A 144,179-nucleotide genomic window follows, 5' to 3' on the forward strand; every position below is an offset into this window, starting at 1 on the left:
GGGAGAAAGAGTATGCTATGGGTGTGGGGGAAAGGGGCACTTTATAAACACCTGTCCTACAGCTCCACATGAGCAGATAGCTCCTGAGCATAGGGTAGGGTTGCAAACCTCCAGGTGGTGGCTAGAGATCTCCTACTATTATAATATCTCCAAGCAACAGAGGTCAGTTCACCTGGAGAAAATGGCCACTTTGGAAGACAGACTCTATGGCAGGAGTGTCAGACATAAGGCCCGCGGGCCAGATCAGGCCCCTTGAAAGCTCTTATCTGGCCAATCGAGGCAGCCACTCCCCCCCTCGATCTGGGCTGGCGAGGCATGGCCCGACCCGACCAAATAGGGTTGCCAGGTCCCTCTTCGCCATGGGCAGGAGGTTTTTGGGGAGGAGCCTAAGGAGGGCGGGGTTTGAGAGGGGAGGGACTTCAATGCCATAGAATCCTATTGCTAAAGTGGCCATTTTCTCCAGGCAAACTGATCTCTATCGGCTGGAGATCAGTTGTAATAACAGGAGATCTTCTGCCACCACCTGGAGGTTGGCAACCCTACGACCAAGGGACATCTTTGTCATATCCAGCCCTCGTAACAATTGAGTTTGACACCCCTGCTCTATGGCATTATACCTCATTGAAGTCTCTCTCCTCCCCAAACCCTGCCCTCCTCAGGCTCCACCCCCTAACTCTCCAGGTATTTCTCAACCCCAACATAGGGTGAGGGTGGCCAGGACACCCTCTGATAAAAAGAGTGACAGCCAGAGGACCTCACCCCCTTCACCTCGGCAGCAAAGGAAATCCATACCGTTGCATGTGGATCCCAAAGTCACTTCAAGGACAAGGGATTTCCTTTCTCCACATCCATACATAGAAAAGGTAAGCCAGAGAGTGAGTCCCCTGGACAGGAGGGCTCCAAGCCTGACAGTGAGCATCGACTGTTCTCCCGCAGGCTCAAAGATGAAGACTGGACTACTGACAAGTAGTCTGATTTTTCTTTATGGTGCACCTTGAGACCTTGTCATATAACAACCAAGATGAAATATTTTATTAGGATGCTGCAGATCTCCAAGATTGGGCTTCCGGAACTTAATGCTCATTGTGTAAACGTGCTCCACTGCCTGCACGTAAATGATTTGCGCCTCTTTATGGGACACCAATGCCTGTGTGGCTCTTGTTCACTTTGCAAGATTATGGGACAAACTCTGCCAGGACCCCTGATGGGGCTCAGAGGACGATGACCCACTGAGATCTTTGCAGATAACTGGAGTTCAGAGGGAAAGTTTTCTGCTACAGAGTGCTTAACTTTTCCTTTCACTGATGATTTTGTCACCAGCCTTGAAAAGGGAACTTGGAACTCTTTGGTAAGTCGGTAATTGGGCTCTTCTTTTTGCTGCCAGCCCTCCCAGGACCCTGTATTTTCACAGCTAATCCTGCTCTTCCTGACACCATCAAATCCCTGCAGGACATATCCTTGGCTGGAGGTGACTTGTTTTTATGAACAGCCCCATCCTGGGAGGGGAGATACACAGAACAACAGAAAATGTCCCAAGAATGCCTAGAGATGGAGTCACAATCCAACCCCAGAAGGAGGAGGAGGAGGTTGGGACTGCAGCAAGGAACACAGGGCTGAAGGTTCCTCCAATACAGTCTGCCATACCAGACACCCAGCCCAAGTCAATGGCTCGTGAGTCCCACTGAATGGTACACGGGCTCTGTTGTGCCGTCAAAATCCCCAGGACTCAAAGCCTTACTCTGGCTTGGTGGTGCCATAGCATATTGTGTGAGAGCCAGCGTGGTGTAGAGCTAAGAGCGGTGGTTTGGAGTGGTGGAGTCTGATCTGGAGAACCGGGTTTGATTCCCCACTCCTCCACATGAGCAGCGGAAGCTAATCTGGTGAACTGGATTTGTTTCCCCACTCCTACCCATGAAGCCAGCTGGGTCACAGCTCTGTTAGAGTTCTCTCAGCCCCACCTACCTCACAGAGTGCCTGTTGTGGGGAGGGGAGGGAAGGTGATTGTAAGCCGGTTTGAGTCTCTCTTAAGTGGTAAAGAAAGTCGCCATATAAAAACCAACTCTTCTTCTTGTTCTCTGTGTGTGACCTGTTCACCTGGGAGTTCCTTGACACCTCTGCCCTGTGCCCATCTGGGCCTTGCTAGCCCCTTTGCCCCTGCTTTATGTTGCCATTGGTGAACCAGAAGCAGGGGTTGTGCAGTGCAATCCTAAGCATGATTACTCAGAGCTAAGTACCACTGAGTTTAATGGGGTTACTCCCTAGTAAGTATGACTAGGAATGCAAACAAATCCACGAGTCTTGTGTTTTGTTCCTTTTTCTTAGAAAGAAGTTCACACAATTTTAACATTATTCTGATGACACATGAATAGCCCATTAATACAGCACAGGGGCCCCCAATGTGGTGCTCCATAGAGCAGGGGTGTCACCACACCCGCGGTGTCCACCGGCACTTTTTTTCTGGTGCCTGCTAAGTGTTTTATAACATTTTCAAACTCTTAATACATCGCTGGGAATACCTAGTGCGGTAACAGCCTATATCTAGCAGGGAACAGAGATCTGGAGGAATTAAGTGCTAGGAAGACTTTAGGAAGAAACTCTTGGAGACTTCAGGAGAAGCTTCTTTGACCTGGCCAGAGGGAAGAGAAAGAGAGGTGATAACAGCCCTGGGAGGGAGGGAGGGGCTCTTTTTTGTGTTGATTCCACCAGGGGAGACAGAATTCTTATCTGAGGGAGTCTGTAGGAGGCGGCCATTGCAACGTGGTGGCTTGCACACCTGAAAGAGGCTTCAAGGTAATGGAAGAGAATCTGTCACTTTCTAAGCTAAGGTGCCTGCCTTATATTCAGCATCTGCTAGATCATGTACAGAGAGAGGGACAGAGGAATTGTGTTTTACCTTTTTCTTTCAAATCCCTTGCTCAGTCTGGTGCTGTGCTGAGAGTATGCTTGTGAACGTTTTCTTCTTAATAAATATGTTATAACTTTTGATACTGGTAGTGGTTCTCTGTACCACATAGACCTCCACTGTTTTGGACGCTGTTTTAAAAAGAGTGCCAGGAGGAAGGGGAGGGGCACTCAGTGGGCAAGGGCCCCCCACTCCCCCAGTGGTGCACAAGGCAGTAAGATGTCTCTGTGATAACCAGATGCTGGGTAGCAGGAGACACAGATGCAACGCCTCAGAACTAGGAAGGTAAGCTGGGAGTCCTGTGGGCAATTCCTACAAAGGACAGGTGGCGGCGGCAGTTGGACAGAGAGAGAGAGAGAGAGAAGCCCCTCCAGGTGTTGGGAGAACCTTGGATGACATGGTGGAATAGGATCAACAGGTGAGAGCAGGAATGTGTATGAAGGCTCCCCAGAAATGGATGCTCCGCATGCTTGTCTTTGCAGAGACTCTTGTCTACCCTTCCACCTTTACCTTCTCCCCTTAGGGAGACCCTCCTGCTCCCCCAAGACAGAAAGGGGAGGGAATTCCTTCTAATTGGAAAATTCTAAACATCCTCTGTGATCCTCTGCAGGTCAGATGGGTCTTCAAACCAGCCCTTTTTCATCAGTACTGGACAAAAGTCAATTAGACATCTGACAAGGAAAAGGGTGTTTTTTATTGAATTATTTACAACCATAGCTTAGAAACAGCTCTTTAATGAATTTATGTGCAAGACAAAATAACTGTGGAAGGTTTGTGGTACAAGTAAATTCTGATTGCTGCCAATTGAAGGAGCACTAAAAGCACACAGGCTGGCAGAGAAGAGTCAACCCGATAGAAATGAATTCTGTCCCACAGAGAGAAGAAGGTCTGATTCTCATCAACAGCCCTCCATCCCCGTGCCCCCAAATCTCTAGCACCAAGTCCTTAAGAAAGAAGAGCCCCTGCCACGTCCTTTGCAGGGGCAGGAGCTCTGACAAACCAGCAGAGAGGAGAGCAAGCTGCCTAAACCAGTCAAATACAGCAAATCTCTAGTGTGGCCTGGATCCACTTGGAAGATCTTTCTATAATTTCAGACTCACACAACCCTTACTCACACTTTTCCCACTTCCACCTCCCTCCGTTTCCCCTCAACCCTTCCTCTTTGCTTGGACCTCCTACATCACTCAGCCAGCACCCCTAAGCCTGCAAACTCCTGCAGCCTCAATCATTTCCTTTTAGGTAAATGTGCCCTCAGATGGAGCCCTCAGCTGTGCTTTCACATGGACCCCTTGCAAAATTACCCCCTCCGGGCATCCCAGCAGCAACTAATGAGTATCAAATAAAACAGGCCAGTTTGGGAACCCGTCAGGGTTTTTTGAGAGTTGAGCCTCACAGCTGCAGTTTGCTACACATTCATTGCTGTCAGACCCCCCGCCCCGCTTTGCCTTTTAGACATGTTCCTCACCTGTGCTTCTCTTTCCAGGGCAGTAGGTTCTGGTTGATGCCTGGCAGTGTTCTCCTACAACTACCTATACTTTTCACATAGTGTGCTAAAGTTTAGGAAAAGGGAACCTGGAGATGGTTTTGTAGCCAGTTCTGGAGTGAAATAGCCAGGCGTGTCAAGTCAGTAATACCCCTCTCTCCTTGAAAAAAACTACCCATGAAGCTGCCTTATACTGAATGAGACCATCGGTCCATCTAAGTCAGTGTTGTCGACTCAGACTGGAAGTGGTTCTCCAGGGCTTCAGGGAGAGGGTCTTTCACATCCCCTACTGCCTGGTTCTTTTTAACTCGAGAGCCTGGGACCATCTGAATGCCAAGCAGAGGCTCTTCCACACCCCGATTAGCAGGTAAAATGCTCATAAAGTTTATGTAGAGTATGGGAGTAGATGAAAAACCAGCTCAACTAAAAATGCCTTGATGATGGAGCTAAAAGAATGATCAAAAGGAGGAACTAGAAGTGAAGCATTAACTGAGGCATGCCGGACACAATGACACATGTAAGCTGTGCAAAACGGCTCATGGCATTCCCATAAAACTGCATGAGATCCAGCCAATAGCTGAAGAGAGCTTCAACTGGATTGGTTCTTCCCTGTGTAGAAAATAGCCCCAACAACTCAGATGAGCTGACCGCCATCTCGCTCACCACCACACCACATGCTCAGTCCCTCCCCTTCGTACTTCCAGAACTCTTTGAGCACTGGGTGAAAACCAAACTATCTGAGTTCTCCAAAAAGTGACCTGGGGAGTCACTTGAGTTCATAGACAGAAAGGGCTTCCACCATCTACGCTTTTAAACAGTACTTTATTTCTCAGAGGCTACAACTGGAGTAAGTATGTCATATGAAGAAAGCAAGGCGTATGCATGAGGCCAGCCATTAAGAACATTTGGGGAAGGCTCTGGTAAAAATAAGTGAGAGCTGAATACACCAACCGCAGCTGAAAATTGAAAAATTAGCAGCGATGCTAAACCCATCAATGCGGAAGGAAATACAACTGGGATTATTACATTTTTAGGGAGGGAAGACAGCGTGGTACAGCCTGAACTCATCAGAAGGTAAGCAGAAGGTAACCAGGTTTGGCACTTTGATGGGAAACCACCAAGGTAGACTCTGCAGAGAAAAGCAATGGCAAACCACTTCTGCTTCCCACTTGCCTTGAAAGCCACTGGGGTTGCCGTAAGTTGGTTGTGACTTGACAGCACTTATTATCCTGTCTTTCTCCATATGGTAGGCCCAAGGTGGGTTACTGTCAAGAAACTGGCCTTGTCTAGCCATTTCTTGGCCTTTCAAATTTTGGTTTAGACTTTTGGGCCTAGTCAAGTTACTGAAGGCTCCTCTCTGGGAAATTAATGTCACAATGATTTGCAATGTCAAGAGAGACATTCGGTAAGATGGAGCCAGGTGGTGAGATCATGGGCCCGGGAACTTCAAGGCCAGGGACACAGAGGGAGTTTCACACTCACATTCCATCTCATTAGCACAAGGAACCTGGGCCATGGGGAAGTTGCTTGATTGTGAGTACGTACCAGATACGTGGTCAGGCATCTTAGCAACGCCTGTGTCTTAATTCCATGCAAACAGAAATCACTAAAAGCAATTCAAGGCAAAAGCCTACAACGGGAAGCAAAGGAAACTGGAAAAACATTTTAAAAAAGAGTTGTTGGATTGCAGTAAATTTTTAAGCACCTTTTTGGTAGCATTTTAGTATGCTGAAAACCCTGAGAAGGCTAGTCTCATTTGATCCTCTTAATTCTTGGGTTCCTTGGAAACTTGGGAGTGCCGTTTTCCTCGTACCTGGCTCAACACACCCAAATGCCTTTCTGTGATTTTGAGCAAGAGCAACAAAGTGAGAAATGTGCAGCACCTCAGTATGTTTAAAACTTTGTCTGGACTACTACCCTTCAGGCACAAGACAAGTAGACTTCTTTTCCTGTCCGGTGAGTACAAAATACAGTTAGGAAGAAGCCTGCAATATTATTTACATATTTACTTGTGCGCTGATTGAGGCAACCTGTTACGATTCCTCTCTCTAAGGCAAGTATCTTACATGACCCTTTCACACCCCACTCTACCATACAAAAAAACCATAGTGAAGGCATCGATTTTGGTGTGGTGCTCCTAGACAAACGTCTCTTCTGCCAACATCAAGTTATTCTGCTCCTTGGCTGCCGGGCCGGCACAGGGCTGGCTTCTCAACCACCCTGCCCTGCTCTGCATGAGTTCACTCTCTAGGGCACCTGCATCCGCAGAACAGTAGCTCTTGGGATTGTCGTGACTGAAGTACTCCCGGACGGTGTTGTGAATGGAGGTCGGAAGGAGGATGCGAAAAGTGTGGCTGAAGGTGCTGCCGCGGCGTTTCTTGCTGTGGCTTTTGGTGCCTGCTACCTGCTGCACTGGGTCTTCCAGAAGAAGGTCACTTTGGGGGATCGTCACTTGTGGTGGTTGGCTCATCAATTCACGGTGGTACCTCCTGGAGATGGATTGTAGTACCAATGGAGTGTTTTGCCCATAAAACACCGTCTGGGGAATATGAACTCTTACTGTGTGTAGATTCTTGGGAGCATTTGGGTTGCTGCTACCATCTGAGCTGATACTAGCGGCCATGTCATCGTCTTGTCCCACCGGAGATACCTGTGGGCTTCTTTCATTTGGGGCCATGTACACTGTTATCTTGGTGCGTTTCAGTCTTTCTTGACCACGAGGGGCAGCTTCCAGGCCCTTTATCTCTATGTGCTTCACTGACTTCTCCCTCTGCACTTGCTGAGTCACCAGAGGAATGCTCTTCAGGTTAAGGGCAGGGGGGCTGGGACCGGACGCTACAGACCGGTGGCTCGCGAGGGCTTGAGGGAGAGCCCCTACCTTCCTCACCTCTCTCTCACCTTCTTCCCAGCTGCTCTCGCTATGGGGGCTTTCCAAAGCATCAAGGGGCACAAATCCCTTGGCCTGCCCTTGGCCGTGGATGCTGTCCAGGTCTTGCCCCCTATTCTCAGTGCACAATTCCACATTGTAAGGATTCAGGGGCAGAGGTGAGGTCAAAGGCTTATGCCACTCTTTTGAGGACTTCTTTGCCACATTTGGGGACAAGGCATGGAGTCTGGCAGAAGTGCCAAACATGAATGGCAGGGGGGAGACATCCGTAGGGCTGAAGGCAGACGATTCGGAGCAGTATGAGAATGCGCTGTCTAAAGAGCTGAGGGAGGAGGCTGAGGGGGACGTGGTGACCGAGGACAGGCTGGAGAAGCTAGACCTGTTGGACAGGCTTGACTTCTGCAGGCCGAAGCTTCTTGCCAAGCTGCCACTCGGAGCAGGGGATCGCCTCCAGAATCCCTGCCTTGCTCTGCTCAGTCCAGGGCTCAGGCCTTCATTAATGAGCTTCTGACTCTCCAGCTGCAGCTGCTGGAGCCTGCGGATGCAGTCTCCCTGGCTATGCATGAGGGTGGCGTCACAGCTGGACTGCCGGGCCACCGGCTCATGGTCTCGGGTCTGGAGCTGAGAGCTCAAGCAGACGCTGGGTTCCGAGGAGCACCTATTCCTCGCAGGGCTCAGTGAGCAGACTGAGCCCGTGGAGCAGAAGGAGGCCTCTTCCTCTAGGAGGTCGTAGCTGTCAGCACTGGCATTCTTCTGGGCTTTGCTTTGGTAGCAAGCGGTGATCTCGCTGAACAAGTCCCAATCTTCTTGCTTCTCATTGAGCTGGAACCCACCTGGCGGGGCGAATACACCATCCTCTGTTTCTACCACATAATGCTGTCTTGACGTTTCCTGGTAGGAAGTGGCATATTCCATCTCATCTGAAGAATCATTGTGCTGAGCTGCTGGGCAAAGACACAACAAGTTCATTCCGATTTTGTCTTACCCTTTAGCTAATTACCCACAATTGTTAGTCCCTCATTGCATTGTCAACTTCCACTTGTGCCTTGGATTGGCTTAATGAACAATGCGTACTCACTGACGGCCCCTCCCCTGGATGATGCGACAGGTGTGATTAGTGAGTGCAAAACAGGGCTCTTGTTTGCTCACCCACCCCTTTGAAACCCAGTTTTTAAGAGCTGCAAAGAGCACCAATTGTGAGATCCACTCCATGGTTGCTTGGCCCTCTTTGCATGCATGATCCTATGTTGCAAGTAAGCAGCTATGAATTCAGCCACTACTGTCGTTGTTTCCAGGCACCGTTTGACATGCTGGTGCTCTCCTTGAAAGCCCTGACCACTTACTCCCGTAGGAACCTGCCCGTCCTTTAGAAGCTGCTGCTTAAGACCTGCTCACCTTGCTGTCGGAAGTGAGGTGGGCGGTCACCAGCCCTTTTGGCAGTGGCACTTTGCCTCTGGAACTTTTCTGGAGCTCACCTGGCACCCAGCCCAGGCAGTTTGCACCCGCAGGTGAAGACTCGGGCCTTCTGACTTAACTGGAGTGGGTTTTATTTGTTACTTTTGCCTTGTGACTTTTAGGAATCAGAAATGTTTTTAGGAGATTTTATATTGCTGGCAAGTTGCAATATTCTGTGGAGGGTTACAGTTTCAACTGTAAGCCACCTTGGAAGGCAGTAAACTTAGGGCCAAACTACACAATATATTTTTTACCATGTAAGGCCCACATTCTCCGGACATGACTCTCTCCCTAGACCACACGGCAGCTGTGGGGAGCATCCCTTTTAAAGCCTTCTGGGGATCAATTCTGCCTGAGACCATGGCATGGGGGAAAGGGGGTGCTTCTGCTTCCCCCATGCTGGTTTCCCAAACCAAAATGGCCTTGGTGAAGCACAGCTCCAAAATGGGGCAAATAACTCCTTTGGAAAATGGCATGGGGGGGGAGGGAGGAACCACTCCTCCCCCACACCCCAGTCCTGAGTCTAATTGGACTAGCACAGGCTTTGAAAACAACGTTCACCACAGCTGCTGTGTGGCTGCAGGGAAAGCAAGTCCAGAGTATCGTATAGTTTGGCCCTTAAAACATGCAGGATATGAATTCAAAACAATTAAATAAGTTCATTAAGGAAGACTTGGCTCCTCCCACCCAACAGACTCTCGCCTTCTTCTTACTCGGATACTGAACGGAATATTATTAGCCCGCCTTTCTCACTGGGACTCTGGGTGGGTTACAAGTATGAAATGGGACGTCAATCAGCATCACAGCTGCAGCCTTACCCAGTAAGTTGTCCAAGCTTCCCAACTTCCCTTTCTCTGGTCTTCGAAACAGCAAAGCAACATCTCCTCCAAAAATCTCAGCAGAGTTTTCAATCAGGAATTGCACCAACATGGCCACCTGGCAAAGGAAGTAAGTGCCAGGGTGAGAATGGAGACAGCTGCCTCAGATGAACTGGGGCTAACAACCCAATGCTCGCAAGTGGACGCTTCTGGCCGCCCCTCCTCTGTGAGACTGGGAGGAGCCGAAATGCAAACTCAGCAGACCTGCGTTCAAAGCCACCCCACCCCCAACTTCCTACTTTAGCGTGGGCCGGAGTTTCTTTAGACACGCTCCGCCCTGTCGTTCTCCCACCTGCAGCCAAAAGTGGCCCAGTTTGGCAAGAGATGTGCCCCCTGAGTGAGGGTGCTGATCCTCTATTTCTGTGAGGTCAACGGTGAATTAGGCTTCTGATCAAGCAGTCATTTTTGGGGTCAAGGAAAAGTCTCACCAGGCGGTATGACCCTGGGCAGGATCTCACCCAGCATGGTTTTACCTTTTTTGTAGACTTGCTTTCCTCCTCGGGCCCAGTTGGGCTGGGAAGCCAGAGCATATTGGGGGCGATACAGAGGGCCAGGTTAAAAGCATTCATCTGATTCTCCATGGAATTCTGCTCAATGTGATGGAGGACTCCAAAGAGGTGTCTGAGCAGAATAAGGTTCGCTTCTGGGAGCTGATTCACTAAACTGGACCAAGAAAAGAAGTAAAGATGGGAAAACCCAGCATGTTATAAAACAGTTTCATGAAAACGCACAGCCCACATATCCTACCTCTGTCTGACACATGCCACTGGATTCTCAGGGCAAAATTTGACACACACACAAACACCCCCCGCAGCCCATGTGGCCAAAGTGCTGGAGAGAGAAGGGGAAGGGATCTGGAGGAGGAGGAGGAGGAGGAGGAGGAGAGCCCTCTGACACTGAGGACCTTTTGCTTTCCCGGTCTCAGTGCAGATTTTGCCTCACAACTGAATTTTCCTCCAGCATATAAACCTTCAGAGTTTTGCATCTTAAATTCTATCTAAAATGGCGAATGTTCAAAAACGTTGGGTGATAATATCCCCATGCATTCATGTCTAACAGGAACTGTCTGCAGAATGAAAAACATGAGGGATGAGCTACCTAGCGGTGCTCTGGGTACCCTGGAAGATTCTCAAGGGAACCCCAAGAGGAATTAATTGTGAATGTGCTTGTCCGAAAGACAGCCGACTTGACTACTACTGGATCACTGCAGTGTGCAGCCCCAGGACAATGTGGGGTGAATACCAAGCAGTACATGTCCTCAAAAGTCATGGGAGAGGAGATTCTGTGGGCTTTTTAAAAGACCAGAGCAGCCGTGAGCAAGAGGAACATCTGAGTGGAGATGGGAGGGATGGCAAGAACTGCTCTCCCATCTCCCATGCATGGCCTCTTCCCAAAGCTGCTTCTTCACCTCTGTGCGAGAGGAGGAAGAAGTTAGAGGGATTCTGCATCTTCTCCACATCTTCCCTGAGCTGTGAAAAAGCTTATTTGGGAAGGTGATTTTTGAGTGGGAAAAGGGCCAGAGTTGGAAGGGCAGTAGGGCTCCTTCCCACCTGCTCTTCCTCCCCCCAGAGGTAGCCTGTACAGGGCTGCTTTGGCCTAAAACACTGCAGAGGAAAGGCTCCCAGAACTGTGCCCAACGTGCCATTTGAGCCTGGGGCCATGGTGGCCTGGCTGAAGCCCTACGTGAACAGAACAGGTGCCCTAAAATGCCACTCAGGAATCCTCTGCCAAACGCTGGCGGTCTTTGGCACACGTGTTGATATGGAAAGAGTTCCACAGAGTACAAAGTCAGAAAGCCATGGAACCAGGCTCTGCAATAATGGTCTTGCCAGTCCTTAAATGAGGCCCAAACCAGCCTTGGTGATGTATAGCTTCCACTGACCTGCATCTTCCTGGCAAACCCCAGTAAGAGATGCAGCTGCCGACCCCCCCCCCCCACACACACAGAAGCAGCAGAGACTGAAGTGGGGCAGGGAATCTCTGATCCTGTCATGAGCTAACTCTGACAGAAGATACCAGGGGCACATGGGTCAGAGGTGCAGGTCAGAGGATACCACTTCTCCGGGAGAAGGTCTAAGGTCACAGGGTGGCCTTCTGCACATGACCCTCCATCGCAAGGCAGAGACAGGAATGCTCACAAACCTTCTGACTGCTTCAATCTTATGTGCTCGGGTCTCTTTATCCATGGCTTCCATCCATAGATTGTGCATTTCTGAGGATAGAACACTATCAGGTATATTTCGCAGAAAATCCTAAATTAAATATATATATGCAGAACAATGCAGTCAGTGCTGAGATTTGTTTGATGACGAAGCATAAAGTCTTTTTTTAAAAAAACTAAAGCAGTTTAGAATGAGAGGGGTTAACAAACATGTAAGGTGCTCTTCTGTATTTCAGGGTTACAAATTCTACACAGCCAATAGACCACACTGGGGTGCTTTTTGTCTCATCGGGGGTGGGCAGTACAGCCTGAGATGTCCTGAACAGCAGGATTCCAGCTCCCCACTGGGGACACCATCACTGAAGTCAGTGCAAACTGCCAGGCCAACCTGACGCCAATCTCTCCACAGAGCAACTTCCTTACTGATCTACACAACAATGCCATGTTGAGGGTCTCTGATCTTTTCACACAATTTCTTCCCACTTCCACGCTTCTCTCCACTACAAAAGATACTGTTTCCTCAGGCCTGCAGAACGTGTGATGTACCAAGCCGAGAGTACCATGTAGGGCAGCCTATCGGGGTGGGAGAAACTTGTCTGCCTGGGACAGCAACACTGAGAGGCGGAGCCACAGCCCGTGGCTGTAGGGATGCATCCAAGCTGATGAGCCAGAGTTGCCCCCCCCCGTCCCCAGGCATACCAACATGGTTCTGTATATCCTCATTCCAGCCAATCAGGTCAAACTCTGCCACTTCTCCAGCGTCTCCAAGATCCATGCCCAGATGCCTTGTTCAGATGTTGCTGGTGTGGTTTGCCAGAGCTGCCACTGCTCAGGGTTCAGCTCCCTTCTCAGGCTGTTTAAAAAGTGGAGTCGGGCACACGTAGCCTCTAAGGTACGTGCATGTAAAGGCATCTGGGTGAACTATTTTTTGCCATCACGTTGTGGCCAACTGATGGCGACCCCCTAGGGTTTTCAAGGCAAGAGACGAACACAGGTAGTTTGCCATTGCCTGCCTCTTTATAGTGACCCTGGTATTCTTAAACATTAAAATGCCATTAAACGTCATTTAGCACACTCATTCATTCATTTATTGCGGTCAATAGACCAAAACCAATTTAAAATTCAGGGCTCTACAGCAATCGTACATTGCCACATCAAATATACAAATATACAAACCCATAGAGCGTATAAAAATGAATAAAAATTCAATCACATATAAAAATAAACAAGTGCAAGTAATATCCTTGGTACACTAACTGATAGGCTCATGGGTCCCCGTCGGGAACTGGAGTAATAATGTGACTCGATTTGGCCTTCCTTGCATTACACACCAGTCTACAAAACCTGGCCACTTGTTTTGTTATCTCTGGGCCATTTAGCACACAGCCTGCCAACATGCTGGTGAGGCTCATTTTGAACTATCGATGAAAAGTTGTAAAACTGTGTGTATCTAATTTCATCTAACTTAAAGAACAAACACATCTTTGGCAGGACAGGCTAATGCAGAGGAAATGAAGAGTGCGCAAAGAAGATGGAGCCAAGCTTTCCACCACATGTAGTTTGGGGGGTGGGGGTCTGGCACGCCTTCTCGGTATTCAAGTCCAGGCCTCTGCCTCAGTGCTGAGATTTGTGCACTCTGGCCCTTCTGCCAAGCTCCTCATCTCCCACCTCAGGACAGATCCACACATGCCTCTCAGCATAGGACAGGCATGATTCTTAACCAGCCCATACTGTCTTTCCATCTTGCTAACCTTCAATACTTCAGGGAGGAGATGACCTGTGTCTGGCTGGCTTTCAGCCCACTGCTGCCAATAGGGCTTTTTGAATGTTTGCTCCACAAGCAGAATTGAGACACCCCACCCCTCCCACACACATACACGGATTTTTACCACTTAGAGAAATCCACTTTGCTTCCCTTTCCATTTCTCAGATGTTTCCCCCTAAAATTCATCTCATAATTTCATTTCAGAAAGAACTTAACAGTAATTTAGGAATGTGTGGAATTGTTCCCACCCTCCAACCCAGGACATAGTGCTAGTCTTATTGGAACTCTTCTTTGTTTTCCTCAGAGTTCCTTAAATGTTTTGTCCAAGCAAGAGCATCAGTATTTGCCTTGAAATGTTGCATTAATCAAACTTTGGTGACAATTCTACACCAATCATCTTGCCAACACAGTTGGAAGTCAGTCTGGGCTGTCTCAACCCCCCAGATCTCATGAGCTGAGAAGATTACGGAAATGCGCTTTTGGTTAAGTGAGGTCCACCCATCACCCCTCTCACCTCGAGTCTTTGAACAGGTGTGAGGGCCATGTGTTTCTGACTTCTCCAGGTTCCTCATTCCCACCCCTTTGAACTCGTAAGAAACAGTTCACACCTCCCCGCGCTTTCCTGGGTCTCACGTCCCATCTATCTTGCCCAGGTGCCAGCTCTCCCTCCAGCTCTCCCCCCCCTGCTGCGCTTCCTGCCTCCACTCCCTCAGGCCGAGTCCGGCCTTGAAGTGCTGATAGCCCTCACTGTCTCCTTGGGACTGTTTGATGTTTTGTATTGCACCAATCTATCTTGCAGTTTCTCACAACAGGAGTGTGAACCTTTTGCCCTGTAGTAGATATATACTGTAACCCCGATAAGCTAGTTCACTTGTAACTTTGAATCCGTGTCTGCTCATATCTTCTGAAGCCTTCAATAAATCCTTTGTTTCTGCATCAAGTCTGAGCAAGTGATTTGGCGAAGTAGCACAGGGGATTGGGACTCTCACATTAAGTTACAAGTCCCTGCCTTTTTCGCTCTGCACCTGTACCGCACGGGACAGCGATGCAAGGCGAGGAGGATCCCACTACCCCCCCCCCCGGTTCGCCGGACAAGCGCGAGGCACCGGTGCTTCCAGACCCTAAGGAGGAGGAAACCAAACGGAAGATACCCGTGGTCCCTAAGCCGGGACCGGACCTGGGCACGAAACCCAAGAACCCTTTTAACTCCTGGCTGGACTCCCCCAAGGACTGGTCGCTCTCACGGACCGAGGCGAAACACCGCCGCTTGGCTTTATCCGGCACGGGACTCGAAGGCGACCTCGCACGAAGGGAGGCCCTGATGGACGAGGAACGGAGGCAATGGCAAGAGGAGCGCCAGGCCATGCTGGGACGCATGGATACCATGCAGGCTGTGATGGGCCAGATGGCAGCCGCTCTGGACGCGCTGAAGGTACAGCCGCCCCCCGGTAACCCCCCAGACGGGGCACCGGTAATCCCTCCCGTTCCTCCTAGCACCCCGACCCGCCGTGACCTGAAGATCACGTACGATGGGTCGGGGGATCAGTTGACTTTCTTTTTAGTCCAAGTGGACATTTTTATGCGTGAGCAGGGCCGGACCTTCACCTCCGAGGAGTCCCGGGTCCAGTACGTGGCCTCCCTCTTGCAAGGCGAGGCGGCAGCCTGGATGGTGCTGCAGTACGAACTCCGATCCCCTGTACTGAGGAGTCTAGATGAGTTTATGGTTGCTCTCCGGAACCGGTTCGAGGACCCGAACCTGGGGGAGCGGGCTAAGGCCAACTTGATGCAGCTGCGCCAAGGGACTAAGTCGGTGGCGCAGTATGCAAGCGAATTCCAGTCCCTATCGAGTAGAATTTTGGATTGGAGCGAAGCCACCCGGGTACAGTGCTTCAGGGAGGGACTGAATCCGGACCTGCAACACTGGGCTCTCATGCAGGGTAACCCCCCTGATGTCGAGGGTTGGGTACGCCATGCGGCAGACATTGAAAATCGTAAGCAACTACTGAATCTGTCCAAGCAACGTACCGGTCGCGATCTTCAGCGGCGAGGGGACAAACCAGGCGGGCCCAGAGATCCCCGAACATCGGGCGGCAGCGGCCCCTCGGCCGCTGAACACCGCAAGCGCTTCGAAACGGGAGTGTGCTTGGTATGCGGGGGCAAGGGTCACTTCGCCTCGCAATGCCCGTCCCATACCGGGCGCCCTCCCCCGCCCCGTCTGACCGAACCGGAGAAAGCCCCGGCGGAGGGCCAACCCCGACGCCGGAGTAGTGCTCCCGGACGCCGGAGCGCACCCTCGGCGCTGCACGCGCGCACCCAAGAAGAAGCTTCCACTTCCTCCGGTCCATCGGGATCCCGGATTACAAATGCCACCTTTGACTCCGCCGAGTCACGGAATACAATTACCCCATCTCCTTCGTCCAGCGAGGAGGAAGAGTGGGAGATGCCGGCAAAAAACGCCGTCGGTCTGCTGTAAGAGGGGCTCCTCAGCAGACCGTTCCGATTGTTGTGCAAGGAGCTCCCCCAATGGTAAGCGCCCAAGAGGAAAATGTGTATATCAGAGTCCACCTTTCCCTAGCCAAAGGAGGTCCGAGGTTGGAGTTTCCCGCCTTGGTTGACTCCGGGTGCGCCCGGACCTTAATGAGTGAGGAAGTAGCCAAGAAGCTACACGTTAGGCGCAAACGGCTCCCGGCCCCCCTCCGTTTTTCACAAATGGACGGTAGTGACTTTAAAAAAGGGCCGGTCACCCACCGCACCACGGCAGTGGTCATGGCCGTTGGGGAACATTGGGAAAGACTTTATTTTACCATCGCCCCCATTGTAGCCCCCGTGGTGTTAGGGATGAATTGGTTGCGGGGACATAATCCCTCCATAGACTGGGTCAAACGGACGCTTACTTTCCCCGAGGACCCCTGCCTTCTACATGATAAGGACCAAGTATTCTGCACCCCAGCCGCCGCGTTGGTGGGCTCCCCGGCGTCTGTTACCGCTCCACCCCTGCTACCCTCCGAATATGCACAGTTCGCGGATGTATTCGATGTGAGGGAATGTGATGAACTGCCTCCACACCGAGAAACCGACTGCGCCATTGAGATTGTGGGGGAAGGCAAGCTGTCCAAGGGAAAGGTTTATCCCATGAGCCCTAATGAGAAAGCGGTCTTACGGGACTACCTGGACACTAACTTAGCCCGGGGTTTTATCCGTCCGTCAAAAGCCCCGTATTCTGCCCCTGCTTTCTTCGTCAAGAAGAAGACAGGGGATTTGAGACTGTGCATTGACTTTCGCAGGCTGAACGCTGTCACCCAGTCTAATGCTTACCCCCTCCCTCTCATTCCAGACCTGCTAGCACAACTGAAGGAGGGCCGAATTTTCACCAAATTGGATTTGGTGGAAGCCTACCACCGCATCCGTATCAAGGAGGGGGATGAACCCAAGACAGCCTTCTCCAGCTGTTTTGGCATGTTTGAATACTTAGTCATGCCGTTCGGACTTTCTGGGGCTCCCAGTGTTTTCATGCAATTGATTAATGATGTATTACATGATTTGCTATTTCGTGGGGTGGTAGTGTTTCTAGATGACATTCTCATTTATTCGGAAACTATGGAAGAACATGTCCGTCTGGTGCGTGAGGTGCTCCAGCGACTTAGGGACCATAAATTGTATGCTAAAGTGTCCAAGTGTGAATTTCACCAACCCTCCATAACGTTCTTGGGGTATGTCATCTCTCACCACGGTTTGGAGATGGACCCCGACAAGGTTCGGGCGGTTAAGGATTGGGAACCCCCCTCCACACGCCGGCAGTTACAGCAATTTCTGGGGTTCGCCAATTTCTACCGCAACTTTATCCCCAATTTCGCCCAGGTGGCCCTTCCCCTCACTTCCCTCTTGCGCACCAAGGGAAAGGGGGCAAACGCCGCTCTGCCTTCCGCCCGTTTGCAGTGGTCTCCTCCTTGTCAGCAGGCCTTTGATAATTTAAAACTGCTCTTTTCGTCCGAGCCGGTCCTGGCCCACCCGGACTGCAATAAACCATTTGTAGTCCAGGTGGATGCCTCGGATGTAGCTATGGGGGGGGGGGGCGCTGCTGCAACGGGAAGGCGGCTGCGCCTTACGGCCGTGCGCCTACTTCTCTAAGACGTTTTCCCAGTCCGAGATTAACTGGGCCATTTGGGAGAAGGAGGCGGCAGCAGTCAAGCATGCTCTCACCATTTGGAGGCACTTCCTAGAGGGGGCAGAGAGTCCATTTGAGGTGTGGACCGATCACAAGAATTTGGAGGCTCTCAAAGGAGCCCGAAAGCTCAACGCGAAGCAAATTCGTTGGGCTCAGTTTTTCGCCAAATTCCGGTTCACACTCAAACATGTACCCGGTAAAGAGAATGCCCTGGCCGATGCTTTGTCCCGACTACCCCAGTACCGCAATGATTTTGACCGTCCCGTGGACTCCCTATTTACCCCTGAACAACAAGGGGAAGTCCAGGGACTGGCCGTCACCACCAGATCGCAAGCTCGCTCACCCGGCGACCCCTTGCTCAAGGGAATCCCGGAGGCGTTTCAGCAGCGCCTCCGGGACGCCTCCTTACGGGAGGCGGAGCAGCAGGCTCTTCCTGCCGGCATGGAGCAGCAGGGATCCTGGTGGACACTAGGGGGAAAACTTTATGTCCCGGCGCCTCTCCGCAAGGAGGTGTTGGAACTGGTCCACGGCGCCAAACTTGCGGGTCACTTTGGCTTTGTAAAAACCCTACACCTTGTGAGACGGCAATTTTGGTGGCCTAGCATGAGAGCCGACGTGGAACTGTACGTGCGCAGCTGCCCCACCTGCGCCACGGCCAAGAAAAGAATGGGAAAGCCTCCCGGGCTTTTGAAACCCTTGGAAGTCCCCTCCCGGCCCTGGGAGGTGATAGCCATGGATTTTATCACCGATCTGCCTCCCAGCCGGGGCAAGACAGTACTCTGGGTAATCACGGACCTGTTCTCCAAACAGGTCCACTTTGTGCCCTGTGCCGGGCTCCCCTCGGCCCAGGGACTGGCCAGGTTGTTTATCACCCATGTCCTCAGGCTTCACTCGGTCCCCAAGAAGGTCCTCTCCGACAGGGGGGTTCAGTTTGTTGCCAAATTCTGGCGGGCCTTCCTAAAATTGATGGGGGTGGAAGAGCAAGGACTCTCTTCGGCTTACCACCCGCAGACCGATGGGCAGACCGAACGAGTGAATGCCGTGGTTGAATGTTACCTCAGGTGTTATGTCAATTATCACCAAGACAATTGGGTTGACCTACTACCTTTTGCCGAGTATGCGTATAACAATGCTCCCCATTCCTCTACGGGGTTTAGCCCTTTCCAGGTGGTGTACGGGACAGACTTTGGCCCCTTCGGCTCCACTCCCGTCACCCCTGAACTCGAGGCAGTACCCGAAGTTCAGGAGTGGGTGCAAGTAGTCCGATCCTCTTGGCCCTGGTTACAAAAAAATCTTGAACGGGCCAAGCGTAAATACAAGGAGCAAGCAGACAAGCATCGCTCCCCGGGGTGGGAACTCAAGGTGGGAGAGCAGGTTTATCTCTCCACCAAAAACCTGCGCTCTCTCCGACCCTGCAAAAAACTCAATGATCGTTACGTGGGTCCCTTCCCCATATCCCGGGTGATCAACGAGGTCACGGTGGAATTGGACCTTCCGAAGACTTTACGGGGCGTCCACCCCGTCTTCCATATTAGTTTACTCAAACCCTATGTAGCCGCTCCTCAATTCCATCCCCCACCCAAACCTGAACTGCCGACAGTTGTGGGAGGGGATACACATTTGGAAGTGTCCAAGGTCTTAGACAGCAAATGGAAAAAAGGGAAACTGTTCTACTTTGTCCGATGGAAACATTTGGGTCCCGCGCACGATGAATGGGTTGCAGCCCCCCACATGGCGGCCCCTCGCCTCGTTCAGGAGTTTCATTGCGCTTATCCTGATAAGCCTCGCCCTCCCGACCTCGCGGGAGGGGGGCCTTAAGGGGGGCAGAATGTGAGGGCCATGTGTTTCTGACTTCTCCAGGTTCCTCATTCCCACCCCTTTGAACTCGTAAGAAACAGTTCACACCTCCCCGCGCTTTCCTGGGTCTCACGTCCCATCTATCTTGCCCAGGTGCCAGCTCTCCCTCCAGCTCTCCCCCCCCTGCTGCGCTTCCTGCCTCCACTCCCTCAGGCCGAGTCCGGCCTTGAAGTGCTGATAGCCCTCACTGTCTCCTTGGGACTGTTTGATGTTTTGTATTGCACCAATCTATCTTGCAGTTTCTCACAACAGGAGTGTGAACCTTTTGCCCTGTAGTAGATATATACTGTAACCCCGATAAGCTAGTTCACTTGTAACTTTGAATCCGTGTCTGCTCATATCTTCTGAAGCCTTCAATAAATCCTTTGTTTCTGCATCAAGTCTGAGCAAGTGATTTGGCGAAGTAGCACAGGGGATTGGGACTCTCACAACAGGCCACAATGAGAAGAGTGCATTGCAGGCCACAGACAGCTTTGCAGGACAGCAATAACTGCAGCTGGTCCCCGTTAAAAAAAACAAATGTCTGTATCCTTTATGCAGGAAAAGAGGCCTGTACAGCCTTCAAAATGTCAAAATAGATAAAATTAAGGTGTTATTGAATGAAAGGCTAGCATGTGTGGCTTGATCCACATTCTCATGCACACAGTAAAATATTAAGGCCGCTACCCAGCCACTTTAAAATGCTATGATGGGAAGTGAACTCTAAGAGGTTAAAGCAGGTAGCCAAATTTTGCTCATTAGCAATTAAAGTCCGCTCTGCAAGGTTGAATATAATTAAGAATTCCAAATTTTAAAGTGTTACAATTAATGTTTTATTTTAAGATTTTAATGTTATATTTTATGATTTTAAGATAGGAACTGTTTTAATTTTGATATAGATAAGTGTCTGTTGCTTTTATCTTAAATCTATGTACTGTTGTTTTATTGGCATATTTATGAACTACTGTATCTGTGGCAAAGGTTCTGCGTTCTGCAATGAGATAACATCAAGTGTATAGTTTACTCAGATTCTAACCTTGAACCTTTTAGATGTATTAGGATAAGTAATGTATACAGAGATTTTATGTAGATAATTATTTTATATTAGTGTTTTTATGTATCTGTTTTACTCTGCTTCTGAATGGCCTGTGGACTGTAATAATAAAGACTGTAAAGTGCTATGCAGGTACTTAACATATGACCTACCGTGATGACGGCGGCTGCAACAAAGACAGATTCACGATCCACTCGCACTTCGTCTCCGGAGTTGAGTTTCTCTTTTAGCTCTTTGCATATCTTGGCGTTTGCTGAGCGCCTGAAGATGCCCCTCGTAGAAGGACCTTCCTGGTAGAGGAGTTGTAGAATATCCTAGGCGGGGGGAAAGCCATCCACTGAATATTTACCAAAGATGGTTCTTGGCTTTAATGTCAATTTCAGACATATTGCTTCGGGTTCTCACAAGCAATGCGCCTTATCATACCATTTAGACAAGACCTTCAAGGAAGCATGGATGGTGGAGAAGAACCAGTCAAGTCTTTGGCCTCATAATATATGTTGCCCTCTTATTAATGTGAACCATAGGCGCATTTCATTCCTAGCATCTGGCAAGGAGGATTAATTTTCTTTGTGACTCTGGAGCTTTTCCCCCCTGGCAATGTGGTGTTCTTGAGAGCCAGCGCGGTGTAGTGGTTAAGAGCAGTGGTTTGGAGTGGTGGAGTCTGATCTGGACAACTGGGTTTGATTCCCCACTCCTCCACATGAGTGGCGGATGCTAATCTGGTGAACTGGTTTTGTTTCCCCACTCCTACACATGAAGCCAGCTGGATCACACTCTCTCAGCGCCACCTACCTCACAGGGTGTCTGTTGTGGGGAGGGGAAAGGAAGGCAATTGTAAGCCGGTTTGATTCTCCCTTAAGTGGCAGAGAAAGTCGGCATATAAAAACCAACTCTTCTTCTTCAAGGAGGGGAAGTGGATGGACACACAATACAGTCTGCACGTGCGTGGTTCTCTGCCTCATCCTTCTGCTTGCATGGTTCCCTCCCTCATCCATGCCCGTCACTACTGTAAAGGACCACCACACTGTGTGGCAGATTTTGGTCAGTGGAAAGAAGACATTTGCTTCCTGCAGGCAACTTTGCAGTCCACTTCCTGTGCTTCTAGTTTTGAACCAGAGCAGTGAGCCAAAGTGAGCACAAGAATCTGCACCGCAGATGCGCCCACAGAGATGCCGAGCATTCACACCACTCTGCCTGCCTCATCACTGGTCCACTACAGGGGCCGTCTCCTGCCCAGTGGACCTGCTCCTAGTCCTCACTGCTGGTATCATAGCTCAGGTCCCATACTTCCTCATGACACTATGCAGGTGCATACCTCTGTGCATGAATAGCATCGTAAGGGTGGTCTGACCTTGGGTTTTAGCAATGACCATCAATGGCAGAGAGAAAAGCAGAGGTGATAGATGGGCAAAGGAAAGGCAGAAACTTGGACAATCCACAAGCTCAGGGCCAGAAAGGCTCAAAAGCATGGCTGCAAATACCTCCTAAGGTCTATGTGTCAAGGATCCCACCTTACCATGATTGGCTTGGGGAGGCTTCCATCAGGACAAACAGATGTTAAGGACAGACCAAAGAGTTTCCGTGGGGTGGTTGGGGACTGTGATGCTGGGCTGCCTGTTGGGGTGCTGGTACTTCGGCGGAGAGCCCAATCAATCAAAGATTTCTTCCTCTTGGTGAGTTTCTGGAAAGTTTCTGAAAGCAAAAAAACCCCTTAGGTTTCCAGGTGCTCTTTTTGGGGAGATTTTTTCATTAGATGTAGAATCATAGAATCATAGAGTTGGAAGGGGCCACCAGGGTCATCTAGTCCAACCCCCTGCCCAATGCAGGAAATTAACAACTACCTCTCCCCCACATCCCCAGTGAACCCAACCCTCCCCCCACCATGCAGGATCCCATAATCAAAGCACTCCCGGCAGATAGCCATCCAGCCTCAGCTTAAAGACCTCCAAAGACGGGGACTTCATCAGGTATCATTTGCTGATGGGTAAGTCACTGGGAGAGGCTTCCAGGTTTAGGAGAATTTTGAATGTCCTCGCACCCCGGTCCTGCCCAAACAAACCTTTCTCCACCTGATCCATCCCCTCTCCGGCTGCCAGCTGCAAATGAGAACCACTTCTGCAAATTAAATGAATGTGAACCAATCTTAGTATCTTATTGTGATGGCTGTCTTTTCATTTTCCCTGTACTTAAATTAACCTCGCCCAGAATGACATCTTAGATGGCCAAGTTTCCAAATCTTGACCAATGCTTCTTGGCAACCGGTTGCTGCTTTCCCAAGAAGGCTTAAACAAGTCTCCTGATTAGTGCTTTCCACCTGCAGATGGTCCTCTCCAGATAAGCAGGGGCTGGAGTTCCAGTTTATCTAATGCAAAATTTTGGCCTTGAAAGGGGCAGTGTCAGGAGCAAGCCAGGAGGATGGTATGCGCTAGTGCGATTGTGCTGCTCCCAGGTGCTGTTGTGCTGTTCTGTCCAAGGCCAGTCTGTGCCCCGTGTTTAGTCTTCATAGATTCCCATACTGTGGGAATCGTCAAGTGCTCCTTCCTGCCTCTGGGAGGGGGGTTGCCTAGGTTACCAGTTATTTCCTTTTGCTTTTCCATATATGCTTGTCTTTGCCCTGTACTAGTGTCCTTTTGAATATGGCTTCTGAAACCTGTCTATTCTAACCAATAAAACTGCTTTCGTGGATTTGCCATCTGCTGAAATCTGTTTATGGGTTCGCCGCAGGGCTAGAGCTTACATTAGGACACTAGACCCCAATCCTTACTTGTTGACCTTGGCTGGAGCCCTGGAGGGTTTGCCTGGACACTCGTCTCCTCGGCTTGGGGCGCAGGACGAGCTCCCCAAGGACCCTGACTTTCGGCATGTCGTCTTGGAGGAGGCGCAGCGGACTTACGCACAGTCCGTTCGGCTGGTTGGGCTGGTGATTGATCAGTGGCGTCGCCTGGCAGCGGCGACCCCCTGGAGGACTTAGGACACTGATCTACGTGCCCACAACGACCTTTATGGACTTGATACTTTGCTGGAGGAGGCCCGGTTAGCGCAAGAGGACTTTACTTTCCTAACCCGGTTGTTGGCTGAGCTTATGCTCCGCGGGACACAACAGGAGTCGGAGGCCCCGATCCAGGGGCCCGAGTTCTGTTTCCCAATGGTGGGGGCTCTGGTGGGAGAGGTTCTGCAAACTGTTCTGGATCCCACTCTATGCTGCCGGGAAGCACAGAACGCTGCCGCCAGGACAGTCCTGGTTCTTGTGGATTTCACGACGGCCATGGCGACGGCAGCCAACGTTGAGAAGATACCAACTCCTGAATTCGGTCCTGCAGGTCTGGCTCAACAGGTCCAACCGCTGTTGGGCCAGCACAAGGAAATCCAAATACTCTTGGAGCTGGCGGCCGTACCAATTGTGACGGCTGCCGCCGCCAAACTCAAGGCGGACCATCTGCTCGCTGACCAAAGGCAAGCGTAGGAGCAACTGTTGGCAGATGCGGCCGCCGCTCGGGCGCGGGCAGGAATGGGAGCACGGTCGAAAGTTTACGGGGGATCGGACTGGTCTCTCCCCTTGTTGACTTTGGGCTCCCTGGAACCTGGCCTGCCCCGGGACACAGTGCGCAGGCAGCGGCTCACCTTTGCTCCCGACGTCCCAGAATATGAGGAGGAGGAGGACTTGTATGCAGAGGAGGGCGACTGGAATACAAACTACCAAGCCAGCCAAGCCCAACGGACCGGGGGGGTTGAGGAGGAGATCCATGCCTTAAGGTTTCAAAACCGAGAGCTTTTGGATCGTATGGCTCGTATGCAGGACCAAATGGATGTGTTGATGCGTGAATACAGTCGCCTGCAGCGAGCTCAAGTGGCACCTGCGCAGGCACGGGTCCCAGGCCAGCAACCCCCTGGCCAGCAGCCCCCAGCGCAGCCAGCACCACAGCAACCTCTGGTACAAGCGCCGCCAGGGCAGCCGGGACAACAACCCCCCGGCCAGCAGCCTCTGGTGCAGCCGGCTCCAGGACAGCCTCCAGCACCTCAACCAGTGGGACCGGTGGTGCAGTGGAAGCAATCCTGATTGTGTGTGACATTTGATGGCTCCACAGATGTGTTGCCCTGTTCTCTTCACCAAGTAGACAGTTACATGAGAGAACAAGGGCATACCTTTCCCATGGAAGACAGCCGAGTAAGGTTCGTTTCCTCACTTCTAGCTGGAAAGGCTGCAGAATGGATGGTCATCCACTTTGATACTCGGGCCCGCTCCATACGGTCGCTTAATGAATTGAGAAGACATTTTGAGGATCCGTGTCGTACTCAGGCAGGAGTGTAGCATGCAGGCAGTAACCAGGCCCAAGGCTTGGCCTCTGGTTTCAACAACAGCAATGGGGGTACACCAAGACTGGCTGAGTGGTGAACCTGGTCTTCAGGGCCTGGAACGCTTGTTGTGCTTCAGGTGACCACTGAAACCGTTCCTTGGGTCTGAGCAAGTGGGTCAAGGGGACTGTGAGAGCGGCGAACCCCGGGATGAACTGTCTGTAATAATTGGCAAATCCCAGAAACCATTGGACGTCCTTCCGGTTCCGCGAAGCTTGCCAGGACAGCACTGCATCAATCTTGGCTGGATCCATGCGGATTCCCTGGTACGAAACTCGATGACCCAAGAACTCTAATTCCGTTTGGTCAAATTCGCTCTTCTCTAGCTTGGCGTAGAGCCCATGCTGTCGGAGGCGGGTCAAAACGGACCGGACGTGTGCTGGATGTCTGTCAGGGTCCCTAGAATAGATGAGGATGTCATCGAGGTAGATGACTATATACCGGTCCAGCATGTCCTGGAACACCTCATTAATGAACCGCTGAAAGATCGCCAAAGCATTACACAGGCCGAAGGGCATGACAAGGTACTTGAACTGGCCATACCGGGTCCCAAAAGCAGTTTTCCATTCATCATCTGCCCGTATTCGTATCAGGTTGTACGCCCCCCGTAGATCCAGTTTCGTGAACCGAGTTGCTCCCAGATGGCGTTCTAGCAGTTCTGGGATCAGAGATAACGGGTAGCGATCTCGGATCGTGATTTTATTCAATGCCCTGTAGTCATGGCAGAGGCACAACTCACCCTTTTTCTTCACGAAGAGCACCGGTGCGGAGGTAGGTGAAGTGGAGGGCCGGATGAATCCCCGACCCAGATTCTTATGTATGAACTCGCGGAGGGCGACCCGTTCGGGTTCGGGCAGAGAATACAGGCGGCTGGTAGGCAGCGGAGCCCCGGGGGTGAGATTTATAGCACAGTCATAGGAGCGATGAGGGGGGAGTTGGTCCGCCCCGGTCTCTTCGAACACGTCCCTGAAGTCTGTGTACTGTTCGGGGAGTGCAGGTGGGTCCAGGCAGGGATGTGCTGCGGAGATGACAGACCCCGGCGCATCTGGGGCTACCAGCAGAATGCGTACTATGCGCTGTGTCCAATCAATGGCAGGGTTTGTCTGAGCTAGCTAGGTCATGCCTAACACCACCGGGAACTGGGGCATGCACACCAAGTCAAAGTCAAGTGGCGCTTGGTACTGGGCGATCCTCATAATCAGGACCACCGTCTCATGGGTGACTGGTCCTGACTTTAGGGGGCCGCTATCTATGGCCTCCACCCGGGTGACCGAGGTCTTAGCCTGCATGGGTACCTGATTCTGGCGTGCGAAGTCCAAGTCCATGAAACAGAGGGAGGCCCCAGAGTCAATCATGGCTACCGTCTCTACTTGTCGGCCATCAGGTAATTGGAGCTGGAGAGGAAGATTGGCCCATCACCGGGATCTCGGATCCCACTGGAACTAACCATTCGCCCCGGGCCTCGTGGTGAGCTGCGAGCCGGGGCTGCCTGTTTCCCACTTTCCCAGGCCAGCCTTTCTCTGGACAAGAGCTGGCAAAGTGGCTGGACCCGCAGCAGTACAGACAGAGCCCCATGGTTCTTCGTCTGGTCTTTTCCATGGCCGTCAACCGTCCACGGGCGACCCCGAGTTGCATGGGCTCACCGCCACCTCTCTCTTCTGCTGCCGGCAGTCTGGGGACTGGGCCAGACATGGGTTGGTAGAGAGGCTCACTCCTCCGTTACCCCTTGGCCCGGGCTTGCCTCTGGGCTTCCAAGCGATGGTCTATGCATTGGCATAGCACTATTAGTTCCTGTAAAGTAGCGGGTCGCTCGACCCGAGCTAGTTTGTCCAACACCCCCTCTGACAGCCCTTCCACAAACTGGTCGGCCAGGGCGGCCTCATTCCAGGCTAAATCCTGGGCCAACAGCTGGAACTCCGCCGCATAGGTGGCCACAGAGCCCCGCCCCTGGAGAAGGAGGCAGATCTGCCTGTTGGCATTTTCAGCTTGAACAGGGTTAGCAAAAGTGCGTTGGAGCTCTCCCAAAAATCTTCTCCAATCTCGAAGCAGGGGGGACTGTTGCAAAAGGAGTGGGGTAGACCATTTGGCAGCCTGTCCTTTCAGCAGGCTCAGTACAAATCCCACTTTGGAGCTATCATCTGGGAAATCCCCTGGACAGAGTTGAATGAATAGTTGGCACTGGGCCAAAAAGGTGGGAAACTCCCCCACATTGCCGAAAACTTCTCCGGCACGGAGACTGGGCATTTGGGTGGCCGCACTGGGGGAGCAGGCTGCAGCTGAGCCTGCTGCAGCTGCTGCTGTAACCTGGTCACCATATTTGTCAGCTGCACCACCTGCCCCTGCAGGGACTGATTCTGGGCAGCTAAAGCAGCTGCTCCTTCCTCATCCATCTTAGGCCAGTGGATAAGAAAGGGTTTGTGGTGGGTTCAACGTGTCATACTCAGGCAGGAGTGTAGCGTGCAGGCAGTAACCAGGCCCAAGGCTTGGCCTCTGGTTTCAACAACAGCAATGGGAGTACTGCGTTGACCAGAGCCTGACGCAGGCTTTTCTCTTCCCGTGGACCAGGCTAGACCAAGGTAATTAGCAGGTAAAGGAGTAGAGGCACTTACCAGTCCAATCTCCTTGTTTCTCAGATCAGGCGTCAGCTTGCACGCTGGGGTTGACTGAGATAGCTTCAGTTGCTGGAGCTTCTGTTTGCTTCTCTCAGTCAGTGACCTTCAACATTCTTGTGAACCCACAAGCACTCTGGCAATCTGCCTGGCCTTTTATCAGCCTTGCGGTTCCAACGTTTTCCACTCCTCCCTGATTAGGCTTGATTGTCTTTGCTCTATCTCTCAAGGCCCACCTGGCCTTTTGCCTTTGTTCCCTTAATTGAAGCCGGGCCCTGATTCTCTGCTTCTCAACCGCCTTGGGAGAACTTGCAGGCGAGGAGTCCTGCTCTTCTTGCTGTTCTGTTTGCTGCCAGAATGAGCAGCCCTCATCCCCTGCCATGGGTCTTGGTGGCTCTGATGCCTGTTCCTGCTGTTCCAGTGCAGTCCTTGGAGGAACGGGCCCAGGTTCCAACTACTCCTCTTCCTCAGAGGAGGAGGGCAGCTCAGGTTGGCCTACGACAATCTGTTTAAAGGGGAGAAGGCCAAAGCGGCCCTCCTACAACTCCATCAAGGATCCTCCTCAGTCTGAGAGTTTGCGGATGAGTTCCAAAGACTCGCTAATAAAATAGTGGACTGGACGGAAGCCACCCGGGTGCACTACTTCAGAGCAGCATTGCACCCTGAGATTTTAAACTGGGCATACATGCAGCGAGACCCAGCCACCTTGGAAGAATGGATTTTACTGGTGGAAGAAGTGGAAAGCCGCCAGCAGTTTATTTCTCTTGCCCGACTGCAGGCCAGGGAGGGGGGAAGCCAGAAAAACCCTCCCAAACCTGCCGCTCCTCAGGCCCCGTGGAAGCTGGCTCTACCTCCACCAGACCCAAGCATTGCATTTTCAAAGGAGAGCCTGCCTCATTTGCAAGGCCATGGGTCACTTCGCTGCCACTTGTCTGTCACGCCCGGGGCTGCCGAGTCCCACTCCCCAGCCAGAGGGGACTCCTCGCAGGAGAGGACGCGCCCGGGGAGAGGCACCGCAGCCGTGCGGAGCATCCCTCCAAGACGAAAAACGCCCCCAGCTCTACACGCCCGAGAAGTGACGACGGACCTATCGCCAGCGGACCCATCGGGGTCCAGGATTACAATTATTACTCCTGGAAAGAGTAGCCCGCATCTTCAGAGGAGAGCAACCACTGGAACTCCCCAGCCCTTAACTTGGAGTCTCCTGTCGACCAGCCAAAAAACTGACTGGATCTGCGGTAGAGGGAGTGATACTGCAGACTTCCGCAGGTGTTCCTGCGAAACCCAAGGCTCCTGTCATGGTGAGTGAAGTAGAAGAGACTGTGTATGTAGATGTGATATTACAACATTATAGAAAAGGTCCTCAATTACAAGTTAAACCCTTAATAGACTCAGGGTGTGCCCGCTCGTTAATTAACGAAACCACCTTTAAGGCACTCCAAGTGAAGTCAGTCCCTTTACTGACACCTGTTCACTTTGCTCAAATGGATGGCAGTGATTTCAGGGGGGGGGGGACAGTCGACCGTCGGACTCACGGAGTGGCAATGGGAATTGGCCACCATTGGGAACAAATCAACTTCACTATTGTGCCCAATGTTCGATATGCTGTGCTGTTGGGAGCAAATTGGCTCAAAGGGCACAGTCCCACCATAGACTGGGAAGCTGAGACCTCAACGTTCAATAACCCGCTATGTGAATTGCACCGACACGAAGTGGCCGTTAAAACCGTAATCAAACCAACTCCTGCCCTGGTCTCGGACACCTCCAGTCCGACCCAATTGCCACTCAACTATCAGGACTTTGCAGATGTATTTAATGTGCAGGAGTGTGATGTGTTACCCCCCCACCGCAGGACGGACTGTGCTATTGAAGTGGTGGGGGATGAAAAACTGCCAAAGAGTAAAATCTACCCTATGAGTCCTACGGAATGGGCCGTGCTCCACAAATTCTTAGACAAGAACTTGGCTCGCGGTTTCATCCGACCCTCCACCACGCCCTATTCGGCACCGGCTTTCTTCATACGTAAGAAAACAGATTTATGTTTGTGTATTGACTTTCGAAAACTCAATGCTGTTACTCAAACAAATGCTTATCCCATCCCCCTCATTTGTGATCTCTTGGGACAGTTGAAAGAGGGACACATTTTCACAAAATTGGACTTAGTTGAGGCTTATTACAGAGTCAGAATCCAGGAGGGGGTTGAATCTCTGACTGCCTTTTCTAGTTGCTTTGGAATGTTCGAATTTATGGTGATGCCTTTTGGATTAAAAGGGGCCCCGGGGGTCTTCATGCAACTCATTAATGAGATCCTCCATGATCTACTGTTCAAAGGAGTGGTGGTCTATTTAGTGCGAGTTCCATAGGAAGCAATTGACTTTCCTGGGATATATTATCTCACACCAGGGACTGACTATGGATCCTGAAAAGGTGCAAGCAGTGCTCGATTGGGAACCACCCTCTTCTCATAAACAGGTCGAAAGATTCCTTGGGTTCGTTAATTTTTACAGGGCGTTCCTCCCACATTTTGCTCAGATTGCGCCATCCATCACGAACCTCCTTAAGAGAAAGGGGAATACAGCCACCTTATCCAACACCCGGGTGGAGTGGACCCCCCAGTGTCAAGCTGCCTTCAATAGTCTTAAGCAGCTCTTTACACCCGAACCTGTTTTGCAGCACCCGGACTGCAACCATTCATAGTGCATGTAGACGCTTCTGACGTAGCAATGGGGGGGGTGCACTCCTGCAGCGGGGGGAGGATGGGCACCAGCATCCGTGCGCTTATTTTTCTAAAAAGTTCACTCAATCCGAACTCAATTGGGCCGTTTGGGAAAAGGAAGCCGCTGCGGTGAAGCATGCCCTGACAGTGTGGAGGCAGTTATTAGAAGGTTCCAAGGTGCCCTTTGAAGTGTGGCCTGATCACAAAAACCTAGAGGCCACATGTGCCGGGCAGACTTCTTTGCCCAGTTTCGATTCGTCCTAAAATATGTACCAGGGAAGCAAAACCTTCTGGCTTTATCCAGACTTCCCCAATATCCCACCAAGGTTGATCGGCCCACAGAGTCGCTGTTCACCCCTGCCCAACGAGGTCTGTCGTCCACTTTGGCCATACAAACCCGCTCTCAGACCCGATCCCCATTGCCGCCGCTTTTGATGGGGGGGAAGCCCCATGCTCGGCTGAGCCGACAGCACCGCATGCCTCGCTTCCTCCTCCCCCTGAGCGGCTGACAGCCACGGTTCCCAAGGTACGGGGACCCGAGCGCCCCGTGCAGTCACTCCCTGCACCTGTATCGGCTCAGTCCCCAGACAAGCTGCCCGCTGACTCCTCTCTGGGGTGTGTGGAAGGACTGTCTGATTCCTTTAAGGAGATTCTCCTTCGCAGTTATCAAGTGGAACTGTCCTCGCAAATCCTCCCAGCTACTTTACTTAAACGCGGGGAGTTTTGGTACAAAGATTCTAAATTGTATGTTCCGGCAGCGTTGCGGGGGGAGGTTTTGGGTTTGGTTCATGGCGCCAAGACCGCCGGACATTTCGGATTCCTCAAAACATTGCATTTGCTACGGAGACAGTTTTGGTGGGCGGGCATGCGATCAGATGTGGACTCCTTCATCTGCAGCTGCCCCATATGTGCTGCGGCCAAACGATCACAGGGCAAACCGCCCGAACTTTTACAACTGTTAGAGACTCCCTCGAAACCGTGGGAAGGGATCGCAATGGACTTCATGATGGACCTACCCCCTAGTGGAGGAAAGACAGTTCTTTGGGTAATTACTGATCTGTTTTCGAAACAGGTGCATCTTGTACCCTGCGCAGGTATCCCTTCCGCCCTGAAATTGGCCCGCCTCTTTGTGTCACATGTCTTCCGTCTACATTCCTTCCCACGCAAGATAGTGATGGACAGGGGGTCAACTTTCATGGCCAAATTCTGGAAGGCTTTTCTCAAACTGGTCGGAGTGGAACAAGGACTGTCTAGTGCCTTCCATCCCCAAACGGACAGTCAGACTGAAAGGGTAAAAGCGGTGTTGGAATGCTATTTACGCTGTTACGTTAATTACCATCAAGATGATTGGGTAGACCTGTTGCCTTTTGCTGAATATGCTTATAATAATGCGGTTCACCAATCCACAGGATTCAGCCCTTTCCAGGTTGTCCATGGTAAAGAGTTTAGCCCCGCTGGTCATATTGATGTTTCTGAGGAGGAGGGGGAGCGTATGTGTCTGGATGGGTGCGTTCTATTCAAACAACCTGGCCATGGCTGGTTAAAAATATAGAGCAGGCCAAACAGCATTACAAGGTTCAGGCTGACAAACATCGCTCCCCCAGTATGGAATGCAAAGTGGGGGATCTTGTCTGTTTGTCCACCAAGAACCTACGATCCACCCGCCCATGTGATAAGCTCAGTGCCAAGTATGTAGGTCTGTTCCCCATTTCCCGGATTATTAATCCAGTGGCTGTGGAACTCTCCTTGCCCAAGTCCCTATGAAGAATCCATCCTGTGTTCCATGTCAGTCTTTTAAAACCATTTGTTCCTTCCCAAAAATGGCATCCTGAACCACAACCTGAAGTGCCTGAAATGGTGGTGGGGGGGGAAGGAGCATTTTGAAGTGGCTAAAATACTGGATTCTCGCATTCAGTACCTGATCTGCTAGAAACATTTTGGTCCCACCCAGGATGAGTGGGCGCGCGCCAGTGATGTCTCTGCCCCCTGCTTAGTACAAGAATTTCATGCAGCCTACCCTCACAAACCCACGGTGGGAGGGTGAGGGGGGTTCTTTAGGGGGGCAGAATGTCAGGAGCAAGCCAGGAGGATGGTATGCGGTAGTGCGATTGTGCTGCTCCCAGGTGCTGTTGTGCTGTTCTGTCCAAGGCCAGTCTGTGCCCCGTGTTTAGTCTTCATAGATTCCCATACTGTGGGAATCACCAAGTGCTCCTTCCTGCCTCTGGGAGGGGGGTTGCCTAGGTTACCAGTTATCTCCTTTTGCTTTTCTATATATGCTGTGCACCTTGCCTTTGCCCCATACTAGCGTTCTTTTGAATATGGCTTCTGAAACCTGTTGATTCTAACCAATAAAACTGGTTTCATGGATTTGCCATCTGCTGAAATCTGTTTATGGGTTCGCCGCAGGGCTAGAGCTTACAGGCAGTCAGAAGTACTCCCGTAAGGGAGTCTAAGTAGAGATTTACCGAAGGGTTAAACTTCCAACTTACATCACATCCAGCTGAGAGCTCAGTTATAGCCTTAAGCTGCAATCCTGAGTATATTTATCTTTGACTCCAAGGCACTTACTCTTGAGTAGGTATGTTTAAGACAGAGCGTGTATAACATAGCTGCACTTACCTGTAATTGTTGTTCTTTGATATCTTCTGTGCAGACACATGTTGGGACTGTGCATAAGCAGGCTAGGTGCGGATAGAAGTTTGTAGCTTCCCTAGGAACTGGGAGGTGGGGTGAACGGCTTTTCCCACCTAAACCATCATGTGCTCTGGAGGAGTGGTGCCTCCCTTCCCTCAGTTCCCGCTTGTCCAACGTGAAGAGAGAGAGAGAGAGAGAGAGAGAGAGAGAGAGAGAGAGAGAGAGAGGGGGGGGGGATTGTGCGTCTGCACAGAAGATGTTGATGAGCAACAGTTATAGGTAAGTACAACACTGTTTTTGTTATGTATGCAATAAACCTAGGGAGTAAAAGTGGGAACATCAGAAACCTCGAACGATAACCCACCCAATAGTTTTGGGGAGCGCGGTTTGAACCCACCAATTAGAGCAGGAGTGGGGAAATAGAGCGTGAACATCTGAGGGAATAAAAGTAAGGCGAGTGGGCTTTGTTCCCACTTTCGCCACGTCTCTCTTTGTGCATCACCCGTGCAACATAAAAGTTTTCATCTTTCGTCTTCAGTGCAGCTCCACATTTTGATTTTAGCAAACTACTTGCCAAGAAGGAAGTGGGGTGACGCTCTCACCGGAACAATGACTGGAGTGCTGCTTTCCCCACGTCTGCATCTCTCCTCGACTGCAGGCCCAGTGCATAATGTTTCATGAAGGTGTCCTCAGCTGACCAGGTGATACAGCAAGGTAGACTTCCTCTGAATGTGGAGGATCCACTTAAGTGCTTTGATTTACTAGTTCTTGATAACCTTTTCTCCTTTCTGTGTGAATGCATTAAGACAGCAAGGGAAGAAGTCTGCTGCAGTACAAGACAGCTCTGTGTGTTGAGTCAGTGGGGGAAAAGTCATGGTAAATGATGACGGAGACTGGATAGAACCGCTGTGCATTGTGCTCCTGACTATCCGATAAGCACCAAATGGTGACGTGTTATGTCTTAGCCTGGAATTGTGATAAAAGTTCATCCCCCAGTACAATCAGGGCTCAGTCTTTCTGCTTGTCAACTGCAGGCTGGGCATCAGCTGTAATAAAACTGTTTTCTTGAATAACTGTCTCGGGTCTCTCTCCTCCGCGAATCTCTGTTTTCCCGCAACATTCCTTGGTGCCGTGACTTGGATACGAGGGGGGAGACGGGGTCTTGCGCCCCTCTGGCCCACCCAGCTTGGGGGCTGGGGTTTGGATGCCTTTGAGTCCTTTCTGGCACCGCGACCCTTTTTGGTCAAGAAAGTTACACACAGACACCCTGACCTCAGTCTCGGGTGGGGTGCCATCTGAACCCAACAGGATCGCGAGAACCAGTCCTGCATCACCGAGGAGAATCACAGAAGTCAGGTGAGAGTCAGAAGGGGCTCTAGTTCAGTTCTGGTACCCACTGCTAACAGAGGAAGGGGAGCCTGATCAACTCCCAGGTACTGCCTGAGTAAGCAGCCATCAGGTTTGGCTGAAACCGCAGGACCTTAGGTCTGGTAGAAGGAAAAGGGAGAGGGGAAGGTGTGTGAGTGTGCTTGAAAACTGTGTGAGTGATTTTGTGTTTGATTGGAGGGGTGGTCTTCGGACTTAACATCCCAGGCGTTTGCGCAGTTCCAAACCAGACGACTGCGATTTGGTCGCAAACAAAGCCTTGCTTGTGTGTGAGACTGTTGTGGAACACTTTTGCATACATTGGTATACATTTTGGGAGGCACATGGGTGGAAAGGTTTCCCGTAGTCACACCTGCAACTTCCCAAAAGTCTATCAGGACTATCCCGAATGCAACCCGAAGACCCTCCGTATTTTCTGTGTATTTTCAGCCTTACACATGTCAGTGAGCAGCACCTTCCAATGAAAAGCAGCCAAGGAAGCTTGTGCCCTGGTGGAGTGGGCCCAGATGTACAGAGGGCAGGATTTACCCACAGACTCATAACATGATCGGACTGCTGTTATGGCCCACCTAAAAAGCGACTGCGGAGAAGCGGGCTCTCCCCTTCCTTGGTCCCAAGTAGTAAATCAATGAAGATTTATCAATTCTAAACTGTTTGGTTCTGTGATTACAGTATAACTGGGCCCTCCTGACATCTAGTCAGTGGAGGGTTTTTTCAGCCTTTGTAGAAGGGGATAGAAAGAAAACAAGTAATACCACTTCCTGAGCCAAGTGAAATTTTGAGACTACCTTGGGTAAAAATTCTAAATCTGGAGTGAAGTATGACCTTTTCATTAAAACTTTTAGGAATGTAGGGTCAACCCTCAGTACGACAAGCTCACTCATTCGCCTGGTGGAAGGGACAGTCAACAAGAACACTACCTTCCTAGCTAGTAGTGCCAAAGGGCATGAGGCCAGTGGTTCAAAGTGTGCTCCTATGGAACAACTGAGCACCCTGGTGTTCTCAAACATGTCATGACAACAGCCATGCACTTAGCAAAGACTCTGGGTGCAATTGCCTGGCCAAATGGGAAGGCCAAATATTGAAAAATCTCAGAACCATGAAGGAAGCTGAGATACCTCCAGTGGGCGGGATGGATAGAAATAGGAAAATAGGCATCCTTGAGGTCTAAAACTATGAACTAAGCATTTATTGTTAGGAACTCCATAGCTGAGGGAAACCATTCTAAACTTTGAAACATGCAAAAACCTATTTACATAGGTCAAGGATGGCCTTCCATCTTCCATCTTTTTTATCTACGAAGAAAAACCCTGAATAGACACCCCATTGTTGGGAGACTGTAGGAACCTTCTGAACTGCGCCCTTTTGTAGTAATACCCCTGTAACTGAGGGGTCAACTCAGGATAGGGGTTGTCCACTGCTTAGAGGGAGGAAGACATGGAAGTATTAACTTAAACTCTAAGTAATAACCATTCCTGACTATGGCCATAACTGAAACATCTGAACAGATCTTTTGCCACTCAGAGGAGAAGCGAGTGAGTCTGTTCAGGAAACAAAGACTGTCCGTTGCCGTCTGCACAGATAGTCAGAATTTTTGTACACGTTGATGTTGATCCTTAGGAGGAGTCAGGTGACCACCTGACCTGGACTTGGATACGGATGTTCGCTTATGGAAGGAGGATGGCTGATAAACAGTGGAGGATATTGGTGTTGACTTTGGTCCTGGTGAAAACGTTGGCTCTGGTAGAGGAGTATAGCAAAGCCTTGCTGGCATGGGGAGAAACACTGGCAGGATGGAATGTGGAAGTGTGAGCTCTAGTCCCATGATAATCCCATAAACACATCCACAGACAAGCAGTCCAAAGAAAGTTGATTTATTGGAAAATCCACAGGTTAACAGAAGCTGAGAATCAAATGGACACTAATGAAAACTACAAGCAAGGTACAGGGCATATATGGAAGGGCATAGGGCAAATTGGGGTAGATCTGGATGCCATGGCAACCCCCCTTCCAGGAGCTGTCAGGGAGGTAAGATTCTACCGGCATTCCCACGTTGTTTGCAGGGCCATAGCTGGCCTTGGCCAGCAGCTGGAGAAAACCACAACATTCCTTTCTCAGGCCATGCCTGACATTCTGCCCCCCCCCCAAAGCCCCCCCTTCAGTTTCCGGGAGCTGGTTTGTGAGGGTAGGCAGTATGGAATTCACGGACCAGGCGAGGGGCGGAGACATCGCGTGAACGCACCCACTCATCCTGAGCAGAACTGAAGTGCTTCCAGCGAACTAGATATTGAAGAGAACCATGATGGATACGCGAGTCCAGGATTTTTGCGATTTCAAAATGCTCCCCCCACCATCACAGGCGCCTCAGGCGGTGGTTCAGGATGCCACTCCGGGGAGGGTACATGCAGTTTCAATAGACTGACATGAAACACGGGATGAATTCGCCTCAGTGACTTGGGGAGTGAGAGTTCTACAGTCACCGGGTTGATGATCCGGGAAATGGGGAACGGACCCACATACTTGGCACTGAGTTTGCCGCACGGGCGGGTTGATCGTAGATTCTTGGTGGACAAATAAACCAAATCTCCCTCCCCGTACTCTTTACCCGGCGAACGGTGTTTGTCAGCTTTAGCCTTATATTTACGTTTGGCTCGCTCTAGATTTTTTATCAGCCACGGCCAGGCTGTCTGAATCATGTGCACCCAGTCGGCCACATCGCCACCTCCCTCCTCCCCTGAAATATCAATATGGCCGATGGGGCCAAAGTCTTGTTCATACACAGCTCGAAAAGGGCTAAATCCAGTGAACTGGTGCACAGCATTATTGTAAGCATATTCAGCAAAGGGCAACAGTCCTACCCAATCATCTTGATGGTAATTAACATAACAGCGTAAGTAGCACTCTAGCACAGCATTCACTCATTCCGTTTGACCGTCTGTTTGGGAATGGAAAGCGCTTGACAGTCCTTGTTCCACCCCAACTAACTTCAAGAAAGCTTTCCAGAATTTAGCCACATATGTGCTCCCGCGGTCACTGACCACCTTGCGCGGAAAACTGTGTAATCGGAAGACATGTGACACAAAGAGGCGGGCCAACTTTGGGGCGGAAGGGATACCTGCGCAAGGTACAAGATGCACCTGTTTCAAGAACAGATCCGTGATTACCCAAAGTACAGTTTTTCCCTCACTGAGGGGTAGATCAGTCATAAAATCCATTGCGATTACCTCCCAGGGTCTAGTGGGGGTTTCCAAAGGTTGCGATAGTCCAGGCGGCTTGCCTTGGGGTCTCTTGGCAGTAGCGCACACTGGGCAACTGCGGACGAATGAATCCACGTCTGATCGCATGCCCACCCACCAAAACTGTCTCCTCAGCAGGTGTAATGTTTTGAGAAACCCCAAGTGTCCTGCGGTTTTAGCTCCATGAACTAGACCCAAGACCTCCCTCCGCAGCACTTTAGGAACATATAACTTCGAATCTTTGTACCAATAACCTCCACGTTCACTCAGAGAAGCCGGGAGGGTTTGGGCGGAGAGTTCTGCTTGGCAACTGCGACAGAGAGTTTCCTTGAAGGAATCAGTAAGCTCCTCCATATCCCGCACTTTGGGAACTGTGCTGGCAGGAGTCTCGGAGGGAGGAGAGGCTGGCACCATTGAGGGGGGCAGGGTGGATGGTTCAACCGGGCGGCCGGGTCCCTGCACCTTGGGTGACTGCATGGGTGTAGGAGTCAGGGCCGGCGAGGGAGGCGAGGGGAGCGAAGTGGACGGCTCAACCGACGCGGTCAGGCATTGGGCTTCCCCCCTTCTGAAGGCAGCAGTGTTGGGGGCTGGGTCTGCGAAAGGGGTTTGGACTGCCAGGGTGGACAGTAAACCCCTCTGAGCAGGGGTAAATACAGACTCTGTGGGGAGCTCGACCTTGGTAGGATACTGGGGTAGCCGAGACAAAACATCGGCCAGTAAGTTTTGCTTCCCTGGCACATGTTTCAAGATGAAGCGGAATTGGGCAAAGAAGTCCGCCCATCGTACCTGTTTCGCGGACAGTTTACGAGCTCCCGTTAATGCCTCCAAGTTTTTATGATTGCTCCAAACTTCAAAAGGGGCTTTAGATCCTTCTAAAAACTGTCTCCACACAGTGAGGGCATGCTTAACTGCGGCTGCCTCCTTTTCCCAGATCGGCCAATTGAGCTGAGATTGCGTGAATTTCTTCGAGAAGTAAGCGCACGGATGCAATTGGCAGGGAGGTAGGATTCTACCGGCATTCCCACAGAGTTCAGTCTAAACACGTTGTTTGCAGGGCCATAGCTGGCCTTGGCCAGCAGCTGGAGAAAACCACAACATTCCTTTCTCAGGCCATGCCTGACAGGAAGGGACGTACTCCCAGCGACTTAGCAGCTGATTCTTCTTTACAGTCAAGAGGAACTCATCGGTGATGCTCAAAAAAAGTGTAGAGCCCTCAAAGGTGAGATCTTCCAGTCTGCATCAGGTTTCCAAGGGGTGGGCCGTGGTGTGCAGCCAGGAGAGCCTTCGCAATGCTACTGTTGATGCCATGGACCTTGCAGACGAGTCAGCAGCGTGTCTCCCCACACTGATTTCCTGCTTTGACAATTTAATCGCCTCTGATTGTATAAGTGTGGCCAAGGATCAGGACTCAACGGGGAAGGATTCCAAATACTGGGAGAACTTGTCCCACAGGAAGAGTTGATTGCCCATGATGGCCTGGTATCACTGTGTGCACTTCTTAAACAAAGCCTTCGTAGCCAAGTCTTAAGCTTGGACTTGCCCTAAAGACAGTGCAGGTGACTGCACTGGAGGGGGGTAGGTCAGCAAAAGCTACCTCACCCTTAATCGCTTGGCAAGAAGAGAACGAACTAACCTGAGGCTAGGCTAGCAGCCCTGGAGAAAAAAGCCTCATCTTATTATGTTCTTGTCTCTCACAAGGATCCGCAAAGAATGGAGATGAGAAAGAGGAAAAAATGGTCCAAGACATTTGGAGAAGGTAACAAACTCCTATCATAGTAGTGGCAAAAAAGGAACTGAGGGAAGGGGGGGCGCCATTCCTCTGGAGTATGTGACAGTTTAGACGTCCCCATCGGTTCTGAGGGAAGCTACAAACTTCTATCCATGGCTAGCCTGTGCGTGCACAGTCCCAATGTGGGGCTGCACTGAAGACAGAAGATGAACTTCCTCCTAACCTCAAACTCCACAAGACTCAAGGGGAACAAAGCTGAGTTGTTGTTTTTTAATAAAGTATAAAACAATACAAAATTGAAACAAATTCCCCAGCCAAGTTTTAGCCCTTGATGTTCCACAGCTTTCAGCCAAATCAATGAGACCAGACAACGCTTAACTTGGGATGTAAATGTGCTTACTCACACCCCAAATTTGTGAGTGTGTATGTGTATGTATGTATACACACATATCTACATGCACACACAAGCCCAAAATTAGAGGCTAAACAAGTTTGGGGAAAAGAATTCACAATAAAATTTTGTCACTCAACTCTGCATTAAATCCTCCCATTTGTTTATGTTGTTTTTTTCCATCAAGCTATTTCATAGATGCTGTTGGTTTTAGCAGATTTAGGAAAAACAAAGATTTTATATATTGAATTTTAAAAGAAGAAGAAGAGTTGGTTTTTATTTGCAGACTTTCTCTACCACTTAAGGGAGAATCAAACCGGCTTACAATCCCCTTCCCTTCCCCTCCCCACAACAGACACCCTGTGAGGTGGGTGGGGCTGAGAGAGCTGTGACTAGCCCAAGGTCATCCAGCTGGCTTCGTGTGTAGGAGTGGGGAAACAAATCCAGTTCACCAGATCAGCCTCCGCCCGCTATTGCTTTAAAATTCATCAACAGGACATAGTTGTTGTCCAACAGCACAACTAAAACTGGAAAATCACAATCTGTTCAAAAGTCAGGCCGTTGAATATGAATTCTGAAATTCTACTGTGAGTTTTAACTAGTGATAAATTATTAAAAATGCTTCTCTAAAGCAACAATTCCCTGACCTGGATGGCTCAGGATAGCCTTATTTTGTAAGATCTCGGAAGCTAAGCAGGGCTGGCCCCAGTTAGTCCATGGATGGGAGACCACCAAAGAAGCCCAGGGTTGCTGTGCAGAGGCAGGCAACAGCAAACCACCTCTGAATGTCTCTTGCCTTAAAACTCTATGGGGTTGCCAAAAGTTGACAGCAACAATGGCACTTTCCACCACGGAAGCAGCAATGGCATACTACAACACTACATCGTATGTCAAAATCCCAAGTGGCCTTTGCTCAAAACCACTTTTTACCTCTTTGTAGATGCACTGGAGCGTGGGGCTTGGGTTTTAGGATGAACTGACATTGCCTGTCCCTGGGGAGCTGGTCCAGGAGGGAAGTTTCGTTTTCATCAGACAGCTGCGTGTTATTGTTGGTTCCCTGGAGTTGGTCTAGAGAGTCTCCGAGGCAGCCAAGAATAATGCTGAAGGGACGCTCATGACCTGTTTCCACGACACACAAGAGGGACATTCAACAAATAACCTTGGTTCAGGAAGTCCTGCCTTCAGAGATCCTCCTTGAACTTGCAAATTTTATTGAAATTATGACCAGCCTTGATGCATAAATTCCTAGAGCAGCATGACATCATCTCTGGGTTTTCCCTGGAAGTGATGTTGCGCAAAGCGCAAATGAAGATTTTTTTAAATTTAATTTTTCTCTTGCCAGCTGACGAAGAGCAGTAGAAAGCACAGATTGTCATTTGTGAGTTTCCTGCCACAGAGAGGGGACCCGGCAACCCTATGAATAAATGACTTTATACCCAGAATAAATCAGAGAACAGATGGAACAAAGTTTGTAACCATTATTCTTCGGGACGCTCTGAGGTATCTTACATCATGCCTTTTAGATAGCACAAATCAGACGGTTCAGTAAAGTCATGTGTTGGCCAATATAATATTTTCTATATAAACTGGCCACACCGTATCACCTCTGAATTTCTCAGATCTGGAATACATTGAAATCTGCTTTCCCTCCTTTTTTGGCAAAGCTCTGGATAACAAGCTTTGAAACTTAACCTTAACAAGCTTTGAAATTTAACCTCTCTTAGGCAGAATACAAATGAGATGTATGCTTATATAGGATTAATTTCTATGGGGTATGCCAGTGTTCTGTGTCTCTCTTTAATGTTCTGTTTAATCAGACCTAGAGTGGTCAGATTATATCCTGGCTTGTCCAGGAAAGGGCGGTCTATAAAGCTTCTTAATTATTGAAATTAGCACCAAGGCTATTTGGTGACCCACTAGTTTGAAGCTAACCGTAACTAAAGTTAAATTCACCACTATGCTTAGTGCTGAAAACGGCAGGGAATTCGAGTAGTAGGGTGGGAGGGGAGGAATTGTGGGAACCCACAAGAGTCAGCCAACCCTAACATGAATCTGATCTCTCAGCCGTTACAAGGAGAATGTCCCTGCTTGCCTGGCCAAGGGGAGGCACAGTGAGAGTGGCTCACTGAGGAATGCAAAGGATTGAAAATAAAAGCCAGATTTAAAAATTTTCAGACATCCACACTTTCCTGAGTTTCATAAAAAATTCAGCTCTGGCCTGATTCCTATTTGATTCAAAAATCCCCTCCCTAAATATGATACAGTTAGTATGCCAAATGTGATAATAGAAGTGGTTATGAAATATTATGAGAAAGGCTGAAAAGACATGCTCCGTCCACTTGGCCAAAGTAAATATCCCATCTAACTTAAATTCTACATTTGAACATACATCACCATGTTACTAATGCCAATGATGAAAAAAGGGAAAACATTTTAATTTTGGCCAATTTAAAGATCCAAGATTATTCTCGGGCTGGTGCCTTGAATTTGAACTATAAACTATTACACTGCCTTTTATTTTCATTTCTGGTGTTTTAGAAATCATCTTCTGCCACCCATAACTCAACCTTTTGGTTTCAGATCTCAAACCCCCTTTACAGTGTTTTATACAAGCAACATTCCAAAATTCTTATATGTAAAATAGATTTTTAAACCAAAGGGGAAAAGTAACCTGTGAATAAAAGGATACCATCTAGAATAATTTCCAGAAGGCTGACTGTTTTAATCTATTGTAGCAAGATAAAACAGAAGTCCTACGGCACCTTAAAGACTAAAAACACTTGTGACAGCCTGCGTTTCTTTGAGTCAAAGCTCCCTTTTTCAGATGAAAAAGAAAAAAATCAGCTCTGACTCAAGACCACTCATACTAGAATAAATGCTGTTAATCTTTAAGGTGCCATAGGACTTCTGTTTTATTTGGGCCACCTAGAGTATCTTGTTGTATTGAGAGATTGCGAGGGATTGTGTGTGTGCATGGGGCCAGAGGTGCGACCCCTCAGTGTCTCTGTGTTCAGTCTATTAAATGCAGGCGAGAAAAAGTTAAAATTGTGCAGGATCCAGAGGAGACTGTTAGGAAAGCTCTAAGGAAGCCAAGCACAAAAAGCTACTTGTTTGTCCTGGAGGTTAATTGAAAGAATATATTGCATCAGAACTGCCCTTCTCTGAAGCATTAATCTGACTGTGTGAGGGCACAATCTTAGATCTTATCCGACAAATGTTGTTGGTAAGCATCAATGAGTTCTTATTTAAAGGGTCACTGAATTCTGGGATGTGTTAACAGCTCAGACCTTTCTTGAAAGGCCACCTTCCTGGATGATAAAAGCAGCAATCCTTTTATCCCTCAGAAATGAATGGCTCAGTTGCGTTCACTTCAGTAGGTTTCTCTACTAGTGCTTAGGTTCTTACCAATAAGAGGGTATGCAGGGTCATCCCTTCCTGATATGACCCAGAGGTGATAGTCACTTGGTCGGCCCTGTGAATTGAGAAACGGAAAGAGGGCTTGTCAGTGTGCAGTGGGGCCGGGCTCTGAAAAAAAAAGGGAAAGCAGTCCAAGTGTATAGAGCGCCCACAACAATGGAAAGAGCTATCAGTTGAGTAGGCCTGGGTTCAGGAAACGCACAGCTGCAGATCTGGAAAACAACAGCATGACAGCCCCTGCTAGCCCCAGAGGAAGCGGAAAGGTTCAGCACAGGAAAAAAGATACAAGGCAAAGTTGGAGCTTTTCTGAATCCATGAATGAGGCTCAAAGAATCAAATAGAAGTTCAGGAGCTTATTATACACTAAAAACAAAAAAAATGTCAGCACATTACAGTCACTCCCAGAACACACAGGTGTGCTGCGAGAGAACCGCTCACGTGCCGGTCAAAATACATTATTCTAGACACTTTCCTTTCTCTCATGATTTCTTGGCACTGATGGCAGGGCATGGCCCTTAGTTCAACTTAGTTTAGGCTCCACCAAAGTCCTTTTTCCATAGTGAGAGGTGCTTAATGTTGCCTTGTGATGGCCTGGCTGGCTCCTCAGTCCTTTGGCTTTGTAAGGGCCAGCCCTTATTTGACTCTTATGGGATTTAAGGCTGCCTGAGCAGTAGGGTTGCCAACCTCCAAGTGGTGGCTGGTGATCTCCCACTATTACAGCTGGTCTCCAGGCAACAGTGATCACTTCACCTGGAGAAAATGGCTGCTCTGGAGGGTGGACTCTATGACATTATACCCAACTGAGGTCCCTCCCCTCCCCAAACCCCACCCTCCTCAGGCTCCACCCTCAAAATCTCCAAGTATTTCCCAACCCAGAGCTGGCAACCCTACTGAGCAGTCGTTTAGGTGAATATAGGTGCCTGATGAAGATTAATTTTGGTAAATAAGAAGCATTCTGCTTATGCTCAGATGCAAACAATCAATTTGCAGCTGTGATTAATGATTATAAACAGATACTGGGCTGAGTGAGGGGGCACTCTTTTCTACTCCTGTGCCCCCCACCCAAATGTCCTGGCTCACTCTTGAGGAAATGTTCTGCTGTAAGTAGAGGAGGCAACCCCAAAAATTGTATTGATCTCACCTTGATTTCCTGCCTAGTGCCCTCACTAGGTCCTGACATTAAGCAAGCAGGAAGAAGGAAGGAGCAAAGGAGAAAAAGTGATGAATAGGGAGTACAAGAATGAGTTCATTCATCAGGGAATTTACTGGAGAAGAGCTCTGCAGCCATCTCCACAGTGATCCCTTGCCAGGCAACTGAGTGAAAAATGGATGGCACATATCCCCTTATATCTCCATTAGGAAAAGGGATTGAGGCCTAATTTTTTTTAAACTGGGAAAAATTGGGGGGTGGGCAGGGTATGTTTCTAACAGAGCCCTGCCCCAATCTGTCCCCTGAAACTGCAGGCCTAACTGGCTTATAAAGCTTACACTTACCAGAAGTCCCAGGTTTTGTGTTGTTTTCTTGATGATGCTGTCTGCTGTCTCTGTGTTGGATACACTTATCGTGGTGTTCTAGATGCGGAGAACAAAAGCAGGTTTCAGAGCAACTGCAAGGCATGCACAGTATTTTCATGTCAGCATGGCATGGCTCAGCAGCCATTTGTGACCAGCTCTGTCTTCTGCAGTAGCCATTTGGTGGCTGTGCCCACCATGCTGCATCAGAATTCCAGAGTTGCCCAGAGGCTCAAAAAAGTTGGGGACCCTCTGTTCCAGTAGGTATTTTATGGTAAAGAAAAGAAAGCTCCCTTCCTTGAGGAGTTGCCTTCAATAGAAGGAGTGAGTGGACGGGAGCAGAAAAAGGCCCAGGCTGGGGAACAGCTAGGGTTGCCAGCTCTGGGTTAGGAAATACCTGAAGATTTCCTCTGGGTGGGTGGGGGGAGCCTGGGGAGGGCAGGGTTTGGGAAGGGACCTCAGAAGGGTTCCATGCCACAGAGTCCACCCTCTAGAGCAGCCATTTTCTCCAGGGTATTATAAGTATTATTATATACAGATCTATTGTCTAGAGCAGTGGTTCTCAACCTTTTTCCGACCATGGCCCCCTTCTGACCTTGTTTCCTTCCTGTGGCCCCCCTGTCCTATGGGTAGAAAGGTAGCTATTTAAATGTTTTGTTTGTAAATAGCCAAGGAACAAAGAAGCATAAACAGCCACACAAAATGCACACATGCAGTTCTTATTGGGGAACTGAAATTTACAAAAAAAAAAAAAAAACCCACAAAAAGGTAATCGAACACGCTAATAAACAACAATGTTCACATACAAGGGAGAACAAAGCCACTATTTTCTTCACTTCTTTGTTTTCTTTTCTGGGTCACTTCTCTGTTTTCTTCACTTCTCACTTCCCTCTGTGGCCCCCTAGTCTCGTGCCGTGGCCCCCCATTTGCGCAATTTTCACCTGTGGCCCCCTTGGAATACCCTGGGGGCCCCCGGGGGGCCATATAGCCCCAGGTTGAGAACCACTGGTCTAGAGATCTGCTGTAATAGTGGGTGATCTCCAGGCAACACCTGGAGGTTGGCAACCCTAGGAACAGCAGATGCAGGTGTTGCTAGGTGCCCACAGACAGAGCTGCTGTGTGGATTTAGTGCAGACTAAGCAGTGGAAGGAAACATCAGGGTTCTCCTCTTGCTTCCCACCATGGCTCCAAGCCAAAGACGGCAAAGACAGTGGAACCGAATGGGATTCACTGGTCTGAGGGACGAATCTTTGCTTTGGAATCTTCATCACAAGTACAGATTTGCCAAAGTGACTGAGCACAGCTGTGTTTGTGCCCAACAGAGTACAAAACATGGTTGTGGATGTTAGAGAGAAGATGCAGAAAAGGTGGCAACTGAGAGATTTGGAAGCAATTCTTCGAGTAAAACATAAACTGAATTCTAGGAGAGTTGGCCAACACAGGCCCCAGATCTGCCCCACAAAACAATTTGATCTAATATATGACAACACTAATGAGTTTACTCAAGATCCAGTACAAAGTTTCCTGGCACTATCCATGACAACAGAAAGAATTTATTCTAAAAATGTATTTGTGTGTGTGTGTGTGAGAGAGAGATTTCTCTTGGAATTTTGTATGTGGTGTCTTGTAACTGAGGCCCTGACAGCTAGGCGGTGCCCAACTTTATTCCGGAGCTGCCCATGAATGGTTGGTCTGTGTAGCAAAACACGCTCCTGCCCTTCAGACCCCTCTCTGGAGCAATGAGCACCTTCTGTAAATACAGATGTTGGCCACCTCTGCTTGGCTCATACTTTCAAAACAGCTGCTGTTCTGGGGTGTGTCTTGGATCATTCAGACTACCTTCTATTCAGCTGGTGAACTTTTTTATTCAGTGTTACTCACAGATGAGCTATTGTCGCCATCCATCAACAGAATCTGCATGGGGAAACTTTTGGGACGTTCATTCTGCTTCATTTCATTAATATGCCTGTAATTCAGAAGGATATCATAAGAAAATAAATCCCAGTATGCAAGACATACAGGTTTCTGTGGCTTGGCAGCATCATAAAAGAAACACAAATAATAAATCATGCTGCAATTATTAGAATAACTACGAGGGTAAGGAAATAAATAAATAATAAAACCAACTGAGGCTATCTACAGACACTGGGAAATAATACATAAAAGGGTACTGGTATTAGCTGTGCTGTGTGATAGGTCCTGGTTCTCATTTGTCGTTTGGGAGAATGTATTATTACAGCATTTAAAACTGAAGAGTTCTAAATTGATGGTTAAGTTTTGGTTATATTGTTGTATGTGATACTCTTTGGAGCGAGTATGGAGTTTTATGTATTTCTGTTACTATTATTATTATTATCATGCCAATAAAGGTGACTGAAACTGAACTGAGAATAACTACAAGTGGGAACCCTCAAGAACTTATAGAATCATAGTATCATAGAGCTGGAAGGGACCACCAGGATCATCTAGTCCAACCCTCTGCACAATGCAGAAAATTCACAACTACCTCCCCCCACACACCCCCAGTGACCCCTACTCCATGTCCAGAAGAAGACTTGCAGGAGGCATCTCATTTCCCCCTTCTCCACTATTTCATCTTTCCCTTTTCTGGAAGTCCCCATAGCCTCTCCCCTTTTCCTGCTTCCTTCTCTCCTTCTAGGGTTGCCAATCTCCATGTGGGGCCTGGTAATCTCCTGGAATTACAACGAATTTCCCAACTATAGAGATCAGTTCCCCCAGTTAGGGTTGCCAGCTGTAGGTTGGGAAATTCCTGGAGATTTGGGGATGTAGCCTTGGTAGGGTGATGTTTGGGGAGGGAAGCAACCTCAGCAGGGTATAATGCCATAGAGTCCACCTTCCAAAGCAGCCATTTTCTCCAGGGGAACTGATCTCTGTCGCCTGACAATCAGTTCTAATTCCAGGAGATCTCCAGCCATCACCTGGAGGCTGGCAACCCTACAGCTAGGCCTAGTTGAGTCATGGAAGTCGAGTGGTATCAAGTCACCAGGAGGACTGGCCTAGGGTTGCCAATCCCCAGGTGGGACCTGGAGATCTCCCAGAATTACAACTAAACACCAGACAACAGAGATCTGTCCCCGTGGAGAAAACAAGTGCTTTGGAGGATGGCCCCTATGCCATTATATTTGGCTGAGGCCTGTCCCCTCCCCAAACCTTGCCCTCATCAGACTCCACCACAAAATCTCCATGAATTTCCCAACCTGGAGCTAGCAACTCTAGCTCAGGCCTGGCCCCGAGGTGCCCTCCCTCAAAGGCCAAAACAGACCTGGAAAGGGCCCTGCCCCCTACCCCTTTTACTGAGAAAACCAAGCCTTGGGATAGTGGATGCCTAGCAACAGCCACTGAGGGAATTGTTGCTTAAAGCTACAGGTGCTCCTTTATCATTTTTGTGTTGTTTTTTTTACAAAACACACACACCACATTTTTTTTTTTTTTTTAGATTTCACTTTTTTCCAGCAAACCTGGGGCACTTTTCAGGTTTGTCAAAAGATCTGTCTTGCCCTCACAGCTCCAGTCGCTGAATTTAAGTATCCAAAGATTTGGCTGACTTCGCTGTTTGAATATAAGATAATTATGGAAAAGACAGGAGGTCAGAAAGATTATTTTAGTAGAAATGATTATTTTAGTAGGGGGGAAAATTCTGGAATTTAGTTGATTTTGCACAAAGAATTAAAATTTTGTATAAAGGTTTGGAGTAGAACAGTTGTGGCTGACATGCTGCGAAGTCTGCAGACAGGAGCAACTGAGGACATAACAGAACCACATATCCCCCTATCCCACCCCACTCCTTCCAGGGGTCTTGATGTAATTTTTTGTCTAGCCTACTGAGGTGGACAGCAAGCATGCAAGATTGAGACAGGTATTCTAACACCACATGGCACCTGTTGGTGCAGGTTGGGGTAGATGAGAGGAGAGGAGACGGCAACTCTTACCACAGCAGCGTTGACAGCCATCTTTCTTTCACTTCAGGCGAGCTGAGAACGAGAAGTAAACACTGAGGTAAGATAGTGCGCAAGGTGACCCACAGAGGGCCTTTGGCTGCGCTGTTCTGGATCACAAAGCCAGAACTGTAAATCACAATCCCTGCCAAGGCCAGAAACAAAAGTACAACCCCTTCCTGGTCCAATTCTATTTTAATACAAATAAACATTATTTTTAAATTTTATTTTTAAAAGAACTTTGTTCTTTCAGGCAAGAATTCTGCACAGACAGCACAGTCAAATGGGAGGAAGACTCTCTGAATAGCCTCAGAGAATCAAGTTCCCCATCTTTTGGTCCCAAGATAATGGGGTATGGGGAGAGTACTGGTAGCAGTTACCAGGCATGCATTGTTTAGAGACTGATTTACACTTATTTTCTTAAATGCGGCCTATGATCAGAATGGCTGTCCCTGAGTAAGTTTACGACTGTTCATGGTGGAATCAGGACCCATGCCCATGTGTAGGCACTACTTAGAAGTTTGGGTGGATGCTTGAAGGCCAGGAATGAGGCCACCAGATGACACCCGTCTTGCCCCTCCATACAAAAAGATGAACAAGAGCAGTGAGAAACAAACTTGTAGAGCTGAACTTGCGGCTGCCTTCCTTTGTGGCATGAAATGAATTGTCCAGCAGCCTCTCTGTGGCCACGATCACCCAAAAGGGAATTCTTTTAGGATTTACTGGGATTAATGGCAGCCATTTATTCAGCAAAAAGGAAGCAAGGGATGTACTGATGGGAATCCACTCTGAGCTCCTGTTGTGGGGGGGAATATTTCAATAAACAAATATTTTAATAAACAAATGAAGTTAGGGACAAAACCCATTCTGTGCCCTTTATGACTCTAGGCACAGAAAATCAAGGGTATTTTTTTTTTGTACTGCAATTTCATTTGTATTTTATAACATACTTTACCAAAGTAACAGAGCCTCATTCATGCAAAGGGGTGAATTAGAACATTAGGACAAACAAAAAAGAGGTAAGAGGATGTAAGTTTACATTTAATACTATATTATACAGCCATGATGGATAGTTTCAAAGGGAATCCATGTTGGTCTGCATCTGTGGCTGATGAGGGACACAGGATTTTGTTATCTCACTACAGATGCTAATTTTCTGCCCCCAAGCACTTCCCCTCGGCTCTAATCAAGCTGATTACTATGTGCTTTGTAGCTCTGCATCCTTTAGAAGCATTCTTTGCAACACCCCTCCCACCTTCTGCCTGGAATATAAAGACTCAGATCCCATTTCTACTCTACCGTGTCTGACGAAGGGAGCTTTGACTCTTGGAAGCTTACACCCTGAAACTGCTGCTGGTCTCTAAGATGTGACTGTCCTTGATAGAGCATGTTTTGCATTTATTGCCTTTCATGGTAAGAAGGCTCTTAAACTCAGGTAAATTCCTTAAATGAAAACCACTTAAGAATTCTGTTCAGAAAAAAACTCATTTGAAAATACTCCAGAAGGTTCATATGACCATTACTTCTTCTAAAGGTGAGATCAAGGCTATTCCTATCTGTATAGCTCCATAAGAGGTTCTGTTTCTTGGTCTCATGGGGCAGGGTGAATGACAGGAACTGGCTTTCATGTGTGTGTGGGCGGGGGTAGGGGGAGGACAGGCAAGCATTACCTGTAAGTGACAATGAAGTTGTTGGTGGGCCAGCCAAGAACAAATGAGTTCTCAGGGCTCATCTTTTTCTCCGATACTTCACTGAGGCAGGAGCCTACCCACACTTCGCTCAGCCGTACCTGCTTCTTCATTTTCAAGCTGGAGGAAGACCTGGAGGTTAAGCAAGAGACAGTTTGTATTGCACAGGGGAAAGGGGCATCATGGGCAATGTGTGCTTGGCATGCTTGTGAACTGTTTCGCTGAGCATCCCAAACACAGAACTTTTCTTCACTCCTTCTTTTCACTTCTGCTAAATTATGAGCACCAATGAGGAAGGTCTGTTATTCACACTCATTGTTTATGCCATGCACACATAAATGGGGGGAATCCTATCCTCTCCCTGTTTCATCTTTATTGCTCCCTCCAGGATCATTGGGGTTATTTCCCCCAGAAATGCTGTTGTCCCCCTTAAGAGACTGGATTTCAAAACGTTCTAAAAATTAGAAGAACATTCAAAAGAAGTTGGAACGGAGGGTAAAGAAGGCAAAATCCCCTCAACAGCCTTGCAAATTACTGAGAACAGCAACAACTGATGCTCAGATTACAGGTAAGGAAGGCACCATGAAGGGAAAGAATAATAACTTGGTTAATGAGCAGAGCCAAAGAAGCCATGCCTCAGTATGTGATGATGGCTGCCAACTAGGAAGGGGAGTGGACAAGTTCATGGAGGATAGGGCTACTAGTCAAGATGGATACTAGTCATGATGCATACCTATTCTCTCCAGTATCACAGGAGCATGCCTATTATATAGGGTGCTGTGGAACACAGGCAGGATAATGCTGCTGCATTTGTCTTGTTTATGGGCTTCCTAGAGGCACCCGGTTGGCCACTGCATGAATAGGCTGCTGGACTTGATGGGCCTTGATCTGATCCAGCATGGCTTTCTTATGTTTTAAGCCATTAAAGTAGGGTTGCCAAGTCCTTCTTTGCCACCGGCGGGAGGTTTTTGGGGCGGAGCCGGAGGGCGGGGTTTAGGGAGGGGAGGGACTTCAACGCCATCGAGTCCAATTGCCAAAGCAGCCATTTTCTCCAGGTGAACTGAGCTTTATTGGCTAAAGATCAGTCATAATAGCAGGAGATCTCCAGCTAGTACCTGGAGGATGGCAACCCTACATTAAAGGCAAGAACTATTAAGCATACAGAAGAACAAGACCTACTGAGGAAGAATCAGTATGGCTTCTCTAAAGACCTTGTATGGCCTTTGGCCCAGAGAATCAGGTCCACTCTCACACTTACTTAGACTTAGCCACAATTAGTCTGTCACTGAAGAGGAACAAATGGCGCTCTTGCGTCTGCAGGCCCACAGTCAGCTGTGCACGCTCATCCAGGAGAAACGTGGAGTTTGGGCTGCCAAAGGCCCCAGCAAGTAAGCCATTGTCAGGATAGGAAAAGGGAAAAACAAGTTCCCTGCTGGAAAAGAAACTGGTGGAATAAATCCCAGGACAATCATTCATTTCACCAAGAAATTCCCTGAATTAACTGCAACTCCTCAACAAAAGGACAGCACAGAAATGGGTATTAAATTCAGGGCCAAACCAGGCTGCACTGGGAGTCCTATGTCATGGGCTCCCAGCCTATTCAAAAACTTTGTATGCCAAACTGAATTTCAAAAACTGCAGACATGGAACTCCCACAGTACATCTGGTTTTGGCCCTGATTCTCCATTGGCGATTCTATCGTCATTTCCTTTAAAAAAAAACCACAGTAAATACTCACTTTTTTTTCCTGTGTCATGTTCATCTAGGCTGCCTCTATGGCTTGCTTGAAGAAACAGCAGTACATACAGAGATAAATCCAAAAGAGGGAGGCAGGTAGGGTTGCCAGGTGCCTGGTGGTGGCGGGCAAAACCACGGCAATTCGCCCCTCTGCCCGTTGACCACCTGAGGGTTGGCGGGCAAACATGCACAAGCGCATACACACCGTGCGCACATCACTTCCGGTTTACAACCGGAAGTGCCGCCTCGCGAGGGGCCTTATATCACTCAAACTCTTAGTTTGAGTGGTAAAGGGCCACTTTACCACTCAAACTAAGAGGTATAAGGAGCCTTGCGAGGCAGCACTTCCAGTTGTAAACCGGAAGTGACATGCACGCACATCGGTGAACACACACAATCCTGACCTCAGTCCCATAGCCTCCCGCCGGAGGAGAGGGGGGATCTGGCAGCCCTAGAGGCAGGCAGGCTGACATTTTGGATTGGACATAGGCCTCTCCGGGGTATGCCTGTGTACTTCTCCCCTCTAACCTTTCAACCCCTATCTGCCCTTTCAGCTCCACCAAAGGTCTCCTGATCCCTTAAACAACTGTGCTCACGCACACCCTTGCTGTCCCTTATATCTGGAACTCCCTCCCAGAATCCCCATGTGATGTTCTAGGGTTGCCACTGGCTGGCATCCGGTGTGTGTGTGTGTGTGTGTGTGTGTGTGTTATGCCATGCCAGCAGTGCAATGTCAGAAATGATGTCATATCTCTGACATGACATCAACGTGAACCATAGAGTTTTGCCCAAATCCTACAACACTGCACTGATGTCATACTGATGACCTGATGTCACTTCCGGGTATTTGCCTGATGTCATTTCCGGGTATTTCTGGCATGGGGCCATTTTTTTTAAAAAAAACCTTTTTCATCCTGGCGGCTCTCAGTGGGCCAGCAGACCTGGTCTCCCTGTGATGTCCCCACACCTATCAATAGGGAAAAGAGGAAGTGTTATGGGACGTGGTGGGACCTGAGTGTGGTGGGGTTGACCGTGAGTCCCTTCCAAGGAGCCCTCCAGTCCTACACACTCCCTCCTATGCTGTAGCTGGCAAGGGCCTGAACTGGCTGCCCCCACCCTGGAACCGGGGCTTGGTTGCGGAGTGTCCAGAACCCCCACTACCCCAGGAAGCTCTCTTTTTGGTCAGTCCGTGCCCTGCTGTTTGGCCAAATATGAGGCATGAACGACCCAGCCAGGGTGAACAAAAAAAGAGGCTAGTTTATTAAACAAATACTGTAACTGTGGACTTGGAATTGTCTTTCCTGACGTTTCGCCAGCAACTGTGGCAGGCATCTTCAGAGGAGTAACACTGAAGGACAGTGTCTCTCAGTGTCAAGTGTGTAGGAAGATACAGCCAGAAAGTGGTTGGGTTTGAGCTGAGTCATTGTCCTGTAAAAGTAATGTGCTAGTCATTGTCCTGTAAGTATCAAGATAATGTGCTAATGACGGTGTGGTATGTTAATATGGAACCAATTGTATCCTGAAGTGATCTGTTAATGTGTGAAGTCCAAAGCTAATCTGCATGGCTATTGTTGACTACAGTCTTTGTTAGTCTGGAGGTTTTTTAGGACAGGAAGCCAAGCCTTACTCATTCTTAAACGCTCTTCCTTTCTGTTAAAGTTGTGCTGATGTTTATGAATTTCAATGGCTTCTCTGTGCAATCTGACAAAATAGTTGGTTGAATTGTCCAGTCTTTCAGTGTCTTGGAATAAGACCCTGTGTCCTTTGTGTCAGTCCATGTTCAGCCACTGCTGATTTCTCAGGTTGGCCAAGTCTGCAGTATCTTTCATGTTCTTTTATCCTTGTTTGTATGCTGCGTTTTGTGGTCCCGATGTAAACTTCTCCACAGCTGCAAGGTATACGATATACTCCTGCAGAGGTGAGGGGGTCTCTTTTGTCTTTTGCTGATCGTAGCATTTGTTGTATTTTCTTGGTGGGTTTAAACACTGTTTGTAGGTTATGTTTTTTCAAAAGTTTCTCCATCCTATCAGTGACTCCTTTAATAAATGGCAAGAATACCTTTCCTATGGGAGACTGTTTTTCCTGAGTTTTCTGATTTTTGTTTGGTTTAATGGCCCTTCTGATTTTATTCTTGGAATAGCCGTTTGCTAGCAGTGCGTGATTTAGATGATTAGTTTCTTCCTTGAGAAACTGTGGTTCACAGATCCGTTTTGCACGGTCCATTAATGTTTTGATTATTCCTCTTTTCTGTCGGGGGTGGTGATTGGAGTTTTTGTGTAAGTAGCGATCTGTGTGAGTTGGTTTCCGGTAGACCTTGTGACCTAACTGAGAGTTTGTTTTACGGATGACAAGGGTATCAAGAAATGGGAGTTTACCCTCAATTTCCTTTTCCATGGTAAACTGACTGTTTGGATGGATATTATTAAGATGGTTTAGAAAGTCCATTAATTTTTCTTCACCATGGCTCCAAATAGTAAATGTATCATCTACAAACCTGAACCAGACTGTAGGTTTGTAAGGTGCGGATTCTAATGCTGTCTTTTCAAAATATTCCATGTAAAAGTTTGCTATTACTGGACTGAGTGGACTTCCCATAGCTACTCCATCAATCTGTTCATTAGCACATTATCTTGATACTTACAGGACAATGACTAGCACATTACTTTTGCAGGACAATGACTCACCTCAAACCCAACCACTTTCTGACTATATCTTCCTACACACTTGACACTGAGAGACACTGTCCTTCAGTGTTACTACTCTGAAGATGCCTGCCACAGTTGCTGGCGAAACGTCAGGAAAGAAAATTCAAAAACCACGGTTACACAACCCGGATAACCTACAAGAACCAATGAACTCTGACCGTGAAAGCCTTCGACAATAAATACTGTAACTGTTCATTAAATAAGAGAACAAGTATGAAAATAGGGAAGAATTAACACAGGGAACGGAAAAGACAGTCATTCTATGAAAAGTTGAGGGCAGCAGGAAAAGAGGAAGACCCAACAAGAGATGGACTGACTCAATAAAGGAAGCCCCAGCCCTCAATTTGCAAGACCTGAGCAAGGTTGTCAAAGATAGGACATTTTGGAGGACATTGATTCACAGGGTCGCCATGAGTCGGAAGTGACTTGACGGCACTTTACACACACAACACAGGGAACACTACAAACACCCAGGGCAAAACAGCCAGCTGGGAAACAATTAAATTCCCAAGTGCAATTAACTGACTGGATTCCTATGAAGTTATTAATATCTGACTCCCATGAGGTCAGGCACAGACCCCACATTGGGGTGAGGGGACTGCTCCTTCCAAAGGCAGCCTCACCACCACCCCCAGCCTCAGGGAGTGAGTGAACTCCCTTTCTCCTTCTTCCCCGTGCAGGGACTTATATGCCATTGCCCCTCTCTCTCAAGGCTCCACCTCCTCGTCAGTGACCGGCTCTTGCCTTCCCCTCCATTTCTCCCAGTCCAATCCTGAGTATTGGACAGGGTTGCGATTTCTGTGTTGGGATATTCCTAGAGATTTGGGGGGCCAAGCCTGGGGAGAGTGGGGTTTGGGTAGGCAAGGGAGCTCAGCCAGGATGTTCTGTCACAGAGTCTATCCTCCAAAGCTGGGGGAACTGATCTCTGTAGTCTGGAAATCACTTGCAATTCCAGGGGATCTCCAGCCCCCCATCCTGGAGGCTGGCACCCCTCCACTTGGAGGGAGCCTGGGAAACAAAGGCCTGCAGGAGAATTGGCAGCAGGGCCTGAGGGGAAGGTGGTCTTGAGGCCGACAGGCCATTCTGTTCCTCAGCCTTAGGTAGGGTTGTCAACCTCCAGATGGACCCTGGAATTCTCCCAGAATTACAAGGGATCTCCACACTACTAAGAACAGCTCTCTGGAGGAAATGGCAGCTTTGGAGGGGGAATTCTGTGGCTTCACACCCCCACGGAAACTCCCTCCCCTCCCCAAAAATGGTCTGTCCCACACACTGCCGCCAAATCTCCAGGAATTTCCCAAGGTGCGTTGGTGATCTTACCAGGCGTCACCCCCAAATCTCCAGGAATTTCCCTGGCCAAAGTTGGCAGTCCTGCATCTCATGCCTTCCAATAGCAAACATGATGGTTTCATGCCTATCAGCAGAGCACCCAGACAAGATATGGGATCTCCCCAGGCACACAAAAAAATATCCAATTTGCAATTTTATTTAAAAGAAGAAGGGTCTCCCCTCAAAGGACTGGGGAGGAGAGAGCATGCTCGTAGCCCTTGGAAAGCTGGGCACAGTTGAGGGTCCAATTCAGCGGAGGCCATTTCTAGTCATTTATCTAGTCATTCTGCGTTAGGAGGCCATTTCTAGTCATTTATCCCCTCCCCACAACCCCCATTTCTTATCGGTGTCTGGGGCTTATCAGTAGTTCAATGAAAGAACAACATCCATAGTCAAATCAGCAGATTCTGCAAACCTGGGGGGCTCCCCAGCCATGCTGGGGGAAAAGAAGCTGCAAAGAGACGCCAACAAGGACTGAACATGTTCATTACCCTTCTGGAGCCAAGAAATGTGGGAAATTGCGTATTTGCACGAGGCCAAACACTGCTGTCCTGATGGGGAAGGACTGAAGCTCCTTCGGAACCGGTGTGACCCCGTACCGGGGTCTGTGCCACTTTACCACAGAGCCAAGTGGCATCTTCACTGGCACGGATGCAAACATGCTGGCGGCGAAGCGGCGAAGCCTCCACACTGGCAGGGAATTCCCAGAAGGGAAAGCCTGCACCAGCGTTGAGGGGCATTCCCGGGGCGTCCCCAGGGGCAGGGTTGTCATTAGTCAGCTTCCAGGCCCCTTTCAGCCCAGGAACGCCCCTCTTTTGGTGGCACAGCCCCATTCTTTATTCTGGGGATTTTTTTTTTTTTGCCTTTTCCATTTCTTTTTTAAATTTTTGTTTTGTAGCTGGGAAGCCTCTGAGGAGGTGGTGCGGCTCTGCCACTCCCAGCCGTCATGTATCCACCCCCCTCCCTCAGGAATGGGCTGCCCATCACAAGGACTGGCCCAGAGCCCTGGAGGAGAGGCGGGGCGTTTGGGGAAGATTGCCACAGGGCACTGGGTGACATCTTGACATCTTATTATTTTTCTTGTGGGAAGGGGGGTATTTCTCAACTGTTTAACCTCCTCCCATTCTTTCTGGGCTGCCAGCTTGAATTCAAAAATTAACAGTGCTCAATATCGGGACTGCAATTCTAGATAGGATGCCACCATCATGTTCCTGTTTTCTTGTAAGGCAACACAAGTCACAGAAGAAAAAAGCCCAAGAAATCCACTCGTGATCTGGTGGCAAATGTCAAGGGCCAGACCATCTCCGGGATCGTGACATCCCCACCCGTCCCCCTGGGTGCCCTAAAGAAGCCTTCCTTGCATCCAAATATAGCCAAGAATGTAACCGCTGGGGAGAGGGGAGGGCTCTGCAGCGTTTCCTGCCCCCTAATTTGAAAGCACTGGAACCTGTACAAACGCTTTCCCCAACGCAGGAGAGTTGCATGGGGCATTAAATGAAAAATGGTGCTCTCGTAAACGGGTGTTTGGCTCTAAGTGTAAATCATTTTAAGTTTTTATCTCGGGACAAAAGAAATATTTATTTCAATTAAATAAACTGCCAGGAGATATTATTTATGAGGATGTTTTTGGAACCCAACAGAAACAGAACGGTCTTCCCTTTTCTGTCATCTCATTCCAGGGTGGAGAGAAAAATCTGAGCTCTGAGATCGTTATTCCCTGTTTAAAGACTAGAAGTAGCCATGCTGGTCCAGGGCTTTTTGCAGACTTACAAACAAACAAACAACAGCAAACAAAAATTCTGTAGCAGAATAGCAGAGACAGGCAATAACAAACCAGCTTTGAACATCTCTTGCCTGGAAAACCCCACGGGGACGTAGGCCCTGAGCAGCTGGGAGAGATACAGAGGAGGAGCTTAGAGACAGGTCAGTGAAAGTTTTATTTTAAAGTTTGTGTTTTTGTTTTCCTCAGTGGCTGGGGAGCAATAGTTGAGGTTGCTCTGTGTGTGTGTGTGTGTGAGTGAGTGCCTGTAGCCTGCTGGAGGGGGATTTCTGACTGGTTCTCTTTGTTATTTTATCTAGCTGTAGCTGGCTGAAGGTAACTGCTATGTTGATTGCTGGGCCCCCAGGCCAGACCCCTTGCGCCTCTGGCAAGCAGACCCTGTTTAAATACTGTCAGCCCCACCCCTCAGCAATCAACAGCACAGCAATTACCTTCAGCCAGCTACAGCTAGATAAAATAACAAAGAGAACAAGTCAGAAACCCCCCTCTAGCAGGCTTCAGGCACTCACACACATACACACACACACAGCAACCTCAACTATTGCTCCCCAGCCACTGAGGAAAACAAAAACACAAACTTTAAAATAAAACTTTCACTGACCTGTCTCTAAGCTCCTCCTCTGTATCTCTCCCAGCTGCTCAGGGCCTACGTCCCCGTGGGGTTTTCCAGGCAAGAGATGTTCAAAGCTGGTTTGTTATTGCCTGTCTCTGCTATTCTGCTACAGAATTTTTGTTTGCTGTTGTTTGTTTGTTTGTAAGTCTGCAAAAAGCCCTGGACCAGCATGGCCACTTCTAGTCTTTAATCAGGGAATAATGATCTCAGAGCTCAGATTTTTATTTGTGCTGAGTGTTTTACTTCTTCAAGGAGGGAGCCTTGACAGAAAGTTTGTCAGGGGAACTATCAGAGTAGCCTAGGGAAGAAACTTCAGCAATGGATGATCACAGCACTGTGGCTAGTGAGGGAGCTGAGGCAGTAACATGCAAGGACTGTGGAATGTTTGTCTTTTTACCTGAGGGTAACATTAATTAAACTTGCAGCAAGTGTAAGTTGGTAGCCCTGCTGGAGGAGAAGATACAGGGTCTTGAGGTACGCTTGTCCACACTCTCATTTTTTAAAGCAAGGTGAAGAGTTCATAGACAGAACTCATGAAGCTCTCTTTAGCGAGCAACAGGAGCAGGAGAGTAATGAATCTGAACAAGTGGAGGTACAAGCAACACAGGAGGAGGATGCATGGAGGAATGTGGCCCACAGGAATAGGAAAATCAGGACACGTCCAGATCCTCTCTTGCTCAGCAATCGGTTCCAGGATCTCCCAATAGATACTGATTCTGGACCACTGGAACAAGGGCTATCCCCCCAAAGCGTGGAAGAAACTTCTCAGGCTCCTGTGCATGAGAGGACTTGATCTTCCGTGCCACAATTTAGGAAGAGGCGTGTTCTCGTAATTGGGGATTCCCTCCTGAGAGGGGTAGAGTCTAAAGTATGCCGACCTGACTTGTCCCGAGAGGTCTGCTGTTTACCGGGTGCACACATCGAGGATGTGACAGAAAGGGTAGGAAGACTCATCAAGCCCACCAATTATTACTCTTTCTTGCTCGTTCGTGTGGGAACAAATGATATGGCCCGGCACAGCCCAGAATGTTGCTCTGGGTAAGAAGGTGAAGGACCTGGGGGCGCAGGTTGTGTTTTCATCTGTTCTGCCTGTTGAAGGTTGTGGAAAGACGAATACTCCAAATTAATGACTGGCAGCGTAGGTGGTGTCGTCAAGAAAGGTTTGGATTTCTGGACCATGGCTTACGCTTTCGAAAAGAAGCTCTTCTGTCAGGGGATGATTTATACCTCACAAGGGTAGGAAAAAATGTGTTTGCAAACCTGATCAGGAGGGCTTTAAACTAAATCCTATGGGGGAGCAAGACAACAACTTAAAGCCTTATATGCTGACACTACATGGAGACGGGAACAATAAAGATTTGCAGGGAGTGGCATGTATGCAAGGAAACATAAGCTCACAGGTAAGTACAGAAACGAAAACCACGGGGCACATAAACCATGGATTCCGATGTCTGTACACTAATGCGCAGAGTATGGGAAACAAGCAGGAAGAACTCGAAGTTCTAATACAGGAAGGGGATTTTGACCTAATAGGCATTTCTGAAACTTGGTGGGATGTCACTCATGATTGGAATATTAAGACTGAGGGGTACAACTTGTTTAAAAGGGATAGACAGATAAGGAAGGGGGGAGGAGTAGCACTGTATGTCAAAGATGTGTACACTTGTTAAGAAGTACATGAATCTGAGCATGGTAGTGCAGTCCGTCCTTGAGCATTTAGAAAGGATGGATCTGATCACTAAGAGCCAGCACGGGTTTCTCAAGAATAAGTCATGTCAGACTAATCTTATCTCCTTTTTTGAGAAAGTTACTACCTTGCTGGATCAGGGGAATGCTGTTGACATAGTTTATCTGGATTTCAGTAAGGCTTTTGATAAGGTTCCACATAGTATTCTAGTTGACAAATTGGGAAAATGTGGGTTAGATCCTATTATTGTTAGTTGGATCTGAAACTGGTTGACAGATCGTACCCAAAGAGTGCTAGTTAATGTCCTCATCCACTTGGAGAAAAGTGACTAGTGGAGTTCCTCAGGGGGATGCTTTGCAGATGATACTACATTGGGAGGGGTAGCAAATACGATAGAAGACAGAGCCAAGATGCAGGATGATCTTGACAGGCTGGAGAAGTGGGCTAGAACTAATAAAATGCACTTCAACAAAGACAAATGTAAAGTTCTGCATTTAGGTAGGGAAAATCAAATGCATAATTATAGGATGGGGGAGACTGGTCTGAGCAGTAGTGTGTGTGAAAAGGATCTTGGGGTCTTAGTAGACCAAACACTGAACATGAGCCAGCAGTGTGATGCGGTAGCTAAAAAGGCAAATGCAGTCTTGGGCTGCATCAACAGGAGTATTGTCCAGATCACGCGAAGTGATGGTATCGCTTTACTCCGCTCTTGTTAGATCTCACCTAGAGTACTGTGTTCAGTTTTGGGCACCACAATTTAAAAAAGATGTAGAAAAGCTGGAATGTGTCCAGAGGAGGGCAACAAAGATGGTGAGAGGTCTGGAGACCAAGTCCTATGAGGAACGGTTGAAGGAGCTGGGTATGTTTAGCCTAGAATCATAGAATCATAGAGTTGGAAGGGACCACCAGGGCCATCTAGTCCAACCCACTGCGCAATGCAGGAAATTCACAACTACCTCCCCCCTCCACACCTCTATTGACCAGAAGATGGCCAAGATGCCCTCCCTCTCATCATCTGCCTAAGGTCACAGAATCAGCATTGCTGACAGATGGCCATCTAACCTCTTCTTAAAAACCTCCAGGGAAGGAGAGCTTACCACCTCCCGAGGAAGCCTGTTCCTTCTGAGGAAGCCTGAAGAGGAGAAGACTGAGAGGGGATATGATAACCATGTTCAAGTACTTGAAGGGCTGTCATATTGAGGATGGTGCCGAGTTGTTTTCTGTTGCCCAAGAAGGTCGGACCAGAACCAATGGGTTGACATTAAATCAAAAGAGTTTCCGTCTAGACATTAGGAAGAATTTTCTAACAGAGTGGTTCCTCAGTGGTACAGGCTTCCTCGGGAGGTGGTAAGCACTCCTTCCCTGGAGGTTTTTAAGACGAGGTTAGATGGCCATCTGTCAGCAATGCTGATTCTGTGACCTTAGGCAGGTGATGAGAGGAAGGGCATCTTGGCCATCTTCTGGTCACTAGGTGTGTGGGGGGGAGGTATTTGTGAATTTCCTGCATTGTGCAGGAGATTGGACTTGATGGCCGTGGTGGTCCCTTCCAACTCTATGATTCTATTCTATTCTGTTTTATTCTATTCTAAGGTTGCCAGCTCTGGCTTGGCAAATACCTGGAGATTTTGGGGGTGGAGCCTGGGGTGGGTGGGATTTGAGGGAGGGGAAGGACCTCAGTGGGGTCTAATGCCATAGAGTTCCTCTTCCAAGGCAGCCATTTTCTCCAGGGAAACTGATCTCTGAAGTCGGCAGACCAGTTGTAATACCAGGAGATCCCCAGCCACCGTCTTAGTCAGCTATGACTTGACCCCTGCCCCAAAAGGGAAATTAGCATTTTTAAAAAAGCTTTCTGATGGCACAGTGAGGAAAATGCAGGGTAAATGGCAGCTGACTGAAAAGTGTGCTGAAAACTCCCATGTAGCAGCTCAGTTGCCCATACGTATGTCTTGCTTGGCATTCACAGGAGCAATGAATGCAGAAAGGCAGATACATGGTGTGTGCCGCAGCCCAGTCACCAAATCATTATACCCAGAAACATCTCTCTCACACACACACCTTTTTTTTTTTTGGTACCAATCATCCAGCAAGATCTGGCCAATGCAAAAGCTTACTAAGTGCTTTGTGATATTTTGTGATAATCCCATAAACAGACATCAGCAGACAAGCAGTCCAAAGAGAGTTGATTTTTTAGAAAATCCACAGGTTAACAGAAGCTAAGAGTCAAATGGACACTAATGGAAACTTTGGGAACGGTACAGGGCATATATGGATGAGCAAAGGGCAAATCGGGGTAGATCTGGATACCATGGCAACCCCCCTCCCAGGAGCTGTCAGGGCACTAGAAGACTTCCCACGAAGGGCAGTCTAAACACACTGTTTACAGGATATAGAGCTGGCCAAGGCCAGCACCTGGAGAAACCACAACATTCCTTTCTCAGACCAAGCCTGACAGGTTGGTCCTAATTAAATGGTATGGAATCAAGCTGAAATTTCAGGGCCACCAGGTGTCCTATACAAAGGGTGGTTTCTTTCAAGACTTTGGCACGGGCCTGCCTGTGGCAATGGCCATAGTCAAATGTAGATGCAAGGCAATAATCAGCACTAACAGCTCAACAACACTTGACGTTCAAACAATCCATTACCTCAAAGCCATGTGCTCATGACTCCACACTTGCTAACTTCTAGAAGTGTGTGGAAATTCTATACTGCTATTCAGTGTGACAGCAGTACTGGAGCTGCCATCCTCCCGGGAGAGCCTGGAGACCTCCCAGAATTTTAATCAATCTTCAGACCACAGAGATGAGTTCCTCTAGAGAAAATGGCTGCTTTGGAGGGTGGATTCTATGTCGATGTACCCTGCTGAGGTCCCTCCCCTCCCCAAATGCCACCTTCCCCAAGCTCTACTCCTAGATCTTCAGGAATTTTCCAGCCTGGAGTTGGCAACCCTAACTAGGCCCCTTCCCATCTGGGTCTCCCCATGAACTTGGGGGGGTGTTGCTGGGGACTCGGCAATTCTAAACTTGAGACTAGCCCAGGGGTTGGACAGGCACGGTGGGCAGAGGCCTGATTCCAGCTCCAGCACAGGTTGACGGCGCCCAGACAACAAGAAAGCTGTAAGGACCACCTTGTTGCTTAGCTAGCACCCACCCTGTCTCTTCCAGATCAGCAGAAGAGAACTGCCACAGAGGAACTGCAGACACGTGAACCCTGCACTCTCTCACACAGCAGCTTTGTTAGGAGAAACATGCAATTAACTTTTTTTGCCGTCAAATCACAACTGACTTATGGCAACCGCTGGTGGGGTTTTCAAGGCAAGAGACATTCAGAGGTGGTTTGCCATGGCCTGCCTCCACCTCACGTCTCTGGTATTCCTTGTAGGCCTCATATCCAAATACTTGCCAGGGTCAAGGCTGAGAGTGTGTGACTGGCCCAAGGTCACCCAGCAAAGTTTCCATAGCATGAGTGGGGATTCAAACCTGGGTTTCCCAGGTCCTAGTCCAACACCTTACCCACTATACCACGCTAGCTCTCAGTTAACAATTAATTAGCTCAGCTAATTATAAATAAGGATTAAAATGCAAATTTTTAATAAAATGAACATTTGTATAAGGATAAGCACAGAAGAATAAGAAAGCTCCTTTGAATTGCAACTGACTCATGGAGACCACCAATCCTGGGGCATTCCAGGCAAGGGAGGAGAAGAGGTGGTTGGCCAACACCTGCCTCTGCATAGCAACCCTGGACTTCCTTGGTGGTCTCCCATTCAGGTACTAACTGACCCAATCCTGTTTAGCTCCCAAGCTCTAATGAGCTATCCATGCAGCTAGAGAGACATAAAATACATTAAAACACTAGGGTTAAGAGGAATTATCACAAATTAATGAAATTATTGTTTTGATGGTCCTGAAGACTATATCTCAGTTTTTGGATTTATTCTGGGCAATACAACAAGGGCCATCTCCTCCCGCACCATCCAGCCTTGCCCGTTAAGATCTGCTTCACACACCCTGTTCTAAGCATCTCCACCTTTGGAGGAGAGGCTGATAGTGACTAGAGGCAGGACATTTTTTGTGGTGGCACCTCAACTCTGGAACGCCCACTCACTTGAGTCTCTCCAGGCGCTTACTTTACTTTCTTTTAGGCACCAGGCTAAAATACGTCTTTTTACCCAGGCTTTCAATTAGGGCTGTTATCTTATCAGCTTTGTTTAAAATGGTCTGCTTCTGTTTCATGGATAGTTTTTACGCTGCTTATGTCCAGTGGCCTACATGTTCATGGCTTGTGTTTTAATACTATGGTTTTTGACTGTAAACTGCCTCAAGCAGGCCTCTGAACAAGCAGCATATAAATGTTCTAAATAATCAAATAAACCAATACCTCATGCTAAGAATTTATATCTGCTTACCTGGATTTGGTCTTGCTGAGAGCTTTGCTGATGGCTGAGGCGGATCGCCGCCTTTGCACGACCGGCTTCATTTTCTGTGAGAGAAAAGGATAAGCTGGATAATACGTGCCTTGCTTCCTCAGGCTAGCTTTCTGCCAGACATACTAATTTTCTGCATGCAGAGAATGTCTGCGTCTTGGGCGGGCATTCAAAGGTGTGCTCCCACTCCTGGATTTAGAAGTAGCAAAGCCTCAAGAAAAAAAGATCAGAGCAATGACACAAAGGTAATACAAGAAGCAATGAGATAGAAAGAGGCAGAAGAAGACTCGAGGGGACAGGGCAGGATATGAGACCAAGGTGGGAAGCACAAAGCATGCAGTGCCCCCGGGACTGGGTTGGTGGGGAAACCGAGCAGGCAGGCTATGTCCTAGAACAGGAGACTGGCTTTTCCTGGCTGAAGAGACAACCCAAAGACTTGGAAGAGGCAATGGCTTAGGTCGGGCAACCAATCCAAGAAACAGCAGTCACTCCTGCGTTACCTGATCAGAGGAACTCTCTGCCCTGCTCTGCCTTACCTTGAAAGTCCATCTTGCAGATCTGAGCCACACAAGATCTGGTTAGACCTCAACTAGAGTACTGTGTTCAGTTTTGGGCACCACAATTTAAGAAAGATGTAGACAAGCTGGAACGTGTCCAGAGGAGGGCAACAAGGATGGTGAGGGGTATGGAGACCAAGTCCTATGAGGAAAGGTTGAAGGAGCTGGGTATGTTTAGCCTGAAGAGGAGAAGACTGAGAGGGGATATGATAACCATCTTCAAGTACTTGAAGGGCTGTCATAGAGAGGATGGTCCCAAGTTGTTTTCTGTTGCCCCAGAGGGTCAGACCAGAACCAATGGGTTGAAATTAAATTAAAAGAGTTTCTGTCTAGACATTAGGAATAATTTTCTAACAGTTAGATCGTTTCCTCAGTGGAACAGGCTTCCTCGGGAGGTTGTGAGCTCTCCTTCCCTGGAGGTTTTTAAGAAGAGGTTACATGGCCATCTGTCAGCAATGCTGATTCTGTGACCTTAGGCAGATGATGAGAGGGAGGGCATCTTGGCCATCTTCTGGTCACTAGGGGTGTGGAGGGGAAAGGTAGTTGTGAATTTCCTGCATTGTGCAGGGGGATGATGGCCCTGGTGGTCCCTTCCAACTCTATGATTCTATAATTCTATGACATCAGTACAAGCCAGAGAGCAGCCTCAGCCACTAGCTCAGCCCCCTCCCTTCAATTCTTATAGACCACTCCCAGCAAGCTAGTGGGAAACATCTTCAGAAAAGGTGGTCCTAGGCGAGGCCCATCAACAAGGGGGACTTGCTGGGAAGGGTGTTTGAACAAGTGGGAAATTCACAGCAAAGGGGATAAAAATCAATCAATCAATCAACATTTATTATGGTCCAGAGGTCAGTCAACATCAATTTAACAGGGGTTTAAAAATAGAATTAAGGCTGAGGAGTGAAATCTGGCTTTCTGAGATGCCCCAGCAGGATAAAATATTTTTACAAAACTATGATTTTGAATCAGACATGCTAAATCAAAGGAAAGGGAAGGCATTGAAGTGGTTTTGACAGGACCCCCCCCCCCAATTCTACCCCCCATCTTCAATATCCAATGATCTAATTGCTCCTCCATTCTTGAACAAAGGAAACCCTGACAGGAAGTCCCAGGCAGAGGCGGGTCTACTGTGAAAGTAATGAAGCTTAAGCTTCAGGGCCCCAAATCCTGGAGGGGCCCCCAAAGCAATTTTTTTTTTAATGAGTGAATTTTTCAACAAAATTGATGGGAGTTTTTTAGTGATACAATCATAAGCCAATGGGTTGAAGAATATGCTCTAATACCCATTTCATAAGGCCTCAAAATGTCCCTGTAATTGGTCAAATTTCAAAATTTTCTTGGGGGCTTGCAGTGCTCGAACCCCCAGCTGTAAGGGCTCGCTGAGCTCGCCAGAATCTATTCATAGCCAGATTTTGGCAGCTGGATCCTCAAATCCTTCGTTGGTGCTCGGCTTAATAGTTCTCTAGCTCAGCCCTTAGGGTAGAGCCAACCGGAACCATAAAAAGACGTCTGAATTCTCAATTCAGGCTGCACTTGTCTCGCTTGTGCATTTTAACACCAAAAATCATATTTTCACCTCTTTATCTTAACAAGCCTCCTCTGATGACCTTCTACCTCCCTATTATTTATTTATTTATTAGTTAAATTTATAGCCCGCCCTCATTCCCGGTCAAAGCTGGGCTCATGGCAAGTGTTTCCATATTTACCAAGATATTTCTGTTTTCTAGTGTAACATTTTTTATATTTTGCTTATTCAGTTTCTTGGAAGTGGCAGACCAGGCTTATTTCTCATTACTGAATTTCTAGTGGTAGAATTCTTTGTAGACAGTTCAACATAAGTATTCATGTGGGTCATGTCGAGGGTAATGCCTTTACAATGGTTGACCTGAGACTTTCTTCCTCATGGCATCTTCGGTCCTCTCCAGTGCCATCTATTGAGTTTTTATATAACTATTGTTTTGCTTCTACAACATTTTTTATTCACACCAGTGACTGACATGTGAGATAACCCAGTACAGCAATTTTAATCAAAATGTGAGATGTAGTAGTTGATTTTTTTTTTAAGTTGTGGTGATCTGCTATAGAACAACCCCACTGAAGAAGTTAACAGCAATTACCTAGACCTCGTTGCTGGTGGGAAGGGGCTTATTCTATGGCCCATTTTCAAGGACTCCACCCCACCACCCTGTTCTCCACCATTTGGGCCTCAAGGTCCTTGCAAGGGCAGCAAGGCCCTTTTGACCATGTTGGATGTTGCCCTATTGTTGCTGGTTGTGAAGGGGCCCCCATGACACTTCAAGCTTCAGGGCCCCCAAAATGTAGGTCCGCCATTGGTCCCAGAGCTTCCTGTCCTTAGATCATCTGTTTTTCTCCCCAAATCAAAATATGGGTATGTATTTTGGTTACAAACAAAACATAAAGGCTCTGATCCTGCATCTTGTAACCCCAAACAGGAGTGCCTGTTCATATCAAAAGATGCAGTAATGAAGAGAGGAATGAGAATCTAGATTCGCCACTGTACCCACATGGGCTGCCCAGGAGGAGTCGGCCTCTGCATGCAGGCTTCCCAGGGTATTTAGATTGCCTCAAAAATCCCCTGAAAGAAGGGCAATGAACAAGTCTGATGCATTCCATAAATGAACAGTGGCACATCAAACCATAAGCTCAGGAAAGCACAAGATGTAATATAATCTTGTTTGTATCAGGTTAGGACGAAAGAAACACCAGTGATGGTTTCCTTAGGGGGGGAAATTGCTGTCTTTGTTCACATTTCACCGCCTTCAAGCAAACAACTCATGCGGTTGCCAGCTCCAGGCTGGGAAATTCCAGATGATTTGGGGGAGAGGGAGAGCCTGTGGAGGATAGAGTTTGGGGAGAGGAGGAAGCTCGGTTGGGATGGGATGACTTAGACCAGTGGTTCTCAACCTGGAGGTTGGGACCCCCAAGGGGATCACGAAGTGTTTTCTGGGGGGTCGCCACCACTGTCCTGGGACAGCCCCCATCCCGGGCTGTCCAGGACTAACCCAGACGCCCTGTAACCCTGATCCGTCCGCGAGGGAAGACCCCAAGCAGAGAGGTGAGGAACTGGCCGATCGACAGCCAGAAGGAGCCGGGCTGCAGAGATGCAGCGGCGTGCCGCCGCACACCAGCTGTAGCCCCGCTGCCCAGCTCAGAGGCGGGCGGGCAAGCCCTGGGCACGGTCGCACCTGCGCCGGGCGGATGATGCGGCAGGATGTGTGGGAGGCCGAGGAAGCTCCCCTGGCTCAGCCAGTTCAGGTCTCAGAGGAGAAGAGGGCGGTCCCCCTTGAGGCCGCTACAGCCACGTTGTTTTTACTTTTAGCCACGCTCGGGTGGGGCGGGAGCTTCAGCCTGGAATCCAAGTGCGCATGTCTGTAGTGTGGCTTCGCTTTTCTGCCCTGAGTCATCAGTTCCGCTCTGGCAAGGCCAAGGGGGAGAGAGTCGAGGTGCATGCGCAGTTCGGGATTTCCCCCTCGAGTGCGCAGGTTCGGTGAGGCGCAGAAGGAGCAGTGACTGGCGGAGGGGAGAAAAAGGCGCGAAAAGTCCGAGCGGGATAAGCGGCCTCGGCTTTTTCCTGGCCCTTAGCTCTCGTGAGGTGATTAAATGGAGCTCTGCTTTGAGGGATAACAGCAGTTCTATGCACAAGCAGTGTCCCAGTCACAAGAGAGGGGGTTTCCTCGCGAGAGCCTGGCCTCCTTGGAAGAGTTTTTGGGGAGAGAGGGGAGGACAAGGAACGCAGTGCATGCTCAGAGGCACTCTTTCCTCCGTGCCAGGAAAGGTTGCCACGCCACACAGTCACAGCCACTGCGCAACAGGTGGTAGTACCGTTTGCTTTTTTTAAACTTTAAAATTTAAAGTAATTATATATATGGATACCCTGGACTGCCAAAAAAACAAATGTGTTTTCTTTATCCTATTGAAAATGTCATTTATGCAAATTTATGCAAATGTGACGAGGGTCGCAGGTTACTTGGCAATTGTAAAAGGGGGTCGCGACTCGAAAAAGGTTGAGAACCACTGACTTAGACCCTGCCCTCCAAAACAGCCATCTCCTCCAAAATGTAGTCTGGAGATCACTTGTTATTCCGGGAGATCTCCAGGCCCCACCTGGAGGATGGAAACCCTAATAGCTATAATGTCCACCCTCCACAGCAGCCATTTTCTCCAGGTGAACTGATTGCTGAATCTGGAAATCAATTCTAATTCTAGGAAGATCTCCAGACTTCATCTGGAGGTTGACAACCCTATATGCTGGGCAGGGAGGAGATTCCCATAACAGATATTTGCAAAATCATAGAATCACAGAATCATAGAGTTGGAAGGGACCACCAGGGTCATCTAGTACACAGGGTCATCTAGTCCCTGCACAATGAAGGAAATTCACAACTACCTCCCCCATACACCCCAGTGGACCCCTACTCCATGCCCAGATGATGGCCAAGATGCCCTCCCTCTCATGATCTACCTAAGGTCATAGAATCAGCATTGCTGACAGATGGCCATCTAACCTCTTCTTAAAAACCTCCAGGGAAGGAGAGCTTACCACCTCCCAAGGAAGCCTGTTCCACTGAGGAACCTCTCTAACTGTTAGAAAATTCTTCCTAATGTCTAGGCAGAAACTCTTTTGATTTAATTTCAACCCATTGGTTCTCGTCCGACCATCTGGAGTAACAGAAAACAACTCAGCACCATCCTCTATATGAAAGCCCTTCAAGTAATTGAAGATGGTTATCATATCCCCTCTCAGTCTTCTCCTCCTTCAATCTTTCCTCATAGGACTTGGTCTTCAGACCCCTCACCATCTTTGTTGTCCTTCTCTGGACATGTTCCAGCTTCTTTACATCTTTCTTAAATTGTGGTGCCCAAAAGTGAACACAGTATTCTAGATGAGGTCTAGCCAGAGCAGAGTAAAGCGATACCATCACTTTTCGTGATCTGGACACTATACTTCTGTTGATACAGCCCAAGATCGCATTTGCCTTTTTAGCTACCGCATCACACTGCTGACTCATGTTCAGTGTTTGGTCTACTATAACCCCAAGATCCTTTTCACACATACTACTGCTAAGACAAGTCTCCCCCAATCTATAATTATGCATTTGATTTTTCTTACCTAAATGCAGAACTTTACATTTATCTCTGTTGAAGTGCATTTTATTAGTTCTAGCCCACTTCTCCAGCCTGTCAAGATCATCCTGTATCCTGGCTCTGTCTTCCACCGTATTTGCTACCCCTCCCAATTTAGTATCAGCTGCAAATTTAATAAGAATCCTCTCTGTTATGTATGTTAATAAACCATTGAGTGGGAACTACTGAAATCTTAGGCAATAGCCCTGATTGGTTCGCGGTTTGAACCACCCAGTTAGAACACGAGAGGGGACAAACGCGCAGGCTAACTGAGGGCATAAAAGAAGGGACACTTGAGCCTTTGTTCTTAGTTCTTGCCATTATGGCTATTCACAATAAAGGTGTTATATGCTTAACTCTGTCTCTGACTTCGTGTATCAACCACGCGACATAAAACCCTCTATTCCTTTATCCAAATCATTTATAAAGATGTTGAATAACACAGGGCCTAGGATTGATCCCTGAAGCACTCCACTAGTCACTTCTCTCCAAGTGGATGAGGAACCATTAACAAGCACTCTTTGGGTGTGATCTGTCAACCAGTTACAGATCCACCTCACAGTAATAGGATCTAGATCACATTTTCCTAATTTGTCAACAAGAATCCTATGTGGAACCTTATCAAACAAAGCCTTACTGAAATCAAGATAAACTAAGTCTACAGCATTCGCCTGATCCAGCGAGATAGTAGCTTTCTCAAAAAAGGAGGTAAGATGAGTCTGACATGACTTGTTCTTGAGAAACCAGTGCTGGCTCTTAGTGATCAGATCCATCCTTTCTAAATGTTCAAGGACTGACTGTTTGATGATTTGTTCGAAGTATCCTAATGAATCCTTGGAAGTCAACTGAGGCCATGACAACATAGGAGGGGTGCTTGCCTCACCCCCACCCCACATCAGGGGACTCTTGGTCCCATTCTGGAGGGAGTTTTGCTTTACTCATGTCCCCCTCCTCCCTTCTGGGTAGCCCAAGTTCAGCCTGATTCCAAGGACTGATGTAGCTCATAACAGCCTCTCCACCCCACACCTCCAAGCAACTGAGCCTGCCTCCGCTATGGACTCTGGCTGTGCCCCCGGGGGCCTCTTTGGGCCATAGTCCTTTCCAGCCAGGCTCCAGCCTTATTGGGGTCATGGTCCCACTGATCAGCTGGGCCGCAAAGGAGGACCCCCGAGTGCTACAGAAGCTTGAGTAAGAATTCGGGGGAGGAGAATCAAATCACACAAGGAGAGTCTTCCCTGTCTCCTAAGCACTCTGTCTGTGCAAGGGTTTGCAAACCAAAAAAAGGTGGGAATGCAAGAAGACGGGTGACAGCTTTATTGTCGTGTACAGCCCCTACGTGTTTTGCTGTATAAGCTTAATCGGGGGTCAGAGTTCTTTTTGCTGAACTAAAGTTGTCACCAGTCACCTTGCATCTTTTTTTCCTTTGTTGATTTGCTGGCACATAGATTGGGGTAGCCCTACTTTCCCCTCCTCTTGTGCAAAGGTCTACGCATCTATGCACAGCAAAAGATGGATGGTTCATTGTCCACAATGTCAGACAATGGGCCAGACAATGGGTTATTCCACCATTCTGGCATCATCCATCATCATTTCACTTTGTGACACACAAGCAGGCAGCTCTTTTATCTGTTTATCTGGGCAGGTGTGCCTGCTAGCAGGTCACATGGCGTTTCACTTCTGGGGAGGAACCTGTGGCTAGATTTGCCTTTCAAGCCTGGATTCCCCAGGTTGCCTGTTTGTGTCCACTTTTAAAGTGTGGCAGAGGCTGGGAACTGGTTAAAGTAAGGCTGCAAAGGGCCCGGCTGACCTCAGAGGAAAACTTCCAAGCAAGAATCAGCCTGGCTTGCCAAGAGGTCCTGTAAGCATTGCTGAGTATTTAAATAATTGATTCCTGCCTCCCGAACTAAGAGGAAACGGAAACACCCATCATGAAGATGCCCTTCGTCCCTCTGAGCAGAAGAAGCCTTCACGGTGAGTATCCAAGGCTCTTTCTCTGCCCTCAGCTTAAGTCACACGAAGCTGTCCTCTGATTTTAGGAATCCCACTCCATTTCAACCTTCTCGGGTACTGAGAAGATCCCCACCTCCGTCACTTCGCCACTGCAGGAGGATCAGATATTCTCAGAACAATCGGGGGTGGGGGCGCAAGATGGTCCAGACACAGCATTGACAGTAGCAGGTAGCAGCACCAACATTATGCAAAAACTGAATCAGGTCCATTGTAAAATGTGAAGATAGGGGATGTGAGCATATGTGCTACAATATTGTTACCTTCATGCTTTATCTTTGGGTTCTGAGCCTTAACTCCAGCGCTCAGATGAAATCGGCTCCCTTTGGGCTAGCTGGGCTCCCTAGCTATCCTCGCTTATTTTGGTTCCCTCTGCAGAGCATCCATGCTGGCTCATTACTGGCACTCGCAGGACCTACCTTAGTAAAGACCGTAAATCATTGATGTAATAAATGAGATCTGAAATGTTGCGTGATTACTGGCCCAAGCCATTGTTTAGAAATGGCTTCTGTCCACCTGGAAAGGATTTGTATTTGTCTCTTTAAAATGTCCTGCCTCTGGCGGGTGACCAGGTCAGTAAAACCAAAGGGCTGTCTCTGCCAGGTGTGTCCACAGCCTCAATGCGTGCTGGAGGGAGCGCATGTTCTAGAGGAAGCCCTCCTAGATCACATTAACCAGGCACGCAGATTCCCAGAGCTTGTCCCAGGGACACCACCAGCCCTCCCTCATGCTGTCTTCTGTTGCCAGGGAGACAGATCCGCGTTTACTCAAACATACTTTGAAAGTCCTTGGAAATGTGCAACCCTCTATGCTGCGATTGCGCATTACTTGTCTTAAAGCTGCCAATTCCAGCTTTGTATTTCTTGGCATGGGGAAACTCAAGAGCCTCACAGCCTCATTCCAAACCCATGTATGGCCCTTTGCTATCTATGTGGCCAGCCACAAGGGCCAGGATTCCTTCTTAGCAGTGCTCTTGGCATGAGCACCAGCGTTCTTATCCAGACCATTAACTTTGGACAGAGCACAAAAAAAAACACTCCAACACACCTGCCCTGCTCAGAGGAGTGAAGGTTCTCCTTGAGACATCGCAGGCATCAAGCAAGGCTGGCGGAAGGCCTGGCCTGGCCAGGTCACAAGATCTCAGAGAAGCAGCCAAAACAGCTCTCCTCTGCACGCACAAAACCTCTGCTCTGGTTGCTGGCAGCTCCAGCTCAAAGGACTGGGAGACCCAAAATCAAAGGAACCCATGGCAATATTTTAACGTAGTATGAAATAGGCATCATCTTAATTCTCCCACACCATATCTCTGTGCAACCAATTCAGCATCTTCTTTGTAGATTAAAAATGATATATTTTCATACTACTGTAACCCTCCAAAACAAGGTTTTAATATTGTTAAACGCCACTCAACCATGTATGGGGTGGTGGTGAGGAGCAATCATGCCATGCATTCACCCTAGGGTTGCCAGGTCCCTCTTCGCCATTGGCTGGAGGTTTTTGGGGCGGAGCCTGAGGAGGGTGGGGTTTGGTGAAGGGGAAGGACTTCAATGCCATAGAGTCCAATTGCCAAAGCGGCCATTTTCTCCAGGTGAGCTGATCTCTATCGGCTGGAGATTAGTTGTAAAAGCGGGAGATCTCCTGCTAGTACCTGGAGGTTGGCCACCCTAATTCACCCCAGAAGCCCAGACCACACAGTGACAATTCAAACAGGCACCCATGAAGCAGACCCATGAGAAAGAGATCTGGTCAAATGTACTTCTCCCCAAGCAATTAAGGAATTTGTTTTTCCTGTACTGGAAAGCCAAACAGTGAACTGGATTTTTAAAAATTATTTGGCTCTGTGAAAGATAGAATTGCAGGAGCACCATAACTAGCGTTTGTGGCTTGGTGCATGTGGGCCCCTCTCTCAGTGCAGGTTCACCTCTCTCAGTGCAGACCCCTATTCCCCCCCCCCCCCGTGCTGCTCCTGAGGATCCACTAAACAACCCCCCCCCCCAGAGCTGTGGTGGGAGGAGGAAGCAGGAAAGTCCTGCTCTGGGAGGTCTGCAGATAATGAAGTGGGAGCACAGGAAAGGCAGGGTCCCGATCCTGGGGTTGCATCCAGCCAGCTTTTTACGCTGCTGAAAAAGAGGAAGGGGGTCTCCTTGGACCACCCAAAAGGTAGTGTTGGTGATCAGGGGATCCACGTTGGATGTAGGAAGAGAAGGGAAGGGGTGAGCTTGAGATAAAAGGCTGGCTGGATCCAACCTATCAAGCCTACATGTCCAGAGCACAGAGGTCCCTGTGGACATTTATCTGGGGGCCAAGCCAGTGGCCCCAATCCCCCTCTACACACAGAGAGAATACGAGCTGCTCATTTACTGAAAAGGGCTAGTGTCAGGGTTTGGCTGGAAATAGCAGGGTTTTCGCCTCCTTCCTACCACAGTCTCCAGGGGAAGAAGCAAACACTTGGAGTGAGGATGCAGAATCAAGAGGACTGTCTATTTCTAGCTGACCTTGGGACATCCTGCCATTCACTTCACCCTCACTGTGTCCTTCATACTCCACCCCGAGGCCCCAGGCACACACCTTGCGGGCCACGCAGTTCCTGAGCAACAGAAGCTGAGGGGACTGCCCTGATGCGGTGGTGTGTGTTTGGAGGTGTCAAATTCATCAAGAATGCTCCCTTCTTTCAGCATGCGCCTGCCTGCTAGCCACATTCCATGCCTCTGGCACCCTAATTTTTGGACCAAAAAGGGCACAGCACTTTCTGAATACCTGATTTAATTCTGGTTTAATAAAATTAAATCAGAAGAGTTCCCATCTAGACATTAGGAAGAATTTTCTAACAGTTAGAGCAGTTCCTCAGAGGAACAGGCTTCCTCGGGAGGTGGTGAGCTCTCCTTCCCTGGAGGTTTTTAAGAGGAGGTTAGATGGCCATCTGTCAGCAATGCTGATTCTGTGACCTTAGGCAATTCATGGGAGGGGGGCATCTTGGCCATCTTCTGGGCCCCGGGGGTGTGTGGGGATGTAGTTGTGAGTTTCCTGCATTGTGCAGGGGGTTGGACTTGATGACCCTGGTAGTCCCTTCCAACTCTATGATTCCATGTGCATTCCTGATCATACAAACAGGCCCTCCCCAATGACCAAAGCTGGGACCATTCAGGATGGTAAGGCTGCTTTGTATCAGCTGGGAGAATCATCTTCGATGCATCTCTCCCTTTGGCTCCCTCTGTCTCAGGCATGAAAGGTACATGGAAGTGTTTCTTTCATGGGACCATCTTCTTCCATGCTCCAGTGTGCATACTTTTGAAGTGTGACGACAAATGTAACTGATGCATTCTCTGTACTCATGTTGCATTTCTTGCATTTGCAAGGGCATGTCTTCTCTAATCTATCTGGATGTCCTCATTGTGAAAAAGTGACTCTATGAGGGAGGCCCAAGCATCTTTATATCACTGGGGCAGCAAGATTTTGAGCTTTAGAATCTTTTTCAGGCTTCCGATGGCCCACCAATACCTTATTCTAAATTAACATTGGAGGCACACCACTCCTGGAAAGGTTTACTGCTTACTAGTTTGGAAAACAATTGAGCAGGCTTTGCATTTTGAATTGAAACACTCTTCTGCTTGTGTCTCCTCATTAAGAGAGAAACTCAGAGCAGTACCTCGTGCAGAGATGCAACGGGAAGCCACTTCTGTAGTTGCTCTGATTGGCACTTTGCACTGGGTAAACTGCTGGATCCAATTGCACCCAGTGCAGAGATGAGGTTCCCTACTGTGCTGTCTTATTTGAAAAAGAGTAGCCACAGCAGAGACTCATGCAGAAATACACCAGAGTACACACTGTAAGAAAGCCATGCCTGGCCTGACTGCTAGGATGCGGCTGTTACCCTGTACTTACTCCCACCTCAACAAAGCCAGATGTACAGCCAGAGGGTAGCAGGCTGTTTTCTTCCTGCAGGGCAGGACATAAACATATACTCACTGACAGCCCCATCCACACTACAAACGTATCCTGATAGTATACTGCAAGGGCTTTCCCCAAGAATGCTAGGAGTTGTAAGTTGGTGAGGGTGCTAAGAAGAGATTCTCAAGGAGGGCAGATATGCCTGCGCTTGTAGTATTTCCTGTTATACAGGGATTATTTCCCACATTTAACACCAGGAGAAAGCAGGTTTTATCTGCTGTGTTACCATTTTATTTTAACAGTTCTCATAGATGGTCAGGGGGTAGATCCTGGCAGTCTGCAGCAGGGACAGGCAGAGCTTTCCACGGTGTAGGCTGACCACTAAAGGAGTTAGAGATGCATCAGGAAACTCTTTGCTCTCAGCAGCTCAAAAACGAACAAACAAGGAAACACGTCATTCCTCAGGAGGAGGGCTGGTGTCCATGCCTACTGACCTGGCTTTGAGATTCGGAGTTTGCAGAGCGTGAGAATGAATATAGTGCTAGAAATACTACAGCAGAGGTCCCCAACGTGGTGCCCGTGGGTGCCATGGCACCCACCGACACCTTTCCTGGCACCCACCAAGTGCTTTTAGAAAGTGGGTGGGGCTAGGTGAGGCTTTTGCCCAGCAGGGCTTCTGGTTGGCTAAGTAGATTAAAAGGCATCCTGTTAAGCAGAGCTTCTGCTTGAAATGTTGAAGAATTACTATTAAGAGTTGTATATAACCTCAATTCCGGTGGCAGCCATTTTGTTATTGTGCCCACCACTCTTAGTCAGAGTTCCAAAGGTGCTCGCAGGCTCAAAAAGGTTGCAGACCCCTGGACTACAGTCACACAGGCCCCTTGGTTTCCTCCTTGCTTTGGGAGACCCATGGACTTGTGCCAGGTTGGTGTAATTGGGGGAGTCGGCCCTTCTCCCAGCATCCAAAAAGAAACCCAAAGTGCCACTGTGTGGTTGGTGGGTTTGGCCTCAATCGGTACTGCACAATTGGTAGTACCAGGGCATTGCCACACACTACTGGCATATGCCGCCTGTGGAGATCTCTGTTTACAAAGTTTCTTGCCTCCTGAAGCACCTGCTGAGACAGCAGAGCCAAACAAGATGCTTTTGCCAGGTCTGTCTCAGGTATTGTCAAATTGTCCACAGGGAGTTCATGGTTGAAACTTCTGATCCTCGGATGCCTGAGGGGCAATTTGGATCTGGGCCGTGGCATGCAGGGAGAGGAAGCTCAGTACGCCCCCACCCCACTGTTTTCTAAACCTGAGACCAGGCAGGAAAACAGTGCACAGTCCTGATCTGAATTGGGCTCCATGCATCTGAGAATCTACATTTCAACTGGGAATGCCCAACGCATGTCTGCTTGTCAAGCTTCAGGACAGATCTGGGAACACCAGTTATTGTGTACTTAGGTGCAGCAGATGGAGCCCATTCTTGAGTTCTAGCAAGGGGGGAAGAAGCTGTGCCAGCACATGAGCATGGGAGCGATCCCCACAGCTGCCATCGCAGCGCCAGGTTTCACACTGCTCTGCTGCCACCTGGTGCATGTCCTCAGTGTGTGAGCATGCACTACACCAGGGGTTTCCAAACTTTTTGAACCTGAGTACCTTTGGTATTTTGATATAGGACGGTGGTCACAGCAACAAAATGACCACCATGGGGCCAAGTACAAAATGGCAGCTGCAAAGCCGTACACAGACAGACACAGGAAGCCTGAGTGCAAAGTAAAAGAGAAGTGTTTTTAAAAATACTGTGGGAAAGAGGAGTGAGAGTCAAACGAACACTGTGGAGGCAGCAGCTGCGGAAGCCATGCCACTTTCGTCTGCACAACCACTCAGACCTCCAGTGGCCAGTCAGAACTCCTGCTGGATAGAAACCCTGCCTGGTCCCACCCACTTTCTAAAGACACTTGGTGGGCACCAGAAATGGTGTTGGCAGGCATCGTAGCACCCATGGGCACCATGCTGGGGACCCCCGCACTACACAGTTCATGCATACAATGAAGTGGAAAGGATGCAGCCGACCCCTGCTTGGAAAAACACACCTTTGTTCAAAACGTTCAAGCAACCAGTCTCAAATTCTGCGTTTTGCACCCAAAAAAAAAGAAAAATGTTACAACGGGCCTCCCCCCCACACACACACACACAGATGGGGCCATTTATTTCATGGCAATGTGAATGAAAGCCCTCACATTTGTTTTTCACCAGCCCTTCAGCTTCTACTTGGGGGCAAACTTTCAGATGTATAAAATGAACTTTCGGGACATAAATAAAACAAGGTCTGGAGGCATAAGCTCAGACTTAAAGTGACCTACAAGCTAAGAGGGGTTCTAAATATTTATATGAGCTACTTCAACATAACTCATCTTCTCTTGGCCTTTTTACTAATTGTTTTTCACCCTCCTCCAAGCATTTCTAGAAATATGCAGACGTGGGAGGCGCTAAATCACATCCGAAGGAACAAACCTCTTCTTCCAAGAAATGGAACATGATCCCTTCATTTTGAAACTTTCCCCCCAAGAGGGCAGGGGAGGGGCAGAGGCTCATCTGCGGGTTCTTGGCCCACCTTCCCTTTTTTGCTTGTTGTTCTGGGAGATGCCTTCACTTTGCCCACCAGAGTTATTTATGCTGGCAAGGTTATCCTGAGGATTTCTGAAACTTTAAAAAAATAAAAACCAAGTGCTAGAAAACATGCCCTCAAAAGGACAAGGGGTTTCGATTAGAAACCACAGGAAATGGGCGGTGTTTGCTCAGCAAAACTGAGGAGAGGATTCCCAGGGGCCACCTCTGAACACCTCTGAGCTGGGGGAGATCGGCAGGTGCCAGAACCACCCAAGGATGCTTCCAGGAGCATCATTCATCGAAAGCAACGGGCAGCGTCCTTCCCTTCCCAGATTAGGAGCCTGCAATGGGAGAGAAGCTGCTGAAAAGCTGGGGACAGCAGCCCCAGGCGGAGACAGCCGAGGAAAGGGGAGCTGCCCTCCTGAGCTGGGCCTTCCTGGGAGGAGCCGTGACTTCTCATGCTTACTACACAGCAGCCAACCCACACACAAACACAACAAAGCACCCAGGAACACTGTCACAAGGCCAACCAAGGAAGGAATTTTGTTTCTGCAAAGAGAACACACTACATTTTTAGGTGGACACCTATGGGGGTTTTTTTTGTGAAGAAACAGACTCGCTAGCCCTGCACCCTCCAGTTCCAGGAGATCGGAAACCCCCAAGGCAGTCATTTACACCCAGGCAGGGCCAGTTCCAAGTATTATTTTTTGGGGGGGAGCAGGCAAAGAGTTCCCAGGGCTGCCCACCCCTCCTCTGCCCACCCCCAGGTACTCCTGCCCTCCTTTCCACCTGCTTGGGCGTCCTTCGTCTGATCACAAGCCCTCCCGCTGCCCAAGCAGAAAGCTACCTGCAGCCCTTTCCTCAGTGGCACTGGGCAGCGTGAGCAGCAGGGGGCACAGGTGGTGGAGCATTCGCAAGTGAGTGGGCAGGGGAGTGCCGGCAGCAATGCCCCACCTGAGGGTGTGCTGACCCACACCCTCAGGTGGGGCATTGCCAGAAACCCTGGACCCGGGCAGCTGCCCCACCTGAGGGTGTGCTGACCCAGGCATATCAAAATCAAGGTGGGCAGAGGAAGAGTAATCATAGCCACCGCCAAATTTGAGAGTATCTCTGGCTGGACAGATCTGCACATCCAGCACTCTCTGTATCTGTTCTGCCATTTAAAACTCCACCTGGTTTCCGTGACTCCCATTTTGCTCCAACAAGCTAACACGGAGGATGTGTCAGGCCTTTTCTAATGTCAGGCCTTTGCTGGTAAAGACCCTTGGCATGAGTAGACTAGCCTCTGGCTTCATGTCAAGTCCTTGGTTCACACGCCTAGGAAGATCTGTGTACAGTTTCGTTTAACCTGTTTGCTGCAGCTGTGATTCTGTTTTGTCTACATGTCCTGGGAACCCTTATCTCGGGATTGCTCTGCTTAGTTTTGCCTTCCCAGGCTTGAATGCTTTTAAACATCTACCCTACCTCAATATCGCCATTAACAGCCTTCTTCTGTTTGTAGACAATCAGTTCTTTAATTTACCTTTTTGCTCCTAATAAAGTATTGCTACTTCAGGACCACCTGCCTGGATGAGTTTGCTTTCAAGGATGCTAGGAGTAAATGCCTGATTCTGACAGGATGATCTATAATGCCTTTGCAATGTCAAGCTACAGCACCCAAGGAATGGCATGCTCACCCGCTGCCCCTCCCCATCAGCGCTCTTTACATAGCAAGACCGAATAGGCGTGGTGTGTGTACAGAGATCAGGCTTAGGGCATTCAAAATACAAGAAAGTTGAATACTGGACAGTATAAATACTTGATACACCAAAAAGGAGTTGAGGTACATGACTAACAGACGGATTGCGAGCCAAACTCCATTTCAAGAGAATCTTCATCTGACCATTTGTTTTGTCCTGTTTATTCAGATCCTTTAGCATTTTAAAACAGCTGCCCATTCAAAAAAAAAGGAGCCAAAAAAGGTTTCTCACCCGTACTGTATAAGATGCAACATAACATCAGCTTTTATCTACTCAATTGATGAAAAATTTCTACTCTCTGAGGCTTACTTACCTGGATATTGGCTGGGGATGGGAGCAGGACTAAAGCAAGGGGTTTTAAAGCTCTGCCTCCCCCAAACCATCTCCTGAACTCCTGAACCCATCTGTTCAAAAGAAGACTGAAACAGAACGGAGTCTGCATAGGTAGCGCATTCCTGGATCCAGCTTGCCAAACTCAGGGCGGCACGGTCCATCAGATTTCCAGCAATCATCAGTAAGATGCACGCGCACACAGGTTTCGTGTTTTCACATGAAGTGTTTTCCTTTTAGCAACCCAAAAGTCCAACCTCTTAGTAGCACAAAGCCAAACTTGTATTCATGAATGGACATGCATCCATTCATGGGTAGAAGTCAGATGCTGCAGGACGACACCCGTTCTAGAATGTTTAGAATCTTTAAAAAAACAAACCCAACTTATACTATTTATTCAGTTGGCCTCAACAGTAAAGCACGGGGAACTGAGAAGCATGTCCTAATTGAGAGCATGCCCTGACCTGGATGGCCCAGGCTAGCCTGATGGCACTTTACACACACACAATTGAGAGCATGGCCCAGGCTAGCCCGATCTCATCAGACCTTGGAAGCTAAGCAGGGTCAGCCTTGGTTATTACCTGGATGGGAGACCACCAAGGAAGTCCAGGAGAGGCAGGCAATGGCAAACCACTTCGGAACATCTTGTCAGGATCCTGACCGCTGTATCAGGATTCTGACGGTCTCATGCCTGGTTCAGTCAAGCAACAGGTCAGGTGGGTTTGTTTCACTGTGCGTTGTCAAGCAGTCTGACAGGCTCTTGACATGACTTAGGCCCATTGCTGTTCACACATCTCGTTTTGGTTTCGCTTCTTTGTACTGTTCACTCAGCCCACTCTCCCATCCTCCCTCCCTACTCCAACCTTGAGCCCCTAGCTGGCCTCTCAGTGTTATGGCTGGTTCACTCCCTTGCTTTCTACCAGGCGCTGTTATCTCTTGGTTCCCAACCCACTTAGCTCTGCACCTGGAATGGTGTCATGCTTAAAGTTATGCTTTGTAGTTCTGCCCGCCATTAGCAGCTTTGACTCCGTGAATTGCTCATGCTGTGTACCTTCAAGCTCCTCAATAAAGATTTACCTGCTTCAACTCTACCTGTTTGAGCAAGTGACTTTTTGGGACTGCTGAGGGCAGCTTAAGAACTCCACATTAAGCTGCTAATCCTTTGCTTCATTCTCCTTTCCCACTCCCATCCCGAGAGTGGCTATGTTGGAGAATGGAGACGACAAGCAGGAGAGGGACAAGACGGTGCCCCCGGGAGAGCCCGCTCCGGACTCCAACAAGGACAAGATGGGGTGAGAGGCCGGGTGGCTCTGGTGCAGGATCCGGAGCAGGCGCGCTACCTAAGACCACCCGCATCAGCACCTGGCTGGAATCTCCCCGGCCCTGGCTGTCAGGGAAGGACAGTTGGAGGCAAGGTTTTTGGGGCATGAGGTTTGAGGAGGATCCGGCCCGAAAGGAAGCGCTCTGGCGGCACGAGTTGGAAGAAGAACGCCGTCAACTGCGTTTTGAGAAGGAAGAGATGGCAGAAAGGATGGATGCCATGCAGACCTTGATGCAAGAAATGTGGTGCGAATTAGGTGACCTAGGGCGGCGGCAGCCTCTGGCGGTTCCGGGAGGCCATCCGGTTCAACCAGCACCACTGCCTCCACCGCCGCCACCGGGGGCGCCAGGTCCAGCGCCTCCATCTCGGCATGAGTTAAAGATAATGTTTGATGGGTCGAGTGACCTTTTGTCTTATTTTTTGATCCAAGTGGATGTGTTCATGCGTGAACAAGGGGCAACTTTCCCCTCGGATGAGAGCCGGGTTCAATATGTTGCTTCGCTGCTTCAGGGGGAAGCGGCAGCGTGGATGGTGCAACAGTACAAACTGCGCTCTCGAGTTTTGAGAAGCCTGGATGACTTTATGGTGGCCCTCTGTAACCGGTTTGAAGATCCACATCGGGGGGAACGGGCCAAGACAGCTCTTCTGCAACTGCGCCAAGGGACTAAGTCGGTGGTGCAGTATGCCAGCGAGTTCCAAGTGCTTTCAAGTAAGATTCTGGATTGGAGTGAAGCCACCCAAGTGCAGTATTTTCGGGAAGGACTCAATCCTGAAGTACAGCACTGGGCTTTCATGCAAGAGAACCCTCTGGATGTGGAGAGATGGGTGCGGCATGCAGCTGACATCGAAAACCGTAGGCAACTGTTGCAACTCTCGAAGCAGCGATCTGCACTGGAAACAAAGCCCTGTGGAGACAGGCCCGGCACCCCAAAAGACTTTCGCCCCGGGATCGGAGGGGGTCCGTCAGTGGCGAAACGGAACAAACGTTTTCAGAGTGGGGCCTGTCTCATTTGCGGAGGCTTGGGGCATTTTGCCGCTTGTTGCCCTTCCCAGGTCGAGAAGCTGACCCCAACCCAGCCAGTGGCTGTGGAGGTGGAGAAGGCGTGTGCCAAGGGACAGGCCCGCCGCAGGAGTGCCCCACTGGGACGGCGGGGGACACCCACCGCTCTGCAGCTTCAACCAGGGCAAGACCCGTCGAAAGCTTCCGGTTCATCCGAGCCGCGGATTACAAATCAAGCTACCGGCTTATCGGAGCCGCGGAGTACAAATCAGGAAGAGGAGTGGAGTCCGCCGGCAAAAAACGCCGTCGGTCTGCTGTAAAAGGAGCTCCACAGCAGACCGCTCCAAACCATGAGCAGGGAGCTCCGGTGATGGTAAGCGACCATGAGGACAATGTGTATATTGAGGTGGCCATTGCGTTGCCTAGGGGGGGACCCATTCTTCGAGTACCGGCCCTAATTGATTCCGGCTGTGCTCGGACTTTAATGAATGAAGAGACTGCCCTTAAGTTATGGGTGAAGAGGGTAGAGTTGCCTGAGCCCATTCAATTTGCTCAAATGGACAGTAGTGACTTTAAGGGGGGGCGGTTACCCATAGAACGGCCCAAGTCACCTTGGGAGTAGGGGAGCATTGGGAACAGCTCCACTTCACCATAGCCCCCTCAGTGAAATATCCCATTGTGTTGGGAATGAACTGGTTACATGGTCATAGTCCTACCATAAATTGAAAAACCCAGACTATGACTTTTGCGGAAGCTCAATGTGAGCGACACAGAAGGAAGGTGGCGTTCAAAGAGCAAGTGGCCGTGTTGCAAGAACAGCCGCCTACGGAGGCTCCACCGCCTCAGCTCCCTAAGTAATATGCCCAGTTTGCTGATGTGCTCGATGTGCGTGAATGTGATGAATTGCTCCCCCATCGAGCCACTGACTGTGCCATTGAAGTAGTAGGGGAGGGCAAACTCACCAAAGGAAAGATTTACCCTATGAACCCGAAGGAAAAGGTGTTAAGAGACTATTTAGACACCAATTTGGCAAGGGGGTTTATACGTCTGTCCTCTGTGCCTCACTCGGCGCCTGCTTTCTTCGTTAAGAAAAAGACTGGAGATTTACGACTCTGCATAGATTTCCGCAGACTTAATGCGGTCACACAGACTAATGCCTACCCCCTTCCTCTCATTCCAGATGTGCTCGCTCAATTGAAGGAAGGTTGCATTTTTACTAAACTGGATTTAGTGGAGGCTTACCATCGTATTAGAATCAGAGAAGGTGACAAGCACAAGACAGCCTTCTCTAGTTGTTTTGGAATGTTTGAATATCTGGTCATGTCGTTCGGCTTGACGGGGGCTCCGAGTGTCTTCACACAAATGATTAATGAAGTGTTACATGACTTATTGTTCCGAGGAGTGATTGTTTATTTAGACGATATTTTAATTTACACCAAGACTATGGAGGAACATGTAGCCTTGGTGAAAGAGGTGTTAAGTCGATTGTGTGCTCACAGATTGTATGCTAAAGTTTCCAAATGTGACTTTCATCAGCCCTCCATTACTTTTCTGGGATATATAGTGTCACATCAGGGACTTGCTATGGATCCTGAGAAGGTTCGGGCGGTAGTTGAGTGGGAAGCCCCCTCTACCTGCAAACAGTTACAACAATTTCTTGGCTTCACCAATTTCTACCGCAATTTTATTCCTAACTTTGCGCAAACAGCTTTGCCTCTGACTTCCTTGTTACGGACTAAAGGCAAAGGACCTGCGGCCACGCTGCCGTCAGCCAAATTACAGTTGAGTCCGGAGTGTCAACAAGCATTTGACACATTAAAGGAGTTATTCACTTCTGAGCCCGTGTTGAAACACCCTGATTGTGAAAAACCTTTCGTTGTACAAGTGGATGCTTCAGACGTAGCTATGGGGGGGCACTCCTCCAAAGGGACAAGAGTGGCCAGTTACAACCGTGTGCGTCGTTTCTAAAAAGTTTTCTCAAGCAGAATTCAATTGGGCTATATGGGAAAAGGAGGCTGCAGCAGTTAAACATGCCCTCTCGATTTGGAGACATTTTCTGGAGGGGGTTGACGTGCCTTTTGAGGTCTGGACCGATCACAAAAATCTAGAGGCATTAAAAGGGTCTAGAAAGCTGTCTGCCAAACAGGTTCGTTGGGCGCAATTCTTTGCAAAGTTCCGATTTGTTAAAACATGACCCAGGGAATTTGTTAAAACATGACCCAGGGAAAGAAAACTGTTTGGCAGATGCATTGTCCCGACTCCCCCAATACCGTGGTCAAATAGACCGACCGGTGGATTCGTTATTCACCCCGGAGCAACGGGGGGAGGTGCCGGGATTGGCCGTGCTTACTCATACGCAGAGCCGAGCAGGGAATTCAGACTCGGCTAGCGGACCTCCGGAAGCTTTCCGTGCGAGGGTGGCTGAAGCCGCACGCCAGGAGGAAAAGGACCAAAAGCTTCCTCAAACCATTACTCGCCGGGGGGGAGTTGTGGTTTCACGGGGTAAAATTGTATGTTCCAGCAACTGTTAGGAGAGAAGTATTAGAGATGGCGCATGGGGCAAAAACCGCAGGACATTTTGGGTTTGTCAAATCTTTGCATTTGTTGAGGCGTCAGTTTTGGTGGCCAGGCATGAGAGCAGATGTAGACCTTTTTGTGTGTAGTTGCCCCACCTGCGCGACTTCTAAAAGACTCATGGGAAAAACCCCTGGACTTCTGAAGCCCTTAGAGGTCCCATCCGTTCCTTGGGAAGTCATTGCCATGGACTTTATTACGGATCTCCCTCCCAGCCGAGGGAAGAACGTGCTGTGGGTGGTGACGGACTTATTTTCTAGGCAAGTACATTTTGTTCCGTGTTCAGGTTTACCGACGGCCCAAAAGCTGGCACGCATGTTTGTTACGTGATGAAATCACATTCGTTTCCACGCAAGATAATTTCCAACAGAGGCTCACAATTTGTAGCTAAGTTCTGGAAAGTGTTTTTAAAACTCATGGGGGTGGAACAACAGTTGTCTTCAGCACACCACCCTCAGATGGATGGACAAACGGAACGGGTTAATTCTGTGTTAGAGTGCTATCTACGCTGTTATGTAAACTATCATCAGGATGATTGGGTAGATTTGCTGCCTTTTGCAGAATATGCTTACAATAATGCCCCTCATTCGTCTACCAGGTATAGTCCATTCCATGTAGTATACGATAGGGACTTTGAACCCTTTGGAAACATGGATGTACTCCAGGAAGAGGGGGTCAAAAGAGTGATTGGGTGATTGGGTACAGGTGGTTCAAAACACAGGGCCGTGGCTTCAGAAGAATCTGGAGCGAGCTAAATGCAAATACAAAGAACAAGCAGATAAACACCGTTCTCAGGGGAAGAATTACAATGTGGGGGATCAAGTCTATTTGTCCACCAAACATTTGCGATCCCTGAGACCATGTAAGAAATTGAGTGACAAGTATGTGGGCCCCTTTACCATCACCAGAGTGATCAATGAAGTAGCGGTGGAGCTAGCACTTCCCAAAGCTCTTAGGGGCGTACACCCAGTGTTTCACATCAGTCTTCTCAAACCATATGTCACAGCTCCCCAGTTCCACCCAGAACCTAAGCCGGAGGTACCAACAGTGGTGGGGGTTGAGGTGCATCTTGAAGTGTCTAAAATTTTGGATTCCAAACTGAAAAAGGGGAAACTGTTTTATTTGGTCCGTTGGAAGCACCTTGGACCGGCACATGATGAGTGGGTGGTGGCTCTTCATGTCGCAGCTCCTCACCTGGTTAAGCAGTTTAATGATGAGTACCCCCAGAAGCCTCGCCCTGCCGCAGATGTGGGAGAGAGGCCTTAAGGGGGGCAGAATGTCAGGATCCTGACAGCTGTATCAGGATTCTGACGGTCTCAAGCAACTGGTTCGGTCAAGCAACAGGTCAGGTGGGTTTGTTTCACTGTGCGTTGTCAAGCAGTCTGACAGGCTCTTGACATGAGTTAGGCCCATTGCTGTTCGAGCAAGTGACTTTTTGGGACTGCTGAGGGAAGCTTCACACATCTCTTGCCTTGGAAACCCTACAGGGTCAGCCTAAGTTGACTGTGACTCAACAGCCCTTTCCACCACCTACCAACTGAGGGCTCCCCAGGTGAACAGAAAATCAGCCCATCTTGAGTTTCACATCTATCACAGAAAAATCCAAGAAATGGCATTCTTACACTGTCCACCTTTCATTTCGAGCCTTTCAGAAACATGACTTGCTGCATATCTCTTAGCCGGTCCTTGTGCCTATAACTAGGGGAACAGAAATCTGCCGTTCTCAGATGTACAGCACCATACAACCAATATGAAAAATACAATGAGATCCAGGGGTTGTTGCACACCAAGATCTCCTGAACTAACACAATAATTGCAAGTGTTTTCTATGCTGTCTTCTGAAAAGAGAGTTCAAGTTTTGCTGGTTTCAAGAGACATTTGTTGGACTTCATTTTTTCTATTGAGAATAATCAATGGGGACATCTAGAGGGATGTTCGTATAAAGGGCTGTCACATCAAGAGTGGCAAACACAAAGGAAGGATCAAGATGTAGTCCCTCAACTTTAGAGATGAAATCTCTGGTGTCTGCTATGTAAGAGGGAGTGTTAGTTGAGAAATCATGTAAAAAAGACTCAATGTATTTTGAAATGGGTTCTAGAATTGAGCCCACGGCGCTGATTATGGGGCGGCCAGGAGGGGAGGAAAGGGACTTGTGCACTTTAGGTAGGGTGTGAAAGATAGGCACCCTATATTGAAGAGGAATTAAGAATTCAGCAGTTTTCTTGTCTATACAGTCCAAGGCTAAAGCATCTAAGACAGTAGTTTTAATCAAGGACGCTACGGTAGGGGTTGGGTCTCCTTTAATTTTTCTATAAAAAGAAGGATCGGAGAGTTGTCGGAGATTCTCCTGATGGTAAGACAATTTGTCAAGAATCACCAATCCACCACCCTTGTCAGCTGGCTGAAAAATTATAGACTCATCTTTGGAAAGATTCGTCAATATTTGGTGTGGTGCTTTGGAAAAATTGCCATCATTTTTTTTATAAGCTTTCCGTTTCTCCAATTTGTCAATGTCCCTCAATACAAGAGACTGAAACGTTTGAACGTGGTGACTAGGATTTTTTGGCGAGAAAGTAGAGCGGGGTTTAAAGGGATTGTAAGCAGAAGACGTGTTCTGAAAGAATTCCTTAAGTTTGATGATCCTGAAAAACTTAAAAAGATTGATACGAGTCTGAAACTTAAGAATAATTCGGGGTAGGTACAAAACCAATTCCTAAGTTAAGCACCTGTAGCTCCTCAGTGGTAAAAGTACGGCTAGAAAGATTGATCACTACGTTTGCTTCTTTTGGCGGCCCCGCGGGCGGGGGCCGTAATAAAAATCCTTTCTACCCGACCTCAAAGAATAGGATGAGCCATAGGACCCTGAACTAGAAGATTGGAAGAGTCCCTTTCAGAAGTGGAACCTTCTTGGGAAGTGGTCTGCCTGAAGGTTCTGCCACGGGGGCGGCATATGCCTTGACGATTATTCTCAGAATCGAGTATATTATTGGGTGGGCCCAATAATACACTCGATTCTGAGAATAATCGTCTTGATCCCAAGAAAACTTTCTGTTTTTATATGACTCTATATTTTTAGTATTGGCCTCCAAGTCTTGTTCTATCTTGGCAATTTGGACATTATACACATCATCGGAGGTAGATAGCTTTAAATCATCCTTAACCTTGTCTGCTTCAACTTTAGCAACGTCAGTAACCTTCAAAGATTCTTCAATGAGGTCGATAAGGTCATAAGGTCGATAGAGCACTTATAAAGTCATAAGGTCGATAGAGCACTTATTAAGAATAGCAATCCATTAATCATTGAAGTCTTTGGTTTGTTGATATAGTGCCGGGGCTTTCTGAATTCTCAACCCTCGGGGAATGATGTCAGCCTGTATATACTCAGACAAATTCATAGCATGTGCTTCACTGCGTATGCTTCGTTTCATATGGTTTAATAGAGTAGAAAAATCATTGTTAACTGGTTTTGGTAATTCATTACGTTTTCTAGGAAGTAGATTCAAAATTTTATCACGTTCTGAATTAGAATAGCTGAAGGTTGGCAATATTTGAGCCATAGTTAATAAACTAGAAAAAGAGGAAACCTACGATGAAAATAGTGAAGACTGTGAAAGGTGGCAGCGCGTGGCTCATAATAATCAATTTATAAAAAATAATAAATAAACAATTCCAATTGAGACCGAATTGTTTTTATGTAACCAAAACCAAACCAAAAATTTATCGATATTGTGTTAAGATACACACGATTTGCCTCGCAGGGAGCAAGACTATTTTCAGCGTAGGTTTCCTCTTTTTCTAGTACTGCTCTAGACTATAACTTGCTGTAAGTAGGATCCTACTTTGTAATTTAGGCATCCTTTTATGGATCATGTTAACTGTCATGTTTTGCTTCACTTCTGTTTTTTAGATTTCTGGTTGGCCCCATGGAGGATTCACATTTGTGGATATTGCACTTTTGAAGTCGTTTAACTCCCATACAGAGAGGTTTGTCATGGTATGATCATAAATCCACTTCTCTCTCTGTTCACTGACATTGGCGGAGGTATAGGAACATAAGAAGACCCCTGCTGGATCAGCCAAGTGGTCCAACCAGTCCAGCATCTTGTCTCACACAGTGGCCCAAGCAGGTCCTCTGGAGGTCCAACAAGAGGGCACAGAGGCCGCAGCCTTCTTCTCATGTTGCCTACTGGTAGTGGTATTCAGAGGTTTACTTCTTCTGGATATGGAGGCTCCTTTTGTCATCATAGCTAGTAGCGGCTGGTTGACTTATCCTCCATGAACCTCCCTGTTAAACCTGTCTATGCTTAGGGCCATCAATACATCATCCAGCAAGAATCCCACATTTTAACCACTCATTGGTTAAAGAAGTATTCCTTTTTTGTCTATCCTGAATCTACTGCCTATCAGCTTCATTGGATGCCCTCGAGCTCTAGTGTATCTAGTATACCTCCGTTACTTTTTCCAGTTTGTGCCAATGAGCACGATTACATTATGACAGCAGAGGATTACCCTCCTGTCTCCACTCACTTTCCTCAGAAATGGCAGTGTGGTTGTTCGCCAAACACACCACTTTAGCCTCGGTGCAGCATCCCACAGCAATGCCAGGCGGACATTTCCTCAGATACTGAAAAGAGTCCACGCTACTGTGCCTGCTTCAGGGCTGCTGTTGCATCTTCTCCTATCTCCAAATGTCAAGGAGACCCACAAGCACCTTGTGCCACCGTGACCTGCCCCGCCTGGCATCCCCTTCATGGGATGTCACACAGAAACACTGCCTGCTGACAGAAATAGAAATGGCACCAATTCTGCATAAAAACAAATAAAAAAATGACCATAACAGGGAGGGAATAATAAAACAGTGGACTGAGAACTGCTATCATCTGGAGCCGCCGTGATAACTTTATGTGTGATGGTAACTGCATTCCATTGAACGAGTGTGGAACCACCTCAGGCATCCATTTACCACAACCTGAAACACATTTCTCCTGGAGATATCCCATCATTAAAAAAGTTTGCCAGCCACTCTACCTGGTCACATGCCATTTCTGAGTCTCAGAGACCTTCGCTCGGGTAAACATAACACAGAACAGAAAGCCAATCTTTCCTTCAAGCAGGTTCTGGATCACACCGGAAACAGGTATTGAGTGATAGTCTTTTGCCTCTGCCCAGTGGCCCACCTGTCATAGAAAGGCTCGGTGAAAACTGGCAGAGGTTCCGTTGCATGAAAAAGCCAATTATCCCCCCCCCCCCTTAAAGTTCAGCACGAGGGTGTAGAGCTTCTAAATCGTTTTTCAAGAAGTTCCACTGGAATGAAATATCTCACTTGGAAAAAAGGAATCAAGCTGGAAGATGCAAAGGCTACTTCTATTATTGCAAACGCCTTCCCTCACAGGCCTCCCTATGACACTGTGGAGCAAAATAATACGCTGAGGGGGAAGGCCTTCTTTCAGACCACCCAGTGAGTTTCATGGCTGTCAAAGACTAATATTGTATGTCATCTTTAAAACACTGTTTTATGCTAAATATTACTCCATGTAAACTATCACATACAGTAGGCAATACATTCTGTTGAATGCCAAGACATGAGGCACTGTTGAATGTCAGCTATTAAGTACTGTCTGAACCAATACCTGTCAATTATTAAATACTAACTGCCATTTCATGCCAACCAGCAAATATGGCAAGATGCCACGCCAGCCCCTCAGCACTGTCCAGTATGTGCCATTACATGTTGACTCCCAACAGTCAACATCAAGTATTGAAATCAAATATCATGAGGTGTCAAATACAGAATCAGATGGAGAATATTCAGTGAACATCTGAGCATCCAAGAAATATCTGGCATCACAGAAGAGAATTCTGAGGACAACTTTTGGAGAAAATTTTTCTTACCTCAGTATAGTTACTGTGAAAATACATATGCTTTGTTTTCTTACTATCATTGTGACACAATTTTACAACATATGTTTCCAAAGAAGGTGTAAATGGATAATTAATACAGCTGGGGGGAAATGCAGTTGATAATTTTTAAAGGGGTATGTGTGTGCATGTGTGTCAGAGAGAGGTTAGGAGGACCAATGGACTGTATTTTTGTGTGTAAAAATTCATCTGCAGGCCAAAGCAAATTGTGAAACAAGGTGTTTTTTAAGAAAGCAAACAACATTTTCAGTGGATTGAGATTTTGGCAAAATGACCATTTTTGTACAGCAGCCAAATTTGAGGGATGAAAGAGAGTAGCACATTCCTGAGGCCCTTACAGCAGTCTGCTTTCTTCTTGCCAGCACAACCTTTTCCACTGTCAACTACCACTTTAAAAAAGAGGGAAGAAAAGTTCGGTGGGCCACCAGAATTTTCCCCCACATCAAGATGTGAGCAAGGAAGAGCTGGCACCCCACGGCCAGACAAACAGTAAAGGGGTTCTGGGACCAGGGTGCCAACCAGGGGACGCTTTCTCTTGTACGACCTTCTCTGCGCTTGAGGGCTGTGGTGGGTTAGAGTGGGGGGCACGGGTTCAAAGCTCTGCTAGCACTGCTGCTGTTAAGGGTACACATTTAATGGAATTCCTTCCTTTCTAGGGAAGTTCAACTGGTCCGTTCAATGCTTGTCTTCAGGAAACAAGCAAAGCCCGTTTGATTCCAGTAAGCCAGTGGCCACTTAAAAATATTTGTATCCAGATCTTGTTGAGCTTTTAACTGAATATTTTATTACAATAATTCTGCAAGTCTTTATTATTGATTTAACTATGAAACTTATACTGATATAAAATTGTGTGCTTGCTTTCTTGATATTATTTGCTTTGTATCCTTGGGTTTTTTTTAAAGCCATGAGGTGGAATATAAATTTTAGAAATGGGTGAATGAATGAATAAGTTCTGCAGAGAAAGCCCTGCCTCTTCCTATCTCGTTCCTCTGTTTCATGGGATGTACTGGCTCCTGTTCATCCTTCACATTAGATGTAAAAACCCATCTCTATGTCTCTGCATTAATTTCTTCTTCCTCCTCCTCTTTCATCTCAGCAGAATCTTTCCTCCAACCTTTGAGCAGGACTCCTTCTTAAACCACTTCTCCCTTCCAGTGAATATGCTTCTTTTACTATCAGTCTTTGTCTCTGAAATTTTCTACCAACATTTATTCTGCTGCTCACCTTTCTTCGAGATTTCCCCAAATTATTTTTCCTCACCTTTTAAATGTCCTGCCCCTTCCATTTCCCATTCCTTACAAGTTTCCATATCTTAAGAAACCTTCCAGAAGGGCCCTTTTGTAGTTTTCTAACTGTACATTACCTCTATCGTATAAATAAATAATTATAATTATTATTGCTCCCGAAACGCACCAGTTCATGGTACTAAGAGGGACACTTCAGGCCTGGATGGCTCAGGTGAGTAGGTCTTACAGAAGGCAAAGATCCTGTCTTCTAATTATTGCCTCAAAAAGGGAATTGCAGCAGGTTATCTTTTCCCTCTCCTTCATGATCAGTTACGCTTGCCAAATGTTGCTCTTACCAAAGACTGGGAGGCTCTGCTGGCCTCCATTTATCTGGTCACTCCACTGCTCAGCCCATCTCCTGCCCCCACCCCCAAAAGTCATGCACGGAATGAACTTCATCCAGTGTTTGGTGCCTGAGAGCAGGGAGTCCCCCACTTTTCTGAGCATCTTTGAAATTCGATCACAGCGTGGTGGGCACAGCCACAACAGGGATGCCATAAAATGGCTGCTGCAGGAGGTGGAGCCAGATACAAAATGGCTGCCCCAGCTTACCTTCAGCCACCCAGTGAAGATCCTTGTGCTGTGGGGGCAGCTGCTGCTAAAGCAACTTTAACAGAAATCTGCACGGCCAATCAAATCTCTGTTGGACAATAAGAAGCCCCGCTGGGCAAAAGCTCCACCTGGCCCTGCCCACTTTCTAAAACAGCTGGTGGACGCCATGAAAGGTGTTAACTGGTGCCAAGGGTGCCCACTAGGGTTGCCAGGTCCCTCTTCACCACCGGCGGGAGGTTTTGGGGCGGAGCCTGAGGGGCGGGGTTTGGGGAGGGGAGGGACTTCAATGCCCTAGAGCCCAATTGCCAAAGCGGCCATTTGCTCCAGGTGAACTGACCTCTGTCAGCTGGAGATCAGTTGTAACAGCAGGAGATCTCCAGCCAGTACCTGGAGGTTGGCAGCCCTAGAACACGGGGGAGTAAACGCCCCCTTGCAGAATGGAGGGAGAAACCACAAAGAAGGGGAGAGAGGGCCAAAGAAGGAGCGTGCAAAAATTCCCTTGCACAATTCAGTTCAAAGAACACTGAGGTGTTTTCAACTCTAAGTAACAACTTTTTGCAGTTTTCCTAAGGTCTCCAATATCTTCCTATATAGTGCTGCAGTAACCCAGACAACAGTCCTGCAAGGTAGTCCATATATGACAGATGAGAAGGTTGAAGCTGAGAGAGATTTAGCTGGATGAACTCAGAACTTAGCTGAGGTTGGAACCAGGAAGGATCACTGCTCACAATTCAGGCTGCTAACATAACAACAGTTGTAACCATATTCTTTGGAAAGCAGTCACTTCCTCCCCCCTTCTTGGTGCTCTTCAATGAATGCGGAAAATTTCTGATTTACTTAGGATGGCTTGTGATTAAATTTGTTTACACTGCAATGGGATTTTATGAGTTTATTATATTTTATGATATCTTGTATACGACAGACTGCTTCAAGAGCCCAGTTAGGAAATTAAGGAGGGCAGAAATCCTGAAACAAACACACTAACTTAAGCTGACTGATACATAACAACCCAGAGCAACCAGGGTGGGGGGGATTTTTTCGTTATAGCAGCAAATAAAAAAGTTCCCATGCATATCCTACGTAAGACCAGCATGAAAAGCAAATGATGCCTTCAGCACTGGAGACAAAATTCCAGACTAGACTGCTCGTCTCTTCCTGTATCTCAATTCCTGAGTCCCACCCTGTTTATAGTGCAACATTAAAAACTCTGCCAGTGGGCAGTGGAAAACATAGAGAAAGTTCTACTGACGTCATGCTCAGCTGCAGGTTCAAATATTTTTTTCCTGGCATTTTGGGGGCCAGTGTCCAATATTTACATAAGCACAAGGTCAGCCCAAATTGGGACTGAAACTCAAAGATGGGGTGTTTCCAAAACATACATTCAACACTTGTACAACTTATGACCCACCAAACTCAGCAGCCATGGATTGTAGCCTGCAGAATACCCCCCGCCCCTTTCCCGAACTTCTGCAGCCCCGGGGCAGGCAAACGAAAGCTTCGTTCCAGAGGACCATCCACACAGCCACGACGCCCCTGGCTCCCCGTGAGATTCTTGCAATATCTCTCCATTTGCAGCTTCTCTTGGGTACCAACCCTTGCAAAACTCATCTCATTCCAGAGATGGCTGAGCATCTCCCCCGCCCCACACTGTGCTGTGTTATGAAAACAAGGGAGCAAATAATGTATTTTATTATTTATTTGATTTCCATCAAACATACCTTTCTCCATTAATGGCCAAAAACATGGCAATAATATATGGCATACTGGGGGAGGGGGGAATCTTAGTTAAAACTCCCAACAAATTGTTCCCTGGTTTCATAGGAATTGTAGGTAAAAATGTCCGGCCTTCCCACACACAATACTCTGTCTCCCTCTCCCTCTTCCCCCCCCCTTTTAAGGAGGGGGTAAAGGCTAGGGGCAGCTTTAAGTTTATAAGAAAAATGCAAATTCCCCACCCCCCAAGTCAGTGGGCAACTAAAAAGTTATACAACCAAAAAACATTGTGATCCTTTCAGATTCCTTTCTCCACTGCCAGTAAGACTGACCTCACCCTGCCTGAGTTTCGAAGGCCCAATTATTATGGGCTTCAGGTTTGGAAACTGCTTCAGACCTTTTATACAGCAATATCTGAACAACCTATTTATTCCCTACTAGGAGTTTAAAATGCACAGAGGGTAGAAAGACAATTTTTCATTCACGAGGCTATTTCAGGGTAGAAAATGTAACTGTGGTAGGGCCACCTGGCGGTACTTGATGTAGGGATGCTAAGCTGCAGTGACCAAAATTAAGAACACAACATCTGAAAGGATACAGAATGGGAAAAAATAATTCTTACCTCTGACTCGCAAAACACTAGAATGAAAGGTCATCAATGAAACCATTTGCTGTATATTCAGGACTAAGAGAAATATTTTTTCACTCAGCTCACAGTTAACCTATGGAACTCACTGCTGCCATGAGTGGCAATGAGCACTAATTTATATACAGCTTTCAAGGGGGATCATACGAATGCATGGATTTATCAACAGCTGTTTGCCTTGATAAATGAAACCTCCCTAGTCAGAGGAAAGGTACCTTTGATGACCAGAAGCAGAAAGGGAAAGTGGTTCCTTCCTGCCCACATTATGAGCCTTCCAGAAGCACTTGGCTCTTGAGTCCAAGGAGAAATCTTCTTAATTTCTTATTTAAATCTCCAGCCATGTTATTACTATTAATAAGTTTCTATGTCATTCTAAACACATTCTATTTTGTTTGCCCTTAGAGCAGAGATCCCCAAAATGGTGCCCATGGGCACCATAGCACCCACTGAAACCTTTCCTGGTGCCCACCAAACGTTTTCAGAAAGTGGGTGTGGCCAGGGGCCTTCTGACTGGCCACTGGAGATCTGATCGGCTGGGCACATTAAAACAACATCATTTCGGTGGCAGCTGCCACCACACTGTTGGTTTTATTCTCTCTCACTCCTCTTTCCCAGAGTGCTACTCCTCTTCCACCCCGTACTTAGGCTTCCTCTGTTTGGCTCCACCTCCTGTGGTAGCCATTTTTGTAGTTGGCACCTATTTTGTGGTTGTGTCCACCACCCTATGTCAGAATTCCAAAGGTGCCCACAGGCTCACAAAGGTGGGGATCATAGAATCATAGAGTTGGAAGGGACCACCAGGGTCATCTAGTCCAACCCCCTGCACAATGCAGGAAACTCACAACTACCTCCCCCCCACACACACCCAGTGCCCAGAAGATGGACAAGATGCCCTCCCTCTCATGAACTGCCTAAGGTCATAGAATCAGCATTGCTGACAGATGGCCATCTAGCCTCTGCTTAAAAACCTCCAGGGAAGGAGAGCTCACCACCTCCAGAGGAAGCCTGTTCCACTGAGGAACCGCTCTGTTAGAAAATTCTTCCTAATGTCTAGATGGAAACTCTTTTGATTTAATTTCAACCCGTTGGTTCTGGTCCGACCTTCTGGGGCAACAGAAAATAACTCGGCACCCTTCTCTATGCGACAGCCCTTCAAGTACTTGAAGATGGTTATCATATCCCTTCTCAGTCTTCTCCTTTTCAGGCTAAACATACCCATCTCCTTCAACCTTTCCTCATAGGACTTGGTAAGCCTGATGCCAGGACTCCACTTCACGCATGCCATAGGGATGCAGCACAAAACAGGATCTCTGTGGCATTCCCTCCAGTGCCAGCCAGTTAATGCAGAGTGGTAGGGAGTCTCCTGGGGACAACCTGGGCAAGACACTGGTCTGTGACTGACATGGGAGGGAATGCACTCATGCAGAGGCACTGTGGCTGAACACACCACAAACTCGAGTGGGCAAGGAAGTCCTATGCCTCAGGCATCATGGGTTTTGATCAGTGGGACTCAAGATGTGGGACGGAGCGAACAGCTTGGACCTTCAGCTCCTAAACAAGAAACTTCATTTAGCAGCTTCTTTGGCCGTTTCTAATAACAACGCCCAGTTTGTGTATAAATAAACCATCCCAGGCAGCAGAGCAGAACCACGGGCAGCCGGACGGCACGTTCCCCCAAAGGAGGCCCCATGCAGAAAAAGGTCTACTTTGTGAGCACATCATTTGAAAAGGAAGGAGCCTGATTTAAAACATGTTGCCTTTGTTCCTTTCAGGAGACAGGCCGTAGTTTTTGTAGGCAGTCCAAAGTTGATTCGTTTCCCATGTTGGATGTGCAGATATGTTTTCTGTCCCCCACTGCCTCTGGGCAAAGTAGAGTTGCCAATCTCCAGATGGGCCCTGGGGATCTCCAGGAATTCCAACAGATCTCCAGACAGAGATCAGTTCCCCTGGAGAAAATGGCTGCTTTGGAAGATGGACTCCCCCGCTGAGCTCTCTCCACCTCCCCAGATCCACCCCCAAATCTCCAGGAATTTTCCAACCTGGAGCTGGCATCCCTAGGGCAAAGAGGGTGGGCAGGCTTTTGAAACACTATGAAAACCTGTATAAATTATCTCACAGTTTGTCCAAGGGGAAAGAGGGATGAGCAGACATACAGTCCGTTACTGGCAAGCCCGCTTTCAAATGGCTTTCAGCTCTCGGGAAGAACTGCTGTCTGTCTCCAGACTGTTCTCTGTGAAATGGTAAAGTCTCCCAGCCTGCTAAGGAGTGGACCTTTCATTCAAGCCACATTTAAAACAGAATGACACGGAATATGCCTGATATTTCTCTTGCTGTTAGACTCTTCTCATATTGGGTTCCCTTTCCTCAAACTGTACTTCCCAGTCTCAAAAAAAGCTGTTCAGCCGTCTACCTGTCAAAGTCTTCAGTTGCATCAAATCTTGGTTGGGTTCAGTTTGGTTTCACCAAGGCTACAGTCATAGCTCTTGACACCAGACTGTGCCTCACTGAAATCAATGACTTTTACATACATGCTCTTATTTGGCATATCAACACCGTACTCAAGATCCCCACCTGGAAGCTCCATGAGCACTCCAATGCACACATACTGTTCCTATGAGCATGTGGAGCTCCTGTTTGCTCCAACCAGGCTTGCTCGGGAGACCTTCTCGGTAGACTGAGCCCCTGATCTCTAGACTCCACTTCTGGGACCCCAGTTTTACAAAACAGCTTGCCCAGGGAACCCTGGCTGAGCTTCTCCCTGCAGGCTTTTATAGACTGCCTCATTCAGGCAAACCTTCCAGTTAGAATCATCTGGAAAGCTGGACACCTCTTCCCTCTTCCTGTTGATATTTGTAACACTATGGTTTTATCTTAGTTCATCTATGGTTTCTCTACGGTTTTGTGAGAGCCAGTGTGGTATAGTGGTCAGAGTGTCGGGCTAAGAACGGGGAGACCCGTGTGCAAATCCTCACTCTGCCAAGGAAGGTTGCTGGCAGGCCTCAGGCCAGTCATGCACACTTAGCCTAACCTACTTCACAGGGTTGTTGTAAGAGTAAAATGAAGAAGAGGAGAATGACGTAAGCTGCTTTGGGTCCTCATAGGGGAGAAAGGCAGGATATCAATAAATAAATAATACCGGTTCAATACGCTGTGTGGTTTATTTGTTGCAAACTGCTTTGAGTATTAGATAAAGAGGGTTATGGATATGGAAATAAATATTAGATTCCTCACAGGTTTGCCTGGCGCAGAGCTGAACTCCTACATTCAGGCGGGGTGATCCTGCTACGAGGTAGACAGGAGGGCTGAGCACCCTCCTCGCCGTTCCTCCCTCCAATGTGCAGACACCCCCCCATGGGGGCTTGATTGCTCAACTGAGACTCGATTCTTATGACCCCCCCTGAGGGAGGCAAGTGTCCCACAACCTGGGCATCCCCAGAGGAGGGTTCCTTCTCCCCTGAGGCCATCTGTCTGCTGGACCAGGAGGCCTCACACCGCTCCTCCCCAGGCTATTGCAGCCATGCATCCAAGGGCATGCATGGCCCCGTGGTGTCGTGTCCATACTTGGGCACTTCCCAGAAACTTTGCACAACTTTTATGGGGCCGAGTTAAGCATGCATGGGGCATTTTAGCACACAGCATGCTCTATTTTAAGAAATATTTGTATATATATTTATTTTTGTTTTCCTGGGATGTCTCTGCTCCATGTCGTTCTTCTTCTTCACAATGACTATCCATACATAGGGTTGCCAGCTCCGGGTTGGGAAATTCCTGGAAATTTGTGGGTGGAGCCTGGGGAGGGCAGGGCTTGGGGAGGGGAGGGATCTCAGCAGGGTCTAATGCCATGGTGTCCACCCTCTGAAGCAGCCGTTTTCTTCAGGGGGACTGATCGCTGTAGTACAGAGCTCAGTTGTAATTCTGGGAGATCGCCAGGTCCCACCTGGAAGTTGGCAGCCCTATCCTTCCGAGATACCTGCCCTTAGGCATGCAGCTCTTAAGTCTCTTTTTCCTTGTTACATGTTGGTTGCAGTTCTACACACGCTTACTGTGACGCAAGCCCTACGGAATGCATTTCTAAGAGGAAACCGTCAGTCCCATCTCAGCATCATGTTTCTGTTCATCAGGGTTTTGCTCTTCCCACCTAAACATGTAGCGTACTTAATGGACAGCCCCAAGAGGTGGGGGCACTTTTCTTCCACTGCTCCCCACTTACAACGGTGCATCCAATGCCCTTGGATGGAACTGCACAAACAGACACAGTGTGCTTGTTCCAGAGTCAGCACTGGGAGATGGTGCATCCTCTTAGGAAGAGAGAATGAAGGAGACTTCTCCAGCTGGGGCAAAGGACTGCAGTGCTGGAGAATCTTTGGACACACAACTGGGGTGGGGGAGAGATGCCTAGGAGGACAGGGCTCTTGTGCACACACACCCTCCCCAAGCTGGGCAGAGAACTCTTGATCGTAGCTATTTAGAGACTGTACTCAACTTTGCCACCAACTCGCTAGACATGGCACAAGGCCATGTGACCCACTCTCAGCATCTGCAGTATGGGTACCATAAGACTGTCCTGCCTTACAGGGCTGTTGTGTGGATTGCAACCACATGACATGTGCTTTGAAAGCCCTGTAGGAACACTATTGAGGTGCTCTTATGGAGAAGAGATTTTGACAGGTTCCAGCTTGAGAAAAGCAACCAGGGTCGAAGCACCTTCCTCTGCAGAACTGCCAGGACACAGTGCAGCTGCCCTCCGCTGCTTCTGGCCTACTGATGCAGCATTTTGCCCCAGGACTGCTGGCTTGGCCTGTTCATGCTTCCTTTAATGCTAGGACTCAGCAGGGCAAGTTTTCACTACTTGAGAGACACGCTGCCACCAGGTAACATCTTTATGACAAGCAGTGGTCTCACAGGAGCAGGGCCTGCTGAGACATTGGCAACTCTGCTCAGATGGCTATTCCAGACTGCAGGCCCCAGTGGGATAGCATCAGTGCCTTGAAAACACTTGGAAGCTATAAAGACTTCTTGGATCTACGAAGCCATGAGCTAGTGGGGAACAGCAGAGAAGGCCAGACCGTGGCGCCCCAACGCAAAGGAAGGGCCACCCTGGAAAATGGGGACGTGGCCCCCGGCCTTGCCCATACTTGAATGACTGGCATCCAGGAAGAGGCAGTAGGAAGTCTACAGGGGCAGCACATGGTCTTTTGCCACCTGAGGCAGCATGCCTGCCACTCCCCTACCCACCCCACCTTCAGCGAGGGGCTGTGGCTCAGTGGTAGGGCACATGCTTGGCAGGGCCCAGGCTCAGTCCCCAGCATCTCCATTTCAAAGGACCAGGCAGTAGGTGATGTGAAAGGCCTTTCTCTGCCTAAGACTCTGGAGAGCCGCTGCCAGTCTGAGTAGACAAGACTGACCCTAACGGACCAAGGTCTGATTCATATAAGGCAACTTCATAGGAGATCTTGTAACTGCCACCGTAGCAGCATCCCCACTGCCGATGGTGATGGGAGATGAAGTCCCAGGAAAAGTGGAGGTTGTCACATGACCTGAAGAACCTGGCTTTCTTTGGGGCCTCTAACAAACACCTCCTCTGCAGAAACATGCAAAACTTTTCACAGCCCAGTGTGATCATCTGCTGATGTCTGAACCTTCAGTTGCTGATCAAGAGGCTCTCTGGAAACCCTGCAAAGAACACTGGTCTGCTGCGGACAGAGGATGAGCAGCACAGCAGGCAGAAATTCCCCAGGAGTAGATTTTGGTGTCTTCCAGGGGAAAAGGAGACACCCTACATCAAGGTATATAAATATGCCATGGTTTTGTTCACAATGAAAAAGAAGGATGGACTGCAGAAAAACAAGGCCCACTAGAATCAGAAGGGCATTCTATAAAGACCAGTCTTCAGAATTGTGCTTATCTCTTAGAAAAGGAGAAGGAAATTCATGAAATCACACACTTTTAAATGCAATCCTGAGCTCTTTAGTTCTCAGAGCTGTGTGTTCAAAGTAGGGTTGGCAACTCCAGGCTGGGAAATTCCGGGAGATGTGCAGGCAGAGCCTGGGGAAGGTGGAGTTTAGACCTCAGAAGAGTATTATGCCATGGAGTTCCACCCTCCGAAACAGCCATTTTCTCCAGGGAGACTGTCGTCTGGAGATCAGTTGTGATTCTGACAATCTCCAGGGCACACCTGGAGGTTGGCAGCCCTAGTTCAAAGCCAGAACTCAAAAACAAGTGAGGGTCACTAGTGAAGTCATGCCACATGAGAGCCACGTCTACTGCGAATGCATGGTAGGGGCGGGCAGAAGGCCGCCAAGTTCCACTTCTGGCCTCCACAAAACGTGTACAGTGTCCTGCCCATACGCAGGGTACAAAGCATATGCTGAGGCACTAGAATTCTTTAGGTTTCAGTCCTCTGCCCTTCTAATCCCAAATCTCCTAACAGTAAATGTTCACGTGCGTGTGCGCACAGGCCAAAAAGGGGCCTGGCGGCACTCTGCTCTCCTTCCACCATTGCCCAATGGTCATTGTTAGAGTTACTCCCCCTTCCACACATGTTCCATTCATGCATGCTGCAGCCAAGATGTTGACTGGAGTGGGTCATAGGGTCCACACCACTCTACTCTTGGCCCATCTACACTGTCTCCTGATTTGTTTCTGGGCCCAATTCCAGGTGACACTTTAAAGCCTTATATGGTTGGGGACCCAAATACCTGAAGGACCGCCTAATCCCTTGTGAACCCACCCAACTGTTATGGTGATCTTCGGAGGCCCTGCTTTGGGAGCCTCCACCTTCTGAGATCAGGCGGGTGGCAACCCAGGAGAGGGCCTTCTCGGTCATGGCACCAAAGCTCTGGCCCTCTCTCCCCAGGGAAATTCGTCTGTCCCCTTTTGTTGCAGCCTTCCACCAGCGGCTGAAGACGTTTGCTCCGTTTCTCAGTGATCCCTGTTTTAACTATTCGTTTATATGTTTTTGTACGTGTATTTTAATTCTGGTTTCTATTGTTTGAATGATATGTTTTTGTTCAGTTTTAATGGTTTTTAAGAGGTGTCTTTATTTTAATCTTTTCGCCACCTTCGTGGCCTTCATGAGAGCAGGGTATTAATGTTGTGAATAAACGAACAGGAGCAGCAGGAGGGGCGGCATCCCTCCATCCCACGCTGGCTCCCAGGGCCTCTGGGTGGCCCCAGGCGGCTTCAGGTGAGACTTGGGGGGGGGGGGGACGGGACAGGACCTGGGAGCAGCAAGGTGGACAACCGATCATTGGGCCACACAAAAATGGCCGCTTTTCTCAGGCAACTGCTGAAACTTCTCTCAAATGCCTCGCTTTTGCCTGCGGAGAGCCTCTGCTGCGAGCTGCCCTCCGCCCGCCCAGAGTTCCCCGGGTCTCCTTGAAACCTCCCGTCAGAATCCCAACTGTGCTTGTTGTGGTTGGTTTTGTTTTAAAGGTGCCGGCAGGCAGACAGAAGGTTGGGCCCATTTCCCCCAGCCCCCCTCCGATTGCCAGCCGGCACTTTCAAACACCCCCACCTCCCCCCCCCCCCCGGCAGCACTGCAGGCCGGTTCTTCTGGGTCCCCGCAGCTGCCAGCTGAGTGCTGCGGAGCGCCGCAGCCGCGCGCCTCCCGCCCGCCTCCGGCCTCCGGGACGCAGCCCCGGGTCTGCCCGCTCCCCCGCCCAGCACGCAAACCGCCGCCGCGGCTGCAGGCAGGTCTGCGACAGAAGGGCCACTCGCCGCGTCCAAAGCACTTCACAGCCAGCCAGCAGGCTGCGGTGATCCTTCCAACAGCCCTGTAAGGTAGGCCAGAATGAAGATCTCCGTGATAGGCAGCGGGGACTGTGGCAGGCGCGCCGTTGGGATCCCCCTCCCGGCGGACGGCTCCTTCTCCCCGACACGCGCCGGCCCACGGGGGGAGAAGACCCGACCCGTCCCGTCCCCTCCCGTCCCCCGGCCGGGTACTCGCCTTGCTGGGCTGCGGGGCCGGCCCGGGCCGCTGGTCCTCGCGGGGGCTCCTCGCCCGCCCGGCGCCGGCAGGCACCGCATCGCATCGCATCGCATCGCGCCCCACCTGGGCGGCGGCTCGGCTCGCTGGGCTCGGCCCGGGGCTCCGCCCGGGAAGGCAGCGCGGCCAGCCGGAGGGGCCGGGAGCCGCGACGCTCCTCCTCCTCCTCCTCCTCCTCCTCCTCCTCGCGCCGCCGCCAGAAGGCAGGGGGCTCCGCGCGCCCTCCTGCCCGGAAGGCCTCCGTGTCCAGCAGAAGGGCTAGGACTGACGCCCTGTTCACAAGTGACGCTATGCACGTACAACCCGTGGACACGTGGACACATGAAGCTGCCTTCTACTGAACCAGACCCTGGCTCCATCAGAGTCACTATTGTCTACTCAGGCCGGCAGCGGCTCTCCGGGGTCTCAGGCACAAAAGGGACTTTCACGTCACCTCCTTGCCGATTGAACCTGGGACCTTCTGCGTGCCAAGCAGAAGCTCTGCCCCTGAGCCACAGTCTGCCCTTGCTTGTCTCTTTACGCTAGGGATGCCAGCAGCCTCCAGGCAGGACCCGGGGATCCCCTGGAATTACAGCTCATCTCCAGAGGACAGAGATCAGTTTCCCTGGAGGAAATGGATGCGTTGAAGGGGGGCTCTGTGGCATTGTGCCCCTCCGAGGTCCCTGTCCTCCCCAGGCTCCACCCCAAAATCTCCAGGAGTTTCTGACCTGGAACTGGCAACCCTCCCCTCCCATCACCCGCCAGTGGCTCGGGGACCTGGCAACCCTACTTTATGCACGTGTTGAGTAATTCTCACATTACATTCAACCCAAGTATGGCTGCACTTCTAATTGAAAGCCCACATTTATCCAGGTACTGCTAGGGTTACAAACCTACAGGTGGGCCCTGGAGATCTCCCAAAATTACAACTGATTTCCACACAGAGCTCAGTTCTCCGGGAGAAAAGGGCTGCTTTGCAGGTCAGTCTGGGGGGGCAGATCCTGCTGAGGCCCGTCCTTTCCCCAGACCCCGCTAACCACAGGCTCTACTCCCAAAATCTCCAGGTATTTGCCCACTCAGAAATGGCAGCCCTATTTGGGCCCTGATTTCATTGGTAAAGTGAACTTCCTTTGGCTCTTTCTTACAAACAGGTACATGCACATACAGATTTGTTGTAAATGCATTCACATGTGAACAGAGCCTGAGTTTTGACTGCAAATATTTGGGGGGGGGGCAATGAAGGAACTTGTTGTAGGCCTTTTATGCAGCGCTTCGGGGCTTCCTTTTGATTAGGCATGCCTTTTCCGCCCGCCAGAGGTTGCCTCCCTCTCCCCGTGTGTTTTGCCCATGTTTTCCAGATGCTGTTTTAGCCAGATCTGGGAAATGGGGTCAAAATGCACAGGGAGAGTGAGGTTACCTCTAATGAGAGGAAAAGGCATGCCTAATCAAAAGGAAGACCCAAAGCATTCAGAAGGGGTGACCGCAGGGGAACGTCCCTGCATAAAAGGATGTAAACTCTCTCTAACCCTGGGACCATTTTGTGATCTTTTTAAAAAGTTGCACATCGTGTCACTTAAAAAAAAAAGTATTTAAATGGCCAGCCCTGGTTCACCAGTCCAAGGTGAAAGTATGTGTACGTTACAGATGGCTGTGGTCTGTGATCACTAGATAGACTTTCTAGATAGATCACTAGATAGACCTCCATTGTTGGCCTCAATGATCAACAGGTCCCTGGTGCCCAGTTTCCTGAAGGCAGTTGTCTGGCAAGAAGGGTCTGGATCAAATCTTCCTTCTGCCACAAATTCATTGGACGGCCTCAGGCAAGCTGTACTCTCTCAGCCTCAGGCAGGCACAACAGAGGAGTGATTATTCACACCGTCTCTGCAAGGCTGTTGAACAGCTTACAACAAGATGATGTATGAGAAGCGTTTTCTGCACCCTAAAGAAATGCCAGAGGACCTAACAGCAGGCAGCCCCATTAGATGTCTCAGCCTAATGACTGCACTGGCTTACTCTGTGTAATTTGCCTTGAGTCTCTGAAGGAAAGGTCAACTATAGACAATGTAAATAAATAAAAAGACAGAAAGAAACAATGATTACCGGTAATTATATTTTTATGCAAGCCATCCTCTTAGGAGGCATTTGTTGTGTGGACTTTTCTGTCATCAAAAAGGGAAGATAAAGGGATTTGCAGCTGAGTAGAATATGCTCCAGTTTCAATAGCAATTTGGGAGAGTGGAATAGAAACATTTTGCATTTCTATCCTGCCCTTTCTGCAGGAGGCTCAGGCCGAGGTGCGGGGTTTTTCTTTCCTGGTTTATACTCACAGCAACCCTTTGGGGTGGGCTGTTCTGGGGTGGGAGAAGACTGGCCTAGGGGTCACCCTAGGACAAGGGTCCCCAACATGGTCCCTTCCTGGGGCCCGCCAAGTGTGTTTAGAAAGTGGGCGGGGCCAGGTGGGGCTTTTCCCCAACAAGGCTTCTGATTGGCCACTGGAGATTTGATCAGCTGTGCAGATTTTTAAAGATGTTCCTTTGGCAGCAGCTGCCGTCTCAGCGCAAGGAGCTTCACTATGTGACTGAAGGTCACCTCTGGCAGCCATTCTGTGGCTGGCTACTCTTCCTGTGGCAGCCATTTTGTGTCAGAATGCCAAGGGTGCCCGCGCTAGGGTTGCCAGGTCCCTCTTTGCCACCAGCGGGAGGTTTTTGGGGCAGAGCCTGAGGAAGGCAGGGTTTGGGGAGGGGAGGGACTTCAGTGCCATAGAGTCTAATTGCCACAGCAGCCATTTTCTCCAGGTGAGCTGATCCCTATCAGCTGGAGATCAATTGTAATAGCAGGAGATCTCCAGCTACTACCTGGAGGTTGGCAACCCTAGCTTGCAGGCTGAAAACGGTTGGGGACCCCCACTCTTGGAGCTCAATGGCCTGGCAGGGATTAGAACCCAGGATTTCCAAGTCCTAGGGCAGCATTCAGGCTACTATGCCTTTCCCTCTTCCTAGGAATCCCCTCCACAACCATGATCCTATCTCCATCACATATGTGTGCACAGAACATTACGCCACCATCTCGGAGTCTGCCAGACTCTAAGCTTGCCTTCCTGTCGTGCAAGCCACGTGCGGGAATTATTTACTGGCAGGTGAGATTCCCAACGAAGCTGGTGGGGTTCAGATACTGCCTTTATTGAACTCAGTAGGATTGTCAAAATCCCAGAAGGTTCGAGCAGTTTTCAAAACCACACTTGCCTGCTGCTTCTCTCCCTCTTTCCCGCTGAGCCCCTGCGCCTTCACTGCTCCACAATTCGGTCATTAGAGAAGCAGCCTGGTCTTCATTAGAAGAATGGAGACTTCTCCAACAACTTCAGCCAAGCATTTCCCCTTTTGTATTCTTTCCAGATAAACTCAAGATGTGAAAGCAGAAAGAGGGGAAGAAGAAGAGATCCACTCTGCCAAGATAAAGGGCATATTTTGTGCAAGGGGAGAGAGCAGGACAAGTAAGAACCTTTTTAGTCATTATTTATTGAAAACATTTATTGGCTGCCTTTCTTCCTTAGGGGAGCTAAAGGTGGCTTACAAACATTGATAAAACATAGAATAAAATACATTAAAAACATAAAACCAAAATTTAAAATCACTACTCAGGAGTGCTACTAAACTTCACTAAATGCAGTCCTAAAGGAAACCTCCCCTGTCTTGTTGTGAATGTCATTTTGGTGCAGAGGGGTCAGGCTGGTCTCCTCCCCTCTCTGTCGCTTCTCCCTTTCCCACCTGTCCCGAAGGGTCAATGAACAGCCTTCTCAGGAGCCAATAATTATGGCTTAATAGTTATGCCAATAATTATGGCATTGCCCAGGGCAGGGCAGTGTCCTCAGGGCTTGTATACTCTGGCTCCTGGGGTCCCATGTGTGGCTCCTGCCACACAAATTTTAATCAAGGCCTAGCAAAACACTTGGTCAGTTTCACACAAATTCCAAAAGCACCCAAGGCACAATGAGATTGGGAATTGACCTAAAATCATTAACTTTCTCTTCTAGGCAAAGGTGCTCCAACCCCTAGATCATTTTGGTTGCTGTTTTTTGTACCTTTTCCACCACCACAATATTCTTTTTTAGATATGGCAACCAGAATTGTACACAGTAGGATATTCACAATGTGACTGCACTATAGACATTATGATACCGGCTCTCTTGTTTTCAGTCTCTTTTATAATAAATCCCTTTTCTACCTCTGCTACTACACATTTCGTTGAACTGCACAGAAGTCTTTTTTGAACTGTCCACCATGACCCCATGATCTCTTTCCTCATCATTCAGCACTAACTCAGTGTATATCAGTGTATACAATCAGATTTTTCACTCCAGTCTATATCACTTTACACTTACCTGTATTGAACCGTATTTGCCACTTGTCATCCATTCATCCAATATGGAGAGATCTTTTTTGTGCTCTTCACAATCCGCTTTGCTTCTCCCAAGCCTGAACAATTCAACATCATTTGCAAAGGTGGCCACTTCACTGCTCACCCCAGTTCCGGATCATTCATGAACAAATCACACTTCTCTCAGTACAGATACCTGTGAAAATGCACTGCATACTTCTCTCTGTTGGAGAGTTGTGCATTTACTCCTCTCCGCTTCCTGCTGTGTAACCAGTTGCTAATCAGCAAGGGAACCTATCGCCTCCCCCACTTTCTGACTTTATTGTGGGGCCAGACTGCTTGGGAGGGTCCCAGTAAAGCAAAATACATTTCCAACCCCTAACCACTATCTGAAAGAGCCCTATGGTGCAGAGTAGTAAGCTGCAGTATTGCAGTCCAAGCTCTGCTCACGACCTGAGTTCGATCCCAACAGAAATTGGTTTCAGGTAGCCGGCTCAAGGTTGACTCAGCCTTCCATCCTTCCGAGGTCAGTAAATTAGTACCTGGCTTGCTGGGGGTAAAGGGAAGATGACTGGGGAAGGCACTGGCAAACCACCCTGTAAACAAAGTCTGCCCAGTAAACGTCAGGATGTGACGTCACCCCATGGGTCAGGAATGACCCGGTGCTTGCACAGGGGACCTTTACCTTTACCTTTTTTTTAACCACTATCTGAAGAGTGAATTATTACCTCATAGAATCATAGAGTTGGAAGGGACCGCTAGGGCCATTGTTAAGTCCGCGTGGGGAGGACACACGAAGTCGAGACGGAGTTCCAACAACAACGCAGCTTTATTGATTTCAGCAATGACAGTAGGGAACTGAGGAACTGTACAACCTGGCCCTGCTTATATGTACCCCTGGCCCCCCGGTGGCCGCTCCCCCCCTGATCCGTGATAGGGGGAAAACAACCCCCAGGTCACCAATGGCATGACCTGGCTTAGGGCCAATGGGATGAGTTGGCTGTGGCCAATCATGTGAGCAGGGCTTAGGAGCCTTTGCCCAGGACTCAAGCTCCTGGGCTTTCTTCGCTATGGTCTTACTGATGCACATACATTACAGCCATCAAGTCCAACTTCCTGCACAATACAGGAAATTCACAACTACCTCCCCCCTCCACGCCCCTAGAGACCAGAAGATGGCCAAGATGCCCTCCCTCTCATCATCTGCCTAAGGTCACAGAATCAGCATTGCTGACAGATGGCAATCTCACCTCTTCTTAAAAACCTCCAGGGAAGGAGAGCCCACCACCTCCTGAGGAAGTCTGTTCCACTGAGGAACTGCTCTAACTGTTAGAAAATTCTTCCTAATGTCTAGACAGAAACTCTTTTGATTTAATTTCAACCCGTTGGTTCTGGTCCGCCCTTCTGGAGCAACAGAAAACAACTCAGCACCCTCCTCTATATGACAGCCCTTCAAGTACTTGAACATGGTTATCATATCCCCTCTCAGTCTTCTTCTCTTCAGGCTAATTTTTGGGTGCAGCTGAGCCCCAGTGTCTGCATGTGCCTTGGTCCTGGGGGCACTTCACTTGGGAGCCGCTGGCACAAGAACCGGACTTTGGACCAGGACCCAGTATGCGCCATCTGGAAGGGCACAGTCCCCTGAATGTGGGGGTGTATGATATGTGGTGGCCCAATCCATATTTTGGGGTGCAGAGCTCCAGTTCCTTATTCAAAACCTCTTTGCAATACAGGTTTCTGGGGGGGGGGTGGACCCAAAAAGAAGTCAATGGCACCAGAACCGGTGTTTGGACCGGGCACCGCGGTATGTCTTCTTGGAGGGGACAGTCTCTGGAGTGTGGGGATGTGTCATTTGGGATGGTCCAAAGATTATTTTGGGGTGCAGGGTCTGTATGGGCATCTGTCCTAGGTCACCCCACTTGGGAGCCGCTGGCACAAGAACCGGACTTTGGACCAGGACCCAGCATGCGCCATCTGGAAGGGCACAGTCCCCTGAATGTGGGGGTGTCTGATATGTGGTGGTCCAATCCATATCTTGGGGTGAAGAGCTTTTGAAATGTCCTCAAAATCATTCACAAACTAGGAAATGTGAATAAGGAACTGGGAATAGGGAACGAACTGGGAATAAGGAACCAACTTCAGCCTCCTCAGAAAATGCGGGTTCCTGCTGAGTAAGCCCTCCCCCCCCAGCTCCTGGTGATTGGTCCTTTCGAATTGACTAATGGAGGCTTCCCCCCCACCCGCCGCCTGTAATTTTAAAAGCATTTTAAGAACTAAAAAACAAAAAACGGAGCTACCTGAAAGAAGGGGGGGGGGAATCCAAGCCTCGTTTTAAAATGACTTTCTTTTTCTCAGAAAAAGCTCCGAAGTAGCAGCAGGCAGGAAACAGCTGAATCCCTGCCGCTTCAAACACTGCTTCGCGATTGGCTGTGAGAGATGCCAATCATCTATGTTTCCCCCTGTTTCTGTTTCTGTTTCTCCCAGAAGAGGAATGGGAAAGGGTGGGTTCATTTCGCTTTGATACAGGGCTGAAAGAAGAGTAAATAAGGTATCGTCCGTTTGCGAAGATTTGATCCTGAGTGAAACTGGGAGGGAACTGGGCTGGAATGGGGCTGGAACTGGGCTAAGTGACCATGCGTTTTAGCCCCAAGATGCACACACCATTTGTAAGGCAGAAAGGAATTCCTTGACAGTCGTTGTATTAACTATTTTGGAGATAAATTTCAGGTGATGCACAAGGCAGGCCAGTGGTCCGCCTAGCCTGGTACTGTCTGATCTGACTAGCAAAGCAACTGCCTTGCAGCTCTGCGTCACAAGATCCTTTGTCCTGGAAATGCCCAACTGGGACCCTGTTGCTTGCTGCATGAAAATCATGTGCTCCATCCCCTCCCCATTTGCCAAGTGCTGGAGCACACAGCAAGCAGCAGGGGCAGCTATTGCTTCCAAGCCCTGTTTGTGAGCTTCTTGGAGCCATTGGTCTAGGATTGCCAACCTCCTGGTGGGACCTGGAGATCTCCTGGAATTACAACTCATTTCCAGGCTACAGAGATCAGTTCCCCTGGATAAAACGGCTGCTTTGGAAGGTGTGGCCTGCCAGTGCCTGAAGCAGCGGCAGGTGGAAATAGGAAGGGGAGTGGGGGTGCGCAGATTAATGGTTCACTTCTGGTGAAAACGGTAAGTAGTGTCATGGGATGCTCTAGGACCGTGTTGGCGAACCTATGGCACGGGTGCCACTTCCGGCACGCGTAGCCCTTTCTGCCGGCACTCACGGTTCCTCCAAGCCGCTGGGCTCTGCCCCACCCCGGATGGGGGAGGCTGTAGCCCAGGGGTGGGGAACCTCCGACATCATTGGCGGTGGCCCCCGGACTCTCCCACAGAAGCTGCCGCCATTGCTGCCGCTGGAGCGTGCGCGGCCAGCCAGGCGGGTGGGAGAGCAGGGAACAGAAGCCGAGCGCCCACACTCGGCATGGCTGGCGGCTTCTCCGGCGCCCTCTGGGCCTGTGCGGGCGGAGGGGCATGGCTGGTCGGTGGGTGCGAAGGAGGCGCCCTCTGCCCCACCCTGCTCGCCTCTCACAAGCCTGCCGCCGCGCCCCACCGAGTGGCAAATCCAAGGCAAAACCTCCCATGCATAAATGGCCTCTTTCTTTTTCTGTCTCCCTCTGTCCTTTTCTTTCTCTCCCTTGCTCCATTTCTTTCTCCCTTTCTCTCTCTTTTTCTTTCTTTCTTTCTCTCCCTCCCTTCCTTCCCTTTCCCCCTCCCTTCCCTTCTTTCCTTCCTTCCTTCTTTCCCTCCAGCGGCTTCTCCAGCACCCTCTGGGTCTGTGCGGGCGGAGGGGCGTGCAGTCCTATTCCACCTTTGAAGTGCCCACAAGCTATCCTCCAAACACCTTTCCATTTGTCTTGATATGTAGAGAGAAAACACTAAGGAACTAGTTGCCAATCTCCAGGTACTAGCTGGAGATCTGCTATTACAGGTGATCTCCAACCAATAGAGATCAGTTCCCCTGGAAAAAATTGCCACTTTGGCAATTGGACTCTATGGCACTGAAGTCCTTCCCCAAACCCTGCCCTCCTCAGGCGCCACCCCAAAAACCTCCCACTCATGGCGAAGAGGAACTTGGCAACCCTAGCCTCTCCCTCTGGGCCCCCTCTGGGGGTGGTATTCAGGTTAAATTGCCGCATTGGCACTCAGCAATAAATAAGTGGGTTTTTGGTTGCAGTTTGGGCACTCGGTCTCTAAAAGGTTCGCCATCACTGCTCTAGGGTTTGCGAAAACTTGCCAAAGAGTGTTGAAAACCTCAGGCATCCCATGATGTCAAGGTTTTTACTGGAAGTGACAGAGTACTGGCATGTCACTGTTGTGCCAGTAGAATCATAGAATCATAGAGTTGGAAGGGACCACAAGCATCATCTAGTCCAACCCCCTGTACAATGCAGGAAATTCACAACTGTCTCCCCCCCACACACACACACAGAGTCACCCCTACTCTATGCCCAGAAGATGGCCAGGATGCCCTCCTTCTCATCATCTGCTTAAGGTCATAGAATCTGCATTGCTGACAGATGGCCATCTAACCTCTTCTTAAAAACCTCCAGGGAAGGAGAGCTCACCACCTCCCGAGGAAGCCTGTTCCACTGAGGAACTGCTCTGTTAGAAAATTCTTCCTAATGTCTAGATGGAAACTCTTTTGCTTTAATTTCAACCCGTTGGTTCTGGTCCGACCTTCTGGGGCAACAGAAAACAACCCGGCACCCTCCTCTATATGACAGCCCTTCAAATACTTGAAGATGGTTATCGTATCACCTCTCAGTCTTCTTCTCTTCAGGCTAAACATACCCAGCTCCTTCAACCTTTCCTCATAGGACACGTTCCAGCTTGTCTATATCTTTCTTAAATTGTGGTGCCCCAAACTGAACTCAGTACTCTAGGTGATGTCTAACCAGAGCAAAGTGATACCATCACTTCGAGTGATCTGGACACTATACTTCTGTTGATGCAGCCCAAGATCACATTTCCTTTTTAGCTACCGCATCACACTGCTGACTCATGTTCAGTGTTTGATCGACTAAGACCCCAAGATCCTTTTCGCACACACTACTGCTCAGACAAGTCTCCCTCATCCTATAATTATGCATTTGATTTTTCCTACCTAAATGCAGAACTTTACATTTATCTTTGTTGAAGTGCATTTTATTAGTTTTAGCCCAATTCTCCAGCCTGTTAAATCATCCTGTATCTTGGCTCTGTCTTCTACCATATTTGAACCCTTCCCAATTTAGTATCATCTGCAAATTTAATAAGCATCCCCTCTATTCCTTCATCCAAATCATTTATAAAGATATTGAACAACACAGGGCCCAGGACAGATCCTTGAGGCACTCCACTAGTCACTCCTCTCCGAGTGGAAGAGGAACCATTAACGAGCACTCTTTGGGTGCAATCTGTCCACTAGTTACAGATCCAAACAGTGATAGGATCTAAACCACATTTTCCCAACTTGTCAACAAGAATGCTATGTGGAACCTTATCAAAAGCCTTATGGAAATCAAGATAAACGATGTCTTCAGCTTTCCCCTGATCCAGGTATATGTAGAACAACAGCCAGTCCGTAGCAGCATACAACAGAGATGACCCGCCCTCCCCAGCCGCTCTTCAGCTCGGTGCTTGCCGTGACTTCTTTCTCCTCAGAACTTGGCTGTGGCCTGGACTTCCGGTGGTGCGCTGGGACGAGTACGACGTTCCCTCAGGTTGTCCTGGGGGAAATCCAAGTTTGCGCCAATTTAGGGGTGATATATGCACCCCAATCCGACCCTTGCAAGTGGGTCGGACAGCAGGAATTCCCTGCAGCCCACAAACGCAGTTTGACCTCCCAAAGACTCTGAGGGAGCTTTATAAGTCCCCCGGAGCTTTGGACGCCGGTCCTGCGAGGGCACTTATGGAAAGGAATCGCCAAAACGCAACTTTGGCATAAGGCTCTACCCTCCACCACCTTAATACCAACATAAGGACTACTTTAAGAAAAGAACCTCACCTCTCGATGCCTAAGTGAGTACAAAGAACCCTTCGTCTCTTACTGGCATTACCGAATAACCGGGGGGTAGATGAAGATATTCCTAGTACCTCTGCTCCTCCCTTATTTGAATCGGGAAAGTTTGATTTGTAAATTCCATCAGGATTAGCGTCAGGAGGCTTTTTCAAATAGATCAGCTTAAACCAAAACAAAGAGTTGGAAGGACGCTTAGATGACGGACTAAAATTTCCTCCAATGAGAAGCAACTTGGAGGGAAGGGGAGGGTGAATTTCTTCCTGATTCTCTGGTGAAAAAGAATTTCCTGCCACGTTAGCAGCAAGGGATTCATCAGACCGGAAGCCCCTCTATACCACCCTCTCTATCATCTGAGTCATAACAACAGGAAACAAGTCGCAGGACCGGATACGCGTCGCACTTGAGTAACACAGAAACAATTCCTGAAGGAAACAACCATCGAGATGAGGCGGTAGAAGGTCCGCGGCAAATTCAACTTCCGGAATACTTCCTGGTAGATCCGACCTAGAGCGTCCAGTAAAACTCGTTGGTATTTCAAAACTTTATCAAGCTGTTTTAAAGCCAAATTTGGCTCTTTTCAATCCGAAAAAATTATTAAGCTGATCATTGAACTACCCTCTATTAATCACCATCTGGAGGGCCCTGTCTGAGGACATGACTTTTACCAGCTTTATTCCAATGTAAATGTCTGGAACTCGGCCCCGATCTGGCTCACTGCATAGCCCTGCCTACACTAAACTGAAGGAGACAGCACAAGTTTCAATTATGGATAAAAAATTACAGGACATGTTAGCCAAACAAACAGAGGCAACAACCAAGCAGTTTGAACAGATGTCTACACAGATGGCACAGCTAACTTCTATGATGACAAATCTTGGCCAAGCATCTCAAGCCATTAATCACAAATTGGATGTGGTAACAGGAGACCTTAAAGAAGTAAAAACTCAAATGAGTACTATGAAGTCAGATATGCAAGCAATGGATTTATCAATAAAGAAAGTGATGGAAGAGCATAAGGATACAAAGAAAAAATTAGCAAGCCAAGAAAAACAGATTGAAACAATACAATTAAATCAGACAGCTGTAAAAGATCAAATAGCCATGATGGAGATGAGAGTGAGAGAGACCAACCTTCGTCTGCGCAATTTTCCAGATATGATGGGAGATAACAAAGAAACTGCAGTTCCAAATCTGGCCTACCTGTTTCAAATGGATGAACAAGAATTGAACCAAGCTATTAACAGAGTATACAGAATACCATTACCTGCTAGAATGAAAAGGTCTAAGCCAAGAGACCTGATGATAGTGTTCTATGACACTAGGATTAAGGATAAGATCATGAAGATGCATTATGACAACCCGGTGTCAGCAGGAGACACTCCTCTAATTTTATTAAAGGACATACCAAGACATCTACTCTCACAGAGGAATAATTACAAAGAATTTGTGTCTGTTTTGAAAGCTAATGGTATCAAATATCGCTGGATTATGCCACAAGGCTTGGCCTTTACCTACAAAGAAATGAAAATGACAATTACATCTACAGCAGATGTGGGAAAATTTCTGAGGAAATATAAATCAGATCTTAAAGGATTAACTGGGGATCAAAAGGAAGAGGAAGAAGAACAAGAAGAAGAAGAAGAATCACAGGGAGCAGCAGGAGGAACTAAATTATAGACTGCATATTTTGCTTCAATAATCACTGTACCATGGCAAAAGTAATTTCTTGGAATGTGAACGGTTTGAATGAAAAAACTAAAAGGGCTAGAATTTTCAAATATTTACAGAAATACAAATACTCCCTAATTTGCTTGCAAGAGACTCATATAGCAACAAAACACAAAAAATACTTGGATAGGCAAATGCTTGGACAAGCATTTGTTGCATCAGCTAAAACAAAAACTAAGGGAGTAGTAATATACGCTCATTCTAACCTTAGTCCTGAGTTACTATATAAAGACAACGAAGGGAGAATTGTAATTATTAAAACCAAAATATTGGGGCAAAAGACGATTGTGGTAGGAATATATGCTCCCAATGAAGGAAAAACAAAATTTTATGGACAACTGCACGAACTGATCTCTCAGTACGCTAATGATCAGATTTTATTGATGGGTGACCTAAATGGTGTTATTCTCCCAATCTTGGATAAAAAATCAAAAGCAAAAGACGAAAATGAAGGATGTTTACCCAAAACCTTCTTCACCATGGCTACAGAATTGGAATTACAAGACATTTGGAGAACAATGAATACTACAGCCAAAGAATATACCTTTTATTCAGCGAGACATGACTCACACTCCAGAATAGACATGATTTGGGCTAGTAAATCAATTTTCAGGCAACTACGTAAAATACATATTTTACCAAGAACTTTTTCTGATCACAATCCAGTTACATTTGAGTGGAACAATAAACAAGCATTTAGATGGCGATTGAATGATAAACTTCTAAAGGAAGATAAGATTCAAAAAGAACTACACGACTTGATTAAAGACTTTTTTGAATTTAATCTCAATGGAGAAACTACGTTGAATACAGTGTGGGATGCATTTAAAGCAGTTCTAAGAGGATTTATGATACAGAAACATGCGGCGTGGAGGAAAACTCAACTACAATTTACCAATAATATACTATGGGATTTACAAAATTTGGAGCAAAAACTTGTTATGGCATTACAAGAAGAAGATAAAAACGATATACAAATGAAGATTTCTGTATCCAAACACCAATTAAATTTGGTTATAATGGAGGAAATGAATAAAAATTTAAAATTTGCCAAACAAAAATATTTTGAACATGCTAATAAACCTGGAAAATTTTTAGCAACACAATTGAAAGACTCATTTCAGAAGAAGATTATAACAAAAATTCAAACTGCTAAAGGACCAGTTCATTCAACTACAGATATACAAAAAGAATTTGTTTCATTTTACACTAAGCTGTATCAGAAAGAAAATATTTCAAAACAGAAAATAGATAAATTCTTAAGTTCGATACAGATGAATGTTCTTTCAACAGCCCAACGAGAATGGATAGATGCTCCAATTACAAGGGAAGAAATACAAGAAGCAATAAAGAAACAAAAACCGGATAAGACACCTGGACCAGATGGAATTACTGCATTATTTTATAGAACATTTAGTGACAACTTAGCAGACTTTTTTGTATTACTTTGTAATACAATTTTGGACAAGGGAGTATCTCCAGAGACTTGGTCCCATGCATACATATCGTTGATACCCAAGGAAGGAAGAGATCCAGAAAAAACATCAAACTATAGACCTATTTCGTTGTTAAATGTGGATTATAAGATCTATGCCTCGGTCTTATCGAACAGGATGAGACAATTTATCAAAGATCTTATACATGAAGATCAGGCGGGCTTTGTTCCAGGAAGGCAAATTAAAGACAATATAAGAATCTTATTGGACTCATTGGAATATTATGATCAGAATATTCAACGATCAGCTGCCTTTGTATTTTTGGATGCGGAAAAAGCCTTTGATATGGTCTCATGGGATTTTATCGAAAAAACATTGGAAAAATTAAATTTTGGAGACCGTTTTTTGAAAGGTATATCGGCTATCTATACATCCCAACAGGCAAAAATTTTGGTGAATGAATCAATGTCGGATAATTGTCAAATCAAGAAATGAACTAGACAAGGTTGTCCTCTGTCTCCGCTATTATTTTTGTTGGTGTTGGAAACATTATGCTGTAAACTAAGGAGTATGGAGGACATTCGCGGTTTAAAAATTAAAAAACATGAATTTAAGTTGAGAGCATTCGCGGATGACCTCCTGTTAATTCTAGAAAACCCAACACAATCAATGAAGATACTACAAGAAACTTTGGACGACTTTGGGGAAATATCGGGATTCAAAGTTAATCAAGAAAAAACAAAGATAATATTCAAGAATCTATCAGAAATAGAGCAACAGGAATTTATCTCGTTTACAGGTTGGGAAAAGGTCAACAAAGTTAAATATTTGGGAATCTGGATCTCAGCGAAGAACAAAGAATTGTTAATTAATAACTACTTTAAATTATGGGGTAAAATTAAAGCTGGTATGATTATCTGGTCAAATAAAAAGTTGTCACTATTGGGACGTATTTCAACAATTCAAATGAATGTGCTACCAAGGATGCTCTTCTTATTCCAAAATTTGTCTATAATATCACATGTTAAATACTTTGATACTTGGAGGAAGGACATTTTAAACTTCATCTGGCAAGGAAAAAAACCGAGGATTGCTTACAAATATTTGGTGGACCTTAAAGTTAGAGGAGGTCTGGCATTACCTAACTTTCAACTTTACGCTGAAGCGGTAGCTTTAACATGGCTAAAAGACTGGATAACTTTATCAAATACACGTTTGTTAGAGCTTGAAGGCTTCAATAATATCAGTGGATGGCATGGCTATTTATGGTATGACAAAATTAAGATACAAGCATCATTTAGGAATCATATAATCAGGTCCTCCTTATTGCGCATCTGGATGAAATATAAACATATTTTTTAACCAATAACACCGATGTGGATTTCACCGCAAGAAATGCTAACACTATGTCCACTTAGACCGGACAAATTTATAATCTACCAGGAATTAATTAACTGGGAGGGGAAAAAATGTTCATTAAAGGAATTTCAATTTCTTAAAGAGGATTTACAATGGTTGCAATATTGTCAAATTAAATCAGTTTTTGTACAAGATATGAAAAATGGATTTTCTAAAGAAAAGTCCCCTTTCCACAAGATGTTACTAGAGAACAATCTGAAACTGATCTCTAAAATGTATAACCTACTCTTAACATTATACTGTGAGCAGGAGACAATTAAACCAACTATGATTGACTGGGCTCAAAATATGGGACATGATATTGCTTTAAATAAATGGGAAAGACTTTGGTCAAAAGATTTAAAAGGAATAAATGCGCAATCAATTCGAGAAAACATTTATAAAATGATGTATAGATGGCATTTAACACCTAAGAAGATTGCAAAGATATACAAAGTGACATCCCCTAAATGTTGGAAATGCAATGAGGAAATTGGTTCCTTTTACCATATGTGGTGGACTTGTGATAAAGCTAAAGATTTTTGGGATATGATCTACAATGAATTGAGACTAATAGTACAAAAAAATATACCCAAAACACCAGAAATGATGCTACTAAGTATGATACCTGATGATTTGCTAACACAAAGAACTTTTTTGATTTATGCTACAACAGCTGCGAGACTGTTATATGCAGCAAAATGGAAAGGGGCAGAAATTCCCTGGAAAAAAGACTGGATTGGGAAAATGTTTGAAATGGTGGAAATGGCAAAACTTACAGCTATTTTAAACGAAAAAGACAATGTTCGATTTTTAGGGGAATGGGAGGATTGGATGAAATATTGTGAATATGAATTAAAACTGGGGGAAATGGAAGAATACTTACTAATTTGATCTAGAAGATACAATTAATATTAAGATTTATAATCATTTATATAAATAGAAGATGTTTTATGAAAGTTAAATGAGTTTATGAATAGTTAAGATCAAACCAATTACGATGGGATGAATATTTTATTAAGAGGCGGACAGAGGTGAAGGGGAAGTCATAAATTTTCCTTTAATTGTTTTTTTTTTGTTATGAATTTAAGAAAGTATAACAACATTGAGTTAGAATTTTGAATTTCATATTACCTTTATTGTTGTTTATTATCATGGAAAATTTGTATTACAAAAACCAATAAAATTATTATAAAAAAAAAAAAAGAACTTGGCTGTGGCCTAGGGTTGCCAGGTCTCTCTTTGCCACTAGTGGGAGGTTTTTGAGGCGGAGCCTGAGGAGGGTGGGGTTGGGGGTAAGGGACTTCAATGCCATAGAGTCCAATTGCTGAAGCAGCCATTTTCTCCAGGTGAACTGATCGCTATTGGCTGGAGATCAGTTGTAATAGCAGGAGATCTCCATCTACTACCTGGAGGTTGGCAATCCTACCGTAGCCGCACAGATGGGCAAGGAATTATAGAGTGGGGAATCAGCCCCTCAGTTATGCAAAGAAGGGAGTAGGGAAATGTCATTGATTGAGAGAAAGGAAATAATAACCTCATCCCCAAATAGTTGGGGTGGGGGAGTATCTTATTCCCCTGTTCTTTTCAAGGCCCCTCCTTTTATCTTGCTCCCTCTCTGGGTTTTTCCCCCTCATTATCCCATCCTTCCTGTCTCTTTCTTCTTTCCTTTATTGTCCCTGCCTACCTGCCTGATAGAGTTGCCAACTTCCATGTGGGGCCTGGAGATCTCCTGGAATTCCAGCTGAAGGAAGGGCTGCTTCAGAGGGTGGTCTCTGGGGCATCACTAAGCTCCCTCCTCTCCCCAAACCCCTCCCTCCCCAAATCTCCAGGCATTTTCCAACCCATATTTGCCGGCACTCCTGCCTGTCTCGTACAATCTCATTTCCCTGCCTCTCTTTCCTGTTCTTCTTTGGTGACACAAACCGTGGGGGCAGGTAACGTGCTGGCCAGTTGTGCAGCAGGGGAAAAGGCTTAGAACAAACCCGGGTTTGGCAGTGGAGGCAGCTCACAGAGCCGCACCTCTCGCCTGTCTTCTCGGCCAGCCAACTCCCAGTCCTGCAAGCGCCACCCCCGGTTTGTTAAGCTGACTGTCGGGCAGGGAAGCTTTCTGGTGATTCTCACAATGGACCAGAGCCACTTGGAGAGAGCTCATGTGGGGTGAGGGGTGTGTGTTGTGTGACGGGCTGCCCCACCGCCCCCGCTCGCCTCCCACTCCGCCCCAGCCCCCAACCCAGGCTGGGGCACCGAGGAGCCACACCTGCGCCGGGAGAGGCTGGCGGGGCCGGCGCGGGCGGCTGGGGCGCGGGGAGGAGGCCGGGAGCTCGGCCAGGAAGCGGCAGCGCAGCCACGCCCGCTGGCATGAAGGCCCAAAGGCCGAGGGGAGGGACGGAGGGAGAAGGGGCCGGGGCCCTCCCCCGCAATCTTATGGCCAACTGTGTCGGCTGTCCTTGAATGGCTTCAATGCCGTTGTGGGCATATTATGGCCCAGGGAGAGCTTTACCTATCACTCCCAGAGTACTTATCAGTTTCCTGGAGAATCAGCTTGAGAGCCAATAAACTGAAGAGAGGCAAAGGCCCCCAGGGCAAAACTCTGCCCATTTCTGGTCTAATGCCCAGAGATCCAGCAAGAGAGATCCAGCTAAATAAGAAGCCTTCCCTGGGATAAGGAGGGGATTGGGAAAAGGAACCCAATCCTTAGGTTTCTCACCCTCAGAGAGGATCCTGAACAGCCTGTTTTTGTGTACCACTGTGGAAGGGCCATTTGAAGGAATGGACCTGCAAGCCACTCCTGTTCCTTTGTGCTGGTCCCCATAAGGTTGGAAAGCCCTGTGGCTGTCCCAAATCTCTGCTCGGTGACACATCACCCCTTTCCCTCACTCCTCAGGGTTGACAAAAACATCCACTGCCACCAGCAACTCCAAGTGCATCACATGCTAAATGGAATTTTGCCTCTAGCGCTCTGTACCTTCATTGCTGCTTAGAGGTCCTGCCTAGTTGCCCAGCCTCCTGCTTCATTTCTTCAAGCTAATGTAGGGGCAACCATGCTAAGGGATGGCGAGCTTACCTGCTGCCCTTCCTCATTACCACGCTTCAGATTGCAAGACCAAATAGGCATGGAGTGGTTACAGAGGTCATGCTTGGAGCATTCAAAATATATAAGAAAGTTTAATAACCAAAAATAAGAAGAGTACACATGGCCTGTTTGAGCATTCAGGTTGAGCAAGGATACAAAGAAAAAGTGAAAACATGCAGTCCCCTTTCCCTAATCCTAAATTGGTGCTACTTCTTAACAATGTTTAAATAAGACAGGCTTGCATTTCTTGAAGCTGCAATAGTTTGAAGTTCAATGTTACCTTCGTTCTCACGGTTGAGACTTCTCCCCATTGACCCTTGCTCTGAGGCTGTCCTGTGAATAAACATGGACACGATCCATAGACTGAAAACTGAATGAATATAGCTTACCTACTGGCCGGTGATGTGTGGGGTTTCTGTTTAGTCAGGAATGCAAATGCATAGTGCAGGATTAGTCACCAACCCCTTGGAGGCTAAATCAAGTCACCCTACACAGGGTTCTACGTACACTGATGGGGAGGTGTTTGCGGTTTGTTTGTTTACAGTGCTTATGTACGGCGGGGGAGGGAAGGCGGCATGGTATAACCCAATCTCACCATATTTTGAAAGCTGAGCAGGATTGGTTCTTGGAAGGGAGCCCACTAAGGAAGACTCTGCAGAGGAAGGCCATGGCAAACCCACCCCTGCTTCTCTTTTGCCTCAATAGCCCCTTGCTGGGGTTGCCATAAGCTGTGACAAGATGACATTTTACACACACACACACACACACACACACACACACACACACACACACACACACAATGTATGGCAGACATCTGAATGTCAAAATGTGCTTTCTTGATCACTGGAAAGCCGGTTCTGTGTCTCTGTTTCTTACTGCTTTGGGCATGCCTTCCCCATTAGCTTGGTCGTTACAAAGCAAGGGTTAGGGTTGGCAACTCTAGGTTGGGAAATTCCAGGAGATTTGTGGGGGGGGGGGTTGGAAAGGTTTGGAGAGGGGAGGGACCTCAGCAGGGTATAATGACATAGAGTCCATCCTCCAAAGCAGCCATTTTCTCCAGGGGAACTGATCTCTGTAGTCTGGAAATCAGTTGTAATTCCAGAAGATTTCCAGGCCCCACCTGGAGGTTGGCAACCCTAGCAAGGGTACCCGTCTCCCTTTGACAATTCGCCTCAGAGAGCCATTGGCAGTAACATGGTGGGAATAAGGTGCCAGAATGGGGTTCTATGAAAAAAACGCACATGAAAAAAGCCCACATGAAAATTGCCCACAGAAAAAAACCCACTGTCATAAATGCACTCAAGAAAAAAGCCCACATGGAAAAAAGCCCACACGGAAAAAAGCCCACGCAGAAAGAAGCCCACACGGAAAAATACGGATACAACATAAATGTCTCTTGATCTGGCTGACTCCCCCCCCACACCTGCAGAAGACAGGTCTATTAATTGGCTTCTATGGGCCTCCGGAGGCCAGGTCTACCCAGTGGTTGCAATAGGTAGACCTGGCCTCTGAGGGGGGGGGGAAACCATCCCTCTCCAGAGGCCAGGTCTACCCATTGGCTTGGCGGTAGACCTGGCCTCGGAGGTCCATAGAAACCAATGGGTAGACCTGGCCTCTGGAGGGGGACGGTTCTCCCCCCCCCCTTGGAGGCCAGGTCTACCCATTGGCTTCTATGGGCCCCTGGGTAGACCTAGTCTCCCAATGGGACTCAGCCGGAGGCCAGGTCTACCAAGAGGCTTTTATGGTGGTAGACTAGGCCTCTAGATGAGGACGACCGGGGGCAGGAGGATGGCAGGGAGGTGTGCCAGAGCCCTACTTCAGCATTTGCCTCAAGTCTGAGTTGCACAGGCACACTACTGACTTGCACAATTATTACACAACTATTTTATTGCTGTTTCTTTTAAATGTACATTATGAGTTTTATTTTTTGTAGTGCAAACAGTGGAGTTTTCAAGAAGCCAGAAGAACAATAAAGTTATGATTTACTTGGGATTTGAATAGCTCGCTTTTCGCACTATCAATGGAGTGGTGACTTGGAGGTGCAGACAGGATCGTTCTATAAAGTGCCATTCAATTATAAAAACAAAAGATAGTAACATAGTTCAAGAACCAAAAGAGCATTGTAATGATTCCTGTCCTCAAAAAGCAGCAGCAAACATTGCCAGAAGCAAAAACGAGGCAAGACATGGGAGCAGTAAGTGCTACTCCTCGCAATGTGATGGGAAATGTGTTGTCAGCGTTAAATGATGATATGGTTGTAATTTTTTAAAAACAAAATAAATAAATAATATTAAGTATTCAAATGTGTTTTTCTGTGTGGGCTTTTCCCCATGTGGGCTTCTTTCCGTGTGGGTTTTTTCTGTGTGGGCTTTTTTCCATGTGGGCTGTCTTCTGCGTGAGCTTTTTTCCACGTGGGCTTGTTTCCACGTGGGCTTTTTTCTGTGTGGGCTTTTTTCTTGTGTGCATTTATGACCTTAGGTTATTTTCTGTGAGCAATTTTCATGTGAGCATTTTTCATGTGCATTTTTTTCTTGTTACTCCAGAACAGGCTGCACCAGTTCAGAATGCAGGTAGAGATCAGGCACTTTTCAAATGCTCCCATAGGTTACAAACTTCCTGAAAAGTGGAAAGGAGCGACCAAGAGAGGAGTCGGAGGAACATTCCAAGCTGGAAACTCACCCCCCCCACACACACACCACCACCACCAGCAGTCTATAGCAGGGCAGTTTCAGGATGCCCTAATTCAGTCTACTTTACCCTTCCCACATCTGGCTCCCTGAACCCCTCCTCATTCTCCTGCATGTGTGAACGGGGTTCTCACAACTTCAGATGAGAACAAAGGCATTGTTCCAGGTGAGTGGGTGACGGTCACCACATGGTGGCGTGAAGTGGCACTTCTGACCTTCTTCTGCACTTTGTCAGGTTCTCCAGCCAACCTGGGCAATTCCCAAAAAGCCACTCGCTCAGACAGTCAAGTCAGAAGCAGGTTAACTTTATTGAAAAGGCAGCAGGTACAACTTAGGTAACTTGCAGGATACAAAGCTGCTAATGAGCAAGCCAGACTACAGAGCCTAATTAAAACGTGGTAGCATGAGTACATCACAGGTGCTCTTTCTAGCAAGTTTGGGAAAGGAATTGATAACAACGTCTGGGGGAAGGAAAGGAGGATGACGGGAGAGTGGGAAGACACAGCTCGTTAGCTGCTCAAGGCTACAGCGACAGGCGGAGGGGAATCGAGGGTGAGACCAGCACAGCAAATATGTAAACATCAGCAACCAGGCCTGCACTCATGCCAGGAGCCTAACCGCTTGAGAAGCCCAGGAGGCTTCCCTGTGAGTCTTTTAGAGGTTGCGCAGGTGGGGCAACTACGTACGAAGAGATGCACATCAGCCCTCATTCCCAGCCACCAAATCTGATGACGCAATAGGTGCAAAGATTTGACAAATCCAAAATGTCCAGCCGTTTTTGCCCCATGCACCATTTCCAGGACATCCTTCCGAACATCGTCGGGCACATAAAGCTGTTCCCCATGCAACCAGAAATCCCCTTGACAAGCGAGAGCTTGGGGGAGGATCTGCTTGGTTTCCTCCTGGCATAAGGCTTTGCTCATTTTCAACCGGAAAGTCTCCGGAAGTCCACTATAAGTGGTCGAACCCTTAGTCCGGCTTTGAGCCCGGGTAGTTACAGCCAACCCTGACACCTCCCCCCGTTGCTCCAGGGTGAACAGAGAATCAACGGGACGGTTGCTCTGTCCCCGGTACTGAGGGAGGCGAGACAACGCATCAGCTAAGGCATTGTCCTTTCCTGCAACATGTTTTAAAATGAAACGAAACTTAGCAAAGAATTGGGCCCAACGAACTTGCTTTGCGGATAACTTTCTTGACCCTTTCAGGGCCTCTAGATTTTTGTGATCGGTCCAGACCTCAAAGGGCACCTCAACCCCTTCCAGAAAATGTCTCCAAATCGTAAGAGCATGTTTCACGGCAGCCACTTCTTTTTCCCAAATAGCCCAGTTGAGTTCAGATTGTGAAAACGTTTTGGAAAAATAGCACACGGTCGCAAACACCCATTATTGTACTTTTGCATCAGCCCCCCCCCCCCCATAGCAACATCAGAGGCATCCACCTGCACAACAAAAGGCTTTTCACAGTCCGGATGTTGCAGCACAGGTTCAGACGTGAACAACCGTTTGAGAGTATCGAACGCTTCTTGACACTCAGGGGTCCACTGAAGCCAAGCAGACGGCAAAGCAGCCTCAGGACCTTTCCCTTTAGTTCGTAATGAGGAGGTGAGGGGTAAGGCGACTTGAGCGAAATGAGGAATGAAATTCTGATAGAAATTAGCAAAACTGAGGAACTGTTGCAACTGCTTAGGAGTAGCGGGAGGCTCCCACTCCACAACTGCCCGAACTTTCTCGGGATCCATTTCGAACCCTTGATGCGAGACAATGTAACCCAAGAAAGTTCGGGCAGTTGTGGAGTGGTCAGACCGAACGGGTCAATGCTGTGATCGAATGTTATTTGCGCTGTTATGTGAATTACCATCAGGATGATTGGGTGGATTTGTTGCCTTTTGCTGAATATGCCTATAATAATGCTCCTCTGGATGAACCACTGGATGAACCCCCCTAAGAGTCTTGGGGAGATCAAGTTCGACTGCCACTTCATTGATGCACCAGGCCACACCACGCCGAGACCCTTGCCAACGTCCGCAGAGATGTTCTCACAAGCCCTGCTCTGTCATTTCAGACAACAGCATCGTTCCAGCAATGTCTGGTGCGAACTTCTGGCTTCTCTCCAGCTCAGCTTCGTTTTTCTCCCTCTGCCAAAGCAAATTGACTTCTGACACCTTCCCATACATTCCACCCTTTAAAGAGTGGGCAGCTGAGACCTGGTTTTGCAAAATTCCCATTTATGCTTTCTCATGACCCTGTTTGCCAATGACTCAGTTCTCACAAGATGGTTTATGCAGTCCCTTCCATCCCTCTCTGAAGTCAGAGTTTCTTGCCTTTCATACCTGCGAGTTTAAAAAGCCCTTTGACTCAAAAGGAGAGATCTGAATGGGCTCCATGACTTGCAATCAGAGATAGTCAGAAACAGCTAGAAAAAAAATAAAAACAGGTTGCAGGAGAATGTCCCCTACTTGGCTGCAGCTGTGGTTTAAGGGCATCTTCCTACATTACATTGTTTAGGTTCATACCTGTGATTTTGCAAGAATGCAGCAAATTACAACCACACTTGTATTTTGCATAGTAGACTTGACTGCAACTTGCCACTGAGCAAGCCTTGCCAGAGTTTTGCTGTGTGATGTGTGAAACACCTCAAAGTTAATTCCATAAAGAGAACAAATGTGTCTAATCTCCTATTAAAGCCATCTAAACAGGGTTGCCAATTTACGGTTGGGGCCTGAAGATCTGGAATTACAACTGCTCTCCAGACTGTGTGTGTGTAAAGTGCCGTCAAGTCACAGCTGGCTTATTATGGCAGCCCTTTTCAAGGTAAAAGATAGTCAGAGGTGGTTTTCCATTGCCTGCCTCTGCAGAGCAACCTTGGACTTCCTTGGTGGTCTCCCATCCAAGTACTGACCAGGACTAACCCTGATTAGCTTCTGAGATCTGATGAGATCAGGCTAGCCTGGGCCGTCCAGGCCAGGGCACTCTCCAAACCACAGACATGAATTCCCTGGAGATGATGGCCACTTTTGAGGGTGGGTGTTGTGGAATCAAATCTCCACTGAGATTCTCCCCCTTCCCAAACTCCCCCATCCCCAGGTTCCAACTCCCATCCCTAGGAAATTTCCAACCCAGAGTTGGCAACCCTACTTCTAAATCAGTGGCCATCACTACATCCCCTAGCAGTGAATCCCAGAATTCAATTCCCCTTTTCCTACCCTACCCATCCCCCGCAAAATTCTGTAAACTCCCAATATCTCTTTCCTGGTCAGTTGTTACCATTTCAGACCCCATCAGCATATATTGAAAGGCTGCATTTTGCAAGCTCCTTCTATACATCAAAAGTCCTCAAGTGTGCTGGGGAACCACACAAGGGCTTTGTACACACACACATGGGTTTTGTGCCTCCCAGATGCGCAGTGGTTCTTTTTTGTTTGTGACTGTAGCACACAGGAGAAGTGACTGTACTGCCCCGCCCCACACACCCCTGGCTGCCACTGTTTTCACATTCTCAAACTGTTCCATGGAGCCTGTTGGCTTTGCTGTGAAAATTGTGCTATTTGGCTACATGTACATTTCACAACTCTGCCATAGAAGCCTGCTGGGTGACCTTGGGCCAGTCACATACTCTCAGGCTAACCTGCCTCACAGGGTTGTCGTGAGGACAAAACGGAGGAGAGGAAAATGATGTAAGCTGCTTTAGGTCCCAACTGGGGAGAAAGGTGGGGGATAATTAATGTAAATAATTAATTTATTTGCCTTGATGTTTTCAGCAGATGCTGCTTGGGTGTTCCTTTCACCCATCGTTATCAGCTCACACAACCACACCAGCCTTCTTTTTGATTGGCTGCATCCTTCCTAATCTGGGGCGGGTCTTCTATCTGTGCTTGCATGCTTGTGGTTTTAAATACTTCCCAAGGATCCTGAATGGATTTGATGCTCTTTCCCCTCCCTTTCAGCTAATCTATTTATAAGTTTCAGTATTTTTGTCCTGATTTTCTCCCCAAAGTGGCTTACAAACTACAACATTTGAAAAGACACTGCTCTGTAGGGTGGGACTCTATGGTATTATACCCCCCTGGGGTCCCTCCTCTCCCCACTCCCTGTCCTTCTCTAGGCTCCACCCCCAAATCTCCAGTAATTTCCCAACCCAGAGTTGGCAACCCTAATGGCTACTGGAATGGAATAAATGAGGCTGGGGTGGAAGACATTATTGTCTTTTCCTTCCAGAGCAATGAATGGCACAGCTCCCTAATTCTCAGTGTGGCTGAAAATTGTGCAGGGACCCTTGGGTGCTGAAGACCCAGTGGCAAAGACGAGGAGTCTGGGGGTCCCTGGGATACCACCCAGGCCACTGGCACTAAGGGTGCCACATCTCCAAAAATCCAGACAAATATGGGCTTTCACTTCCCCCCCACATGCCCCCATCAGAAACGACGTCACACCCTGAGAGACCGTGTGGCCCATCATGTTTCAAGGGGAAAGGCTTCAAGAACAGGAAGTCCAATTCATGGGGGCCAGGAAACCCAGCCCAGCTCGCAGGGGGTGGGGGTGGAGGGTGGGGGTCACCCAAGCAGCATGCTTTTCTAGTAATGGCATTTCCTCAAGCCCTCTGCTCTTTGTGCAGTATTTCCATTCCTGTTGCTCAAGATAGCTGTGGAAATGCCTATGGAGGAAGAAGAGGCATTCCTGGAGTCTTGCTGGGCACACAACTGGGCCTCCCCCCTCGGATCTGGAGGGGGGCTCCCGCCTTCCCAACAGTGATTGTTTTTCCAAGCGTGAGCAAAGTCATACTTCCTGTTCCTGGCGCAGTGCGCACAAGTGACACAGACTTTAATTGCTGCATGTGTTGAAACCGTGGAGCAGACTCAGAACTGGGATTGCTGGGCGTTGGTGGAAGGCTCTTTCCAAAACTAAATTTGACCTAGGGTTGCCAACCCTCAGGTACTAGCTGGAGATCTCCTGCTATTACAACTGATCTCCAGCCGAAAGAGATCAGTTCACCTGGAGAAAATGTCTGCTTTGAGAATTGGACTCTATGGCATTGAAGTCCCTTCCCTCCCCAAACCCCGCCCTCCTCCGGCTCCACCCCAAAAATCTCCCAAAAATTTCCCAACCCAGAGCTGGCAACCCTAACCAAACCTGGAGAAAAATACATTTCCAGAGTGATTTTCTTTAAATCATGATGATTGCAATGATATAACTAGTCACCCGGTAAGCCAAGCACCCAACAAGAGATGGATTGACTCAATAAAGGAAGCCACAGCCTTCAATTTGCAAGATCTGAGCAAGGCTGTCAAAGATAGGACATTTTGGAGGACTTTCATTCATAGGGTCGCCATGAGTCGGAAGCGACTTGACGGCACTTAACACACACACACAAGCCAAGCACAGCCCAACGGCCGTACCACTGGCCCCACATGCTCAATCTCGGAGCCTTGAGCCTCCCAGTTTGTGGTAGCAGCGAAAAAGACAAATTCCAAGTTAGAAATCACTATGAAAGGGAAAGAAAATAAAATGACTGATATTGTAATGCCCTTGTATAAAGCTAGGGTGCATTTGGAATATGGGGTGCAGTTCTGGTCTTCATATCTCAAAAAAGGATACTGCAGATCTGGAAAAAGTGCAGAAGAGGGCAACCAAGATGACTGGGGTCATGTGGGGTCATGAGGACATGTGGGGTTTAAATCTGGGGCCGTGGCGTTCTCGTGATTGCATTCAGAACTGGGGAGAGGAGGATCTGGCCAGAGAGCAGACGTGGGGTGGGCATGTTTTAGAAGAGAACTACTTTGATGGTGGAGGGAAGTGCCATCAAGTCTCAGTCAACTTATGGCAACCCCTGTGGGGTTTTCAAGGCAAGAGATGAACAGAGGTGGTTTCCCATGGCCAGCCTCTGGTAGTGTCCCTGGTCTTCCTTAGTGGTCTCCCTCCCAAGTCCTAACCAGGGCTGACTGGCTGTAGCTTCTGAGATCTGATGGGAACAGGCTAGCCTGGTCCATCCATGTCAGGGCACCACTAATTTAGCCTCTCCATAATCTAAAAATATCGAGACCATTTTTCATGCTGGCGGCTATGAGAGGGTCACCAAATTCCTGCCTGCTCTGATAGATTTGGAAACTTTTTTCCTGAATGGTTGTGATTCACTTGAGGAAGGAGCTGGTGGAGCAAGATTTGAGCCAAGGCGGCAGAGGAGTTCTTTGATGAAGAAAAGATCAAAAGTGCCGTTTCTTGTATTTTGTACAAAACCTGGATTTAGCAGAGTGCTTAAAGGCTATTGTGTGCCGCAAAGCCCATCTGGTCTCTCTGTGTGTGCTAAGAACTAAGTTACACAGAGCCTCTTTTACTATTCAAACTAATATGCTTCTTTTATTATATGATGGGTAGATATAGATTCCTAATCTAGTATAAATAACTAGGATGGCGAGAGATACAGGACCTATGTCTTTCCCTCATGGTTGCAAAATTGAGAAGTGTACGTGCGAGTGTGAGCCCTTGGCCTAAATCAGAACCAAAAAAACCACATCAGAGACTGCCAGGTCCAAAAGAAGCTGGTTTTTACTTGGTCTAAATAGGATTACAGAGCATGAGGAAAAGGTGACAGCAATGGCTTTTGCTGACTTGGGCTTGGAAATATAAAAGCATGAAAACACGTAAGAGATTACAGAACACAAACAGTACTGCAGTTCACACAGCTTCAAAGTCAGACTGGTATGCATAACAATCCTTGAGCTGTTGAGTCTGAACAGAGAGCAGGAAACGAAAGCAACTGAGACACAGGCCTGACATTCTGCCCCCTTAAGGCCCACGTCCGGCTTGGTAAGGGGATGGCTTGTCTGGGTAGGCGGTGTGAAAGGCGTTGACCAGATGTAGGGCGGAGACATTTTGTGCACGCACCCACTCATCGTAGGCAGAGGGGAAGTGCTTCCAGTGAATTAAATACTGCAGGGATCCATGCCGTATACGTGAATCTAGGATCTTTGACACTTCAAAATGCTCCTCCCCCGCCACCATCACGGGTTGCTCGGGAGATGGCTCCGGGTGCCAGTCCGAGGAGGCGACATGAGGTTTAAGAAGGCTGACATGGAAGACAGGGTGGATACGTCTCAGGGTTTTGGGGAGGGTCAGCTCCACAGTAACAGGATTGATGATCCGGGCAATGGGATAGGGTCCAATGTATTTGGCACTAAGCTTTTGGCACGGTCGAGTGGATCGCAGGTTTCTTGTGGAAAGATATACGAATTCGCCAACTTGGAATTCCTTGCTGGGGGACCGATGCTTATCGGCTTGCACCTTATATTTGCGCTTGGCTCTCTCTAGGTTACTTACTAGCCAGGGCCATGTGGTGCGGAGGGTATGCGCCCAAGAGGCTACATCGGGATCCCCCTCCCCCTCGGGAACCTCCGTAGGGGAAATAGGACTGAAGTCCTGACCGTACACAGCATAGAAAGGGCTGAACCCTGTAGATTGGTGGACAGCATTATTATACGCATATTCAGCAAAAGGCAATAGTTCTACCCAGTCATCTTGGAGGTAATTAACATAATAACGTAAATAACATTCCAATACAGCATTAACACATTCAGTTTGTCCATCCGTTTGGGGATGGTAAGCACTTGACAACCCTTGCTCCACCCCCACCAATTTGAGGAACGCCTTCCAGAATTTAGCCACGAAACTACCGCGGTCGCAGATTATCTTGCGCGGAAACGAATGCAACCGGAAAACATGTGACACGAAGAGGCGGGCCAACTTAGGGGCGGAGGGAATACTCGCTAAGGGAACCAAATGTACCTGTTTGGAAAATAAGTCAGTAACAACCCATAGTACAGTTTTGCCCCCGCTAAGGGGGAGATCCGTCATGAAATCCATGGCAATCACTTCCCAGGGCTTGCTGGGGATTTCCAGTGGCTGCAGCAGTCCTGGGGGTTTGCCTTGAGACCATTTGACTGTGGCACAAATAGGACAGCTACGAATGAAGGAGTCCACATCAGAACGCATTCCCCCCCACCAAAACTGTCTGCGCAACAGGTGAAGGGTTTTCAGGAACCCAAAGTGTCCCGCAGTTTTAGCTCCATGGGCCAACTGCAGAACTTCTTTTCGAAGTATCTTAGGCAAGTATAGTTTTGAGTCTTTGTACCAACAACCACCTTGCTCAAGTACACCTTGGGGCAAGTTTTGGGCAGTGCGTTCGGCTAGGCACTGAGCCCGAAGAGAGTCCAGGAAGGAATTGGAGATGATCACCCCTCCTTCTTTCGCGGGAGAGGGCGAACCAGGAGCTGGTGGTGTTGGAGGGGGGGGGAGAAACTGGTTGCTGCGGAGCGCTGGATACGGGTGGCGCAAGCCTGCTGGTTAGGGCTGGATACCTTGACGGCCACCGTGTGATTCCCCTGCTGGAGTCGGGTTTGGGACCGGGTCTGCACGACCAGCAGGGGTAGGGCTTCTCTTTGTGCCGGGGTGAACATAGAGTCTGTCGGCTGATCACGTTTTACTGGGTATTGAGGCAGCCGGGATAGGGCATCTGCAAGCATGTTCTGTTTCCCGGGCACATGTTTAAGAACAAAACGAAATTGAGCGAAGAAGTCCGCCCAACGCTGTTGTTTTGCGGACAATTTATGGGTCCCCGTGAGGGCAGCTAGATTTTTGTGATCGGTCCAGACTTTGAAGGGGACCCCGGACCCCTCCAGAAACTGCCTCCACAGAGTAAGGGCATGGTGGACGGCTGAAGCTTCCTTTTCCCAAATGGGCCAGTTTAATTGGGAATGTGCAAACTTCTTCGAGAAGTAGGCACAGGGGTGAAGGAGACCGTCCGGTCCTCTCTGGAGTAGGGCCCCCCCCATGGCTACGTCGGACGCATCGACCTGTACAATAAACATTTGGTTTGGATCTGGGTGCTGTAGGACCGGTTCAGAAGTGAAAAGCCGTTTGAGGGCTACAAAGGCGGATTGGCATTGATCAGTCCATAGTATTTTGGCAGAGAGCAACGTTGCAGAAACCCCTTTACCCTTTGTTTTCAGGAGTCAGTGATTGGCAGCGCCACTTGAGCGAAGTTGGGAATGAAACCGCGGTAGAAATTAGCAAAGCCCAGAAATTGCTGCACTTGCTTGCGGGTGGAGGGCGGAGTCCAGTCAAGTACCGATTGGACTTTAGCGGGGTCCATGCTAAGGCCACGATGAGAGATTATGTACCCCAAGAAAGTTATCTGCTTTCGGTGAAATTCGCATTTGGACAGTTTTGCATAGAGCTGGTGGTTACGCAGTCGTTGTAAAACTTCTCTGACCAGAGCAACATGTTCCTCCATGGTTTTCGAATAAATAAGAATATCATCCAAATAAACTACCATGCCGCGGTACAGCAAATCATGGAGGATTTCGTTAATGAGTTGCATGAAGACCCCCGGGGCCCCCTTCAATCCGAAGGGCATCACAAGAAATCCATACATTCCAAAACAGCTAGAGAAGGCAGTGAGGGGTTCGTCTCCCTCGCGGATACGGACGCGATAATAAGCTTCCACTAAGTCCAATTTGGAGAAAACGCGACCCTCCTGTAATTGCCCCATAATATCTGAAATCAACGGTATGGGGTAGGCGTTGGCTTGGGTAACTGCATTAAGTTTTCGGAAGTCAATACATAAACGCAGATCACCCTCCTTTTTCCGGACAAAGAACGCTGGGGCTGAGTTGGGAGCATTCGATGGCCGAATGAACCCTCGAGCAAGATTTTTATCCAAAAAGTCACGTAACACAGCGCGTTCGGAAACGCTCATGGGGTAAATCTTGCTCTTAGTCAGTGTGCAATCTTTTACCACCTCAATTGCACAGTCAGTGGTACGGTGGGGGGGTAAGGCATCACATTCTTTAACATCAAAGACATCTGCAAAGTCTCTGTATGCTTCGGGCAAAGGCGGTGGCGATGCGGCATCGGAGGTTAAAGCCGGAGCGGGTGGAGGTATCACCGCGACTCCCTGTCGGTGCTGGTCGCACTTGGGATTGGCAAAGGAAATAGTGTCCGTTTCCCAGTCTATATAAGGACTATGACCCTTAAGCCAATTATACCCTAAGACGACTTCAAATCGGATGGGGGCTATGGTAAAGTCTATTTGTTCCCAATGAGAACCAGTACCCATCGCTACTCCCCGTGTGCGATGATCGACTGGTCCCCCCTTAAAAGGGCTCCCATCCATCTGGGCAAATTGGACAGGAGCTGGTAAAGCCTCGGACTTGACTTTGAGGGCTGCAAACGTAACTTCACTGATTAAAGTGCGGCCCCAGCCAGAGTCAATAAGTGCCTTGACAGGCAGTTGGGGACCCCCTTTATAGTGTTGCAACACTGCTTCCACATACACCGTATTTTCTACTTCTCTCACCTTTACCGGTTTCTTGGGGTTTGCAGGAGAAACTGCGGGGGTCTGCGGGGACACTCCATTCACCGCAGACTGTGACCGGTTATTTGACAGGTCAAGAGGCGAGTCCAGGTTTAGCGCTGGGGTAACCTGGAGATGATCCCCGTCCAAAGATGGAGAATTGTCCCCTACTGGGGCACTTGTAATACAAGACCCGGAGGGGTCTGTGGAAGTAGGAAGATCGGGAGAGTCTCTGAATTGAAGTGCAAAGAGTGTGAGCCGTCCTGGCGTTGTACTGCGGGCGGCCGCGGTGCCTCCGCGCTGAGGTCGTCCCTGGTTTTGTGACAGTTCAGGGGGCAAGTCCAGATTTAACGCTGGGGTATCCCAAGGAAGATCCCTGTCCGAAGATGGAGAATTGTCCCCCACTGGGGCACTTGTAATCCGGGACCCGGAGTGGTCTGCAGAAGTAGGAAGTGCAGAGGGTGTGGGCCGTCCCGGTGCTGTACTGCGGGTGGCCACGGTGCCTCTGCGTTGAGGTCGTCCCCGAGCTCGGGGCGATGCGTTTGGTCGAGGGAATTCCAGGCGTTGAGGACATGCTGAAACAACGTGGTCCATAGCGCCGCAAACGAGACAGGCCCCCCTTTGGAATCGGGACTCGCGATCCTGAGGGGGTGTTGATCTCCGCGGGCAGGGAGCGGAAGCTTTGGGGGAAGGCTTCTGGCTTCCCCTCTCCTTGGGTCGCTGACGGGGTAGTATCTCTGCCGAGCTGGCAAAAGAGATCTTCAGTTTGGGTGGTCTCCATGGAACTGGAGGTAGTACGGGTGCTGGTGTAGATCCAAGGAACGGGGCCCCTGGCCTTCCTGGCGGCAGCAGGACGGGAGTTCCGGGGTTTCCTGCTGGAGCTACAGGCACTGCTGGAGCTACTGGCAACACGGGCGCTCCGCCCAGAGGTGCCGCAGGTTGCTGCGGTTGAACCTGATCAGGAGTCCCTGGTTGTGGAGCTGGGGCCGAGCTGGTACGGCTTGTATCTGCTGCAAGCAGTCATTGTCGTGAAGCAAAAGGTGCATTTGATCTTGCAAGCGGGCCACTCGGTCTATGTGTTCCCGTTTGTGCTGTCGGAGCAAAAACATATCCTCGCCCGCATTACCTAAGCGACGGGGCTGGCTGATTCGGAGGTTTGCAGCCCAGAGAGTTTCCTCATAGTGCAAGTCCTCTTTGACTCCCTCACGATCCGCCAAAACTTGACCCGCTTCAAGTTTGGTGGTCAGGGTCGTGGTAACTAGTGGCAGAGCCTCCTGCTCCCATGCCGAAATAGGTCCGGCTTGATCCGGAAGATCCAGTCGCGGCTGGACCTGAACGCTAAGGTCGCTGCGCTGACACCAAAGGGGGTTTGACAGCTTAGCAATCCCGGCCATTGAAGTGGTGGTCGAGGTCATTCCGTGGAAGAGCGCAACCATCTATTTTGCCAGTGCTTTTGGCCCGGCTCCGCACACCCGGGCCAGTCGAGCATCCTCCACTAGATAATCTGACGCTTGGAAATCATGGCGGGCGCTGGCCTCCACGCTGCGCCCGTATAAGTCCAGTCAGGCGGTTACGTTCCACGTCTGCCCGATGAACTTTGTCTAGAGCGTCCTCAAAGGAAGGTATCAAGGATGGAACCCTTCCAGGGCTCCGGTGAGGAACCCACTGTCTGGGGAGCGACCAAGCTCCCCCCCGGAGCCGTGCGGGCGAACCGCACAGGGGCTCCAGCCACGGGCAAATAACTCGGAGAGCACCGTCCCAGCTCCAATCCGAGCGCCTGGCGAACCCTCCGAGGCTCTAGCCAGGCAGATGAGAAGAGAGAAAAGAAAAGAGATTGCTGTCACAATGTGAGCCTTTGGCCTAAATCAGAACCAAAAAAACCACATCAGAGACTGCCCGGTCCAAAAGAAGCTGGTTTTACTTGGTCTAAATAGGATTACAGAGCATGAGGAAAAGGTGACAGCAATGGCTTTTGCTGATTTGGGCTTGGAAATATAAAAGCATGAAAACACGTAAGAGATTACAGAACACAAACAGTACTGCAGTTCACACAGCTTCAAAGTCAGACTGGTATGCATAACAATCCTTGAGCTGTTGAGTCTGAACAGAGAGCAGGAAACGAAAGCAACTGAGACACAGGCCTGACAGCGAGTAGAGGTGTGGAAGCAGGAAGGAAGAAAGTTTCCCTGAGACTATCGGTCTACACATCAAAGGGATTGTGTCAGAGCAGTAGAGAAAGGATACCCAGTGCCTTGACTCCTCTGTCTCTCTGACTCTCTAGTCACCTCCTCCTCTGAAGTTTTAGATTAAGAGACAGCATGAAGTCCCTCACTTCCAACACAAAGTTTGCCTCTCTCTTTTTTGCTACTGCAAGTAGTGGCTGTAGAGCCTAAGAGCAAACATATACAAGCAGGTGCAAAAGAAATTAAGTAGTGTCTCCAATGAATCTACGGATGAGTGTTATTGCCGTTGATGCCGGCAGCAAGCCGAGGCACAAGGCCAAAGTGAAATCAGGTCATCAGTGGGCAGATGGAGAGGTCCCCTGAACGTGCAGAGCCACTTCTGAAGGAATCGATGGAGACTGTGGCCTCTGCCCTCTCTGTGACCTCTGCTGCTTCCCCTCACCTGCTCAAGAGCCTTTCCTGGACACCTCTTTAAATATTTGAATCACAAGTAAAGGAGAGGTGCCAATGGGCAGGAGTTCAGAAAACACTGTTCTAGATCCACCATGAAAATATTGGCATAATGTGGAGCGATGCGGGTGCCCATGGCTGTGCCACTGATTTGAAGGTATAACTAACTCCTCATCAAACCTGAAGTAGTTGTGGGTGAGAACAAACCTGCAGAGTTCAGTGGAAAGATCCTTTGTTTGGGCCATAGGAACAGGTCTTTTAAGGCAGTGTATAAATTCTTAATACACACACAAATACATACTAGCAAACAGGAACAAAGCCCCAAAGAACCATGGCAATTGTAATATGATACAGCAGGAAGGTAGGACAGGACTGTGCTTCAGCTGCCATTGTAACTGATCCCCTCATGTGGGCACTTGGTTTCCTGGGGGGGGGGGCTCAGCCCAAGTTTGGGGGGGCTCGAGCCCCTCAGCCCTCCCATAGTTTACGCCTATGGCTGACCCAGCTTAGCTTCTGAGCTAGCCTGGGATATCCAGGTCAGGGCTTGGTGGGTGTTAAATAACCTTCCAACCTCCATGGTGCTGAAAGAAAGTACCAGCTTCTCTCTCATGAGCCTGCCCAGCCGCTGAGGTCGCTGGGCAGACCTTGAGCATGGACCCCTGCTTCAGTGGGGCTTCCTCAGAGGGACCATTTTGCTTCCAGAACTTTCTTCATGCGACTATTCACAGGTGCGGACTCTTTTTAAGATGAGAATGTTTTTCTTCCCTGCAGGCATGTGGCCGTTTGGGGTTTATTGGCTGACACATTTTGTTCTACGTTGTCTGTTGTAATGCTAAGGCATTGTTCTGTTTTTACTGCTATTTTACTCCTGTTTTTACTATTTTGCTGTAGTTTTTTTCACACTTTGTTACTTTTTATTGGTGTTTTTTCACTTTTATTAAGATTTTAATCTTGCTCCCTATGCACCACCTTGAAAAACGTATGCTACAGATCAGTAGATAAATGTACAAATAAATAGCATGGCTATCATTAATTGAAATTGCCTCTCGAGCTTGTTTGGGGCTTAGCTTTTGGGGTCCTACATTACAGGAAAGCAGAGATCAACTTTACATCACAAATAAAAGGCACACAGCCATTGGGGAGACAGCAAAACAGAAGATGGAGAAAGAAGGGTTGCCAGCTCTGGGTTGGGAAATTCCTGGAGATTTGAGGGTGAAGCCTGGGGAGGCAGGGGTTGGGGATGGGAGAGGCCTCAACCAGGTATAAAACCATACAGTCCACTTTCCAAAGCAGCCATTTCCTCCAGGGGAACTGATCTCTGTCATCTGGAGACCAGCTGTAATTCTGGGAGATCTCCTGCCCCTACCTGGAGGTTGAGAAAACAAACAGCACCACAGCTCAATATAGTATTCAATAGAAACTATTTAGTAACTTTACCATCAATAGAAATCAAACATGCCTAAACATACAACGCAGGTATGAACAAGTCTGAAACCTGGTAATACAGTTCAATAGAGTAAACAAACAAAAATATAGGTTCCTGCACCGTAATAGTCCAAATATGGTAAGTTTCTAAGGCAGTAAAGACCATCATGAATAGAATAAAGAAAGAGTCCGTTCCAGTCGGTTAATCCACCGCTGTTATATTGTAAAAGAAAAATTAGGATTCTGAAAACGGTTGCTCCACCGTTGCAGCAAAGTAATGTGGAAAACAAAAGAGTTCTGCTGACGGTTGCTCCACCGTGATTCCAAAGTAAGATAATGAATGAAACGATACTTCCGGATCTCATATTCGTTTCGCGGTAGCTTCTTCAGTCATAAATCCTTGTGTTCATATCAAGTGATGACCAGTGACCCATAGGGCTTCTTACTATCTCTGATAGCAGAGATAGTAAGAAGCCCTATGGGTCACTGGTCATCACTTGAGGTCTTTGTACCTATCAAGAACCTACTTAAGGAAATATATGAACACAAGGATTTATGACTGAAGAAGCTACCGCGAAACGAATACGAGTTCCGGAAGTATCGTTTCATTCATTATCTTACTTTGGAATCACGGTGGAGCAACCATCAGCAGAACTCTTTTGTTTTCCACATTACTTTGCTGCAACGGTGGAGCAACCGTTTTCAGAACCCTAATTTTTCTTTTACAATATAACAGCGGTGGATTAACCGACTGGAACGGACTCTTTCTTTATTCTATTCATGATAGTCTTTACTGCCTTAGAAACTTACCATATTTGGACTATTATGGTGTAGGAACCTATATTTTTGTTTGTTTACTCTATTGAACTGTATTACCAGGTTTCAGACTTGTTCATACCTGCGTTGTATGTTTAGGCATGTTTGATTTCTATTGATGGTAAAGTTACTAAATAGTTTCTATTGAATACTATATTGAGCTGTGGTGCTGTTTGTTTTCTCAACTAACGTTAGTCAGCCTACCTGGAGGTTGGCAACCTTAGGAGAAACACATTGGCTCGAGGGAATTTATCCTGAATTGGAAATATAATGGTAATGACCTGCCTCACAGTGTGTGTGTGCCTAAATATTCAGTTCAGTCCTTTCTAGTCTGAACTGGCAAATAGAATGGAAGGGACCACACTCACACACACCACAAGCACACAAGAGAGGACAGCAAACTCTGCATATTCTGGATCCTGGAACCTGCTTTGAAAGAACTGCAGAAAGAACCCTGTTTCTTTCAAGGGCAGGTTTCCTCGATGGTGCAGGTCTAGAGTCTGCCCTCAAGCACTGGAATTTTTTGGAGATTGTTGTCCATTCCAATTCAAATTCTTAGCAGGTTCTGTTAGGAATTTTCTCAGAAAATATTTGTGATATTTTTTTTGCATTGTTAAGGTTTTCGTTTTTCTTGTTTCCGGAGTGTCTGACTGATTTTTGGCTGCTATTAATAATGATTTATCTTTTTGGAACTAAAGTTACCAGAAAGATTTTTATTCTCTGTGCTTCTAGATCTGTTTGCTTATATATTTTTGTTTCCTGTTTCAGTTTGAATTGTTTAAATGGTTGCATTGTCTTTAAAACATACGCTGTTACTTCAATGTTTTTATTAACTCCTAGAAAGTTTTTGGAATAGCAAAGATGGACTTGGTTGGGGGATAAAGGAAAGATTTCCATTTATTCAATAAATTCAATGAATCAGGGGTGGGAATAAAGTATTAATAGTTTCTTTGTTTCTTCTCAAGCCTTGTGTGTTCTGTTAGTAAATACCTAGATGGATGGTCACTGAAACAGGAAGAAGCTCTCTTCAGTCACAAAGCAATCTGCCAGGAAGCCTTGCCACTGCCAAATATTCATGCCTGTCTTTTTAGGAAAAGTTGATTTATTTCCATGGGAACTTATCAAATCCGGTAGTATCCCTGGAGAGATTCAATATAGCACAGGAGGCAGTTGACAGCAATACTATTTTCAGCTTGTTCCATTCCATGCATGATTCTTTGAGAGGGGAAGGTAAAAGAGACTTTCTGGGACCAGAGCCACAGATTGCCCTTTGAAAAAAGGACACATTTTCCTGTTATTCAGACGTCATCTCGAGTATCTGTGCTTAATCTCAGCTTAGGTTCAGCCCAAACTGGTCCCTAAAACTTGGACTCAGTCCCAGGCAGAGGCATCGTTGGCAGGACTTCCAGTTGCCCCAAACAAGCCATCTGAACCAGACTCGCTTACTTTCTACCAGGCTACTCCCTGCCACTACTGCTGCCTATCTTAGCTGCTTGTTTGGGAGGCAGCCCGAAACAGCTGCAGAAGCAGGCGGGAGAGAGGGGAGAACATGGATGGGAAGGCAGAGCATTGAAGGCAGTGGAGGATTTCCATAGATGGGATGATTTTTGTCCCTTGATAAAGATACATTAAGTGCAGTCATTGTGTGCCCTTGAAGTTAAACACTCTTGCACATGGATGTGCCCCTCTCTGAGCCGCCAATCTGGTATCTCAGCTGGCATGAAGTAGGCTGGAGAGAAGCCAGCATGTAGGGAAGAGTCACAGGGAAATGGTCAATGAGCTCATGACTGAACGTAGGAGAAGGCCATAAGATCTGTATCCTTAAGACCACAAAAACACTAAAAAAAAAACACAACTCGTAGACTTGTCTGTTCATATTTTGCTGTATGTTACACTGTGTCATGGGTTTTGTAGTCTTCAGGCTTCAAGAAAATATTTAAAACATACTTCATTCCACATATGTGTGTGTGTCTCTGTGTGTTTATATAAACGTACACAGATACACACCACATATGTGGAATTATGGAATTTATATAAACACACACACACACATTACTTTTACTGTCACTGTATACCACATGATCTTTGATGCTTGCTTTGTGCCTCTGTCTAAACTAGGCCCAGCACAAATCACGATTGCCCCATCCTAGCTCTGCTTATGCTGCCAGATACTGGGGAATTCACTGGTATTGCCCACACCCACACATACGTAACAGAATTCCAACAGCTTCAGGCTACGAGGCTCATAAGCCAAAAGAGGCACATCCTGCCTACACCCACCATGAAATGATGATAACATCTGTACAATATCACCATGGTTTTGCCATCGTATAAACTATCCATGAGTCTCTGTCACGTTTCCCTTTCCCTTGCGCATCAAGCACCACCTTCCTGGGTTGCTGTGGGTTTTTAAACCATGCCTCCAACTACTTACCTTATCCTGCCAGCTGCCTTTGATCAGGTTGAGCGCCTGCTTGCTTCAGGCTGCAGGGGAGAAAAGGCATGAAGGCTCTCCCCCCCCCCCCCGTATCCTGGGAGTCAGTGATGGCTGGCCAGTGATTAGGTAAAGCATGGTGACTTCTGGGTTGGGTCACCCTTCCTGCATGTCCCTCTAGTGGAGAGCTCCAGCCTCAGCTGGCTGCTTGTGTGTGAGGCTGGATGGCTGCTGATTTGTGCATGGGGTGGAGGAAGTGGGTGGTGGGAGCTTTTTATCCCAGTGGAGGAAATGGATAGCAAGAGTTTTCTATCCCACTCCCATAATACCAGACTTTGTGGGCATCCAACTAAGTTGATGGGCAATAGAGACAGAACAGTAAAAAAAAAAAAAAATTGTCGAAGGCTTTCACGGTCAGAGTTCATTGGTTCTTGTAGGTTATCCGGGCTGTGTAACCGTGGTCTTGGAATTTTCTTTCCTGACATTTCGCCAGCATCTGTGGCAGGCATCTTCAGAGTAGCAACACTGTATTCAGGAATTCAGAGTAGCAACAGCTGCAGGAAACTTCATTACTCCAATATTGCAATAATTGTATGGGCTGCCTATTTGTTTCTGAGTCCGATTCATGTTGCCGGTGATCACCCACAAAGGCCTTCAGGATCTGGGCCTACAGGCATCTCTCCTAGTACGAGCCTATGGACCAGGGATTATTCTAACCCCTGCGAGGGGAGTTGGTGTGGGAGGGGAATTGACTTCTGAAAAGGACTATAGGAGTCTCCTCATTTCATATTAATTCATGATGGTTATGGTTGCATTTAAAACCAAAACAAGAAGAGAAGGGTGTGTATGTGTATGTATTTTAAAGATTTATGGGTGAGAGGAAGGCATTTTTTTCTCCCCCGCCAATGTTCCCATGTTCCTTTAGCCTGACAGGAAGATGGAAGTCCAGCTGGGCCAGCCAAATGTTAGCCCTTAGTAGCCCTACTTTCAGGCAAGCATTGCCTTCCCCGCCTGGGAGTGTTGTGCCTCCCAGGTTTCAGAGTGGCAAATTGTTGGTTGCTGTGGGTCAGGCACCTGTGCCAGAGACTCTCCTGGGGACATTCACACCTGAGTCCAGAATCCTCCTAGCCCAAACACTTTCACTTGTGCTGAATCACGTACTTTCAATCCACTTGCAACAGGATTTTACTGTGCGAAATGGCAAAATCCACTTGCAAACAATCACTAAAGTGATAAGTAGATCCCAAGATCTGAAAGGCTGTGCCTGACATAGAAACCATCAAACATGTATTGTTCAGCTGTCCATTTTATCATGGGGCTCGTACTAGACTTATTGATCCCCTGATCAGTGGATTCCCAGATAAGTCGGCTGAGTTCCTGTCTAAGAAGCTTCTCATGGGGGAGATTTCTCATCTTTCGCTCCCCACTGCTAAATTCTGCACCATTGCAATTAAAATACGCAAAAATAGGGTGGGGAAAAAAACTGTTAAACTCTTTTATACTTTTATATTTTTAGTAATCTTAAATTGGCAAGCCACTAATTTTGTATATCTTATTAATACCAGATTTTTTTTATCAATTTTGTAATTTGTAATAGTTTTTACAGTTTTATCAAGTTGGACAATATGATAAACTAACTTCTGGCTGGTCAAATAGACCGTATTAGTAAACTTGACTTGACAATCACTAAAGTGCATTGAAAGTGGATTGGAAGTGCATTAGGGGCACTGTTTGTGAAAGCGTGAGTCTGGCGACATCTATGGATCCCCAGAGCAGGTGCCTTCTCTCAGGGCCCTGAGTTGGGTTTGGATCTGCTGGACCTCGCTTTGGTTCCCTGAAGCGAATGGCTATTTGAAAGATAGTGCAGAGCCCATTTGGGCTGGGAACACCTCTGTGGTGGGGGGAAGGGCTCCTGCCCCTCCCTCCCCAAGCAGTTTTCCCACACAGAAACAGTGCTGGGGTGAGGGAGTTATTTCCCTTGCTTCTGCTGCTCCACACGCACCCTGGTGAGTTGCTCTCATGGAGGACTGCAGAGCAGCCGGTGGATCCGAG

General features: G+C 48.2%; 1 protein-coding gene across 1 annotated transcript; it reads right to left on the bottom strand.

Moving 5' to 3' along the window:
• Positions 1-6,522: 6,522 nt before the first annotated feature.
• Positions 6,523-64,543, bottom strand: LOC130486356 (rho GTPase-activating protein 20-like). Its single transcript, XM_056859617.1, has 14 exons — positions 64,473-64,543; positions 51,475-51,648; positions 50,199-50,348; positions 48,523-48,564; positions 46,454-46,538; positions 44,555-44,632; positions 43,049-43,115; positions 40,574-40,762; positions 22,106-22,281; positions 20,739-20,900; positions 11,748-11,857; positions 10,079-10,268; positions 9,546-9,663; positions 6,523-8,213 (listed from the first exon to the last, which is right to left on the bottom strand). Exons 1-14 carry the CDS (start codon positions 64,541-64,543, stop codon positions 6,523-6,525), a joined length of 3,303 nt encoding a protein of 1,100 aa, XP_056715595.1.
• Positions 64,544-144,179: the final 79,636 nt, after the last annotated feature.

This window comes from Euleptes europaea, chromosome 13 (assembly GCF_029931775.1).
Source record: "Euleptes europaea isolate rEulEur1 chromosome 13, rEulEur1.hap1, whole genome shotgun sequence".
Lineage (NCBI taxonomy): Eukaryota > Metazoa > Chordata > Lepidosauria > Squamata > Sphaerodactylidae > Euleptes > Euleptes europaea.

Excerpts from the sequence above, each read along its gene's own strand:
- LOC130486356 (XM_056859617.1), bottom strand. The coding sequence starts at position 64,543 with ATGAAGCCGGTCGTGCAAAGGCGGCGATCCGCCTCAGCCATCAGCAAA. Across the intron at positions 44,633-46,453 it reads ATGGCGACAATAGCTCATCT|AACACCACGATAAGTGTATC; the intron begins GTGAGTAACACT and ends CTCCGCATCTAG. Across the intron at positions 43,116-44,554 it reads CACAAAACCTGGGACTTCTG|GGCCGACCAAGTGACTATCA; the intron begins GTAAGTGTAAGC and ends CTCAATTCACAG.